This window comes from Silurus meridionalis, chromosome 10, assembly GCF_014805685.1.
Source record: "Silurus meridionalis isolate SWU-2019-XX chromosome 10, ASM1480568v1, whole genome shotgun sequence".
Taxonomy (NCBI): domain Eukaryota; kingdom Metazoa; phylum Chordata; class Actinopteri; order Siluriformes; family Siluridae; genus Silurus; species Silurus meridionalis.
In genome coordinates this window covers 2,973,910-3,088,313 of record NC_060893.1, presented here as the reverse complement: position 1 = coordinate 3,088,313, position 114,404 = coordinate 2,973,910, and the positions used below count along the sequence as shown (strand labels likewise).

General features: G+C 39.5%; 5 protein-coding genes across 12 annotated transcripts in view; 1 reads left to right on the top strand and 4 right to left on the bottom strand.

The window, feature by feature from the left end:
* Positions 1-6,084: 6,084 nt before the first annotated feature.
* Positions 6,085-8,091, bottom strand: spi2 (Spi-2 proto-oncogene). Its single transcript, XM_046859942.1, has 5 exons — positions 7,704-8,091; positions 7,522-7,615; positions 7,294-7,361; positions 7,036-7,204; positions 6,085-6,737 (listed from the first exon to the last, which is right to left on the bottom strand). Exons 1-5 carry the CDS (start codon positions 7,704-7,706, stop codon positions 6,421-6,423), a joined length of 651 nt encoding a protein of 216 aa, XP_046715898.1. The 5' UTR covers positions 7,707-8,091; the 3' UTR covers positions 6,085-6,420.
* Positions 8,092-9,252: 1,161 nt separating this feature from the next.
* On the bottom strand, positions 9,253-11,310 carry spic (Spi-C transcription factor (Spi-1/PU.1 related)). Its single transcript, XM_046859941.1, has 5 exons — positions 11,168-11,310; positions 10,936-11,023; positions 10,738-10,859; positions 10,550-10,640; positions 9,253-10,051 (listed from the first exon to the last, which is right to left on the bottom strand). Exons 1-5 carry the CDS (start codon positions 11,168-11,170, stop codon positions 9,573-9,575), a joined length of 783 nt encoding a protein of 260 aa, XP_046715897.1. The 5' UTR covers positions 11,171-11,310; the 3' UTR covers positions 9,253-9,572.
* A 9,245-nt stretch (positions 11,311-20,555) lies between these two features.
* On the bottom strand, positions 20,556-23,466 carry dnajb9b (DnaJ heat shock protein family (Hsp40) member B9b). Its single transcript, XM_046859944.1, has 3 exons — positions 23,335-23,466; positions 22,540-22,770; positions 20,556-22,413 (listed from the first exon to the last, which is right to left on the bottom strand). Exons 2-3 carry the CDS (start codon positions 22,754-22,756, stop codon positions 22,010-22,012), a joined length of 621 nt encoding a protein of 206 aa, XP_046715900.1. The 5' UTR covers positions 22,757-22,770; positions 23,335-23,466; the 3' UTR covers positions 20,556-22,009.
* A 3,805-nt stretch (positions 23,467-27,271) lies between these two features.
* On the top strand, positions 27,272-70,191 carry apaf1 (apoptotic peptidase activating factor 1). Of its 2 annotated transcripts, XM_046859935.1 has the most exons (27): positions 27,272-27,427; positions 28,793-28,932; positions 30,436-30,625; positions 32,747-32,944; positions 33,608-33,797; positions 35,473-35,585; positions 35,821-35,952; positions 37,001-37,239; positions 37,547-37,714; positions 38,666-38,797; positions 40,025-40,138; positions 42,524-42,708; positions 42,813-42,939; positions 43,023-43,148; positions 43,294-43,434; positions 44,595-44,720; positions 44,850-44,999; positions 45,692-45,820; positions 46,640-46,765; positions 47,040-47,159; positions 47,899-48,024; positions 54,863-54,988; positions 55,356-55,478; positions 56,053-56,178; positions 56,949-57,074; positions 61,838-61,984; positions 69,754-70,191. In XM_046859935.1, exons 2-27 carry the CDS (start codon positions 28,795-28,797, stop codon positions 69,913-69,915), a joined length of 3,780 nt encoding a protein of 1,259 aa, XP_046715891.1. In that variant the 5' UTR covers positions 27,272-27,427; positions 28,793-28,794; the 3' UTR covers positions 69,916-70,191. The 2 variants fall into 2 exon arrangements, with proteins under 2 accessions (XP_046715891.1, XP_046715892.1); XM_046859936.1 differs by lacking the exon at positions 40,025-40,138.
* Positions 70,192-95,337: 25,146 nt separating this feature from the next.
* The window catches only part of anks1b (ankyrin repeat and sterile alpha motif domain containing 1B), a 227,912-nt gene continuing 208,845 nt past the window's right edge, over positions 95,338-114,404 (bottom strand). For 5 of the 7 annotated variants that reach the window (XM_046859927.1, XM_046859929.1, XM_046859930.1 and 2 more), the window contains 8 exons: positions 113,880-114,065; positions 111,801-111,926; positions 107,177-107,248; positions 105,107-105,193; positions 104,882-105,019; positions 101,847-102,014; positions 97,593-97,684; positions 95,338-96,596 (listed from right to left, as the gene is read on the bottom strand). In XM_046859927.1, coding sequence (XP_046715883.1) covers positions 96,548-96,596; positions 97,593-97,684; positions 101,847-102,014; positions 104,882-105,019; positions 105,107-105,193; positions 107,177-107,248; positions 111,801-111,926; positions 113,880-114,065 — 918 coding nt within the window. In that variant the 3' untranslated portion in view covers positions 95,338-96,547. The remainder of the gene's footprint in view (positions 96,597-97,592; positions 97,685-101,846; positions 102,015-104,881; positions 105,020-105,106; positions 105,194-107,176; positions 107,249-111,800; positions 111,927-113,879; positions 114,066-114,404) is intronic. The other 2 variants (XM_046859928.1, XM_046859934.1) reach the window with 1 other exon arrangement.

The following is a 114,404-nucleotide window of genomic DNA, read 5'->3' as shown; positions in this document are numbered from 1 at the left end:
TTGTTGCCCAGACACGATCCAACTATAGCGGTGCTGCGACCCCGGCAGTAAATTCTCTCGCGAGACCTGAGCCGTGTCGGTTTTTTGTCAGTCTGTACGTAGAATGCAACCAATCCTTCAAATCTGTGCATACATCTGCCCAAAGCTTTACCAGGGCAGTTCAACCAAGACTTAGGGTCAGGCCAGAAAGTCCACTGAGCACTTGTATAAAATGTCAATTACACGCCATTGCAAGAAATGATCATTAACTCTATCTGGAGATATTTGATTAGTTTAAGTGCAAATCATTGTTTATTTATATTATGACGGCTGATTAGCTGAATTTCGGATCAGATTCCAAAAACCTCTCGACATATCATCTTTTAGTATATCTACGTTTAATGGGCTCGGGTGAGTGTCTTCTTTCCCGTGGCATTAACTAATCCCTTGTGCTGATATTTTGAGGCACGTTCTGTCCAGCAATTTAAGATTTGATAGTTATTCGGAACTAAATACTTTACCGAGGAGCCTAATGCCGAATTTGGTTATAGAGGATGAAATGATCAGGTTTTGGGCCGTTCAACACTCAGGGGTTCATGTGCAGGTTCGGATGTGCGTGGAAAGGAAAAACATGGCCCTTTTTTGATATGAGGATATGAGTTTGACCTTTAGGTGCATTGAAATACACACCAGATGACATACTCGGATTATCTCGATTGGATGAGATTGTGCCCTTACTGACACAGAAATGACTGACAAGCCAGCTATTGGTGCTCCAATGCTGCAGTGCTGCCCCACTGGTCCAAGCTGAAGGTATGTGGCCTTTATTGGGGACTGGCCCATTTATAACGCTGAGCGGGCTCCAGTAGTAAATGCTGGGCTTAGGTGCAGTATCATGTGGGCCGCTACAAAGAACAAATAAAACCATTTGGGAGTGCCTGAGCTGCACACGGGTTCATATCGCACTAGAGGTTTTAGCTATGAGGTCAGTGGCCTCCAGCTCAGAAATAATGGAACGAGCTGTCATAGCGCTACATGTTGGGACACATGAGCATGTCCAACACGTAGACAAAAAATAGAAACACACACACACACACACACACATAATGAAAAAAATAAATGATCAACAGAAAGATGTTTATTTTTAGGGCTCCCTTTCTCCTTCCTTTCTACCCATGCTCGCTCGATCTTCTGACTGAACAGTGAGGTGTGGAGAGATTTTCAAACCATGATGAAATCCTTATGATTTCAAAACGATTATCCAAAAGAAAATATTTGTCATACAGATTTACAGCACACACACACACACACACACACACACACACACACTTTGCATGTACGGACAATTACGAGTCGTCAATATGCACATTTTTGGACACAGCCAGAACATAAAGAGAACCTAAAAAAACAAGATGGAGGCAGGAAAAACACAAGAGAAATGAAAAGAATCAACATGGACACAGAGAGAACACTAGAAATTAATCAACATAGATATAGAAAAAAACACCATAGAACTTATAGGGCGCATATGGACAATTGGAGAACAAAAAAGAAACTAAATGTACAAACATGGACACAAAGAGAACACTAGAGAACCTAAAGGAACCAATGTGGACACAGGCAAAACAACAGAGAACATGAATTAACCATCACAGACACAGGAAGCTCACCAGAGAAGCTGATGGACCCAAAATGGACAAAGGGAGAACATCAGAGAATCTAAAGGAACAAACATAGATAAGTGGAGAACACCAAAAAACCTGAAGGAACCTAAGAAAACAACAAGGACAAAGGGAGAGCACTAGAGAACCTAAAGCAACCATCATGGACACAGGCAGCACACTAAAAGAAGCAAAGAAACCAACATGGACAAGTGGAGAACACCAAAGAAACCAAAGGAACCAACACAGAAACAGAAAGAACAACAGAGAACCTAAAGGAACTGATGTGGACAAGGATTGAACATGGGAAGTTCCTCAAGGAGTGTGCTGAATGCATCAAGGCTGTCCTAAATAATAATATTAATAATAATAGAACGTTGCAGGAGGATATCTATTCCTAGAAACTGTAATTTGAAGCTAAAAATACGAATGATCATCCACTCGAAACATTCTTTGAAACTCTAATCCAGCTGTGCTGAGATATAAACGAGCCTGTGGATTAGGTGTAAGTGTATCTAAGCTGTATGTGGTGATCAGGATGAAGCTGTGTGCTGAGTGTCAAGTCATTAAAAACTCCACATATCTGAAGCAAGACTCTGTCATCCGAGCGAAATGTAAACCAGGGTAAAAGTAAATAGGTCTGGAGTGATACTCAACTTTTATTATCTCGTGAAGGAACAAATTGAATTCTAGAGAAGCTAAAGAGGGCAAAGAAGATCTAACTGACATGTGATGAATGCAACATTGTGTGTTTCATTTGGATTAGTTTCTTCGATTATATGACACATAAGACACTTGTGGGAATCTTTGACCTTTAAACCTTTCATTGAGTCTCCATTTGCTGTTAGAATAACCTCCACTCTTCTGGGAGGATGTTCCACTAGATATTTGTGGAGATTCATTCATCCACAAGGGTGTTAGTAAAGTCAGGCACTGATGTAGGTGAGAAGGTGAGGAGGCCTGCAGTTCAGTCAGCGTTCACATTTATCATGTTTAATAGGGTTGGAGCGCTACAGCAGGAGATCTTCCACATCTTCCAACCCATGGTAAGCATATGAAGAATAGACCAGAATAGCCTTTATTTGTCACATATACTTTACAGCACAGTTAAATTTGTTAAATTTGTCAGCCATGATACGGCCCCCTGGAGCACAGAGGGTTAAGGGCCTTGCTCAAGGGCCCAAGAGTGGCAGCTTGGCGATACCGGGGCTGAACCCCCGACCTTTAGATCAGTAACCCAGCGCCTTAAGCACTGGGGCTACCACTCCCCATATCTTCAAGGAGCTGCTGGAACAGGCATATACAGGACACAGGGAGAACAACAAAGAACATGGTTGTGAGAAGAACACTAGAGAACCTAAAAAAAGAACAAACAAGTGGAGAATGCCAGAGACATTAAAGGAACCAACTTGGTCATGAAAAGAACACTAGGGAACCTAAAGGAACCAATATGGACACAAGAAGAATTCTAGAGAACCTAAAGGAACCAACATAGACACAAGAAGAATACTAGTGACACTAAAGGAACCAACATGTACATGAGAAGAACCTAAAAACCAGAAAATCTGAAGAGACCAGCATGGACACAGGGGGAACAATGAAGAACCTAAAAGTACCAACATGGAGAACCAATATGGACAAGGGTAGAACATGGGAAGCTCCACACAAAGTGTGCTGAGCTCAGGATAGAACCAAGTACCCATGTAAAGCACCCATGGATCTGGCTTTGTGAACAGCGGCATTGTCATGCTGGACATCCTACAAAATTGTGTGTCTCCACGTTTGGAGGTTTGCCTCCAAAAGTCTGGAGAAGAACCTGGAACAATCAGGAAAAGTTCTAATACTTTTCTCCATATAGTGTATATCACATATTGATACAGATATTTCCCATAATCTGTACGTAATGTGTATATTTTACACAAATTATACACTAAATCTCCTTAAATTAAGTATAATTACAAAAAAAAGTGTGGAACTGATTACATGCTTGGGCCTCAAAGGTCCTAGTCCCAGATCCTCCTGTATTTAAAGCTGTTGAAGGTATCTGTACTTATTTATAACACAATTTCAGCTATAAACAGTTCTGCCAGCAAATCTCCAGAGTACAGCAGATTTGGGAACTAGTGTCTAATGCAGCAACATCGCCACCTGCTGAGAGCAAAGAACAGCTTCTTTTCTTCCCCAAAGGGATTTTACATTTTAATATAAATCATCATAAATGAGTCCTTATAAGCTTGTCCATAATAAATAATCCAGAGGTGATAAAGAAAAAAAACTCACTCAGATGGTCTGAAGAAGGACCTTAAGAGTTTGAGTTACTTAAGTATCCAAGTACTATGATTTATTATCGCTATAATGTTCCTATTATAATTTTTACCACAAGACTCTTTGCTTAATCAAATGTAAAAAGACTTTAATGTTATAAATCCTGTAAATGAGGTCACGTGTGTTGTGGAGAGTTCGCGTCTGGAGTTTCTTCATCATTTATTCCTCTCTAAATGTTTGCTGTTGAACTGATGCTGAACTGTATGTTGGTGATCAGTAGAAACACCAAGCGCCAATCAAAACAAGATTTCTAAGGTGAAAAACATTTCTTTGACAGTAAGCAAAAAGCTCTTTCCTGCCTCTTTTGCCTGGGCGTAACATAGTACAAAGGTACTTTGGTAAATTCAAGCAAAATCATTTTTTTTAACAACAAATGCACCGATTTTTTGAAAGCAGGCTTTAATTTTTTTTTTATAAAATGTATGAGAAGTAAACAAAAGAAGTGATTGAGGTGAAAAAGATTTATGAGGAGGAAGGAGGAAGGAGGACGTTCTCTCCTCCTCTGTTTAAACGCTAAATATAACATGATGTTTTGTCAGGCAGTAAATCATCCGGCTGAGATGATCTCATTACGCTAGTTTCCGGACGCAACAGCATGGCTTAGAATTTCTCCTGTGCACTATTGACTGTGGAACTGTGGAACCGGCTCTCCTGCTTCGCACGATCGCAAAGCAAGGCAGGGGACTCGAACGTGGTGTCATGGGGTCACGGGAGCTTATCACATGACACTCTGGTCAGGAATTTGTTGTTGTGTGTTTGCTGGGCCCCTGAGTAAATTGTGTGTAAAATGTAGTATATCACTGGTTAAGGAATTGGACTTTGCATCGGAAGGTGACAGGTTCAAATCCCAAAGCTGCCACTGTTGGACCTTTAAACAAGGCCCTTAACACTCCACTGCTCAGTTGTAAGTCGCTCTTGATATGGGCATCGCCAAATCCCATAAATGTGTTTAATTACAGGAACAGAGACATCTTTAGATGAGTAGACGTGCTGCCTTTGGGGTTACTTACTTTTAAATTAGTTTTAAACAGGAATATATGTAGCAGAAACAAAAAAAGCATTTTATTTAATTTCTTTTTATAAATTCTGGGCATTTATTACACAATTCAATACACAAAGGGGAGGTGGTAGTTGGCTGGTTGAGGCTCTGAGTTGCCAAGCTGCCACTCTTGTGGATTTTCAGCAAGGCCCTTGACCCTCTGTCCTTCAGGGGCATGATGAAAGAATTTCACTTTGCCGTAATGTACATGTGACGAGTGTAAAGCACTCATTTACACTTTACACTTTGTAGAATAAAAAGAGAAAAAATCCCAGAATATTCACTTATTGTCATCCTCTGAGACAGAAAAGTGTGTCTTGCTGATTTACTTTTTTTTATTTGTCATGTAAACATTTATACAGAGTTGGACGTGTAGTGAAATGAACGACTTTTTGAACGACTGTCGAACATGTAAATAAAAATAAAATACAAAAAAAAAATATATATATATATATATATATATATATATATATATATATATATATATATACAGTATATATAAAGTATAAAAGTAGAATAAAGGTATAACATATAACTAAGTATAAAAATAGGGATAAAAAATTATTATATATATATATATACAGTATATATATATATATATATATATATATATATATATATATATATATATATATATATATATATATATAAAGGATGGATATCAGTCTTATAAATGTTGCATACAAACCTTCTCATAATACTTCCCATCATCTGAGATCAATCACCGAATGCTGATTTGATTGTGATATAGGTGTGTAAGAATTCTTTAATTTTTTATTTCATACATATATTTTTTACAGAACTATTTTGGTTTTTAAAAAATGACGTGGTCATGGAAAAAACGTGTTGATATTTAGTTTAAATGATATAAATAGGTTAAAAATATGAAAATCGAATTATTGTAAATTACATCTTAGAACAATTTAATCATTATTTTGATGTTATTGATCAGTGATTTATATGTACCACACAATTTATTTCAATTTATATTCGTCTATTCATGAACCAGTCACCTTCCTGTATCTGTAGTCTATATAAATAACGAGCAGGATCGCTTGAAAGGAAACAAACACGACAGTAAAAAGTAGAATCACTTTATTTTGTATAAAAAAAAAATCACTCCAGCTCAAGAAAAACACAAAGACAGAAGTAAAAACGTTGCAGAATTGCTGCAGAACATATACAGTGTTGTGCTTCATGCAGTCAAAAGCTTTAATGGTGATCTTTAACATTGTATTATTTAGTTCCTCTTTGTACTTTAGTATGATTTTTTAGTGTCATTAATTGTTATGGAAAAAACAAAAACACAGAATTTCTGCATCGTTACAGCCTCGGACTGAATACTGACTCAGAGACAGACAGGGAATTATAAAAAAAAGCGTAAAACAACAAAAAAAAGAAAAAAAAAAGAAACGATCAGGCGTTTTTTATTGGCTGCTGACTCCGTAACGTAGTCAGAACCGCTCCACTGAACTGGTAGGTCAGTTTTTTTCTCACTTTAATGATTTCTCCGGAGCGGGTGTAGTTTCTCAGGGCGCGGGACATCTTCTGGTAGGTCATGGGCCTTCGGTTGCCCTTGCGCTGGCCCCAGAGTGCTGCCACATGCTCTTTATAGGTGGACGAGAAGCGGAAAACCCCGACGGACGCAGGCACCCAGGACAAGCAGTGGGCCATTCCAGGGTCCTCAAGCATCTCGAACAAGAAGTGGAAGAGACGCAGCTTTTTTCCTGGAACTATATAAAGTGATTGGTGGGTTTTTTTGCGCTCTCACATGGGGTGGAGGGGTGAAGGCAAACCATTTCCCCTAAAAGGCACAATGAATAGAGTTCTTTGTGGAGAACTTATTATGATACAGATCTCTTGCATGCCACATTAAAGTCAGACACTGACACTGATGAGAGATAAGGGAGAATAGGGTTTGTGTTTGGCAGTTATGGGCAGGACAGCGGACTGGCCGCTCCTAAAGCTATTGTTCCCCTCAGGCAATGTTTAGCTACTCTGATCTGTCAAACCGCAAAAAGCAGAACTCACCTCTGCCTGCAGGTGTAGAGCTGGATTCGTCTTTTTCCCCCGGGCTCGTGTGTTGACCCGAAACTCTCTCCTCTCCAGCAGGAGCGTTTAAAGTTTCCTCCATGGACAAACTCTGGATTACTGTGTTCCTGAGTCCAGCTGAATCGAAACCCATTTCCTTTCCTGTAGCCTTCAGTGTACAAGAAAATGCAATACAATTAAAATAGTTTTAAAAATTCAATTTCTTTTGCTTGAACTTTTATGGTGAACATTTCTTACAGGTTGAGACTTTGCTGACAGAATGCCGTAGTTGTCTCCGATGCTTTGCTGATTCATATGCAAATCAGCTGCAAGGGTAACACAACAATTATGAGTGCTATGCCTTCAAGCTACATTCACACACACACACACACACACACACACACACACACACACACACACACACATATACACACTTTAAAGGTCATGATGATCTTTTGTATTCAATCGGACATTTCTATTACTCACCATTGTCCCACAGGCCTCTAGTCTCCTGTCTGCAATGCTCTTCAAGGAACTCCAAAATGACCTCGAGGTCTGTCTGATAATTCATGGAGGGATTCTGTGAATCAAGAATACACACATAGCTTTAAAAAATGTTCCAGACAAATATTTGTGACGCTCTAAGTTTGATACAGGCAGATGCTTACCATGTCGCTCTGCCACCACACCAGGTCTTTACAGACTGTGTTTTTTTAGGCAAATCTTCCTATTCATTAAAACTATATAAGGGGAAAAAAAGTGTCTAACAAAATCTAACATGCAAATCTAACACACACAACGCCAAGCAATTACTGGATCGAATGCAGCTGTTATTGCGTTTTCCGATCCATGCCGAGTCTCCCCTCTTAATAAGCTCCATGACGGGGAACGGACTGCCTCCGCAGTCATGATCTACAACCTACATGACAAACGTGGTCTGTCTGAGACCCCAAACCTTCAAACAACTCCGACAAACACGCTCAGCACCCCAACCACCAGAACAGTAGAAGCTGCTGATCTCCGTCTCACACACCTCCCTGACTTTTTAAGCATTATGTAGACCCTTGACCACATCCTTCTCTTTACTGGGCGAGATAAGAAGGGAACAGCCACCACACACCACAGTACACACTGCACAACACACACTACACAACACACTACACGATACACACTCCTTCTGGAGCACAACAGATAAAGGTTTTTTCGATCAATGAATTAAGGCAAGTTGTATGTTTTTCAGCATTATTATATGTTCGAACAGACAAAGAGGAATATTACAAAAGAGTTTCTGCAGGTTTCGAGTCAAATGTAAGACTTTTTCAGACCTTTTTAAAACCAATAAGAATGAAATTTAAGACCTATATCATGACATCAATCACACACACACACACATGCATGTAACACAATAACATGTTGTTTGCAACCGGCCTTAATCAAGCCCTAAATTCAGTTTTTTTCCAAACCATGTATCACTAAACCTGCACTTCCTCATGGCTGAAAAAAAATACCGCTTTACATATTTGGTACAATTTGCGCCAATAACAGAAAGCTAATTGTCTGTTGCATGTTGATCTCATTTGTAGTCATAATACAACAAATTATATTTGGACTAGCAAAAGAAAAAAAGAAAGAAAGAACTACACCGCCATGGAAACCAACTAACAAACAAAAACATTCAAGTGCTGCAGGAGCATTTCAATGCGCATTAGAGGTGGTGTTGCATGGACATCAGAAAATTAAGACCTGTTTAAAATGATTTTAGACCAGTACCAGTGAAGAACAGTGGATTTCACTTATCAAGGCCTAAAATTTTGATTTTTTTAATTTTAGACTTTTTATTTTTTAAAGCACACGGAGGTCCTGAACTATATGTGTATTTTTTTTTTATCTTATTAAATAGATAGATAGATAGATAGATAGATAGATAGATAGATAGATAGATAGATAGATAGATAGATAGATAGATAGATAGATTTTTAGACTTTATTGATCCTGGAAGGAAACTTTATTAATTGAAGGAAACTGCAGCATTGCAATTAAGTTATTAAGTCATATATCAGTCTTGCTTCCTTTTTTCCTTTTCACTCTCTCTTTTCTTTTGTGTGTTTTTGGGTTTATTTTTTAATTTTTTTAAGAACTGAAGAAAGTAGACGTGAGCACTAATCGTGCCGTTTGATAAATCATCATCCATATGAAGCAGATCTTTTGCAGGCTGGGAATTTGATACAGTTTTATTTGAGTTTATGCTTATCTTTGTTCTCATCTACTTCATATTTACTTCATTTTATAGCTCAGTAAAATACAATGCGATATGTGAATACGATGCAATATGTAATACAATGCAAAATGTAATTTTACGGTTTACAGACATTACCAAGCACAAAATAGTAAACACTTTTTTTCCAGTTTTTAGACATTAGCAGGACCTGTTTAAGTTCTGTACGTATATTCGGCATTGCAGGGCGATTTCTCATGCTCAAGTCAGGTTCATTGCACAATCAGGTGCATGCTGCAGGAAAAGTCTTTCAGGTTTGTCTTCACTGAGTTGTGTTGTGTGTTTTGAGGCCCTCTGTTGACGTCAGTGACGAAGTAAAGTCGTACTCTGCAGGGTAAGGGCACTGTGCGTACCAGTTGTGCCAGTCGGATCCAGATGAGCAGTAGTAGCCCTGTTCAGGAGGGATCTGGTGAGAGATAAGCTCTTGTGATGATGGACCAGATGCTGTAATGGTCTCCAGTCTCTGCAGGATCAGCGGGTTGAACTGGTAGGTGAGTTTGCGGCGCACTTTGACAATCTCACCCGTGCGGCTGTAGTTGCGTAGCGCCCGGGCCATTTTCTGGTAGGTCATTGCTTTGCGGTTGCCCTTGCGCTGGCCCCAGCACTCAGCAAGCTTCTCTTTGTTTTTAGAAATGAAGTGGAATGTTCCGGTGCCATGGTCCGTCCACTGAATGGAGTCAACCATGCTGGCATCGTGCAGGGCTTCATGAAGGTATTCGTACAGACGCAGCTTCTTTCGGCCTGAGCGGTGGAAACAAAGGTGCAGGACAAGGTAAGAAAAAGGTAACGGTCATGTTTTTAATACTTATAATGATTCATATTTTGGTCAAATATTATGCTGTTCTACAGAGCTCTCACTCGTTAATCCTTTAAACAACATAGAAACTTCCTCAGAACTTTGAGCTTAAATGTAGCTATATGAAGTTAAGGCATTGGACTTGCTCTGAAGGTTGTGAGTTCAAATCCCACACCAAGTGGGTCCCTGAGCAAGGCCTTGAACCCTATACATGCTCAGTTGGATAAACAAGATAAATTGTAAGTTGGTCTGGATAAGTGCGTCTACAAAAAGCAGTAAACGTAAATGTAAATATACGGACTGGAGAGCTGTGTTTGAGAACAGCTCTGAAGGACGCTGGATCTCCAGGACAGAAGGCTCGCTGACCATCAGCGTAAAGATCAGAATAAACAAATTTCCTACAGGAGTCAAACAGGAGAAAATAGAACACCAAAGAGGCTCACCTTTCCGCAGCCGTTCAGGTAGTATTGGGTAGAGCACCGAAGGCTCGGCTGTTCCCCATGGAGACGCCTCTGGTACCAAATGAGACCACGACTTATAAGAAAACAGAAAAAGAAGGAGGTTGATCACTATCACGTCTAAAAAAAATAACCATTCATAAGTAGTACAGCATCTTGTATTCAGAAGTTACCGAAGCTTCACCCCAATCGTACGAAGCAGACGATCCTGCAGAGTGAGGTGCGTAGCGGTAACAAGACAGTGAGTACTGAACCGCCGAATCATGACTTCGGATATTCTCAGTGTATTTACTGTCTGAAGAAAAACAGATGACTGTTAGTCAAAAGAAAGTAACAGCTCATCCTGTCTTTCACCTGTAAACAGCGATTACCTGTATCATAGTAAAATATTTCTGAGTGTCGCTGCATCACATCAATGGCATCCTGGAAATCCTGATTAATATCATTATTTTGAGACCCCTGCATGAGAAAATGAAACAAACACAAATAAATAATTGAAAACCCTTCTTTTCTATTTTCTTATTGAACATTTTAGAGAATCGCACAGTATTAGTGCGACGCTCTGGATTCATTTCACATACAGTACATTTATCTAAAACTCACCATTTCACCAATTTGCTGTGTTCAAAGTGTCTAATCCAGGCGTCCAATCCAGCAAGCGATGTTTAAACTATCCGGGCCTACTATTTTTATACATTAGACAGGTAAATGTGAGGGGTTTTCTCTTCTGGCAATGATTTTTATAGTCTTCCCCTAGCTAGCGGGGGGTTATGTTCTCAGGTAGATTTAAATGCGACAACGTCAAACTTCATATGGTGCAACCCATTCCAGAGTACTTCTCTTTTTGGAAATAGAGAGCAGGAGCTTGACGACAATCACGTTATCTCCTGATCTCCATCAGGAAAAAAAAAAAAAAACAGCACCTCGAAACCATTACTTTGTTCAGGAATCATATTTGCATTTCTGGTTTGGATGCTTGAGAGCATGTGCGCGTTCGTGTTCCTGTTCCTGTTCATGTACGTGTTCACCACCGTTGCTTTAAATCACAGACGGCTTTCCTTAAATGCTACGAATGATTTAATATATTGATTTGCATACATGTGAAGGTGTGTAATATTAGAGTAAGCAGGCCTGGGGGCTAACGAACGAACCGAGCGTATAGCGTATAGTGTGATACAAAAGCGTTTTGCTGAATGTAAAGGCATTTTTGCGCGCATGGGGTATTCCAGATAAAAATTCATTGTGTGTATGTGTGGTGTGTGTATGCATTTATTAGGCCATTGTTATTGTTTCACTGTTTACTATGTATTCATGCAATGCAAATTTCACTGTAATCATATTTAATTTATTATTATATATATATATATATATATATATATATATATATATATATATATATATATATATATTGTTATATTGTTATATTGTTATATGAATACATTGGTCAATTTCTGTCCTACTAACAAACAGGTTTTTTTTTTTTTTACAACCAATAAATGAGTTTTAAATATCAACCGGCCTGGCTGGGAAGTTCCCCTTTCACGTTCACCAAGCATAGAAGAATAGATGAGCCGAGATAAACTTGGGTGGTGGGAGATTACAGAAGCACGCCGAGATTATTGCTATTCACCGCTGACAGGAACTGACAAAGGACAGCAATCAGTTAAACACTACATTCTTTGCAAATGTAAATTATTAGAAACGGTGTGTATGCTGTGCCACGCTAACAGCTATTTGAATAAACAAGGTGATAATATTGTTATCACAAAACCACAGTGTATCTGGGTCTGGGTAAAAAAACAAAACTATAAAATATAAAGTATCTACAATTTTGCAATCTGGATCAATCCTTCCACATTGAGTAGAAATGATTAGATTCATAGAAAAAGTGTGCATCAATAAAGATTTAATATCGACCCTCACTTGAAAGTTATAAATGCCTGTACACATTTTATTAAGCAGCACTGTAATGCATAAAATCCTGGTAAAGGTGAAGAAGTGCAGAAAAATATTCACACCGACCATCAGAATGAGGGGAAAATGCGATGTCAAGGTCGTTTCCAAAGAGGCTGGTTTGGGCTTTTCAACAAACGGCTGCTTCTGGGATCAACCAATCTACCATGCTTATATAGAGATGTGCAATAAAGTACAAAAAAATCCAGTCAGCAGCAGTTTTGTGAATGAACAACATCCTTTTTAATGAAAGCTTTGTGCATTGGGGTGGTTAGGGCATTGGATTTCAAAGGTTGTGTGTTCAAGTCCCAGCCACACCAAGCTGCAACTCCTAAACCCTTGAGCGAGGCCCATAGCTGCTCAGTTGATATAAATATGTCACTCTGGATATATCTGGAGATTAGTGAAGAATGGCCAGACTTGATCGAGCTGACAGAAAGACTACAGTAAGCAGAAAAGCATATCATAATTCACACCACATCAAACTTCCAGGCAGACGGCTACAACCGCAGAAGACCATGCCGTCTGGTTCCACTTCAGAAAGCTGAGGCTCCAGTGGACCCAGACTTACCAACCCTGGACAAACTGGAAAATGTTGCCTGGTCTGATGAATCTGGATTTCTGCTAAGAGAATTTGGCACCGGTAGCATGAATCCACGGATTCAACTTGCATCCCATGCTGGTGTAAAGGTGTAGAGAACATTTTCTTGGCACACTTTTTTCGCCGCATTCATACCAATCAATCATCACTTGATCATGCGCCATTCTCCAGAGGCATACATCCTGCATTTTAAAAGCACTAGTCATTGTACAAAGCAAAAGTCTTGCAAACAATCAAAACAAGCAAAGTCAAAACATGATAATGAGCTCAGTGTGATGATGAGTTTGCTTTTCCAGGCACTCATATGAATCTATCTTTGGAATGTGGTAGAGCAAGAAATTCACAATTTATATTTATTTGATTTATTAATATTGCACTGAACAACAATGTCAACATGGAGCTGAATCTGAACTTTAGTCAGTATTAGTATAGTATTCTGCTCAGTACGTGCTCAGTGTTTGTGTGCGTGTGTACACAGGTATGTGTGTGCGAACACGTGTTTAATGCAGGGAGGGTGTGTGTCTGCCATAGTATTTACAGTCTACACCAACATGCAGTATTTTATCTCCTCGAACAAAAGAACCGCTTTCCTTCCTCTTCTTTGCGAGCCCTATTCAAAAGGCTTATTAACGCCAGGGCCCATGTAGGAAGGCGTGTGTAACCGCAACACACCTCCCTGGGCTCAACTTCTTTATTTACTGGCACTTAGTGAAAATACAATACACTCACACATTTCGTCCCACAGGTCTCATTACACTGCACAAGGGAGTGTTATTGACTGCTACACAAAGCACTTTTACTCAGATAAACACAAATGGTCACTCAAAACCAAGTTTTTTCAATAAACTCCTTGTTTTTTATCGACGTATCCCCTTTGTGGCAATTTGTTGCCATGTTATATTTAAATCCTTTTTTATTTCCTGTTTTTTTGTTTTTTTTATTCTAAGTTGACCTTCACTCATAACAAACAAAAGATTACATCCGGGACCGTTTTATCAGCTTGTACCAAGTTTGTTCTAGAAAAATCTTTTCAGCAAATGAAAAGCAGACTTGGAGTGTATATCCTACAACAGGGGTCACCAACCTTTTTGAAACTGAGAGCTACTTCTTGGGTATCGATTAATGCGAAGGGCTTCCAGTTTGGGCTACCACTTCTGAAATAACAAATTTGCTCAATTTACCTTTAATTATATCTCATTATTAATAATTAATGATCTTTATCTATGTGAAGACACTGATTATGGTAATGATTTCTCACAATAATTATCAACAACGATTTAACAAGGTAGGAAACAGACAAATATCAATATGCAAAACTTTATTTATATAACTTATATAAACTTATATAACTATATCTAACTTTATACCATTGCAAGTGTGATTTAAAAAAGAATAGCAACATGGTGAGCTATTTTTAGAAAAGGCCTGTTGGTGACTCATGTGGTCCTTGTGGGCGACCTGGTCCATGTTGGTGACCCCTGTCCTACAATCCGATTTCCTTTTGGTGCTAGCACCAACATTCGAATCAGACAAATCCTTAACAGGAAAATTGATTTCTAATGGCAATAAATGTAATGTCTAAATGTAATGTCCACCTGCCTACAACGACTGTGTGGTAAAATGCCCTAAATGTAAATAAACATTAAAAGTGTGCATAGAGATTAACAATGTGTTAAGAAATGGACAGTCTATGGGTTCCTCGAGGTCTAGGACAGCCAATAAAGGAATAATCATTGAGCCAATGAGCTCACATGGCTAGACATCTGGCATTTCCAAATTGGCATGGCTTTTAAGGTGTTCTCGATGAGCTACTAGAGCACAAAAGCTGAAAAAGTTATTGCTAGCTCTAAAAAAAAGAAATCTGAGCACAAGGAGAACCACAACTTGGAGCTGTGTAGCTGTAGAGCGGTCCGAAAGACCATGCTAAACACAACATGAAGCTCCTACATTTGGCATATGAGCACCAGAACTGGACCACAGAGCAAAGGAAGAACGTGGCCTAAATATGATATAGCATTGACTCATTGTCTAATGTAACTTGTTTTTTTTTTTAATGAATGAATGAATAGGCTTGGATCTGAAGAAAAGAATTTGGAGCAAAAAAGGAGCAAAAAGGAGCAAAAACTGTTAACATAGGGTTTGTGATTAGTGCCCTCTTCAGGACAGTTTGAGAAAAACAAGAAAGCTCTTTATGCCTGGCAGGGAAGGGGCGTGGCTCTGAAGGGTTAGAGGGCATGGTTTTTTAGAGGTAAAAAACTGCTACATCCCTGTAACATACCGTCCCATTTTGTGTTTTTCAGACATGACCGGACACGTACAGTACATCAGGTGACACTGAAAACTCTGGAAAATAAAGCATTTGTAAATGACAAATACAAATACATGTACACAAAATATATATTTTCTTACTTCATATTTATAGGAAATTTGATGCTGATATGAAATGCTTTAATAAAAAATGTAGCACATAGGCCACACCCCCACCATCTTACGCTTGCAAAATAACAGTCAATTAAATCGAAATTAAATCTAGAATCAATTTAACCTCCTATTTACAAGAAGGTTTGACTGTGTGGAGATGTGAAGCAGGAAGTGGATAGGATTAGTAAGGAGGAAGTGAGAGCAGCAATTAAAAGGATAAAGAGTAGAAAGTCGGTTGGACCAGATGACATAGAAGCATGGAAATGTTTAGGAGAGATGCAGTGGAGTTTTTAACAAGATTGTTTAACAGGATTCTGGAAGGTGAGAGGATGCCTGAGGAATGGAGAAGAATAAGGGAGATTTGCAGACCTGCAGGAACTACAGGGGAATAAAGATGATCAGTCACACCATGAAGTTATGGGAAAGAGTAGTGGAAGCCAGGCTAAAAGAAGAGGTGACCATCTGTGAGCAGCAGTACGGATTCATGGCGAGGAAGAGCACCACAGATGCCTTATTTGCTTTGAGAATGTTGATGGAGAAGTATAGAGAAGGTCAGAGGGAGTTGCATTGTGTGTTTGTGAAAGCGTACAATAGGGTGGAGAGAGGATTTGTGGTATTGTGTGAGGGAGTCAGGTGTGTCAGAGAAGTATGTGAGGGTGGTGCAGGACATGTATGAGGACAGTGTGACAGCAGTGAAGTTTGCAGTAGGAACGACAGACTGGTTTAAGGTGAAGGTCGGACTGCATCAAGGATTGGCTCTGAGCCCTTTCCTGTTTGCAGTGGTGACGGACAGGTTGACGGACGAGGTCAGACAGGAGTCTCACTGGACTATGATGTTTGCGGATGATATTGTGATTTGTGGTGAGAGTAGGAAGCAGGTTGAGAAGAGCCTGGAGAGGTGGAGAAAAGTGTGCAGGCAGGGTGGAGTGGGTGGAGAAGAGTGATAGCAGGAGTGATTTGTGATAGAAGAGTATATGCAAAAGTGAAAGGGAAAGTTTATAGGACTGTGGTGAGACCTGAGATGTTGTGTGGTTTAGAGACAGTGGCATTGAGTAAAAGACAGGAGGTGGTGCTGGAGGAAGCGAAGCTGAAGATGTTAAGGTTTTCGTTGGAAGTGACGAGGATGGACAAGCGAGATTGAGATGGTTTGGACATGTGCAGAGGAGGGACATGGGGTATATCGGTAGGAGAATGCTGAGGATGGAGCTACCAGGAAGGAGGAAAAGAGGAAGGCCAAAAAGTAGGTTCATAGGTGTGGTGAAGGAAGACATGCAGGTAGTTGGTGTGACAGAGGCAGATGTAGAGGACAGGGGGTTGTGGAGACGGATGACCTGCTGTGGCGATCCCTAATGGGAGAAGCCGAAAGAAGAAAAAGAAGAAGAAGAACATGACAAAAACATAAAAAATGTAAATAAAATACAAGCCACTCACCAAAAAGCACATTCATAATTTGCACCGCTCCTCAGAGGGTGTAATCCAGTGGTACCACTCATATTCACTGGTCTGGAAGTGGTGAAGAAACCCTTACCCTGGCTGAGACACGCTAGCTAGCTTCAGGGTTGGCCATCCTCTCCTCACCATGTCTAGCTTTTCTGGAAAATGTATTTTAAATATCTCCGAGACCAAATACATTTCTTTTCCTCCGTCAGACATTGTGGGCGTAAAAAAGTCTAACCCAGATGTATTAATGTGCAGAGCTACAGACGTGTTTTGCCAGTCGAACTTAGCTGTAACAGTTTCCCTCTGACCAACCAATCAGAGGACGAAAAAATGCTGAGGCTATTCTGGGCCAGCGAGCTGCCCTGTGAGGCTAATAATAAATCTGATTGGTTAAAGAAAAAGATCAATTGCTAATAGAGACTAAGGTAAAAAGGCCAGCAGTAATGATTCTGAAGGCTCTGGGCAGATTAGATTGACATAAGATAAGATATACCTTTATTCGTCCCACAGTGGGGAAATTTCTTTGTTACAGCAGCAAGAAATGCAGCACATAGAGAAAAATCTGACATCCACATACACATACTGGAAGCAGTGCAGCCAAGAGAAATGCTACAAAATGAAGAGAATAAACTGTTGGGAATAAATTAATACAATTTCATGGAACAAATATTTGAATTTGGGTTGCAAATGTAGGTCAGTGCTTCTGATAGTGTTTAGGCCAGCAGAGAAGGCTTTGCTGGCCCTGACGGACCACCACTGCTGATGATAATCCTTTAACTTCACAGAGATGAGAAAAGAACAAGACCGTGGCTTGTCCGGTGAACAAGAGTTTACAGTTTTTTTAGTTGCTTTGAAATGTTTCCTGGATCAGAAATGAAATTCTCAAAACTACTCCACATCAGGTCGTCACTTGCAATTTTTCCGTTGCTTCGAACAAATTAGAATGCTTTTGTTACGTTCATTTAATTGATTGTTTGCAAGTGTCTGCTTTTTCCCCCACATTATCATTTGTTTATGTTCAGGCTGATTCAAATATATTATACTGGTTTCACCTGAATAGTTTTAACCCCTAAAACATCTCAGCATCAGTTTATTGAACGCAAAATTGAGGTTATAATGTGTTAACCTAAAATTTCTATGAAACTTTGTTTTTTGTTTTTTTTGTTTTTTTTGTAAATGCCTTGAATTGATGAATTGTGCAGATGAATCCTGGTTGTCACTAATTCATTTTTCAATTCGTTTTATTTGCATAGCGCTTTTAACGATGCACATTGTCTCTAAAGAAGGCGAGTGTAAGATATCAGATCAACCAATGATCAACTAGCTCTCTTAAACAGGTCAAAGGTGAATCTCACGAAACTTTAATTGGCGACAGACAGCAAAACATTAAATTACAATTGTGTACATTTGTGCTGTTGTACAGAAGAAATTCAGCCTTGTGCATTTTCAATCACTGGAATCCAAACTGTAGTTTATATCATTCTGACAACGTGACTAAATATTTTGTTTGTGAACAATGACAAAAGGACTTCTGATATCAACGAGATGTTCATTGATACAAATACTTACTTTTGAGAAAAGGAACGATGATTCGAGAAATACTGTAATACTGTAAATAAATTGTAATAAACCCTGGGGCTGTTTGAGGACGTTTGGAACATGTCACATGAAGCCTGTGGTGGTCAGTAGACCCCTTGTGGTCTGTTGCATAATTACAGTCGGGGTATTAACTACAAACGCAACTAAAAGTTAGTGCTACTAATGAGACGTGTGTAATGAGTGACGTGCTGATTCCCTTGAGCCACACCATGACACACAATTTTTTGTTTTGTGGAGAACAGGTTTTTTTGGAGAACATCTGACATTCAGCTCGGCCTGTCCAAAGCAGCTTACCTTCTGCACTATCCAAGAACAAATCTATCTAAACCGAGTGTGAGATTATTATTAAACCGATACTCTATGCACTAGCATAAAATTCTCGCTTCATTTTCGCTAGCAAACCTGTTCCATCCAGCATGACAGTGTCCCTGTGCACAAAGCCAGCTCCATGAAGATAAGCTTTGCATGGGTTGGAGTGGAAGATCTCCTGCTATGGATGTCTAAATCTGAATATAAATCGGACATGGTATAAGAAAGAACCCGTGCAAGGAACCAGGCTTCAAATAGAAACATCTGGGTCTCACCAAATATCCATTCATTACTGTTCCCTCATTGTTGAGGTTGAAAGCATGTTGTAGGTTATTTCAACAGAATTATGGAATTATATTAAATATGTACAGTGTGGTGAAAAAGTATTTGCCCCTTTCCTGATTTTGTTATTGCATATTTTTTTTCACTTCACTGATTCAGATCGACAAAGAAATTGTACTAAACTATGACACAAACCCGAGTGAATAGAAAATGCAGTTTTTAATCATGATTTCATGTATTAGCGGAAAAAACAATGTCCAAATTTGCCTGAACTGATTAGAAAAAGTACCACCTAAACCTAATATCTAGTCTAATCAATCAAACGTTTATGATTAACTCACAATGAGATGGATGAACATGAGATGGATGAGCTGTGGCCCCACTATACTTTGCAGATTTGTTTCAATTCGGCCACATCGGAGGGTTTTCCTATGCCACAGCAAATTTAAGTCCAGACTTTCACTAGACCACTCCAAAACCTTCATTTAGTGAACTTGCTGGTGTTTCAAATTATTTTTCTGCTGCATGACCCAAGTGCACTTGAGCTTGAGGTCATGAACTGATAGCCAGACATTCTCCTCAGGATTTTCAGGTAGAGTTCAGAATTCCAGGTCCTGAAGCTGTAAAGCATCCCCAGACCATCACACTGCCCCCACCATGTTTGACTGGTTTTTTTTTTTTTTTTTATGAAATGCTTTCAGTTTTATTTTATACTTTTTGTCTCATCGGTCCACAGAATATTTGCCCAAAAGTCTTGAGGATAAATGATGAAGTTTTTTTTGGCAAATGTGAGACGAGCCTGATGGCCTTGTAACCCTCGCCAGACTGATGAATTGCAATTACTTTGGTACTTATCAGAAACTTGTTCTTGACTTTCTTAGATTGTGGCATGATGTGTTGTTTTTTGAGATCTTTAAGCTTGCTATTATTGATCAGACAGCGTCTAGGGTTAAGTGATTTCTTGATTCAGCAGGTCTGGCAGTAAACAGGCTTCATTGTGACAAGTGAAGTTTAATTCAGCTTTCCTAAAGATTTGGTTAATCAGTTTATGCACGATTTAGCTTTTTCACTTAGGGCCAGGCAGGTTTGAACAGCATTTACCCTCTTAATAAATAAAATCATCAATTAAAAAAAATTTTTGTATTAACTTTGGTTATCTTTTAATTTTCTTGACCATCTGAATAATTTAAGTGTAAGATAAAATAATTGTCAATTACTTTAGATTTAGGAATAATTCCTAATCACCATTTATGTAATTGTGATATTGAATAAGATTGATGTTATTCCTAGTGTATTAACAAACATCTTGACCTCACGTGTGTATGCGTGTGTGTGTGTGTGTGTGTGTGCGCTTGTGTGTGTGTAAAGCAATGAAAGACAAAAGGCTTTTTATACAGCATACTTTATTTACACCAAAAATAAAGCACAGCAGCATTTTGTGTACAATCATTAAAGTCTAAAAATAAACTCATAAAAGCAAAGCATTAATATATTATTGCACATTATCCTGTACATGAATATCACAACATGAGGTAACAGTTAAAACAAAAAAACAAAACAAACAAAAAAAAAGTAATAGAATCCTGCGTTACATAGTCTCAATTCTATTAGTTTCCTTTACGTGGAAAAAAAATTGCACAACAGACGACCTGCTTGTTTTTCTTTTTTAAAAAAAAAAAAAAAAAAAAAAATGACAATGATACTGATATAGTATCAGTTTCTCTGGTGAAGTCGAATGAAAGTCTTACTCGGGTTTCAAGCACATGCAAATGTGGTACTTATGAAAATAAATAATAAATAATCCGATGAAAATGGCGGTTAACCCCGAGGGCAAAGCGGGCCTGGTGTGATTATTGCATGTTATCCAAGAGACCTTCAAAAGAGTGTTACAGATCAAATCGGGTGGTCCGTACGTATTAAAGTAAGTGCGATTCATCAGTCCGGCTGTGTGAAAAGTCCAAGGAAGACATGAAACTGACAACTAAGAGAGCTGTCAGTCGTCTAGACGTCACACACGCTCGCCTATTTTTCGAACCAAATTTGAGGATGTTGACTTTCTGCCTATAAATCCCACCCACTAACAGGTGCCATGATGAACAGATATCACTGATGTATATCACAGAGAAAATCGTGTTGTTTATACAATATCCTGTATACGCTTTACAGCCTTAATGACTGGACATGAAATACACTATATGGACAGAAGTATTGGGACACCTGATTTCTCTTCAGCCGTATGTGCTTCTTCTTCCCCATACCGTATGCGCAAATTTGGAGGCGCACAATTGTACAGGACGTCTTTGGATGCCGTAGCGTGACATTTTCCCTTCATTGGAAGTAGGAGACCCAAAACCCTGTTCTAGCATAAAGATCTGCTTTCCATGAGCTGGAAGATGTGCAAGATCTCTTGCTATAGAGCTGCAACCCTATTGAACATGATGAACACTGATTGCATCCAAGACCTCCTCGCCTTCATCAGTACCTGACTTTACTAACAAACCACAGTGGATGAAGGAGCACAAAAATGTTGTCCCAGAAGAGTAAAAAAATTATTTGAACGGCGAACGGAGACAGGAAGCACATGCCAATCTTATGATAAGGTGTCCACAAACTTTTGTCCATATAGAGTGTCTTTTTAAAGTTATTTATGTTTGCTTACAAATATGTGTGAAGTCAGGCGTGCAAAACGTCTTCGTCTCTCTAGTTTATATATTTATTTATTTATGAATCCCTTTGTTATTAATTGTAAATTTGGATGCTCCAACCGGTGTCGCCGAGAACAGATTCGGTCAGGGCACTAAGCAAAAAAACAAACAAAAAAAAAAACCTTGCAGCTGAAATCAGGAGCACTTTGTGTGCGTGGTCACCATGTTTCCACGCCGCTGAGTAACCGTGTGGCAACGCCGCTGGCCGGCGGAGTCCTGAAACCCGCCTCCATTCGGGTGTCCGTCAAAGGAGAAAAAGTCTGAAAACATATCGAACATGTCGCCTCCGAAAGAATTCCAGGAGCCGCTTCGGTGCGCCTCTTTGTGGGCTTGAAAGTGGCTCGCGAAATGGCGTTCACGCCGGGAGTGTGTCGGCTGGCCGAACATATCGGAGTCTCTGAACATGTCCTCGAAGTCGAAGCTGAACGGCTGGTGGAACTGATCACCCCTGGTTCCTCGTGTTCCCTCTCTGGAGAATGAGCTGCTCCTTATCTGGTCATACTCCCGCCTCCTTTTAGAGTCAGATAGCGTTTCGTATGCTGTGGGGAAAAAACAAAGGGGCGAAAGAAAAAAGGGATAGAGATCGAAATGAGTGAACTTATTTCTCATGTAAAGGAAGAACAGTTTTGCAAGAATCTGTACATTGACGGAAAATGAAAACACACCCTCTGCAATCTCCCTGAACTTCGCCTCCGCGTCTGGGCTTTTGTTCTTGTCCGGGTGATATTTCATGGCCAGTTTGTGAAAGGCCTTTTTGATCTGGCGCTCAGAAGCATCTTTGGGAACACCAAGGATTTCATAGTGATCTTTGTGCGCCAAGACGATCTCGCAGATCATCAGGACACACAAGGCTACAGCAAACATCGACTGGGTTCTTGTCATGGTTGCGTTCACGCCTGTACACAGGAAGGAAATGCTGCTGGTTAGTTGTTAGTACACACACTTCAATGCCACATACTCACGCACACCCACATATACACATACACATACACACTCCTTTTATGCATTTGTACACAAACAGGAGTTTATCATCACAGGTGTTTTTCATGGGCATCATGAACTTTACTGAAAATGCATTTTTAAATGTTGATTATTATCAAATCCACACACTTTAACAACTTTAAAACAGAAAATAAAACCACTCGACTCTTCGGAGTCGACTCTCCTTTCATGACTGTTGGAATGGCAGAATCGACTCTTTTGCGATATAGTTTCCCGCACGATAAAGATCAGTGCAATGTCGGATATGTAATAATTAATCGAAATACGTCTTAATGCGATTTCTTACATCTTTATTAAAGCTGGTCAGTGTTGTTAAATAAGTTATACCTCGTGAATCTTAAAATCGGACTTTTACAACCAAGATATTTGAGTGCTGAATGTTGTCAACGTCTCAAAACGGCACGAAATGCATAGAAATGTTGGGTTAAATGAATAAAAGCCGTAATTATGACGCTTACCCGTGGTATGCTGAGATGAACCTGAGGTAAAGTTATTAAGGAGAGCGGCAGAGCACAAACCACATTCGCGCTCTCTGACACGGTGCGTCTCTTTGACACAGCGCTCTGGAGTGGAGCTAAAGAGACAGCGCGCGCGAGGCCCACGAATCGCAATCTGATTGGTCTGTTAAGCTATTATGCGACTCCGCGTTTTGTGATTGGTTCAGGCGGTGAACGCGTGGAACTTATGCGCTCTGACGTCAGCTCCACTCCCGAGGCTGCTGTTCGGGTACAAATAAAATCAGCATGCTGCAAACCGAACCTTCTAGAATCTATCTATCTATCTATCTATCTATCTATCTATCTATCTATCTATCTATCTATCTATCTATCTATCTATCTATCTATCTGTCTGTCTGTCTGTCTGCCTGAATGTCTGTGTCTGTCTGTCTGTCTGTCTTTCTGTCTGTCCAATTCCCCAAAAAGGTTAGGGCACTGTGCAAAATGACAAACCCATTTTTATTCATAATAGAACATAGTGGACATGTAATTAAAAAAAAAAAAAAACAATAAGGTAATTTTGCATTTAATGGCAACAACAACAACAACAACAACAAAAGGTTTGGACAAGGCCATGATTACCACTGTATAGCATCCCCTCTTCTCTTAACAACACTGTGCATTTATCTGGGAACTGAGGAGACCAGTTGCAGAAGTTTTGGAAGACGAATGTTGTTTACATTTATGTCTGATACAGGATTCTAGCTGTTCAACAGTCCTTGGTCTTCTATATTGTATTTTTGCTTTAGTGTTTTCAATTGGTGAAAGGTCTGGACTGCAGACCAGGCCACTTCCACACCCAGACTGTTCTTCTACAAAATAATTCAGTGTGTGATTAAACATTGCCTTGCTGGATGGATGGATGGATGGATAGATGGATGGATGGATGGATGGATGGATGGATGGATGGATAGATAGATAGATAGATAGATAGATAGATAGATAGATAGATAGATAGATAGATAGATAGATAGATAGATGCAAATCCAAGTGTTTTGAAAAGACCTGTGCAAACCAAAGTGTTAAGGTGCATAATGTACAGTGTGCAGTACAGTTCAGAACAGTGAGGAATGTCAACCCTGAACTTTTCCCCCCAGAGTGGAATTAAACAGCCACATGGCATGGGGGAGGAACGACCTCCTCAGCCTGTCACTGAAGCTGCTACTCTGCCTGGAGATGATGCTGTGCAGTAGATGCAGTGGATTGTAAATGATTGACAGGAGCTCAACATCTGCCTCTTAGCCACTGATATCAGGCTGTCCAGCTCTGAGCCCACAACAAAGACCGCTTTCCTCACCAGCTTGTCCAGACGTGAGGAATTCCGCATAGACGAGGGCATTCGCCACATCATGTGCAGCAGATTTTTGCAGATGTTGATGGATGCCAGCCCTCTGAAAAAAGTATAAAAACCCTGTCTTTATCTTGCAGCATTGATGATGCCTTTCCAGACATGTTCCATATGCATTAATACACTCCCATACTATCAGAGATGCAGGATATTTGAACTGAGCGCTCATACTAAACCAGATGGTCCCTTCCCTCTTTAGTCTGGAGGACCCTGTATCCTTGGTTTACAAAAAGAAATTAAATTCCTCGTATAAAAGAACACTTGGCCTCAGTCTATTTGGAAAGCATCTTGGCCCAGAGAAGACAGTGCTTTTTTCTGGATCATGTACACATGTAGCTTCTTCTTTGCATGACAAAGATTTAACCTGCATTTGTGGATGACCCTGCAAACTCCCTGGGATGGTATGAGGAAGGAACCAGAAGAAACCAGACTCAAATGGCAACCTCATCTGGGTGGGACCGAATGTTCATTCATTATAATTACATTGTTGAGGCGTGTAGTAATAGGTGCGTAAATGCAAATCTACTCATGTGCCTGTCCAGAGCCACTGTAGTAGACTGTTGATATTAATTACAGTCTGAATCAGTCAAAGTTCTTGAGTTGCTCAGCAGCTTCATGGATCTTCTGGCTGTAGATGTGGAACCATCCTCAGCTGCACAGAGTGGTCTCAAAAATCTAATTTCATTATCGATTAGTTGTTGCAGCCCTAAACAAAAGCATTAAAACGTTTTTCTGCATCCTGTAATGACATCATATTTCTTATTTTAGCAATATTCCGAAGGTAAAAAAAGGCGATCCTAGTAATGTTATTCACATGAGCCTCAAAGGAGAGACTAGTCAATAATCACAGCAAGGTCATTTATCATTCCAAGGTACACATTGAAAGAGAAAGACCATCCAGAGATGCTATGTAATCTGAAAGCTTACTTCTAGCTGCATGTGGACCTGGTAAAAGTACTTCCGTCTTGAACTGATCTCTCTTATCTGGCCTTGCTGAAATATACAACTGTGTACCACCAACATAACAATGGAAGCTAATACCATGTTTACATACAGTACAGACCAAAGGTTTGGACACACCTTGTGTGTCCAAACTTTTGGTCTGTACTGTATATATATTATATATACAGTACAGACCAAAAGTTTATATATATTATATATACAGTACAGACCAAAAGTTTGGACACACCTGCTCATTCAAAGAGTTTTCTTTATTTTCATGACTATGAAAATTGTAGAGTCACACTGAAGGCATCAAAACTATGAATTAACACATGTGGAATTATATACATAACAAAAAAGTGAACGGAAAATATTGTAGGTTCTTCAAAGTAGGCATCAAGAGAATGCCAAGAGTGTGCAAAGCAGTAATCAAAGCAAAAGGTGGCTACTTTGAAGAACCTACAATATGACATATTTTCAGTTGTTCACACTTTTTTGTTATGTATATAATTCCACATGTGTTAATTCATAGTTTTGATGCCTTCAGTGTGACTCTACAATTTTCATAGTCATGAAAATAAAGAAAACTGTTTGAATGAGAAGGTGTGTCCAAACTTTTGGTCTGTACTGTATAATTTCACCCAGAGGCTGAATATATAAAAAGAAAAGCAGTGGGCCAAAGACAGATCCCTGCAGAACACCACACTTTACTTCAGAGTAAAGAGTGTAGAAAAATGACTTTTTACATCAACAAACGATAAGTCAAATAAGACCTACGCCAGGAGAGAGCTGTTCACTTTATTCCAAAAACATTTTCTACTCTAGCAAGCAGGATAGATTGATCAATGGTATCAAAACCTGCACCAAGTTCAAGCAACACAAGTAAGGAGACACAACCCTGATCATAGGTTAATAGCAGGTAATTTATTTACTTTATCACTATAACCAGCACCATCTCTGTGCTATGATTAATATTATTCCTAAGTAGGTTTGAGCAGAACTGCTGTGCTAAAACCTTTTCTAGTATCTTGGAGTTGAAGGGGAGGTCAAGTTCAGGTCCTGTTCCTCAATTTGTAGACACAGTCTTTCACAGATTGGTAAACATCTGCCCCTATTTACTTCTGCGAGATTCTGCCTCTCTTAGATACACTGTTTATACCCAATTATATAACTGACCTGTTGCCAATGAAGTCCATTAGTTGCATAATGTTCCTTCTGCTGGTTCTTTTAACAAACACTTATTGTTTCCAGGCTTTTTTTTGCCACTGTCCCAACATTTTTGAGATGTGTTGTGGTCATCAAATTAGAAATTTCCTTATTTTATTTAATTTTTTACCTGAAAATGTTTTTTTATGTTCTATTAAAAATAAAATATGAAGTTTATGAAATTTGCTAATCATTGCGTAAGGTTAAGAAACACACGTAATTAATTACTAATGATTCAAATCAAGCTCCGCCCCTTGATTGGCAGAGATGGACACACGCGCGCGCGTGCGCATGCGCGCATAATCTACCAAAGCATTTAAACTGCCTGGTTACTGTAGAAAATATAGGGCGTGGCCTCGGACAGTCACATGACCCCCAGAACAAGTTTCTATTTGCTGGAGGGGGGAGTTGTTTTTGATTGAAAGGCGGAAGTGGAGAAGAAACGGTGGTTTAAAGCGCACTGGGTTTTGATTAAATCGCAATTTACAGTAAAGCGAGAACAGAGAAAGGAAAACAGACTTCATCGTGTTGATGTTGTAGTAAAGAGAAAACAAATCGGTGAGTGTCTTTTGTGTTTCTGTGTTGGAGAAAACCTGGCTGTCACTTCATTTGCAGTTGTTATAGGGAACTCCAGTATTGCAATACACTTTCTTGTGTGTGTGTGTGTGTGTGTGTGTGTGTGCGCGTGTGTGCTTATTCAATTTTCACTTTCGGTCAAGCAGACACATGAAATGGATAAAAAACAACTATATTCTCCCCTGTTCACGTGGCAGGTTTGTGTCATGTAAAGGAAACTATCATAAATGATGTCATATGTTTTTTCCCAACATTAGTGTAAAATTATGTTAAAAATGTCAGTGAAAACCAACCAGAACTTTTTTATGGTGAAAAAGGAAGAAATAAACTGTCAGTGTTTTGGGGTTGAAGTGGGGCGTAAATTTATTATACTGACTGGAAAGATTTAGAGAGTCACAGCTGAAGTCTAACAGATATGAGCATGCAAACATCTCCTGCAAAATGTCTCAAGAAAAAGAAATTATTGGAACAAAGTATCAATAATAATTCTGACCTAATAGACCACGTAGAATCCGCATAGAAAGTAAAAACCGAAAGTGTGACCCTTTTCGTACAATCTGGTCTCTGGTCTTAAACCCTATTGTTTTACACCCAAACTTATCAAAATGTGTAATATGTTGAAATAATTGAACTGCCATGTGAACAATTTTTGTTATATTTTAGGGACAAATGCATCTTTGACATTTAGAGGATGTCCTGTTTTTCATATATGAGCTTGGCCATGATTGGCTTGTGTCCTGGTGATTGACAGGAGAGAGACAGTATGCCCCTCCCACCTAGGCGCACAGTCAATTTGGCTTTCTTGACATTTCAACAGTGGCAGACTTTGGACAGGGACATGATTACCATTGTGTAGAATCCGCTCTTCTTTTAACAACAGTATGTAGTCATTTGGGAACTGAAGAGACCATTTGCAGGAAGAGGAATGTTGTCCAATTTGTGTCTGATACAGGATTTTAGCTGTTTAGCAGTCCTTGGTCTTCTTTGTCATATTTTTTGTTTTAGTGTTTTTAACTGCCTCTCACAGGTGTCTGATAACGTTGCCATTTTCACGTCTGTTGATCAGATGGTCGGAACTCGCAACCCACATCTGTAGCAAACTCCACAAGCTCAAATATATTTGTGCGGATTAAATAGTGGGGTTTTTTTATATATAAGAAAAGCTGAACAGTTCAAAACAGTTAAGCTTTTTCATGCATTTTTTATACTTTTGAGTTTTCTTACCTGCGAGGGTATTAAGAGGTGGATTGATTCAGATAGGACACCACTGAAGGTCTAGGGGTTAAATGCACATTAGAGCAATTCCGCTCTCACTCTCTCTTTTTTTCTCACTGTATGTGTGTGTAGAGATGGAGGAGAGGGCTCGCAGCTGCTTGCTGCGCTCCAGGATGACCCTGGAGGAGGATATTAAGGCTTCCTACCTTATAGACCACATGATCACTGATGGAGTTCTGACCGGAGATGAGGAGGATAGGATACTCAGTAAGGTCTGTTTTGCCCGTCTTTATTTTTGTATACATGCACATGAATGGAGTTGCAAACATTTTTTCCTCCTGTTGACTCTCAACCCGAAATTCACCACGTGACATAGAGCAGGAAGAGTAAAACAAAGCAGCACATATCATACTGTTGAATCTAAAACTGTTAAATCTAAAACGCAGACTTGATACGTTGCTTGCAAGAGACTTCTGGTTTTCTGCAGTAATTGAAATGCAGCTTTGAATTTAATTTTTATTTTATCTATTTATCTTTCTTTAGAGTTGTTTTATCAGTTCTAAAGTATCTGTGAAATTTCATTGGAACTAAACAAACCTGTGCGAACAGGTACAATAAGGCGCTTGGTTCATCATGTACAGAGACACATGCATGTTCCTTATGTTTCTTTGCAACAAACTCTGTAATGTAGCGGTCTGAAGATGTCCTTTTTCCAAACAAATCCATAAATGTCCATATGTTCAACTTTATTTCCGTTGAAAAATCCTCCCTTTACATGGAGAACGGCTTTACACACTCTCAGCATCCAGACACTTTCTCCAAATGTTCAGATGAAATTCAGTGGTGTGAAAAAGTGTTTGCCCCCAAGTTATCGCAAACGCTTGATTGCAGTTGTTGCTGCTAAGGGTGGCCCAACCAGTTATTAGTTGTAGGGGCAAACACTTTTTCACACAGGGCCATGTAGTTTTGGATTTGGATTTCCCTCAATAAAAAAAAAAAAATCTTCAATTAAAAACTGCATGTTGTGTTCACTTGTGTTATCTTTTACTAATATTCAAATTAGTTTGATGATCTGAAACATTAAAGTGCGACAAACATGCAAAAAAAAAAAAAATCAGGAAAATACTTTTTCACACCACTGTACTTTGCCATGCCTCAGAGAAGTTCTTCACTAGCTGGAGATTTCTTGTTTATCCCAGAGCAGTTTAAAAGGAGTTAGATGCGGTGACTGGGCAGGTCATTCCATGATAGATATCACTTCAGACGACTCCAGAAGCTTACAGGATTTGATGAGCCAGACGGAATTGCATGGTGTTGAAGTATGGAATGGGGGTTCAGTTCCTGGAACATCCTCTGCTCCAAAACAAGCCCAAACTATTGCGCTTCCACTTCCAGGTGATCTGATCACATCTTCTCTCCTGTTCTTCCAGTCATTTGCCTTTTACTGAGTTTGTTGCATCGATACAAAAGGAACATGCATGTGTCTCAAAAACCGTAAAAGACCAGACGCTGAATCATCTCAAGTCAGGTCAAGTCAAGCAGGCTTTATTGTCATTCCAACCATATACAGTGCAGTACATACTGAAAAGAATCAACATTTCCCCCAGGACCGAGCTGCGACCTCAGACAGCATGCAGAAAATTAACAAAAGGAACACAAAACTACACATGTGCAACATTTAGTGCAAAAAAAAAAGCAGACACAGTAACACTGACCAGTACAGTACAAAAGGTTGTGCATGTAGAATCTCTTGTTTAAAATCCCTCACTGTGCAGCCAACCAGAAAGGAGAAGGCAGCAGCCCTGCTGGAGGTCCTGCTGTGCAAAGACAACAGGGCGTACATCTCGTTCTACAACGCGCTGATCCGTGAGAGCTACGGAGACCTGGCCGGGCTGCTTCACGGCGACCTGCCGCAGCTCAGCCCCGAGGGGGACAAGAGCTCCCTGAACGGGATCTCTTCCTCAGGTGAGCTATAAACAAACACCCCTCATTTTATTCTACCTTAATATTAAATATTAAAACCTTTTTTTTTTTTTTTTTTAAATGCAATGACATTTTCTGTTATCACTTTCCTGTGTTGTCAGTTAACACCCCATTTCCATAAAAGGTCATTTCAGAATAATTGCGAAGATCTGTTTCCGTAGCAACTTGATCGATAATGATCTGTGCTTTTTTTTTTTTTTAATGTCCAATTCCACAAGCTCCATTTGCTCTTCTAATGAGCTCCACTCAGATTTTTATGGCGATCTTGTGGAGATTCATTTGGCCAAAAGTCTGTTAGTAAGTCAGGTACTGATGTAGGTGAGAAGGTGCGGAGGCATGGGGTGCAGTCTGCGTTCACATTCATCATGTTCGAAAGGGTTGGAGCTTTATATCTCTGTAGAGATCTTCCACATCTTACAACCCATGATCTTTATGGGCAGATCTTTACGAGGCTGGCTTTGTGCATGAAACATATCTGGAACAGGATTTGGGTTATTTCAGTGAAAGGAAAATTTCATTCTACGAAATGCATCCAGAAAGATTCCCAAAAAGTTGGGACACTGTACAAATTGTGAATAAAAAAGAATGCAATAATTTACAAATCTCATAAACTTATATTTTATTCACAATAGAATATAGAAAACATATCAAATGTTGAAAGTGAGACATTTTGAAAGTGTCATGCCAAATATTGGCTCATTTTGGATTTCATTAAGAGCTACACATTCCAAAAAAGTTGGGACAGGTAACAATAAGAGGCTGGAAAAGTTAAATGGAACAGCTGGAGGACCAATTTGTGACTTATCAGGTCAATTGGCAACATGATTGGGTATAAAAAGAGCTCCTCAGAGTGGCAGTGTCTCTTTTAGAAGTCAAAATGGGCAGAGGATCACCCACAAAAATAGTGGAGCAATATCAGAAAGGAGTTTCTCAGAGAAAAATTGCAGAGTTTGAAGTTATCATCATCTACAGTGCATAATATCATCCAAAGATTTAGAGAATCTGGAACAATCTCTGTGCGTAAGGGTCAAGGCCGGAAAACCGTACAGGATGCCCGTGATCTTCGGGCCCTTAGACATTTGCGGCATTGCATCACATACAGGAATGCTACTGTAATGGAAATCACAATATGGGCTCAGGAATACTTCCAGAAAACATTGTCGGTGAACACAATCCACCGTGCCATTCCCCGTTGCCGGCTGAAACTCTATAGGTCAAAAAAGAAGCCATATCTAAACATGATCCAGAAGTGCAGGCATTTTCTCTGGGCCAAGGCTCATTTAAAATGGACTGAGGCAAAGTGGAAAACTGTTCTGTGCTCAGACGAATCAAAATTTGAAGTTCTTTTGGAAAACTGGGACGCCATGTCATCCGGAATAAAGAGGATAAGGACAACCCAAGTTGTTATCAGCGCTCAGTTCAGAAGCCTGCATCTCTGATGGTATGGGGTTGCATGAGTGTGTGTGGCATGGGCAGCTTACACATCTGGAACGGCACCATCAATGCTGAAAGGTATATCCAAGTTTTAGAACAACATATGCTCCCATCCAGACGTCGTCTCTTTCAGGGAAGACCTTGCATTTTCCAACATGACAATGCCAGACCACATCCTGCATCAATTACAACATCATGGCTGCGGAGAAGAAGGATCCGGGTACTGAAATGGCCAGCCTGCAGTCCAGATCTTTCACCCATAGAAAACAATTGGCGCATCATAAAGAGGAAGATTCAACAAAGAAGACCTAAGACAGTTGAGCAACTAGAAGCCTGTATTAGACCAGAATGGGACAACATTCCTATTCCTAAACTTGTCTCCTCAGTCCCCAGACGTTGGTAAACATGGCCTTGTTCCAACTTTTTTGAGATCTGTTGATGCCATAAAATTAAAAATTAACAGTTTTTTCCCTTAAAATGATACATTTTCTCAGTTTAAACATTTGATTTGTCATCTATGTTGTATTCTCAATAAAATATTGAAATTTGAAACTTCCACATCATTGCATTCTGTTTTTATTCACAATTTGTACAGTGTCCCAACTTTATTGAAATCGGGTTTGTACACCAGATGTAGACTTTGAGTTGACGTGTGCATCTTCATTTCAGTGCAAATGATCCTGAGTGAAGGGGGCGTGCCCCAGAGGCCCATGGTGTTTGTGAACCGGCCTTCTCTGCTGTCCCAGCTCCGGGAGAAGCTGAGGCATCTGCAGAAAGCTCCGGGGTGGGTCACCGTGCACGGCATGGCAGGATCTGGAAAGTCTGTGATCGCTGCTGAGGCGGTGAGAGATCGGGTGCTGATCAACGGTACGTACAAATATTCTGATCTGATAAAAGGGCTGGGGAAGGTTCTGTGTAGCATCTTGCATCCCGACACTATGCATTATAATGCAGTCAGACTGCCAAGTCACCTTTAGGCTCAAGGTTACTGATCGGAAGGTCATGGGTTCAAGCCCCACTATCACCAAGCTGACACCGTTGGGCCCCTGAGCAAGGCCCTTAACCTTCTCTGCTCCAGTGGTGCTGTATCCTGGCTGACCCCAGTTTCTTAACACTGTACTGTCATGCACATGTGACAAGTAAAAGCCCCTTTCTATCTTTCTTTCTTTCAAACTCTTTCTTTTTTAGTCTCGTTGACAGAATGTCGAATGACATTCCCTTCAAAGTAAAATAAAAAATAAATTAAAAGAATCAAATCTGGAGATATTACAAAAATGCGACTTAAAAGGTCATGATGAGAAGCACGATGCCTTCCTCGTCCATGTCATTGTAACGTTGACCTTTGGGTGGGGGGGATGAGGAAAAAAGTATGCAGGTGTGGACAAACTCCAGAAACTTCCGTAAACTTTTCAGCATTCTATTATCATTTTCATCCCTGTCCTTATTGTCCTTCTCCTACCTAAAACACTAAACTCTTATTGCTCTCGCTCTTTCCCTTTTTCTCTTTCTCACCGCGTCTTGCGTGTGTAGAGTGTTTTCCCGATGGAGTTCACTGGCTGTCCATCGGTCAGTGCGACAAAGCCGATCTCCTGGTGAGAATGCAGTCTCTGTGCTTTAGGCTGGAGCAGAGTCAAAGTTCTGAATCGTCTCTAAGGACGCCAGGCTCGGTCGAGGAGGCGAAAGAGCGACTGCGCTTCCTCATTCTGCGAAGGCTTCCCAGGTGAATTCAAACATCACACATCTCTTAACATCTCCGAAAGTCATTTAATGTTACGACTCCGCCATTTAATGTAACGGTGTTCCTGGAAAACAAATCAAGCTGCAGCCTTTTGGGATTTAAACCCACAGGAGTTTCGCTTGGTTCCGTTGCAAATCATTACAGTTCTTGAGGTTTAGAATAATTCTGGATTATTCTGTATAAATTGTTCTAGGAATTGTTTGCTACTGATGAGTGTGTCTGCGTTTAAACTAGGGCTGCTGCTATCGATTATTTTAACTATCAAGAATTCCAACGATTATTCCATCGATTAATCAAGTAATCGGATAAGAAGTACAGTAATCCCCCGTTTATCCCCCGAAAAAACGCAGTGAATGGACGCCACCCCAAAAATGCTATTTTGTTTCATTATTTTAACATAAACCCCATAAAAACAATTCTCTATAAGTTTTTCGAGTCTATGGTGCTCTCCGCGAGAGACCAGGAAAATCAGCCAAACTAATTAGTTACGTGGCGAATGCAATTCCATGATAATATACATAATTATTCTCACTCATATATTCATTTATTAAATCACGCACAGTATTGCGATGTCGTTTTCTTGTTTCCAGAAAAGCTGCTTAAAATGTTCCACGTACTAAATCCGTATATACACAGCTTTGTATATTGCCTTGATGAATTTTTGTAATCAAAAATTTCCCTAGTTTGAACTGTTGCTGCTAGGTTGCCAGGTCTTCAGTGGTGTCCTACCTGAATCAATCCACCTCTTAATCCCATCATTATGATGCCACGTTTATAGAAACATCAACATTATAGAGAAAGTAGAACAGAGCGCTGGATCACAGACAGGAATCTCATACAGTCAGAATATAGTCATCACTAAAGCAAGAGACCCAATGAACACAATTCAACACGTCTCCTGTCACTGCAGCCACAGCTACAATAAAAAGACCCCCCATTTTTCTCTGCATTACGTTTTTTCTGGGGATTTGGAATTTAGTGTGTTGAAACGGTTCACAAAAAAGCTTAACAACTATTTTGAACTGTTTTGCTCGACATTTCCTCACAATGTCCAGATTATCTGGTAAATTCCATCTTGTAAGTGTATTTGCGACCAAATCGGTTTCTTCTCCTCTTTCAGTCTTTGTGGAATAAAGAAAAAAAAACAGGCATTAAATCCACACAAATATATTTTCGCTTTTGCGACAGATACGGTTTGAGAGCTTTTACTAGTGCACTCTCTGACTGTCCAATCAAATGATACGACAATGCCGACGTGAACGGGCGACTGCTAGAGGGGCTCTGAGTCTGAGTCTGAGGGGCTTCTTAAAAGTACTTGAATTTCAGACACCTGGATTCAAGGCCTGATATATGTGTGTATATATATGTGTGTATATTTATATTAAAAATCTACATGCATGGTTTGAGAGAAACGCTATTAAATGGAAGAGAACAGACAATTGGGAATAATTTAATACACATTCATGGTGAAAAATATATTTAAATGTAATTCAGTGATTCTGATTCAGAGTTTAAAGCCAGCAGATAAGGTGTTGCTGACCCTGATGGCCTTCCACAGAGTTTGAATGATGAGTCAGAAAGCTCTTACACAATCCTTGAACAGTTCAGTGAGGCAAAACATTGGTTCTCCTTATGACCATGTGCGATTGTGTTGCAGGTCTCTGCTGATCCTGGACGATGTTTGGGACAGTTTCACTCTCAGGGCGTTTGATATCCAGTGCCGAGTTCTCCTGACCACCAGGATCTCCACTCTGACCGATGCAGTGAGCGGTGGGGGATTGTTTTACTATTCTTGTTCTTTTTTATTATTGTTATTAGGGTTTTTTCGATCCAGAAGGCATAAAAAAAAAAAAAAAAACTTTCATGGAGATTTACAACAAGGACATGGTGAAGCATCACTGCATATTCGCTTGGACATTTCATTTTGCGTTTTGTTTGAGGAGAAGACTGTAGAGTTTGTTCGGGATTGGTCGTGTTTAAACCGCATTAATCCGTGTGCCCGTAGGTCACAGGTTCAAGGTTTCCGTGGAGAGCGGTCTGGACGAGGAGAAAGCTCTGGAAATTCTTGCTCTGTATGTAAATGGGAACGCTCAGACTCTTCCAGAGCAGGCTCGCTGCATCGTGGAGGAATGCAAAGGTAAAAACTCCTGTTTTGCTTTGAATATATTTTAAAAATGCCTTGAGTTTAGTCATTCAAATCGTTGTGGAGACGTTCCTCATGACTTTTTCTTTTAAGACCTTTGTACATGACCTGGCTTTTAAGATCACTGACTTCTGGACAGATATTCTCCTTCAGCATGTTCTGGTAGAAATGGTTCTTGTCCTGAAGCAGCAAGGTTTCCCCACACCATCACACTACCACCACCATGTTTCATTTATGGTATGATGCCTTTATTATGGGATTCACTTGACACCAACTCTGGCAGGACCAATGTCACTTTTAACTCATCAATCCACAGAACAAAACGCTTCAGAATCATCACTGGAATAATATGAGATCAGGCTTGATGTTTCTCTCTGCTTATCGATGGAAAACAGATCTTATTTGACATTACGGAGGCTTGCAGTTTTCTTTACACGTTTTGCTGGGTTTTTTTTACTTCCTGGACGAGTTAATTTAAGTTGATTGAATAAATAACGGCATATATATATATATATATATATATATATATAATATATTTTATAGGAATTTTAGAACTCACTACAGGTGGTCCCCAAGTTTCGAGACTAATGGTGGTAACTGGTGCTATATACCTGTCATGTCAGGTAGCCTTCTTTTTCTCGGTTTTACCTATCGCATGGGTTTTTTTTTTTTACCTTCTGCACTAAGGAGTCTTTTGATGAAGGTTGTTTAACACTCATGTTGATAATGAGCTGAATCTGTTGCAGGCATGAAAATAATGATTTCTGAAATATGCAAATTTGGGTAGTGGCTAAAAGTATAAATAATTTGTTATTAAACCAATACACATTTCGCCCAGAAAGTTCTTGCGACCCAGACCAATGGAACAACTGCTAAACCAAAATTGGTTTGCGTGGTTGGGAACCTCTGTGCTAGTGGATCAAAAGCTTTTAGCTGGTTGTTCGTTACACTTGGTATAAAAAGTGCTTTATGAAGCCTTATGGCATTATTGATATACATTTCTATTTTTATGATAACAATTATTGGGTCTGTGTTCCCCCAGGTTCTCCTCTGGTCGTATCTCTGATTGGGGCGCTGCTCCGAGACTTTCCTGATCGCTGGGGCTACTACCTGGAGCAGCTGAGGAAGAAGAGGCTCAAGCGCATACGCAAGTCCTCCTCATATGACTACGAGGCCCTGGATCAGGCCATGGACGCGAGTCTACAGGTCCTCGAAGAAGAGCACAGAGAGCTCTACAAAGACCTGAGCGTGCTGGAGAAGGACGTGAAGGTGCCTGCCAAGGTGGGAAGTAACATCTGCACATTGAGATTAAGAGAGCAGAAAATGTTTCTGTGTGAGGAACATTATGGCTGTCATGTTCAGGAGCTGTTTGTTTACACCATGTAATGGGTAATAGAGTATAGGATAGGGTGATAATCCAGGTCTTCTAACCACTTCTGCTATAAAATCTATGTTCTATAATTAGTCCTCTGAGGTCTCCTCACACCTTCAAGCAGAACCCAGGATCGAGCATAAAGTGCTGACTAAATAAGAAAATGTGGCTTTGTTTTGTCATTAGTGTAGCTTTGGGTGCTGTCTGTGATTGCAGGTGCTTTCTGTGGTATGGGGTCTCGAGCTGGAGGAAGTGGAAGATGTCCTCCAGGAGTTCGTGAATAAATCTTTGATGTTCCGTGATTGTAACCAGCGGCCGTACCTCTACTTCCTGCACGACCTGCAGCTCGACTTTCTCACGGAGCAAAACCGCAATCAGCTAGCGGTGAGCATCTTATGCACTCCCGGGAGGACGGATGGAGATCTGTCTGTCTGTCTGTCTGTCTGTCTGTCTGTCTGTCTGTCTGTCTGTCTGTCTATTCCAAACGACTGTCAGGACTTCAAACTATCATTGTTATTTGGTCATTAAAGGTATATATTTAGCGTAGTGAAATGTCCTGTAGAAAGTAATGAGACAAGAACATACGAGGTGGTATCAATTTCGAGACTAGCCCTGTTTACCTTATTTACCTACGTTTCTACGAAGGTCTTTCTGATCTCTCGTCATCCTCCAGCAACGTTCTTCTGCTGTTGAAGCAAATGTCGCTCAAAACACCCTGAACGATTCATTGCAGCATCGCAGTATGTCAAACGTATGTCACAGCAAATGTCTCTGTGGCAGATTTGCCCATTTTCACGTGACATTTCACGTTTGCTTCAAGTTTATTCTAACTCGCTGTCCATTATAAAATCGCAGACATTGTAACGAGCGGTCAGAATTTTTGCTTTTTGATTAAACTTCTTAGCTTGTTAACAAGAACAGCATCCTCAAATTTTACACGTTAATCTTCAAGTGAAGCTTATTGCTGCATCTGACACTGGAGACTCCTTTTTTCAAGTTTAAAAATGAATCTGTACTTCATTATGAGCATGTGCCATAGAATTTCCTACGAATTTGTTAGCAGGTAAAAATTGTTAGCAGTGAAATTCTTAAATTTTTTATTTTTTAAAATTCTGAATATTAAAATTGACCATAATGAATTTTCATTCATCAGGTTGTGTAGTTTGCAGCTTGAATGATGAAGAAGGGTCTAATGTATTACTCTAATTGTAAGGCAAAATGAGAATTCGTTGGGTTCTAGCATGATGTTTGGTTCACGCTCTGTTGTTCTGCAGCAATATCTTGCAATTGAGCAAGATACTTATTTTTCTTTACCAATTATTTTTTTTTACCAAGGAGCTGCATGCTAAAGTGGTGTGTCAGTACCAGAAAGCGTACCAAAAAATGCCACCGCTTTCAGGAGACGTAGAGGGGTTATACTGGTACCGCTTCCTGGCCCATCACATGGCACGGGCAGGCATGTCCAAGGTAACCTCCACATTCGGTGCACACAAACATTATCTTTAATAGGTAGAAATGAACAAAGACATTTATAACGGCATAGTTTGAGATCAGAACGCGGCGCATGTACGGTGCATGTCCTGCCTTCACACCGGAAGCTGCACAATATGGACAGAAATAGAAAAGACACATTGCACTTACATTGCTATAAGCTGCCATTGCGATGTGCCTTATGAAATATATCGGGCAACCCGGAGAATACGTGATGCCATTATTCTAAATCTGCCTGAGTAAAATTTCATGAATTAAAAAAAAATAATAAAATTGGTTCATTTTTACAATATAGCGATAGGTATTTTTGGGATATGATGGACACTCATATGAAGATATGGGTTAAATATGTTAGATATGCATATGCTGCTGTATATACCTTTTAGCATAATGGTGATTTTCAGATAGGTAAGCTGCCCATTCTATAGATGCTAATGCACCTTGTACCATCGAAAATGCAGCTTTTTAAACTGAGTGCTGATAATAAGCCGGATAGTCCCTCTCCTCTTTAGTCTGGTGGATGACATTTCAAACTTTGTTCACAGACAATGATTTCTGGAGGTGTTTCTGAGCCCATGCTGTGATTTTCTATTAAAGAATTATGACAGTTTTAAATGCTATGAGGACCTGAAGTTCGTGGCCATCTGATATTGATTTTCACCCTTGTGCCTTGTGCACAGAAGTTTCTCAGAGAATCTTTTGATGATCTTATGTATTTTAGATGATGAGATATTCAACTGTTTTGCAATATGATTTGGAGGAACATTGTTCTGTTTTTTGTAGACACAATCTTTCATAGATCCGCCCATTTTTACTTCTGAGAGACTCTGTAAGATACAATATTTTTACTCAATCATTTTACTGACCTGTTGTTAATTTAAGAATTTTTGGGACGTGTTGTGGCCATTAAATTCAAAATGCCCTTTTGTCATTGTCAGTTTTGACATTAGATATGTTTTCGATGTTCTGTTGTTAATAAAATATTGAGTTTTGCATTCAATTTTTTCTTGTTTACACACTTTACACAGTGTCCCAACTTTTTGGAATTGAGGTTGTAGTTAGTTATTCCTGACATTTGTTCCGTTAGTGTAAAAGCCTTTTATCCTTTGTAGCGTGTCATGAAACAGGAACTGTGCAGTTTGTCACTAATACTTGATGCAACAAATGATGTACTTAAACACTTTCCCTTCTTTTTCTGACTAGGAGCTCTCTTCCCTCATGTTTTCACTTGACTGGGTAAAGAATAAGGCTCAGGTGATGGGATCCGCCCACTTAATCAACGATTACGCAGAGTATGGTGGTATTCTCGACAAAGAGGTACGTCCCTGTCTCACTTTCTACTTCCATCTTTACGTTCAGCTGATTTCTACGTTTCTGTATCTGAAATCCACCAAAAGGACTAGGGGACACGATTAGAGAGTACTCAGCTACGACGGAACATCAGCCGGACAGTTGTTGGTTTTCGAAGCAGGGAGAATGTTTTTAATGATATCGCGAGGATGAATTACAGCTTCCTGGTTTGTAGCTAGCTCAGTTAGCACACATGCTCTGTTCAAACTGTTTCTTAACTATAAGGATGATGTGAACACTACTGGGTCGAGGCGAAATTACTGTTAATCATAGGTCTAGGATTTTCATGATATAACCTGATGTGAACATCAGACAGCACCTTTTAAAAGCTCGAATCTGATTGGCCAGGAGATGTGCATCATTCTCTTTTAACAGCACAGGGATTTCTGGCTGAAGCAAAAAATGTTTGAGTTTTTTATTATTGTTCCAATATGTTAGTGTTTCTATACTCATAAAATTGTCTGTGTAGTATATGTATAGACAAAAGTATCGGGACACCTGACTTTTCCAGCCATATGTGTTTTTTTACCAAACGGTTGGAGGCACACAATTGTATAGGACGTCTTTGGATACATTTGGCAGCATGAAATTTTCCCATCACTTAAACTTGGAGACCCAAACAAGTTCCAGCATGAGAGTGCCCCTGTTTAAAAAACAAAAAAAACAAAAAGCTAACTGAAGATATGCTTACATGGGTTGGGAGATGTGGAAGATCTAATGCTTTAGAGCTCGAACCCTATTGAACACCTTTGGGATGAATGTGGAGAAAGATGAATGTGGAGAAATAGTGTCATCTAGCTACCATCTGTTGGATGCCCATGCAAGAAGGTTGGAACATTAGAGGTCGACTGATTTATCGGTTTTCAATAGTAAATTGCTGGAACTATTGCCTATCGGCAAAGATCCATACCATTTTAGTTTTTCCGGGTTGCGTTGTACAGTACGAGATCGGCCTCTAGAGGCGAATCACAGTAGCCACGTGCTGTTTTAATAGAAGTTTTTTTTTAGAAGAATTTTTTAATTTTAATTTGTTTTGTATGGAACTGTTTTTATTTATTTGGAGAGGTAACTTTTGTATAAGTTCAAAACACAGATCATTTGTTTTTCTCAATATTCATAAATTTATTTAATATATTCATATTCATGCTCATTATTCAGTACTTTTTTTTTGTAATAAAGTTCATTACTATTTTACATGGAGTTATTTTATTTTTTATTTTTTTAATCCAGTATCCATTTTTATAAACTATTGCTTAATTAATCAGTTATCAGCAATTACGATCCAGTCTAGCTATCGGTATCAGTCGACCTGTGATGAATATCATCAATATACTTTATATTACAGGTATAAAAATGGATGTTAGCATGTTAGCATAGGATGTTGGCGGTACTACACGCAGTAGTAAGTGACTAGCGCGTCTTATTACTGATAGACGCCACACATGCATGTCGCTGTAGAGTCCAGAAAGCGTTAATCAAGATGGCCGACAACAATGTCAGTGCATGCATGGAACAGCGTATGGTGCTGAAGTTTGTTGTGAACAATGGCATAAGACAGGGGTCTTCAACTAAAATAGCTTGAGGTCCAGTAAATGAACCCTCCCTCCTCGCCAGCTGAGGTCCAGATAATTATATACCTAAAAATGTTTTTTTTTTTTTTTTATTTAATTTTTATTGATGCATGCTAGCACCCTTCTTTTGCTTAGCCATCTAATACGGCAGTGAAGCGGTATTAAATGTTCCAGGCTGATCCTTCTTAGCGTTAACATCTCTTTTATTGCCAAGTGCATGTTTTCTCCTTTAGTGTGTGTTGTAACACCTAAGATGTCCTCAATGAAACCTGTTTTCTTTGCATAGTAAAATCTGATGTACTGAGCATGTCATTCAACCAAAAAAGCTAATTCCTTATCTGTAAAGGGCTTTTATGTTTTCCTTAAATTCACTGTATCCTCAGTGAACACTCAGATGCTTGTTGTCATAGTAGCGACCCGTGACGCCGTACGAGCCAAACAGCTCTACTGAGCTAAACTCGATGTGCCTGATATAAATCAGATTTAGGTATAAAGTAGCGTTTTACAAATATTTATTTCATTACCTGAAAAGGCTTCGCGCTCCAGCTGGACGCATCTTGCGGTCCGGATTGGGACCGGAATCTGCCAGTTGGTGTCCATCAGTAACGACCCCTATCATGGTGGTTCCCTGATGGCAAAGTATCGAAAATAAATCCTTAAAATTTGAACACCCTGCATAAATAAGATCTTTTTACATTTTCCTAAAAGTGAAATCCGGTGAAATGGTCAAACTCTCCACATGCACGTGTAAGACTTTCATCTTTGTCCCGTTCTCTTACAGAATAACGAGGTGAGGCAGCAGTTCCAGGAGTTCCTGTCTTTAAACGGCCATCAGCTGGAGCAGAGGCCGTTTCCTGACGTGGTGCAGCTGGCCCTGGCTCAGCCACACTCCTCCGAGGTCTACAGGCAGGCCTTAATGCAGGCTCGGGAGAGGGCCAGCAGGGGGCAGCTCTACCTGGACTGGGTGTACGTCATCGATTTACAGCCTGGGTTCTAAAATCAGCTTGGAATAAACATTGTGTGTGCGCTCATGTATTTTTTTTGTGTGTGTTTTGGGTTTATGACCTCAGAAACAAGAGCAGTCTGGAGTCAATGTCACGGCTTGTACTGCATCCGAACCAGAACTCGGTGCACTTCGCGTGTTTCTCTCGGGATGGCAGTAAGATCGCCTCGTGTGGAGCCAGCAAGACACTGCGGGTAAAATCGGGCCTGATTTAAAAATAAATTATTTATTAGATTTTGAAATTATTTCGGTTAAGATTTGGTTTTATTTGCTGCAGGTGTTTAAGAGCACCTCCGGAGAGAAGATCCAGGAGATCCAGGATCTTGATGACGAAGTTCTGTGCTGTGCCTTCTCTCCTGATGACCGTCAGATAGCAACCTGCTCCAGCGACAGGAAAGTCAAGGTTCCTGCTGTTCATCTGTTAGACCCAAAAATACTCATTTTTTTCTTTTCTGTTAGTGTGGATGGTGTAAAATTAAAGGTAAATGATACATGTGTGTGTGTGTGTGTGTGTGTGTGTGTGTGTGTGTGTGTGTGTGTGTCCCCAGATATGGAATTTGGAGAAAGGCACGCTGGTGCGCGTGTTTAACGTTGAGCACGACGAGCAGATTAATCACTGCCAGTTCACGAACATGAAGCGGCGCATCCTGCTGGCCACCTGCTCCAACGACAAGATTACCAACACCAAGGTGAGATCTTCTCATCCTCTCACTCACGTAAAGACTTAAAGCATGCAGATTTCTCAACAGGAAGTGACGCTCTAATGGGGCCGAGCACCTAGGCCAATCAGGAACATCATGTTGGTCATCATAGCATGTTTACAATTCAGCGTAATCCGCAGCAGAGATTTGTTTTCTATGTGTAAATATTTATTCATTCTTTAATATCTATCTTAACGCCTCTTATTGTTCAAAAAGTGTGTATTATTAGTGCATAATCTCCGTAACTAAAGCGGATGCGATTCTTAAAAGGGAATCTCAAAAAAAAATCAGCTCAGAAAGCAGTAATATGTATATTAATGCGAATATTAATGTGCCAGCTCGAATACATTAGTGTTTCTATGGAAGTCATATGGCAGACGTTCCACAAGAAATGTGATCAAGGACAAAAAAAAATTAATAATTGTAGCATTACATTTGTTTAACTATAATAAATCTATATAACTAAATATATAACATTTAACTATAATAAATGTATGAAAGGGGTTTCCAGTGTCAGTGCTTTTTAATGGTATAAATCAGGGGTTCCTCAAACACCGGGCCCCGACCCGGTCCCAGGCCTTGGATCATTTGCTACTGGGCTGAACAGAAAGAATTACTTTTTAGTTTTTATTTTATGTCCCTTTTTTTTTTTTTTTTTATGGTTATGGTACGGTTTTACGGTTTTCCATCTGTGCCAATTTTCGTCACTTCAGTTGTTTCAATTGCACTTTTTTTCTATGCAGAGTTTCATTAATATTCCACTGATTCTACATTATTGTTCGTTGAGCTCCATTTATCATTTAACATGTAATTAAAGTAATAATTAATATATATAATATGTATAATAGCAAAATAATATGCATGTTTTTTTGGTTTTGGAAAAATAGTTTTGCGTTAAACTGAACCGTGATGTGACAAAGTTTGGGGAGCGCTGGTATTAAATATTAAAATGTACAATCCTGTTCAATCAGCCAATAAAACACTCCAGACTGCACTTGTATGGAAACTGTTTTTTTTTTTTTTTTTAAATACATTTATACGGTATGTTGCAAGGTCTTTTGGAGGTCAACACAGAAACGTGTCCGAATGAGCTCCAAATGAGTTTCAATTCAAAGAACTGGTTAAAAAAAATGCCCCAAATTGTGCAGGTGTGGAACATGAATAAGCAGACGTCTCAGAACACCATGTTTGGACACATGGATGGTGTTAATCACTGCTGCTTCTCTCCGGACGACGCCTACCTCGCCACCTCGTCCAACGATGGAACGCTAAAGGTGTGACTTTATATAGAAACACACAGCTTTCTGATGCTTTAAATGTAGAAGGGATAGAATGGAGCAAGAATTGTGTGTGTGTGTGTGTGTGTGTGTGTGTGTGTGTGTGTGTGTGTGTGTGTGTTTTAGCTCTTTGAAGTGACCTCAGCGAACGAGTGGAAGTCCATCGACATCACCAGTCTGTTTCCAGAGAGTGACGAAGGCAGCGTTTGTGTGAAGTGCAGCACGTGGTCAGCTGATGGCCAGCGCATTATAGGTGCTGCAAAGAACACAGTGTTTGTAAGTGAACATTAACACAGTCTTTGTGTGTGTGTGTGTGTGTGTGTGTGTGTGTGTGTGTGTGTGTGTGTGTGTGTGTGAGATCAGAAAAGCACTCTGAAACTGAAACAGTGAAGCCAGCAGTAAAAACATAAGCATGTAGATGCCAGTTTTCTTTTTACTTTTTTTTTTATTGGTGTGTGTGTGTGTGTGTGTGTGTGTGTGTGTGTGTGTGTGAAAATGATTGTTTAAACATGATTATGTTTAAACAATTATTATGTTGCTCATGATGTAACGTTTAAAACGCCCCATTTATAGTTTCTAATTTTTTTCGCATCGAGTTATTTGGATTCTCTTGAAGAACATGGATGGAAAATAACTGATTATTCATCAGCGTAGAACATATCAGTGGCTTCATCCAACATTCTGGCTTTACTCTGGGAAGTTCATGGATCACTGTTCAAAAGCAACAAGACAGTCCCTATGGGAGTCCCTCAAATGTCCTTACAATTGCTGTGCTGTGCACCAAATCTCCACATGAGTGAGACAAATGAAAGAAAGCAACACGTGAGAGAAAAAGAGACACTTAGGAAAAAGAAAGACGGACATGCGGGAGGTAAAAAGATACACTTCGTCACAAGAGAGGAAAGGAAGGAAGTCATGTAAAAGAGAACCAGGGACATGAGAGAAAAGGTTTTCTTTCTTCTCTGCAGGTGTTCGACGTGGCGACACTCGACCTGGTGTTGGAGATCAGAGCGAGTCGTCTGAGCACGGTACAGTACTGCCACGCCTGTCCTAACAGCCAGCTCATCGCCTTAGCACTGTCTCACTACACCGTGGAGGTGGGTTAAACTACACACACACACACACACACACACACACACACACACACACACACACACACACATTCTCCACTCCATTTGAGAATTAAAGACAAAATACAAATTATATATGCACATTTGTATGCATGCATTTGTCTGTGTGTCTCTGTTTCTGTCTGTGTGTCTGTCTCTATTTGTCTGTCTTTATCTGTCTGTCTCTGTTTATCTGTTTTGTCACCATTTATCTCTATCGGTCTGTCTCTGATTGGTTGTCTTTGTTTTTCTTGTTTTTGTCTCTTTCTGTCCGTCTCTCTGTCTCTCTACTTGTCTGGCTTTGTGTCTGTCCTCTGTGTCTCCAAACTGTATGTCTGTCTGTTCTTCTGTTTTTATCTATCTGTGCCTGTCTCTCTCTCTCTCTCTCTCTCTCTCTCTCTCTCTCTCTCTCTCTCTCTCTCTCTCTGTCTGTCTTTGTCTTTTCTGTCTGTCTCTGTTTTTATGGGTTTCTACTTATGTGTTTTATCATTATTTATGTCTCTGTGTCTCTACCTGTCAGGGTCCGACTCTCTGTGTGTCCCTATGTGTCTCAATGTGTTTTATCTCTCTGTCTCTGCTTTTGTTTGTTACTACTTGCCTGTCTCTGTCTGTGTCTCTATCTGTCCGTCTCTGTTGTTCTGTGTTTCTACTTATTTGTTTGTCTCTTTATGTCTATTTCTCTGTCTCTGTGTCTTTATCTGTCTGTTTCTGGTTGGTTGTCTCTATTTCTCTGTCTCTTTGTCTTGATCTGTCTCTGATTATTACTGTGTGTGTGTGTGTGTGTGTGTGTGTGTGTGTGTGTGTTAGCTGTGGGACTTTGAGGCTAATAAGAAGATGGCTGAATGCAGTGGTCACCTGAGCTGGGTGTCGTGTGTGCAGTTTTCTCCAGACGGCTCGCTCCTGCTTTCAGCCTCGGATGATCACATGATCAGAGTAAGCACATGCAGACTGTCTGCTCTGAACACACTCTGTCCAGACGCCACATTTTTATTACACACATCTATGTCTAACGATGATTTGATAATAAGCACTCAGTCCAACATCATCTTTAATAATAACACACTTCTATGTGAATGTTCAGCTGTTCCTCATTAAGTGGATGCTGTACAATCAATACACAATATTTCAGTTCTAGAGAGATCTGACCTTATGTAAAGGCCATCTTCTCTTCTGTGTGTGTGTGTGTGTGTGTGTGTGATCGCGCTAGCTGTGGAAGACCGAGCGTGTGCACACATCTTCAGCCGTGGCTCTGAAGAGGGACTTTGATGTTCTCTTCAGTCAGGAGGACATTACAGTGGTGGCAGCAGACAGCCAGAACTGCTTACAGGTACTTACCTCATAGACATAGCAACACATGAGACAAAGAGAGATACGTGAAAGAAAAAGACATGGGTGAGAGAAAGAAAGACACATGAGAAAAAGAGACAAAACATGTGAATAAACGAGACATTTAAGAGAAAAAGAGACACTTGAGAGAAAAAGACAAAACATAGGTGAAAGACACACGTGAGATAAAGTTGGACACATGAGATTAAGAGACACGTGGGAGAAAGAAAGACACATAGGAGAAAGATTGACAAGTCAGAGAAAGAAAGGCTTGAGAATGAGAGACGTGAGATGAAAAGAGACACGTGAGTGATAAAGAGACACATGAGAGATCCTCTTTTAAGAAAGGGAGACATGTGAGTAAATAAGAGGGACAATTGGGAGAAAGAGATCACAATGAGAGAAAAAGCAAAGAGAGAGAGACACACTTGAAAAGTCACATGGGAGAAAAAGAGACTCTTGAGGGGAAACGAGAGACATTTGAGAGAAAGTGACAAAACGTTTGGGTGAAAGAGACATGAGAGAAAACGTGGGTGAAAGATACTTGTCAGAAACAGAGACACGTAAGAGAACTAGAGAAAGAGGCATGTGAGAGAAAAAGAGACCTGAGAGAAAGAGAGAGGCACATTTGTCGTTTAACACTCCTTCTCTCGTCTCTCCATAGCAGTGAATGTGCCCTCTGTCACCCTGTACCCTTGGTGTGTGTGTCGGGGTGTGTGTGTGTGTGTGTGTGTGTGCAGGTGTGTTCAGGCCCGGAGGGAAAAGTACTGCTTGAGACTGCCAGACAGGAACAGAGGATTCGTTGCGTGTGTATCTGCAAGCAGACGTCCACCGTGGCTCTGGGCATGGAGGACGGCAGTGTGCGGGTAAACACTTTCACAAACTCTCTTTCTCACACACACACACACACACACACACACACACACACTCTCTCTCTCTTTCTTTCTCTCTCTCTCTCACTCACTCACTCACTCACTAACTCACACATAAAACTTGCCTCCTGTGGCGTTGGTATGCAGGTCAGGAATGTGCAAAGCATTGTGGGTAAAAAATACTGCTCACCTTGCTTGGGGACGTCACGTCTTGTTTTCTGTAACGAGATTTGATGCACACAGCTGTTCAGGGTGGGCATCGATTTTATAGGTTGCTCGTGCTGGTTTATTTTCTCGCTCACACACACACACACACACACACACACACACACACACACACACACACACGCCATGAATTCTGAGAACCTCAGACATCAGTATACGTTAGGTTTCATTCCTAGTAATGCTCTGCCAGGTCTTTACTGCAGCTGTCTTCACTTTCTGCTTGTCCCTGGGACAATTCGTCCTCAGAGTTGTGTTCAGCGAGTGAGCTGCAACTCGGTTTATCAGCTTTTATCAGCAGTCACATTATCAGTAGATTGACTATTGGGTCACATCCACTTGGACATCCTAACCATCGTTCAAGTGCAATTCGTTCATTTTAAACTATTCTTTAATGTGACACTGAAAAAACGTGTCGTCTCAAAGAGTGATTCGTTCATTTTAAACAATTCTTTAATGTGATTCAAAAAAACGAGTCGTCTCAAAGAGTGATTCGTTCATTTTGAACAAGTGTTCAGTGTGACTGGGAAAACGTGTCGTCTCAAAGAATGATTCGTTCATTTTGAACAATTCTTTAATGTTCATTTTCTACTGGACAATGAGCAAAGCATCACAAAATTGTACACAGTAAACAGACCCGAGTAGTTCATCTCACAAGTCCTCTGGTCTGAGTCGTTTGTTCTTTTGTCATGAGACTCCAATAGAAGCTACACAATGCCAAAGATCAGCCTTTTCTTTGGTCTGAATCTTGGCATTATTGTTACAATAATCATAGGAGTCACTTGACTAAAGACCCAACAACACACCCCAAAGGATACTAGAGGCGAAGTTACTCATTCTGTTTATCATAATTCGGCCTGAGCTGCATTGTCATATTTTCATTATTGGAACGTTGTCCAAAATTGGTGTATGTAGACGTGTTGGAGGATCTGCTTGAAAATGTTACATTTTGTTTTATTTTTGATCAAACGAAATGAACCGAATGACTCCAAAAAAGATTTAATCATATTGATGAACCAGATTCAAAGAGCCAAGTCACTAAAATGATTCGATCTTCCTATCACTACATCCCTCTATAGGATGTCCCTCCATCTATCCATCCATACACACTGGTGAAGTCTGTCCTTGAGTATTGACACAAATGAACTGACCTTATTGTAGCACGTTCTTCCTCTTAGGGCTGTGCGGTATTAACAATATCTGTTTTTTGGATTTTATCGATAACGATGGGTTATTGTGCTGGTACCTTAAGGACTATGAACAGCTGCCTCCTAAAATGTTTGGTATTCTTCATATAGGGCTGCAACTAACGATTATTTTGCTAAACGAATTAAAATTTAAATTAAAGACGAATATTCTTTTTTTATTAAACGATTCACCGAATAGAAAAAAAACTAAACTATTTTTTTATTAGATGGTATCCTATTATAAGTATATAAAATTATTTCAGGGTATTTGTTAATAAAAGTGCACTTTAAAAAAAAAATCAAAAAGCTACATATTGAGTTTAACTCTCTTTAATTTAGACATTTTAAATATTATAGTAGCGTGTAGATTGTAGTAGATTTCTTCTTTAACAAATTCTCTCATGCTGGGGTGCTTCTTTCTGTAAAAAATAAAAATAAATAAATAAATAAAATAAAAACAGTATTCGAGTATGCAAGGCGAAGCAATTTGTGTAAATTGACATTTGTATTGTTTTTAATGATAATTGCAGATGGCAAGTTGACATCAGAGCTTACAAAAGAAATCAATATAATATACACTGTAATACATTTACATTTATGTATAATACATTGTTTTGACAATTTTTGTAAAAAAAAAAATTACACAGACATTTTGTTTAGTTGTGAAGATATAAGCATCTAGAATATATAATCAATTACATTTTGTATAATAAATAAATCATATCTGTAATTACTTTTGAAAACAGACGTTACTGTTGTAGTGGACACGCTATAAAAAGAGAATGGAACGGAAAAACGCAGCAAAAATCGTTTACTGCTGCTGTTATTTAGTGTTTGTTCGCACCATTTTAATTGAATCCATCACTATATTGGGAGCGAGCCGATTAGTAATCTGCAAATCTATCTGGATAAGGAACATTGTAAATAGATGTAAAACAAATTCTCTAGTTAAATATCTTTGCAGAAGATTTTAATGAAATGATAAAGCAAATATTGTGCTGTTTGACTTAAACAAGTATTTTCAGCTTGGGGTCTTAAATGGAATAAATTAGTGGTGCTGCCACAACTGGTTGCGACGGACTTTCGTCACATTGCATTTCGTCAATTAGCATTTGACAAAAGTTTGTTCGACATTTGTTCGATGTCTTACCTCTCAAATCCTAACCGATCTGGTAAAATCCGTATTGGTATCGGTGATAATCGGTATCGGTCGTCCCCTAACCAGCCGTTAATTCCAGCAGCTTCATTATTAGTATGGATGTGACACGGGTGCACATACAGTGGTGTGAAAAAGTGTTTTCTTTCTGATTTCTTACTTTTTCGCATGTTTGTCGCACTTTAATGTTTCAGATCATCAAACTAATTTAAATATTAGTAAAAGAGAACAACCTGCAGTTTTTAAATGAAGGTTATTATTATTAAGGGAAAACTAAATCCAGAACTACATGGTCCTGTGTGAAAAAGTGTTTGCCTCCTAAACCTAATAACTGGTTGGGCCGCCCTTCAGCAGCAACAACTGCAATCAAGCGTTTGCGATAATTTGCACTGAGTCTGTTACAGCGCTGTGGAGGAATATTGCTCCACTCATCTATGCAGAATTGTTGTAATTCAGCCACATTGGAGGGTTTTCTAGCATGAACCGCCTTTTTAAGGTCATGCCACAGCATCTCAATAGGATTCAGGTCAGGACTTTGACTAGGACACTCCAAAGTCTTCATTTTGTTGTTCTTCAGCCATTCAGAGGTGGACTTGCTGGTGTGTTTTGGATCATTGTCCTGCTGCAGAACCCAAGTTAGCTTCAGCTTCAGGTCACGAACAGATGGCCGGACATTCTCCTTCAGGATTTTTTGGTAAACAGTAGAATTCATGGTTCCATTTGTCACAGCAAGTCTTCCAGTGAATAATTTGTGAATAATGGCTCTCACTGTGGTTCGCTGGAGTCCCAAAGTTTAAGAAACTGCTTTATAACCTTCTCCAGACTAATAGATCTCAATTACTTACTTTTTCATTTTTTTCTGAATTTCTTTGGATCTCGGCATGATGTCTAGCTTTTTGAGGATCTACTTCACTTTGTCAGGCAGGTCTTATTTAAAAGATTTCTTGATTGTGAACAGGTGTGGCAGTAATCAGGCCTGGGTGTTCCTAGAGAAATTTAACTCGGGTATGATAAACCACAGTTTTAACAGGGGGGGCAAACACTTTTTCACACCGGACCATGTAGTTTTGGATTTTGTTTTCCCTCAGTAATAAAAACCTTAATTTAAAAACTGCATGATTGTGTTCACTTGTTTGACAAACATGCGAAAAAAGAAGAAATCAGGAAGAGGGCAAACACTTTTGCACACCACTGTAGTTTCACCTCCACACCGTGCAGTCAAATCAAGTCATGGTTTATCCCTTACGTGTTACTGGGTGATGCGTGATTTGTTACATGGCGTAATAAGTGCATAAGAAAGTGTTTTCTGTGCAGTTTGTAAGTGTGCATTATCTTGTGAGACCACCAGAGGGAACTGTGTATACACACACACACACACACACACACACACACACACACACACACACACACACACACACACACACACACACACACACACTTTTTACAGTCTATAATTTACCCGTGTATGATTTTTTTTTTGGGGATACACAAACATCCGGTGACTCATTTTTGTTTCAAAATGAAACCATCTCTCAGCGAGTCGTAGTAATTGTGTATTTCCATTCAGATTTCCGTTCAGGTGTGTGTTTGAACTTGATTGCAGGCAGGAAGAATCAGAGCTAGACATGTTCTGAGGAGCATCGGTTGGAGAGCGCTGCAGGTTTTGAGCCCACAGTGTACGTTAGTGCTCGCGCTAGGGCTAGAGCTAGGAACAGTACAGGTACAGTATAGTGTGTGTGTGTGTGTGTGTGTGTGTGTGTGTGTGTGTGTGATTTATTATACTGCTGAGCACCCATCTGTTCAGGATATGATCAAGTCCAAAGGTTGGGTTGATCCGCAGTTCAGGAAAGATCTGAAAGCAGGTCGCTCTGTGGAATTTCCATCCGTCTTTTATACATGATCTGTCAGATCGAGAGACTTCAGCACTGGGGAGCAAGAACATCATCCTGTTACATCTGCCACAGTTTTTCATCCCTTTTACTAGATTTTACATGAACAGGTCTGGTGTGAGAAGAAAAGTGGGACCATTTTTATTTAATTTTTTATATAGATGAATATAAATCATGTTTATATTTATCAATGCTTTATCAATTGGATACCGAGTCTGTCTTAGGAACACCAGACTCGAGACAGGGATTAACAGTGGATGGGATGCAATGGGATTTTACCGATACCGGTAGCTAGGTTGGCTCGTATTTGCTCATACTAACCAATTAAAGTGGATCCTGGATTTAAAAAAGCAAACAAACACTCTATGTAAATATAAACACTGTATGTACTGCATTTAATAACAACAAAAATACTTGATTAATGAAAATTTGTTAAATGAAATAAATATGGATGTTTTAATTATATTGATAAATATTGAGGAAAATAAAAAGACATGCAATCAAATAAAAAAAAAAAGTAAAACACCATATCAAAAATGAATATAAAAGACACTTCAAATAAACAGCATGGGGCATCAGCGATTCGCTTCTAGATTCCACTCTCGTACTGTTATAACGCAACCCGGAAAAACTATCTGTATATATTTTTGCCGACAGTTCCGGCAATCCGTAATGGTGCCGATTAATTATGAATCCATTGACCTCTCATCCCAACACACTCATTCAATACTGTTTATCATCGTTTTTTGGGAGGTGGAAGGAAAACCAGAGAACCCACAGAAAGCCCAGTCGAATTATAGTCCCAGTGGAGAAGAACGTAGTCCAAGCAACTGAGCAGAAATGAGTGGAAAGTAACAGATGGTTTGAGAAAATGAAGGATAGAGAGACAAAAACAAATGAAAGACTGGAAACGAAGACTCCAGTCACATTTTTTGCATTTTGTCGTTCTCTATAAAGTCAAAAGTATGTGGACACCCAGACATCTTTGCGATTGAGAGTGCTTGTAGGACGTCTCGTTCCAGAATGATTATTAATAATAAACGCTTATAATAAATGACACTCTTTAGCGAAGTCTTTCTATTAGATTTGGGGGTGTAGCTGTGGGGATTAATGAGCTACTAAAGCATTAATAAGATCAGGAATTGATGTTTGGTGGGATGTTTTAAGAGGGAGTATAAATTAGGAGAAACATCGAAACATCTACATCAGAAAGTCTACACCAGGAAGTTCTTCTATATGATGTATTCCGAATTATTTTATATGAAAAAAAGTTTATGGACACCTTAACATAAGATTTGAACATCTCATTCCACAATAAGTCCACATTTTCTGTTATAATGAGTTTCACTTTTCTGGAAAGATGTTCCACTAGATTTTGAGGACATTTGTGTGAGACTCATTCAGCCACAAGGGGGCTAGTAAAGTCAGGTACCAATGTAGGTGAGGTGAGGAGGGTGAAGTCAGCATTAACAATCATTCATGTTTAGTAGGTTTTGAGCTCTATAGCAGGAGACCTTCCACATCTTGTGGAACTTCCAACCCATGGAAAGCACATCTTAATGAAGCTGGCTTTATGCACAGTGGCATGGTCATGCTTGAACAGTCTTGTCATCCTAGATCAAGTGAAGGGAAAATTTTAATGCTAACACATCCAAAGACCTTTTATAGAATTGTGTGCCTCCAAGTTTGTGGAAACAATTTGAGGAAGAAGTACATATGGCTGGAAAAGTCAGGCGTCCCTTTTGTTCATACAGTGTATCGATTTTAATTGTTGCAGGTCCTTTTATTGTAGGAACATTCACATTTATAGCATTTGGCAGACACCCTTATCCAGAACCACTTACAGTAATAAGATTTATGCAGCTGAGCAAATGAGGCTTAAGGGCCTTGCTCAGGGGCCCAGCAGCGTAAGCTTGGTGGTGGTGGTATTTAAACCTTCGGATAAGAAATCCAATTTCTTATCCACTGAGTCAAATTTCGGTATCTCATCTGTTCTCTCTCCTTCTCTTCATCTTTAAGATTTAATTTATTTAATATTTGCTTTTTTTGTATTTCATTATTTATTTATTCATTATTTCTTTTTTCTGTCTATAATTATGATGACACTCTGGGTTTTCTGGGGTTGAGACAGTAGCTCAGAGGTTAAGGCTCTGGGCTACTGATGAGAAGGTCGGGGGTTCAAGCCCCAGCATAGCCAAGCTGCCGCTGTTGGGCCCTTGAGCAAGGCCCTTAACCCTTTGTGTTCCCATTACGACTGGCCCTGCACTCTGACCCCATCTTCCTTACATCACTGGTATATACGAAGAAAGGATTTCACTGTGCGATTAAATATATGTGACAAGTGTAAAAGCATCTTCCTTTCGTTTCTCTTCGCGCAGGTGCTCGAGGTTCCCTCGGGTAACGTTTTAGCAACACTGCAAGGTCACACCAAAACCGTGCACCATTGCCTCTTCACCGATGACGGGCAAACCCTAATCACAGCCTCGGAAGACTCTACAATCCGGGTAAGTCCTAATCTACAAAATATTTACACACCATCATTTATTAACACAGTATAGAGGGAGTGTTCTCTCAGCGGACTGAACCCTGTGTACAGGAAATACAGCTGTAGTATTGTAGGATATATATATATATATATATATATATATATATATGTGTGTGTGTGTGTGTGTGTGTGTGTGTGTGTGTGTTCATTGTAGTATATAGGGTATATGTTTTACTCTTATTTGTCCATTTTAATAGAAACACCTGCTCATTCATGCAGGTATCGGTGTACAGGTGTTCCTAATAAAGTGGTCATGGGTGTATATAGAACTCTCTCTCTCTCTCTTACTCTCTCTCTCTCTTTCTCTCTCTCTCTTTCTTTCCTAGGTGTGGCAATGGAGGACAGGAGAGTATCTGGAATTAAAAGGCCATAAGGAGCAAGTGAGAAGGTTTCAACTTCTAAATTCATCCTCTGCTCTGCTGTCATGGTCATTTGATGGCACTGTTAAGGTAATGATCAACATAATGGCATTATGTCCTATTTACTCCTATATACACTTTATGCACAAAAGTTTTGGGACACCTGAATTGTCCAGTCATATGTGGTTCCTCCCCAAAGGAACAAAGTTCTATAGGACGTCTTTGGTTGGCATGAAATGTTCCCTTCAATTGAACTTTGAACCCAAACCTGTTCCAGCATGACAATGCTCCTGTACACAAAGCCAGCTCCATGAAGAAATGCTTTACATGGGAGTGGAAGATCTCCTGCTTTATACTTGCTGCATCCCAGGCCTACTCATCTTCTCACCCTAATCAGTACCTGATTTGAATGATTCTCTACAAAATCTATCGAAATCTCTTCCCAGAAGAGTGGAGCTCATTATCAGTCTCCAGTCTCAGACTAGATGTGGACTGGGATGTTTAAAAAGAGAAAACAGTCTTGTGGTCAGGTGTCCATAAACATTTGTCTGTATAGTGTTTGTGTGTTAATAGGTACCTTAATATAAACATCTAAACCCTCAATTCTCCCTCCATTAGTACAATCAGTAGAGTTTTTAGTCAGTTTGTGTTTAATGTGTGTCAGGTGTGGGATCTGAAGTCAGGAGAGAAGCTCCAGGACCTGCAGTGCCATCAAGGTGCTGTTCTATCTGGTGACGTATCCCCTGATGGACTCCTTTTCTCCACCACCTCAGCGGACAAGACGGTGAAGGTGGGAAAGAGGGGAAAGTGTTTCATCCCGAGCTCCTTTGCATGTTCTCCTTGTGTCGCTGTTGGTTTCCTTTGGGTTCTTCTGCTCTGTAATGTTTATTGATCTTAACGATTTAATTTCACGTGAATGAACTGGAAACATCCTCATCCTTAACACCGAATGTCCATTTATTACATTTGCATCATTCGTTGCTGTGTTCGGTGATGGGCGCTGTCCATACAACATGTGGTCCTGAACTGTTGTAGCAGACTGTTGATATGAATTCCAGTCCAGATCCATCCTTGAAGTTCTTGAGTTGGTCAGGAACTTCATGGATCTTTAGGTTGTCGAAGTGGAACCATCCTCACATACAGTGGTCTGAGAGAAATAAAGATTATTAACTATTTTCATTGTTTTATACATGTTTAAAGAGACAGTAGAGTGTGATCAGGGTGCACTATATCGTATTGGGAGAGGATGGAATATCCTTATATTATACAAACCTGCTGCGCTTTATTATTTGCTCTTGTTATTTAGGTGCAAAAACCTCTTTTAGTTTATAGATTTGGATTATTAACACAGTACGAAGTCATCAGACGAGTGTTAAGTAGAGCTCTCGGCATTGAGAAGCATCAACCTGGTAATTACAGGAGGGAGTTCTGTTTGGTCCCAAACCGGATTCTGTGATTGGATCAGGTGCACGGCTAGCACGCTCACCATTGCTCTCATCTGTGCAACTCTGATCCCAGACAAACTTGTCCGTCCAAGATATATGATTCGTGTGTCCTCAGGTGTGGAGCTGTTCATCATGGAAGATGGTGTTTTTCCTGGAAGGCCACAAGGCGTGCGTTCGCAGCTGCCGCTTCTCCGGAGACAACAAGCGCCTCGCTACCGGTGATGACAATGGAGAGATCAGGGTGAGGAACTCACATGAACATAGCACGATTTATAATATTAGCACATATTTCCCTGCATCTGGCTCATGCGACACATTTTACAGTCAAAACCCAAAAGAATTTTTAACTGCATCATTTTATTCTAAGAGGCTACTGAAGCCGACACTGCAATTAATACACTGATCAAACCTGAGATAAACAGAATGCTATACTAACAAAAAATGACTAAGAAGTTAGAATATCATGCTATTCGGAGGTAACAGATGATTAGAAACTGGATGAAAGCTGTCTAATAGGTCAGTTCAAGGTGCTCTAGGTTTTTAAATAGCTTGCTAGCCGAAAAACTCCTTGGATCAGCAGTGGTGGACAGTAAGTAAGTAAATGTAATTCATTACTGTAGATAAGTAGCTTTTTCACATATCATTAAAGTTAGTCGAATATCTTACTTTTTACTCGACTACATTTTACGAAATCACTTAAAATAACCCTTTTTTATTTATTAACAGATAAAAACTGGTCAAACACATTGCAAGCCAACAATCAGGGTTGAGCACATGCTCCTTTTTGAACTTGTTTTAATTGGCGCTTGGTGGCATCTACTTATCACCAACATACAGTTCAGCATCATCAAGCAGAACATCTTGAGAGAAATAAAGAAGAAACTACTTAATCAATCTCACCACAACAACTGTGGCTTAATTTACATGTTTATTGTAATAGAAATCGATCAGTGTTTGACTCATTAATATCATTCTGTTAATAGTTTGGTGTGTTAAGAGTCTTTTCACATTTCTCACAGTTTATTAAATGAAGGGTCTTGTGACAAAAGTGATTAAGGAGCATTAAAGCCATAATATATCCTAGAGCTTTGGATACTTGAGTACATTTGAAGGAATTTAAGTTCTCAAGTGAAAGTTTAAAGGGACACTTTTACTTTTACTGGAGTCATATTTTAACGTGTGGATTTCTACTTTAACTCAAGCTTGTGTTCTTCATTCACCACTGCTGATTACTAATATTGCATAATTATAACTTTGTTAAATCTCTTTCTTTTGTTCTCACTTATAACAGAATCTCTTATAACAGTATTTGAGGATCCTCGTCAAATTCTCTTTGTAATTCACACCTTTTCAGGAGCTCTGACTCTGCTGGATTCTCTGCTAATAGCCGAGTCTCTCAAAACTTTGAAAACATCGTCTTTTATGGTGTCTGAGAAAAACATGCATGTTTATTTTGTTTCCATGCAACAAACTCGACCGTCTGAAGATTTCCTTTGACCAAACAAATCAATAAATGTCCAGAACTCGGCTGAAATAGTAACAATGCAAATTAATAAAATCCAGTTACATTCAAATAGAAAAAAAAAAAACAGTTCAAATAAACAGCACAGTGATTCGCCTCTCGTACTGTTTAATGCATCCCGGAAAAACTATCGTTATGGGTTTTGCAATAGTACCAGCAATCGCTGGTATTATTGGTGCCGAATAATCGGCAAAACTGATGAATCGACTTCTGGTTTCAGTGCTGGTGAGTAGGCCGATGGAATATCGGAGAGGGATGAGTTTTGTGCTGGACAAACGGAAGGGTAACACAACAAAATTGGAACATTTTCATTTGGTATGCAAAACATTTTTAGACCTCTGTTGATGTCAGAGCATGAATATAAAATGAAAAAAAAAAAACTTAACCACGCCACACAGAAATCAGTCTGAAGTGCAACACCCGGGTGGTGAAGGTGTTGTGAAGCTTCTCTGTATGTATTCTGTTTGTTTGGGAGACGAGGGGGTTTGATTCCAGCTGTGCTGTGTCCTATTTTAACGTATTGTCCTCGGAAACAGTGGCGATCAGCTTTCTAATGAGGGAAGAAGGACAGCAGGGCTTTCTTCTTCTTCTCACTGAAATGTTATGCACAGCCAGAACTTCCGTTCTTTCAACTTTCACTCGTTTTCTTTAATCCTTTCTTTTATCATGCCTACTGCTTCTCACAAATAAACCTCTTCCTGCTGCCAAAACTGTCAACTCCTCTCTCTTCCCTCACTCCCTCTCTTTCCTCTCTCTCTCTCTCGCTCTATGTATTACATCTCTAAGATAGTCTTTCTCTTTCTTTCTGTGTCTCTCCATCTCTTCTCTCTCTTTCTCTCCCGCTCTTTAGTTCTCCCTTTTTATGTATTCTATCTCAATCTCTTTCTTCATTTCTCACTCCATCTCTCTGTCTTTCTTTAAACATATATATATATATATATATATATATATATATATATATATATATATATATATATATATATATATATATATATATATATAGATTAGTAGCAGCCCATGCATTTGGTACCTGTGCCTTCAGTGTTCACCACCACTATTACGTCGCCATTATAGAAACCATCAATACTATACAAAAATGCAATATAACAACACGTGGCATTACAGAGAGAGAGATTTCACATAGAGGGTGTTAAGACCCAGTTAAGACTCCAAACCTCTACACTACAACCACAACTGTCCCACCTACATCATCTGGAGCAGTTCAGAATTAATATTTGTCTAATAACATGACAAAAACATTAAAAATCTAAATAAAATACAACCTACTCACCAGAGATGCAGACTCATCATTTGCACTGCTTCTCAGAGGCTGTAATCCAGTGGTACTGCTCGTATTCACTGGTCTGTAAGTGGTGAACAAATCCTTTTCCGGGCTGAGACAAGCTAGCTACTTATTTATCTACTTCTCTTTCTCCGTAGGTGTAAAAAGGTCTAAATCAGATGTATTAATGTGCAGAGCTACAGACATGATTTGCCAGTCGAACTTGGCTGTAACAGTTTCCCTCTGACCAACCAATCAGAGGACGGAAAAGTGCTGACGCTATTCTGTGAGGCGAATATGAAATCTGATTGGTTAAAGAAACAGACCCATTCATTATATTCTCTATGGTAAAAAGGCCAGCAGTACTGATTCTGAAGGCTCTGGGCAGATTAGATTGACATGGCAGCACATAGAGGCTGAAATCTGATTGGACAAAAAATCTAACATCCACATACACGTACTGGAAGCAGTGCAGCCAAGAGAAACGGTACGAAATGAAGAGAATAAACATGCCAAAAACCGAATGAAATTGCAATGGGTTAGAGAGGGGTGGGATAAACCTTTCTATAAACCAGACAAAATAAAAATTCTGCCATGTAAACGCGTTAAACGTTGATGAGATCCATTACTTGAGGGACAAAATGCGCTTTCTCAAATCTCTGTGTGATTTCAGAAGCTTCTTCTTCACCTTGCATTCGTATCAGATCTCGTATCGGCCAATGGGAAAATAGAGGATATACATACAGTTATTTTTTTACTGTGCTCGCGTGAACACTTGATTTGCCACAACACGGTTTTCCGCACAGCTTCCGAGTCTGTATAAATCAACCGTGACACGCAGAATTAGAGGAATTGGATTTCTGACCATTTCTTCTTCTAGGGCCATAAATCCCTCTACCAGTCCACACAAACGTGTGAAGGACCCGCGACTCATGCGAAAGTTTAGTTTCCATTTCAGCTCCCTAAATTCCAGCAATACATCCCGCTCACTACAGACCTTCATCCACATGCTTCTGCTGTTCGGAAGGAGGAGGAGGAGAAGATGGAGGGGGGGGTTGAGATGCTCCTTAGAGATGCACAGCCACCAAAAAGCTCAGCTTCCTGCTCCTGTCTTTTCCTCACACCGTCCAGCAGCAGTACAAATTCACGCTGTTGCTTGATTAAGTTTTATTTAAATATGCACGTTACATACAAATATCACGCATAAGAAATATTCGATTAAAAACGCTGTGTATTCTACCTCAGTTTCTCATCTCTCTTTCTCTGGGTCTCTCTCTCTCTCTCCCTCTCTCATATATATTTATATTCTATCTCTCAATCTTTCTATTTCTCAGTCTCTTTCACTCTCTCTCGCTCTCTCTCTCGCTCTCTCTCCCATATATCACTCTCTTTCCTTTTCTATGTGTTTCTCTCTTTCTCTATTTCTCAGTCTCCCTCTCTGTCTCTCTCTCTCACACACACACACACACAGAATCTTTGGTTTTGTGTAGTCGGAGCCCTCCAATGTCACGTTGCTCAATCTTCCACATCCTTGCCAAACCATCCGATGTATAAATAAAACAGAGTGCGCTAGTTTAGTTCCCATAGAAACCTAGCATATTATCATTAGCGTCTGTGCGCTGGTACACTCCGTACACACACACGACAGTATAACTGAAGTGTATAACATCGTTTCATTACATTTTGACAAGTCAAAGTTTCTCCTCACCTACAGAAAATGTTTAGATAGTGTGGATCCTGAGATACCGAGTGGATTATGCAGAGATTGTGAGTGAAAATTCTTTAGATATCACAAACATCGATGGCCAGATGTGCAGATGTGGGCAGCGGGTAGTAGGGGCTTTCTCTCTCTCTCTCTCTCTCTCTCTCTCTCTCTCTCCTTTTTCTCCCTCCTGTCCATCACAGTGACACTTGGCAGTTTGGACATTTGTAAGGTTGTGCATGCAGCAGGGTTTTTCTGCGAGTGTGACAGGAAACCATAAATACAACGCTATTCACACAATTCAGTTTGAAATTACTAAAAGGGAAACCACACACAGACACACACACACAGACACACACATATCTATATCTATATATGTGTAATAATACACAGGTGAGACACAGATGAGAACAATCAGACGTACCCTGCTGCCTCAAATCGTGCCCCTTTTTCACAGGCTGATTTTGGGTTTTTCTGTATTATATGTTGTTTGTGCAGCTCTGGAACATGCTGAATGGAAAGCTGCTGAAGATCTGCTCCCGGGAGAGCAAGGATTCGATGGATTCCTTCCATGGAGGCTGGGTGACTGATCTGCACTTCTCTCCTGATAGCAAGGTCCTTGTATCTACTGGTGGATACATCAAGGTACACACACACACACTGTAATGATCTGTAGTCAAGACATTGTAGTGATCTATAGGCAGGACAATGTAATTATCTCCAAGCAGGACACTAATTATTTATAGAAGGACAATGTAATTATATATGAGCAGGACAATGTAATTATCTATTGGTAGAACATTGCAATAATTGAATATGATTTAGGTTTAATGTCTCTCCACGGTCTTTGTAAATGCTCAATATGGATACTATGGATGTATTTTATGAAGGCTGCGTATCCTTGAAGCTGCTCTGAATGTGAAAGTGAATGTTCGAGATAAATTATAGGTTTTAGAGTCTCCTTGGAGCTGAGCTGCACGTTCTATTTGAGCTTGTCTTTCCAAGAAGCTCACGTCTTCACTCATAGACCCCCCCCCACCCCCAACATTTTGCCTGTTCGTGTTCCTTAATTGGGACTTAAAGTCTAGACAGTAGGTCTGAACAGTCTGAAATAGGTCAAAGAATGAAATCTTGAAACAAAAGTGAGACGATCGCAGTTTCTGCTTCTCTGGATGAGAACGTTTGGGTTAGCAAAGAGGAAGGGATATATAAAAGCGCAGCAGACGTTGACGCGTTGTAGCAGTGACGGCTCAGCTCTCACTCGTCCGAGGTGTTTACATGCTCCGAGTGAAACACCAGGACACGGCAATGTTGTTCCTCATCAATCCTGCAGGCGCAGCCAGGCTCAGCGGAGTCAAAATGAGCATCTTGTGCCAGCGCCGCTTCTCCCGGCGCGCTGTTCGACGTGATGGATGAGCGATAATGAGTGGTGATTGATCATGACTCTATTTTCATCAGGATGCCACTCTGTGTTACAGGAGCTGATAAATTCCTCATCATATGGGCTCGTACAATACCTCGAACCCTCAGTCATCATTACGCTGCCTTGGTGGCGGCGGTGGTGTTTTTCATACGTCGCTGTAAATGATGTCTCTAGTAGTCGGAATCTTAAAAATAACAACGGAATTTGAAGTGTGTGGACACCTGAGCATACGATTGTTATCTATTCGAACGTCTACTTCCGCATTTAGTGTCCATTTGCTCAACTTCTAATTTTCTTTTCTGGGAAAATGTTCCACCAGATTTTGTAGAGATTTCGTGCTGCTTCATACATTAGAGTGGTAGTAAAGTCAGGTACTAATGAAGGTGAGGTGAGGGGGCCTGGGGTGCAGTCAGCATTCACATTCATCCCAATAGGTTTGGAGCTCTATAGCAGGAAATCTTTCAAAGACAGGACATTGTGATGATCTATAGGCAGGACATTATAATAATCTATAGACAGGACATTGTGATGATCTATAGACAGGACATTGTGATGATCTATAGACAGGACATTGTGATGATCTATAGACAGGACATTGTGATGATCTATAGACAGGACATTGTGATGATCTATAGGCAGGACATTATAATAATCTATAGGCAGGACATTATAATGATCTATAGACAGGATATTGTTATGATATGAGACAGGACATTATAATAATCTATAGGCAGGACATCATAATGATCAATAGACAGGACATTGTGATGATCTATAGACAGGATTTTGAGATGATCTATAGGCAGGACATTATAATGATCTATAGGCAGGACATTATAATAATCTATAGGCAGGACATTATAATGATCTATAGGCAGGACATTATAATAATCTATAGGCAGGACATTATAATAATCTATAGGCAGGACATCATAATGATCTATAGACAGGACATTGTGATGATCTATAGACAGGATTTTGAGATGATCTATAGGCAGGACATTATAATGATCTATAGGCAGGACATTATAATAATCTATAGGCAGGACATTATAATAATCTATAGACAGGACATTGTGATGATCTATAGGCAGGACATTGTGATGATCTATAGGCAGGACATTATAATAATCTATAGACAGGACATTGTAATGATCTATAGGCAGGACATTATAATAATCTATAGACAGGACATTATAATGATTTATAGACAGGATATATACATCGCTATAGTGAATGGGCTCCTCCCGGTTGTCTGAGACCGTGTCTCTGCCTCATTTCTCACAAAGTGTGAAACCCTTTCTAGCCTAGCATTTCCTGTGCGGTTATTCGTATTTAGATTTTGCATTTTAAACACATATGGTGTCCCCAAAGACTACTAGTTTTAAACTGCACACTTATTTATAATGATTGTTAACGTTGTTTGAGGCCGAGGCAGGAGAGTTGCGTTTGGAGCTGGGAGATGATGGAGACATTGTAAATACTGCACATTGATTGGGGGGGATGGTGTGTTTTGTTTGTAAATGTTTCATTATATTACTAGTGTGGACTCCTTTGTTCACTATTACACTACTGCATATATTGCATCTAAATCCCCACTTTTAAAACGTTTCAATAGTTCCACCATGACTGATTGTCCGCACACGTACATCGAGCAAATGTCCATGTGATCACATCATTCAGGGTTGGAAAATGACAAGCAGCCGATCCTTATTCACCAGTAACACCAACTTATACAGAGATAAAACAACGCAAGTATCGATAGCGGTACCGTTTGGGCTTCTGTGTTTCTATAGAAACCAGAACATATTTAACCCAGCGGATTCATTAAAAAACTCGTACTGACTTTCTCTTCTCTTCTCTTCTCTTCTCTTCTCTTCTCTTCTCTTCTCTTCTCTTCTTTTTGTTCTATTCTCTTCTCTTTTTTGTTCTATTCTCTTCTCTTTTTGTTCTATTCTCTTCTCTTTTCTCATCTCTTTTATTTTTCTTCTCTTCTCTCATTTTTTTTTCTCTACTCTACTGTTCTCTTTTCTCAATTTTGATTCTCTTCTCTTTTCTCATCTTTGATCCTCTCCTCTCCTCTCCTCTCCTCTCCTCTCCTCTCCTCTCCTCTCCTCTTCAAAGGTCATCACCCACAGATTGATGTGTTTCCTGGTTAATGTCAGAATCTTTTGGAAGTGTTAATGCTATTGCCTAATGCTTTTTCATGTGCTGCAGACTTTACACATGGAGGTCTTTCATCTGAAACAACCACCAGTACTGCTTCTGTGCCCGCATGCACACACACACACACACACACACACACACACACACAGGTGCAGACGATCATCTTTCCACATCCTGGCCAAGACGTATTATTTGTGTGTTATAGGGCGAGTTCATATTCATGAATTTATACACAAAATGTGGCCTAAGGATTGTGGACCCGCTGCTGAGTTCTATTTTTCTCTAAAACGTTCCTCTGCCGTTTTGATTGTTACGATGAGCTGCTTTTAAAATTAGTCTGTGTGTAACTGCCCGTGAGTATGTGTGTGTGTGTGTGTGTGTGTGTGTGTGTGTGTGTGTATATCTGTCTGTCTCTCTGTCTGTCTGACTGTCTGTCTGTCTGTCTGTAGATATGTTTGTGTGTGTGTGTATGTATCTGTGTTCTGTGAGTGTGTGTACTTGTGTGTATGTCCTTCGTTTTGTTTCTTTGTGTGTCTGTCTGTGTGTATCTGTGTTTTTGTGTGTGTGTATGTGTGTGTGTGTGTGTGTGTGTGTGTGTGTGTGTGTGTGTGTGTGTGTGTGTGTGTATGTGTGTGTGTGTGTGTGTGTGTGTGGACAGATCTGAATGTATTAATATCAGTAGAACAGATATTGACTTGTGTATTGGTTTTTCAGGTTTTATAAACCTTCTGGCATTATATTAACCTTTACATTTATTCCATTATCACATGATGAAGCAGTGTGTGTGTGTGTGTGTGTGAGCGTGTGTGGTGAGCGAGCGGTGGATGTTGCCAGACACCACTGCTGTAAATCACTTGCTGTGATGCAGCTCGCTTTCACACATAAAAGCAATTGTGTGTGTGTGTGTGTGTGTGTGTGTGTGTGTGTGTGTGTGTGTGTGTGTCCTGTGAGAGACAGATAACATGCTGTGTGTAAGATGTTCCCTTTGAGAGGCTTTGCTTAAGCAAAACACACAATTTCTCACATAATCTCCAGAGTTCGTGAACTCCATTCACACTCATTCCTTTCAGGATCTTCACTGTTTTACACACACACACACACACACACACACACACACACACACACACACAATATACTCTATCCTCTAAAAAAATATATCCAAGTTTCATTTCTATAGTATTGTCCCTTGAGAAGATATACTAAAATGGTTGCTGAAATGTGAGGGGTGTACTTACTTTTGTAAGATTCTGTGTATATACAAGAGCGAAGACTCTCTTTCATCTTTCCTTCTTCACACTCGCTTGCTGTGTTGCACAATGAAGACCTGCCAATAGAGCAGGTTGTAACAGAGACAGTCTCTCACTTTACCTCTTTCTGAAATGTCCATTTTTTTGGCTCTCATAAAAAACAAAACAAACATACATACGGATTCCATTCTGGTGCAGAGATTCTGAATCCTAATTGATTGATGTTCCTCACCTTCACTGTTGAGTTTCTGTGCTGCATTACACTGATTGGATGGCTTGATTGATAGGATACAATACACTTGAGCAAGGTCAGTCTGGGGTTTTTTTTCCCCCGACAGGAGTACATTTGGCGGAGTGGAAATGGGAGGGGGGGGGTGTAGGTGGGCAAAGCTCTTAATGATGTCTGAGTGCATTTTAGGACATGGTTATGCTGCTGTCTCGGTTTTGTAAGAAGGTGGGGCAAGACAGACACTTTCAGCCTTTTGTCCATTACACACGTCCTTGGATAGATGCAGTGATGGAGGGTGATGTCTTGCATGGTAAATAATTGAAAGCTGTACTGTGGCTCCTGCACTAGTTTTGCATTTTGAATAGACACGTTCGAAAAGTGTAAAGCAGAGTAGATTTTATGAAGTTTTTTCGTGTGTATTCTGTCGATTAATTGCAGAAGTCGACCTCAAACAGTTCTAAAGAACTAGTTGTAGAGAACGGCTTTTTTTTTTTCTATAATGAAAAAATAAGTGGAAGAACATGAGTTCCTGATATCACTAATGCTCTTGATGAATGATTTCTATTTCTCACAGTCACGTTCTGATATCTAATAAGCTTTCCCAGACTAAATCAACTTTCCCTGCTCTCTCATTGGTGGAAGAATTTCCTTATAATTGATGATGCTACCCAAAATAAGTTCATCTTTCCTGGCTGAAATCACTCAATTCCACGCTCATTATTTATTCAAGAAAAAACAAACCTTAGAGAATCAAATTACCCCAAATGCCTTAAAGGACTTGTTTCCCCTTAATGATCCCATTAACCGACTCCAACGCACAACCGAATGCAAAGAAATCAGAATTGGTATCTTAAATATAGAAAAGAGTGTACAATAAAATCTAGTCCTAATCCAATGTACTAATTGCATGCCTTGAAAAACAATTGGAAGGTGACCTAGCAGTCAGATAATTAAGGGTGTTTTTAAAAAGTTATTTATAGAGGTTGAGACACCTATAGTTTTTCCGGTTCGCTGCCATTACGAGAGCGGCCTCTAGAGGCGATTCACTGACGAAATGTGCTGTTTGTTTTTTAAGCGCCTACAGTATATTATACTGATCATTATATAATTAATAGATTTCAAATAATATTTATTTATGAAAATATACATATTTCCTTTAGCACGTTTTGGGGACCCCTGCACCACACAGTATAAAATGGGCTACAGGCTACAGGGAATCAGCCGTCTGACACAAATATACACAAGACGATTACATGCATGCCATATGGGAGTGCTCACAAGTTCTTTTTTTCCTTCTAAATTACACCATTCCTCTCTCACCCTCCTTCTCCTGCTTTCTCCGAGACCAACATCCCCAAGGAATAGACATTTCTTACATACAGTGCTAAGGAACAGATCGCAATTTCGCCTCATTTTCCTTCCTTATTTATAGATACATTCTGCTGCTATTTGCTAGTGCCATTCCAAGATTACATTTTATATTAGAAGGGATTTTAATAAATAACAACTGGAAAGATAAAGAAAAAGTAAACGTGTCATTTGGACAACAACGACACCAGGTAGTCGTAAAAACGATTCATTATAACATATTAAAGCCACAATGTACAGGACATCACACAAAGATTTAGAAGAAAATGTATTCAATCATTCTGAATCGCTGAACTTAACAAATTACAAATAAACACCTGCAGAAACGCCACACAGCAGACATTCACGTTTCGGCAATTTAAATTAAAAGGCAAAATTTCTTGTGCGAGCGCAACATCGATACACCAAAAAACAATCCAAATCCCATCCTTTACAAAATCTCCCAGTCACCGATCAATATTTAAATCCCTGCTGCTTCTAAAAGCTTATTTTTATTTTTTTTATTTTTTAACAGCATTAAACTGGTGGTTCTATTTGAAATCAGACATTGAGCACCCCATATAACCAAAATGGTATATGTTATAAAGAACATATTCACTTTTAATCACCACATTATCTGTGTAAAGCTGCTTTGAGACAATGTTCAATGTTAAAAGCGCTACACAAATAAAAATTAATTGAATTGAAATTTTATGATCATCGTTTAAGAAGACCTCTGTGAAGGTTCGACTGTGAGATTGGTAATCGAATCAGGTTCCTCCTATTGAAGCATCGAATCTTTATCTATTTGTTAACACCCCAAATAAAAATTTTATGCAAAATTTTATTTTTATTTTTTATTACCACAGTTTATTAACATTTGTCAACATTAACATTTGAAGAGTTTATTTTGTAAAACAATTTTTATTATAATGCCTGCTTGGTTAAATGATATATAAAATAATATTTTACAATATTTTATAAAACCAAAATAGAATAAATACAATTAATGCAAAACACATTGTTATATTGATTAAATTGGCACAAATTAAATTGATTAAATCAAATAAATTAAAAAATGAAATGAGTTTACATTTGTTAGACCCTATTTGGGAAATACAGGTGTGTGTGTGTGTGTGTGTGTGTGTGTGTGTGTGTGTGTGTGTGTGTGTGTGTGTTTTACGTTTAATATTACATTTTTAAATATATGATCTACTTAACTTCTCTACTTATTTCAGCGTACCTTAACAAATGTCTTAATTCCTTCCATCCTTCATTTCATCACTCCATCATGTGGAATTGTCAGTTTTTTCTCTGAAGCTGGACATAAAACACTAAAGAATCCATAACGCTAGCGTTAGCTGCTAGCTACTTTTTGATTATCCCTTGTATCCGGTACGAAGCGAGTAGCCACAGTGACACTGTGCTAACTCTAGTTTCTTTTTTGTTTTTTAAACCACTGAAATTGTTGTGTATGTTTTTAAGGTCAATAATAATAAAAATATGCACTCAAAGTGCAAGCTTGAGACTAAACAAATTTTATCTGATTTTAACTTTATTTGAGTAAATAAAGTGTGTTTTTTCACATGTACTTTACAGCACGGTGAAATCTTTTCTTCACATATCTCATTGATGATAAGATGGAGCACAGAGAGTTAAGGGCCTTGCTCAAGGGCCCCAGGAGTGGCGATACCTTCCGAACAGAGCCTTAACCACTTCCCCGATAAAGCGTGTAACACACCTAGCTGTGTATTTTACAGCAGTTTTAAATGAGTGTTTGGAGCAGTGTAGCAGTCATTATGATGAGAAATGATTTGCCTTTCTGCGACGTGAACGCATCATTACACCACTAGGACGCATGTTTCTGTCCCATTATGGACAATAATGTATCGAAATGTTTTTCCTTATAAGAATGTGTCTCACAGCGTTGCGTCCCGTCCTCCAAAGTCGTAATTCAAGGAAAGTTTTTGTGATTGCTGTTTTGTTTGTGTCTTCTGAGCAGTGGTGGAGTGTGGACAAAGGAGAAGCCCTGCAGACCTTCTACACCACCGGGAACAACCTGAAGCGCATCTGCGTCTCTCCCGACTTCAAAACGTTCATCACCATCGACAACATAGGAATCCTGTACGTCCTGAAGCAGGTGAAACGCAGGTGGACCGTCTAAAACTCCACCCTCGTGAATCGCCTTCTGTGGTTTTTATTTCTTTTGCACCTCAATGTCGAGGGGGTTTTTCGTGGGTAACTTCGGAAAATGACCTGCTGTCTGCATGCACAAGAGAATCGGTACTTTTCTAGGACAATCAGTGTCTCTCTCTCTCTCTCTCTCTGTTCTAATTTAAAACGTTTTCAATTGGAGGTACTGTGAAGCCCCACACCACTGTGCCTGAGTGTCTGATCTAAAGCCTTAAACCAAGATTAAATCTGCCAGTGTGGAAAAAAACCCACTGCCTCTTGGTTCTTCCAATGCACTGTGAATAATATGAGATTAAAGTTTAAAGAAGATAAATTGAATGACCCATATATTAGTGGAGAAACTGCAACATGATAAGGAAGCAGTTTGATTTGCACTTCAGAGCTTTAATGGAAGCAGCTGAGCAGGTAGATTTGTGTGTCTAAATTCGGTAGCATGGCTAATCACATGGGGATGCTAAAAATAAAGCTAAAGCTGTATGAACATCAGCCGTAAAATCTGCAAGACAAAAAGTCCTAGTCCTAACCTCCTAAACCCCTACTGAACAACTTTAGGATAAACTGGGATGAGACTGGGAACTTCAGACCTGCGTATTCTACAGTACATCAGGACCCGATATTACCATCTGAACGATCGCTAATCCCCACAACCACGGCCCATAATCTAGAGGAAAGATTTTACAAACTCTTCCCGCTCTCTCATTGGTGGAGTAGTTTTCTTAAAATTCGGAGCATTCAATCTAAACAGGAGCTCTGCACTGACAATACTCCAGCCTTGTCTTAAGAGTGTCTAAAATTAGCGGCTAATAACACAGAGATGCTAATACATACAGTATTGGCAAGTAAAAAAACAAAAAAACAAGCAGTTGTAGATAAGTGAAGTGAGAGACATAATTAGCAAAAGATTAAAAAATAACTTTGAGGAGAAAAAAGGAATGTATTTTAATTTTTCAATGTTTTTAAATGAAAATGCTAAGCGTTGTCGCAATTACTTGAACTCCATGTCCGGTATGATATGGAGCGCAATCAGGGTCAAAACTGTGTTCTTTGTGTTTTGTGCAATAAACATGGTGTTCTAGATACTTTTCTAGAAAAGCTTTTTTTTTTTATGTGAAACATTTGATCACACAGTGATCCAGAACAATCATTTTGACGTAAAAATGATTTTGAACAAAAATGATTAATTCATTCTGAATTTCATTACAAGCTTTTCTGTATGTGACGTTGGTTTTATATTTATCAAACAAACTGAGGACATCTATGCACGATCCGTCATATAAACCACCACTGAGAATGTGGAGAGCAACTCCATGCGAGTGTCTTCATCAATGTTGAAATAAATAGCGAAACAACAAGTTTGAAAATTGTTGACTCATCATTATTTAATGCCACTTACAGCTGAATGTTCATTCGTCTCTTTCAGGTTCCTCATACGGTTTTTCTTCCTGCGATGATTTTTACAATCCACACTTTGTCTGTCTCAAAGGTTTGTCAGAGTATTGGCACTGATGCAATACCATGAATTTAGTTGTAAATAAATGAGTGTGAACATCACTGGAATTCTGGTAGAGCTTCCAGAACGTTTTGTGTTTGGTTTCAAAGCTCCCTTTCTGAACAGGTTTGTCAACAGATGACAGAAAAAGATGAAAAAGTCTCTTGACATTAGCTTGACCTTGTGAGACGGTATGTAGTGTGCTCCATGCTCGTGTGTCTCACGAGGTCAAGCTAATGTGACACGATGTCATGATGCTGAAAAGACTCTGACTTAAAGAAGCGATGACCGTCAGTGTTTAAAATGTCGAAGGGTTGGACTGTACACACAATTCCACACCTTCACTCAGGTCCTCGATCTCAGAGCTTCTGAATATCCTCAGTCCTTCAGTGTCCTGTCTCTCAGTGTCTTTCAATGTTTCTCAGTGTTTCTCTGTCTCTCAGTATCTTTCACTGCTTCAGTATCTCTCAGTATCTCTCAGTGCTTCAGTGTCCCTCAGTGTCTCTCAGTATCTCTCAGTATATCTCAGTGCTTCAGTGTCTTTCAGTATCTTTCAGTGCTTCAGTATCTCTCAGTATATTTCAGTATCCCTCAGTATCTCTCGGTGCTTCAGTGTCCCTCATTGTCTCTTAGTATCGCTCAGTGATTCATTGTCCAGTCTCTCAGTATCTCTGTGCTTCTCAGTGGCTTTCAGTTTCTCTCTGTGCTTCTTAGTGTCTCAGTAAATCTCAGTGCTTCTTAGTGTCTCAGTTTCTCTCAGTGCTTCTCAGTGAGTTATCGTCCAGTCTATCCGTGTCTCTTAGTATCTCCTCAGAGACTCTGAAGCACTAAAATACTTTAAAAAGCACTGAGAGACTGGACACTGAAGCACTGAGGGACACTGAGAAGCACTGAGAGATACTGAGAGACACTGAGAAACACTAAGAGATACTGAGAGACACTAATAGACTGGACAATGAAACACTGAGAAGCACTGAGAGAAACTTTAGTGTCCAGTGGCTCCAGTGAATCCTCATCTCTCAGTGCTTCTCATTGTCTCTTAGTGCGTCAGTGTCCAGTCTTTTAGTTCTTCTCACTGCTTCAGTGTCCTGTTCTCACAGTACTTTAATGGCCTGGAATTTTAGTACTTCAGTGTCCTGAGCCTCCACTTTCAGCCAAATTAAGAAAAGCAAATGTTTTTTATTCTGCTGAACTGCACGTCACAATGTTAGAACGTTTGATATTTCCGCTGTCCTCTCATCACTTTGTGTGTCGTTGAGGGCAAAATTAGCTCTCTGAGGATTAGTGTTGCTGACACTGCAGCGGTCATGCTCTGTCCGTTCTTCACTCGTCCTCCCTGCAGTTGCTGATTAACACTGGCAGACACACAGAGATCGCTGTGCTCGACTTTCCACGTACACACAGCCTTTAAAATACATACAGCTGTAAATATACAGTCTATGTGCCAGTATACATTATATACTGTAATATTTAAACATGTCCTGCTCAAAAATACAACAAATAGCAATATACATTTATAAGATTCATTTTTTATTTAGTGTTTTTACAAAAAAGGTTTTATTCCCTTCTGATGTTGATAAATCAATAATGTGATATTTATCATGTCAGTAAATCACAGGTAATATGTAAATTCGAAATCTGACAACCTGCAATGTACTGCAAAAATGAAGTATTCTCATTGAATAGTTGTAATAAATAAATAGAGTAATAAAAGTTCTAGTGAAATACTGTAATTAATTAATTCATTTATTCATTCATTCATTCATTCATTCATTCATTCATCTACTTTGTACTTTATCAGGGTTGCAGGAACACTGGGAGCAAGGATATATTTTGGACGGTCAGTCCAGTCCATACAACAGTTTACACCAAGGGACTATTTAATTCAATTTAAATTTAATTATTTTTTTTTGTATAGCGCTTTTAACAATGAACATTGTCTCAAAGCAGCTTTACACAGATAATGTGGTAAGTTTGTCCCTGATGAGCAAGCTGAAGGCGACTGTGGCAAGGAAAAACTCCCTGAGATGGCATAAGGAAGAAACCTTGAGAGGACCCAGACTCAAGAGGGAACCCATCCTCATCTGGGTTGCACCGAATGTCCATTTATAGCAGATAAACGATGTTGTGGGGTGCAGTGATGATGATCAGAAGCGAAAAGTAGTCCTGAATCAGTGTAGCAGACTGTTGACATTAACTACAGTCCAAATCCATCCTCAAAGCGCCCGTTCTTACTCCAGAATTTCATGGAACCACCCAAGGCGTTGATGAGAAACCGTCCCAAGCTTCACAGAGTGGCCTCCAGTTGAAGAGAACATTATCCAGAGGCAGACCTGGACGAAGTGGGAAGATCCACGGAGGGAAGAGGGGTAATTTAGTATTGAGCCTACATGCATGTATTTGGGAGAAGGGAGAAAACACACACAAAAAAACCCTGCAAATAATAGACAATAACATAAACTCAGATGTGAAGGGACTGGAGAGGTGGTAGCTTAGTGGTTAAGGCGTTGAACTTTGAATTGTAGGACTGTGGTTGGACCTGTGATGTATGATTTAGAGACAGTGGTGTTGAGTAAAAGACAGGAGGTTAAGATGCTGAGATTTTTACTGCAAGTGATGACGGTGACAGAATAGGAAATTAGTTTATTAGAGGGACCACGGATGTAGGATGTGAGAAGGTGAGGGAGGCACAATTAAGATGGTTTGGTCAAGTGCGTGGGACATGGGGTATATAGAATGTAGAAGATATAAGTATGCTGAGGATGTAGCTGCCAGGAAGGAGGAAAAGAGGAAGACCAAGGAGGAGGTTTATGGATGTGGTAGGTAGTTAATTTAAAAGAGGCAGATGTAGTAGACAGGGTAGTATGGAGACAAATGATCCGCTGTGGTAACCCCTAATAGGATTCCTGCCATTCCTGAGCCCTAGAACAAGTCCTATAACCTCATAGCTGCTCAGTTGTATGAATGAGATAACTGTAAGCCACACTGGATAAGGGCATCTGCCAAATGCTATAACTGTAAATAGGACTGCTTTAGTAAGGCTACTGTACAAATGCATTAATGTAGAACCCTTATTTCTATATTTGTTATTGCGGTTTGGGTATGTTCTGCCCCATCTTGATGTGGAAGGAGTTACTTGGAAACTACTCGCTGCTGCTGAGGATAAACTCATCATGGACAGCCACAAAATAGACGTGGATAATAATCACTTAGTAAACATGAAGATGGCTTTAAATTGCAATTGATATGAAAAATTTTGATACAATTGCTTTGCACTCATGTCATTGTGCAGATGATAACTTAATCTTCATGGTAAAATCATAATGACTTTAAAGTGCTTTTCATAACTGCCTTAAAGCAGCTTTACAGAATGTACGAATGAAAGAAAAACAATTTAAATATAAGTGAATGAGGTGGAATCCAACTGGAGTTGGCACAACCTCTAGATTCATCGGGATCCTTGTGGGGTCGGCATCTTCTAAACATCGGCATCTTCTGTAACATACAGCTGGTGAGTCTCTTCTTGAATATTATTATCTCCTCACAATCTTTAGGTCACATCCCTAAACCCCTCAAGTTGACAGTTATTAAGCCCCTCATTAAGAAACCTAATTTGGATCCAAATAAACTATAAAATTACAGACCCATTTCAAATCTTCCATTTATGTCCCAGATTTTAGAAAAGATTGTCTGCCCAGTTATGTTCCTTCTTACAAGAAAACAAAACCTTTGAAGAGTTTCAGTCAGGTTTCAGGCCACATCATAGCACAGAAACCGCTCTAGTTAAAATCACAAATGAACTGGTTTTAGCTTCAGACGAAGGCTACATCTCTCTGTTAGTGTTACTGGAACTTAGGAAATATTATTAGAAGGCATGTTAAGCTGATGAAACCCAACTATATATCTCATAGAAACCAGACGATACAACTCAATTGGCTCGGTTAACTGAGTGTGTTAGAGAATTAAAAGATCGGATGAAACATAACTTTCTATTATTAAATTCTGATAAGATGGAGATTTTGCTCATCAGCCCAAAAGCTCCAGCAATGTACCTGCATTAAGAAGCATGTGCTGTAAATACTAGATCAACAGTAAAAGACATGGGAGTTATTTTAGACACCAACTTGTCTTTTAAAAATCATATTACCTACATTACAAAAACAGGCTTCTTTTCCCGTAGAAATATTGCTAAGCTAAGAAATGTTGTCTATACCTAATACAGAGAAGCTCGTCCATGCGTTCATGACCTCCAGACTGGACTATTGTAATGCATTACTAGGTGGATGTCCTGCATTATTAATAAACAAGCTCCAGTTCGGAATGCAGCAGCAAGAGTTCTCACAAGGTGGAAAAAATCACCATATAACCCCAATCTTATTGTCCCTACACTGGCTTCCTGTTAAGTTTTCAAATAACTATAAACTACTTGCTTACAATGAGTTAAATTGATTCAGCTCACATGTATCTCTCCAGTCTTCTAACGTGCTACAATCAGTCACGCTCCTTGAGATCCCAAAACTCTGGACTTCTAGTAGTTCCTAGAATAGCAAAGTCCACTTAAGGCGGTAGAACATTCTCACATTAAGCTCCTAAACTTTGGAATAGTCTTCCTGACAGTGTTCAGGGATTAAAACGTATCTTTTTAGTGAGTTCTACACATAACACACATCACACATCATCACCTTGTGCTCCATTTGATCTGAACACATGCACATTATCAACTTGTGTTTGTTAATATTATGTAGAGCAGCTATGCTAATTTCTCTCCACTGCTTCTCTTTCTCTCTCCATCCCAAAGGCATCCTGAGGTTGCACCAGCTCCAGTCACCTCATGAAGATTATGAACCTTCAAAGAAGTAGATGCCAAACTCGCAAACATCCCGGACCATCTAGAGACGTACCAGCGGCAGCTGGATTCGACTTCATGTGGAGTTTGGACATTGGACCTCTTTGAGTGTTTAAAGGCTCTGGCATGGAGAAGCTGGTGTTGGATCTGTGATGATCTTAAATGTTGAGCTATTTTATGAGTTGCTCAGTAGCTCCTGGTTTCACAACCTGAAATGACTGTATAAGACTGTAGAAAGATCATTACTCATAATTTTACATTCCAGTACTCATGTTAGTTCTCACTCTCCAGTGTTCTGTATTGTTTAAAAGACTATAATCACACTTTGATGTCACCCAAATGAGGATGGTTTTCCTTTATAAATCTGGTTCCTCTCAAGGTTTCTTCCTCATAACATTTAGGTTTCTTTTTTCCTTTCCACAGTCACCATGGCTGCTCATCAGGGATAAATACACATCACTCACCTTAGCTCTTGAATTCTTTAAAGCTACTTTTAAACAATGTCATTTGTGAAAAGCGCTATAGAAATAAACTTGACTTGACTAAACTTCATTAGATGTCACACAACTGGAGCTGTCCCAATCTCTGGTGCCTCAGGATGGGTAGAGAAAGAGAGGCAGTGGAGATTAAAGTTTTGAGATCTCAAAGAGCATGATGGATTGTAGTGTGTTAGAAGACTGGATAGTTACATGGGAGCTGAAACCATTTAGGGTTTTGTAAGTAATTAGCAATAGTTTGTAGTCGATTCTAAACCGAAACAGGCAGCCAGTGTAGGGATGATAAAAATGGGGTTATGTTGTCTTAAATTTTGTGGAACATCTATCCAGAAGAATGGATTTATGAACTTAACGTATTATCACAGCAAATAGGGACGTAAATGGGATGATAAAAAGATTTAAACAATCTTAAGGTCAAGTGTCCACAAACATTTGTGAAGACATTTGTTAAAGTAGGCTGAAATAAGTAGAACAGTTAAGTAGGTCATATCTTTAGGAATTTAAATATTACACACACACACAGACACACACACACACTTCCGTATTTACCAAATAGGGTCTAACCAATGTAAACTAATTAAATTAAAGTCTTCCATTTATTTAATTTTATTTAATCAATTTAGTTTGTGGTAACTTAATTGATTACCCAATTTAATCAATATAATAAAAAAAGTGTATTGAATATTTTAATTTATTTTTTTGAATTTTTATAAAATATTTTTTTTATATATATATATATATATATATATATATATATATATATATATATATATATATATATATATATATAATTATTTAACCAAGTATGCATTTTATTTGAAATTGTTTTAAAAATGTAAACAGTTCAAATGTTAACTTAACCATTAGGGTTGCACAAGTCAGTGCACTCTTAGTGCCGGTCCGAAGCCCGGATACATAGGGAGGGTTGTTTTATGAAGGACATTCAGCGTAAATCATCAGTAATTTGTACCGGATCGGTCGAGGCCCGGTTCACCATCGACCGCCACAGATATTGTTAGCCAACAGGGTACCGGTAGAAATTGGGCAACTGTTGGCCGAAGGAGGAGAAGGAGAGGAGGAAGACATCTACAGAGACAGCAGGGAAAGGAGAAGTGTAGGAGAGTGGAGGTTCGGGTTGGTACTTCAAATGTTGGCACTATGACTGGTAAAGGGAGAGAGATAGCTGATATGATGGAGAGGAGAAAGGTAGATATGTTGTGTGTTCAGGAAACCAAGTGGAAAGGGAGTAATGTTTGGAGGTAAAGGTTTAAAGTGTTCTATCATGGTGTGACTGGAAAGAGAAATGGTGTAGGGGTGATACTGAAGGAAGAGTACAGTAAGTGTGTAGTAGAGGTGAAGATAGTTTCTAAAAGAAGTGATGAAAGTGAATGATGATAAATATTATTAGTGCCTATGCTCCACAAGTGGGCTGTGAGATGGAGGAGAAGGAAAGATTATGGAGTGAGATAGGTAAAGTAGTGGAGTGGGTACTTAGGAATAAAAGATTGGTGATTGGGGCAGACTTTAATGGGCATGTAGGTGAAAGGAACAGAGGTGATGAGGATGTGATAGGTGGGTATGGTCTTAAGGAGAGGAATGTGGAAGGGCAGATGGTGGTAGATTTTGTTAAAAGGATGGAAATGGCAGTGGTGAACACATATTTTAGGAAGAAGGAGGATCATAGGTTGACGTATAAGAGTGGAGGAAGGTGCACACAGGTGGACTATGTTCTATGTAGGAGATGCAGCCTAAAGGAAATTTGAGACTGTAAGGTGTTGGCAGGGGACAGTGTAGCTAGACAGCATCGGATGGTGGTCTGTAGGATGGTTTTGGAGGTAAAGAAGAAGAGGAGGAGAGTGAGGACTGAAAGAAGAATAAGATGGTGGAAACTGAAGGAGGAAGAATGTAGTGTTAGGTTCAGGGAAGAGGTCAGACAGGAGCTCAGTGGTGGTGAAGAGGTGCTGGATGATTGGGAAACTACTGCAGGAGTGATGAGGAGGCAGCTAGAAACAACTGAAAAGAGAAAGGAAGACAAAGAGACGTGGTGGTGGAATGTAGAAGTGCAATAAAGCATAAGGAGAAAGAGGTTGGAGAAACAGAATTGGGATCAACAGAGAGATGAGAAAAGTAGGCAAGAGTACAAGGACATGCGGAAGTGGGTGAAGAGGGATGTAGCAAAAGGATAAGGCATATGAGGAGCTGTAGGAGAAGTTGGACACTAAGAAAGGAGAAAAGGATTTGTACCGATTGGCCAGGCAGAGGGACCGAGCTGCGAAGGATGTGCTGCAAGTTAGAGCAATAAAGGATGGAGATAAATATGTGTTGACTAGTGAGCACCTGATGAATGAGAAAAATGAAAAGAAAAGAGAGGAGGTTGGATGGTGTGGAGATGTGAAGCAGGATGTAGATAGGATTAGTAAGGAGGAAGTGAGAGCAGCGATTAAGAGGATGAAGAGTGGAAAATCGGTTGGACCAGATGACATACCTGTAGAAGCATGCAGATGTTTAGGAGAGATGCAGTGCAGTTTTTTTAACCAGGTTGTTAATTTTGGAAGGTGAGAGGATCAGTCACACCATAACGTTATGGGAATGAGTAGTGGAAGCCAGGCTGAGAGAAGAGGTGACCATCTGTCAGCAACAGTATGGTTTCATGCCAAGGAAGTGCAACACAGACGCATTATTCGCTTCGAGAATGTTGATTGAGAAGTATAGAGAAGGTCAGAAGGAGTTGCATTGTGTGTTGGTGTATTTAGAGAACCCGTATAACAGGGTGCTGAGAGAGGAGTTGTGGTATTGTATGAGGAACTCAGGTGTGGCAAAGAAGTATTTAAAGGTGATGCAGGACATGAGGACAGTGTGACAGCAGTGAAATGTGCAGAAGGAATGACAGACTGGTTCAAGGTGGAGATGGGACTGCATCAAGGATCGGCTCTGAGCCCTTTCCAATGTCCAGCACCACTGTAGAAACAGTCTGGTGCCCCAATACACACCTCATGGAAATTGAAAAAACTATATTTAAAACCAATCACTATTACTGAGTATAGGAATATGTGTGAAGTAATGCATTTAAAATGTATTTATTTCTGTAAAGGTGCTACAGAATATTCAGTATATATAAAATGCAATTAAATTATTCTTGTTACAGCACAGGATCTTCTTTTACAGTGTGTGTGTGTGTGTGTGTGTGTGTGTGTGTGTGTGTGTGTGTATGTGTGTGTATGTGTGTGTATATGTGTGTGTCTGACTGTCTGTCTGTCTGTTTTTGTTTTTGTTTTTGTTTTTGTTTTTGTTTTATTTAAAATGTTGGAAAAAATAAAATCTTTTACAAATATTTAATATTTTAGATGTTGATGTGTGCAGTTTTATAACCCAGCCATTATGGATGCACAAGCCAGTGCACTCTTAGTGCCGGTCCCAAGCCCGGGTAAATGGGGAGGGTTGCGTTAGGAAGGGCATCCAGCGTAAAACATGTGCCAAATCAAATATGCAGATCACAAATGAGAATTTCATACCGGATCGGTTGAGGCCCAGGTTAACAACGACCGCCACAGGTATCGTTAGCCGACAGGGTACCGGTGGAAATTGGGCTACTGTTGGCCGAAGGAGGAAGACGTCTACAGAGACGGCAGGGAAAGGAGCAGTGTAGGAGAGTGGAGATTCGGGTTGGTACTTTAAATGTTGGTACTATGACGGGTAAAGGGAGAGAGGTAGCTGATATGATGGAGAGGAGAAAGGTAGATATGTTGTGTGTTCAGGAGACCAAGTGAAAAGGGAGTAAGGCCAGGAACATTGGAGGTGGGTTTAAACTGTTTTATCATGGTGTGGATGGAAAGAGAAATGGTGTAGGGGTGATTCTGAAGGAAGAGTACAGTAAGAGTGTAGTGGAGGTGAAGAGAGTTTCTGATAGGGTGATGATTGTGAAGGTGAAAGTTGAAGGGATGATGATAAATGTCATCAGTGCCTATGCTCCACAAGTTGGCTGTAAGATGGAGGAGATGGAAAGATTCTGGAGTGAATTAGATGAAGTGGTAGATGGTGTACCTAGGAAAGAACGATTGGTGATTGGGGCAGACTTTAATGGGCATGTAGGTGAAGGAACAGAGGTGATGAGGAGGTGATGGGTAGGTATGGTTTTAGGGAGAGGAATGTGGAAGATGGTGGTAGATTTTGCTAAAAGGATGGAAATGGCAGTGGTGAACACTTATTTTAAGAAGAAGGAGGATCATAGGGTGACGTATAAGAGTGGAGGAAGGTGCACACAGGTGGACTATGTGCTATGCAGGAGATGCAACCTGAAGGAGATTGGAGACTGTAAGGTGTTGGCAGGGGACAGTGTAGCTAGACAGCATCGGATGGTGGTCTGTAGGATGGTTTTGGAGGCAAAGAAGAAAAGAAGGAGAATGAGGACTGAAAGAAGAATAAGATGGTGGAAACTGAAGGAGGAAGAGTGTAGTGTGAGGTTCAGGGAAGAGGTCAGACAGGGGCTTGGTGGTGGTAAAGAGGTGCTGGATGATTGGGCAACTACTGCAGGAGTGATGAGGGAGGCAGCTAGAAAAGTACTTGGTGTGACATCTGGAAATAGAAAGCAAGACGTGGTGGTGGAATGAGGAAGTGCAGGAGAGCATAAGGAGAAAGAGGTTGGCAAAACAGAAGTGGGATAGACAGAGTGATGAGAAAAGTAGGCAGGAGTACAAGGAGATGCAAGGAGATGCGGCAGCAGGTAAAAAGGGATGTGGCAAAAGCCAAGGAAAAGGCATATGAGGAGCTGTATGAGAGGTTGGACACTAAGGAAGGAGAACAGGATTTATACCGATTAGCCAGGCAGAGGGACCGAGCTGGGAAGGATGTACTGCAAGTTAGAGCAATAAAGGATGGAGAGGAAATGTGTTGACTAGTGAGGAGAGTGTGTTGAGAAGGTGGAGGGAGTATTTTGAGCAGCTGATGAATGAGGAAAATCGGAGAAAGAGAAGGTTGGGTGATGTGGAGTTGGTAAAGCAGGATGTTGATAGGATTAGTAAGGAGGAAGTAAGAGCAGCGATTAAGAGGATAAAGAGTGGAAAGTCAGTTGGACCAGATTACATACCTGTAGAAGCATGGAGATGTTTAGGAGAGATGGCAGTGGAGTTTTTAACCAGATTGTTTAACAGGATTTTGGAAGGTGAAAAGATGCCTGAGGAATGGAGAAGAAGTGTGCTGGTACCGATCTTTAAGCATAAGGGAGATGTGCAGACCTGCAGTAACTACAGGGGAATTAAGCTGATCAGTCACACCATGAAGTTATGGGAAAGAGTAGTGGAAGCCAGGCTGAGAGAAGAGGTGACCATCTGTGAGCAACAGTATGGTTTCATGCCGAGGAAGAGCACCACAGATGCCTTATTTGCTTTGAGGATGTTGATGGAGAAGTATAGAGAAGGACAGAAGGAATTGCATTGTGTATTTGTGGATTTAGAGAAAGCGTACGACAGAGTGCCAAGAGAGGAGTTGTGGTATTGTATGAGGAAGTCAGGTGTGTCAGAGAAGTATGTGAGGGTGGTGCAGGACATGTATGAGGACAGTGTGACAGCAGTGAAGTGTGCAGTAGGAACGACAGACTGGTTCAGGGTGAAGGTTGGACTGCATCAAGGATCGGCCCTGAGCCCTTTCCTGTTCGCAGTGGTGATGGACAGGTTGACGGACGAGGTCAGACAGGAGTCTCCCTGGACTATGATGTTTGTGGATGATATTGTGATTTGTGGTGAGAGTAGGGAGCAGGTTGAGAAGAGCCTGGAGATGTGGAGGTATGCGCTGGAGAGAAGGGGAATGAAAGTCAGTAGGAGTAAGACAGAGTACACGTGTGTGAATGAGAGGGAGGGCAGTAGAGTGATGCGGTTGCAGGGAGAAGAGGTGGAGAAGGTGGAGGAGTTCAGGTACCTGGGGTCAACAGTGCAAAGTAATGGAGCGTGTGTTAGAGAAGTAAAGAAAAGAGTGCAGGCAGGGTGAAGTGGGTGGAGAAGAGTGGCAGGAGTGATTTGTGATAGTAGGGTATCTGCAAGAATGAAAGGGAAAGTTTATAGGACTGTGGTGAGACCTGCGATGTTGTATGGATTAGAGACAGTGGCATTGAGTAAAAGACAGGAGGTGGAGCTGGAGGTAGCAGAGCTGAAGATGTTAAGGTTTTCGTTGGGAGTGACGAGGATGGACAAGATTAGAAATGAGTTTATTAGAGGGACAGCGCATGTAGGATGTTTTGGTGACAAGGTGAGGGAGGCGAGATTGAGATGGTTTGGACATGTGCAGAGGAGGGACATGAATTATATTGGTAGAAGAATGCTGAGGATGGAGCCACCAGGTAGGAGGAAAAGAGGAAGGCCAAGGAGGAGGTTCATGGATGTGGTGAGGGAAGACATGCAGGTAGTTGGTGTGAAAGAGGCAGATGTAGAGGACAGAATGGTATGGAGACGGATGATCCGCTGTGGTGACCCCTAATGGGAGCAGCCGAAGAAGAAGAAGAAGAAGAAGAAGAAGATGTGTGCAGTTTCATAATAGTGTGAATTATATATATTACTGTTTAGCTTGTTTTTTCAACTTCACAGTCACATCATAATATAACTCATATTCTGCAGTTATGTGCACCACTGTTTACTTTTTACCACCAATGTCAGGGCTTTTTGTGTGGTCAGGTTGGATATTTGGCTGAAACTGGCAACTCACATTATATTATGAAATATGGACTCATAATATCTAAATATAGATGCATAATAATAATAATAATAATAATAATAATAATAATAATAATAATAATAACGATAATAATAACAAATAAAATTATAGTTATTATTATCGTTATTATTAATAATATTTTCTTATTTCTTCTATTATTAATCATCATTTTCTATACAGCGGTCATTGCTAAACACAGCATACAAATAAAAACAGAATGAAATGTAATTATAATAATATAAATAATACAATATATTTAAGTACATTTATATATTAACATATTATATAAACAAAATATATTCTTTCTTGAATATCAATTGTAATTGAAAGCGTGTGCCCTTATTCAATCAGCGTGTTATAATCTCTGTTTTAATGTAAAATATTTCCAATTATTATATATTTGGCATATTTTTGTTTGTTGATTTTTTATGTCTGCAATTTCATAACGGTGTAAAGAATATACGATCTGGTATCAAAAATGTTCGAAACTATTTTTCTAACACTCCATTGAATGATGCACAGATGCAGGGAGCACCGACCTTCATAATTCAGTGTGTCATAAGACATCAGCCTATGTACATTAGAAGCTGTACAAATGGTGCTATACTGACCACATGCTCACCCTGCCGCCGAGCCCTCATCACACGCACCCACCCTACTCGCTCCTGCGGACCTTGCCCTCTTTCAGTTTAAAGAATGAAGATCCAGCTCAAAGTTTGCTGCTTTGGCACCATTGTGAAGGTCCTGTGCAAATAACAGAAGGTGCTTGAGAAAAGCTTTAATAAAAAGAAAACTTCCAGGACACATTCCAGAAGTGGCAGGAATGCTGGGAGCGTTGTATTGTTGTGCAAAGAGACTATTTAGAAGTTGATTGTGTGTAAATGCAGATAAATAAAATACATTTTTGTAAACAGATATGCATATATATATATATATATATATATATATATATATATATATATATATATATATATATATATGCTTGTTACCTTCTATTTACATTTTACATTCACAAGCATTGCACTGCACACTTTATAACACATATTTGATTATGGTTAATGGGATTAAAGGTGTCTGACCACGCTAGAATGCTGTTACTGTGGAAAAGCGGGCAGAATGCAGGCCGAGGTCTATTGTTCCTCCGTAAACTTCTCCCAGAGGTTCCACTGAATGACACTGGTTCCTTATGAAAGGAACCTGGTGGTTATCCACTGCTCATGGAAAAGTATTTACATATACATGGTGAATATCTTAAGAATAATATATGGTACAATGTCATAAATAGCTGATAATCCTCAGCACTGATGGAAAAGACAATGGCCATATTTATATGACTGGGAACAACGTTGTAGATCCTGGAAAAGTTTCACTCAGATGCCCAGGTAGCAGCAGTGCAGATTTACTGCCTCTAAATAAGGCCCATGAGGAGGTACTGTTCCTTGTAGAGTGCCACTGTTACAGAGCTCATTTCAGCAGTGGAATGAGGGAATGATTGGAGTGTAACAGAACATGAAGGGCAGCAATTTTTGAGTCTAAATGCTGATTGTTGATTACCAATATATTTTCAGTCAGTACATTACATTAGGTTCTTATATCATTAACCTGATGGATCAGCTAATGTTCTGTAGCTCAGTCTGTCATGAATCAAAGCTTCAAAATCTCACAATACTCCCACAGCATGAGTTCTGGCCAGAATCTCAGCATCTCACTCTGATGGGACTCCTTTCGCAGTGATTGCAGTTAACCCTAGCGTTCTCAGCGGGAGGTGGTACCATAGCGATCGGCCTGAATTCTGTTAGCAAGTGCAATTATGTCTGCCACACAGTCTGCAATGGCTAGCAATCTGTCAGTCCAGCTTCACTTCAGTAAACTGTGTGTCTCGTTTTTCAGTTTCACAGTACCAACATAATGTAGCACACACCTGCTGTAATCTGGTTTTTGTTTTGGTTTGGTTTTTGTCACAAAAGTCAGGTCTTTTTTTGTGGTCTTTGAGCTAAAACCTGGCAACCCACCCCAAATTTATCAAAAATGTGGACTCTTTTATATTATAACACAGATAATTATGCTGGTATAAAATAAGTAAAACATAAACCTCCTACTTGGTCGTCCTCTTCTCCTCCTTCTTGGTGGCTCCATCCTCAGCATTCTCCAACTGATATACCCCATGTCTCCCCTCTGTCCATCGTCGTCACTCCCAATAAAAATCTCAACATCTTTATCTCTGCTACCTCCAGCTCCACCTCCTGTCTTTTACTCAATGCCACTGTCTCTAAACCATACAACATCTCAGGTCTCACCACAGTCCTATAAACTTTCCCTTTCATTCTCACAGATACTCTTCTATCACAAATCACTCCTGTCACTCTTCTCCACCCACTCCACCCTGCCTGCACTCTTTTTTTATAATATATAATAATAATAATAATAATAATAATAATAATAATAATAATAATCATAATTTTCTGTAGTTGCTTTGGGACAGTGATCACTGTTAAAAGTGCTATACAAATAAAATTGAATTTAATCAAATTAGTAATAAAAATAAAATATATACGTATATAAATACATTTGTATATTTGTTTATTGTATACACAAAATATTCTTTCTTGAATTTCAGTTGTAATGACTGAAATTGCAAAACTGCCATTGTCAAAGATCATCAAAGGATTTTAAAAGTTTTAGGTTTTAGAGTTGCGCTTATGATCTGGCAGTCGCACCACATGATATTTCAATTTCACTAAAAAACAGACTTGACTTAATTAGCATATGTAAAGAATGGCAGTACACTGTGACTGAATAATTGATTAAGATATATAACAGGAAGTAGATTTGCATTTGGCAGATGTTTTTATGTGTGAGTGACATAATTATCTCATTTGTTTAACAGAACAGTTGAAGATTACATTCATACATTGGTAGTACATTTATCCATTGATTTTTGTTTACGAGTCAACCGTGGTCTTCTGGTCCTCTTGTCTTGAAGATGTTTTGTGAATATTATGTTATGTGTATATTATACAATGGTTGGTGAGTAGTACATTTCACCCCCAGGCCTTCAGTGGTGTTCTACCCTCATCAATCCACCATCTATAAAAAACATCGCTATTAAAGAGAAATGCGAAAGAACAGAGCTCTGCATCACAGACAGGAATCTCATACAGTAAGAATGAATGTCAAGTCAAGTCAAGTTTATTTCTATTGCGCTTTTCACAACAGACATTGTCTCAAAACAGCTTTACAGAATTTAACAGTAAAGGTGAGCGATGTGTATTTATCCCTGATGAGCAGCCATGGTGACTGTGGCAAGGAAAAACTCCCTAGAGTTGTTATGAGGAAAAAACCTTAAAAGGGACCAGACTTAAAAGGGAAACCGACATCAAGAGTGTGATTATAGTCTTTTAAACAATACAGAACTCTGGAGAGTGAGAACTAATATGAGTACAGGAGTATAAGATTATGAGTAATGTTCTTTCTACAGTCTTATACAGTCATTTCAGGTTGTGGAACCAGGAGCTACTGAGCAACTCATAAAAAACTCAACATCTGAGATCATCATAGATCCAACACCAGCTTCTTCATGCCAGTGCCTTTGAACACTCAAAGAGGTCTTATGTACAAACTCTACATGAAGTGGGATCCAAATGGCGCTGGTACGTCTCTAGATGGTCCGGCATGTTTGCGGGGTCGTCATAGAGTAGAGAAAGAGAAGCAGTGGAGAGGAATTAGCGTAGCTGCTGTTTATAATATTAACAATCACAAGTTGATAATGTGCATGTGATCAGATGTACTTGAGCACAAGGTTATGATGTGATATGTTTTATGTGTAGAACTCGCTAAAAAGATACGTCTTTAATCTGCACTAAAACTGGGAAAGTGTGTCTGAGCCCCGAACACTGTCAGGAAGACTATTCCAAAGTTTAGGAGCTAAATGTGAGAATGTTCTACCGCCTTTAGTGGACTTTGCTATTCTAGGAACTACCATCTTTTCCGGACTATAAAGCGCACCCATATATAAGACACACCCACTGAATTTTACAAATATTTTTATTTTTAACATAAATAAGCCGCACCTGTCTATAAGTCTACACTAATGTACTTTACACAGGCTTTAACGAAAGACATGTTACACACGGTGTAACGGGTGAAATATGTTGCGATTCCTTTAGGAGCATAGCTATTACTGCATGTGTTCAAGACGAGGAATATGTCCTTATTATTTTCTGATGCTCGTTTCTACGTTTCTTTGACTAACCCGTAATGCTGTTGCCAAGAAAAATAAAAAAGCACAAGTTTTGGAAACCTGTCTGTGCTTATATGATTTCTGTTGCAACTGGAGTTAGCGAGCTCTCCCTTCACCCAGACTCAACGCGTTACAACGGCTTGTATCTAAACAGTAGCCTACCAAGAAAGTCATTGTTCACTGTCTTCCTCCTTCCGTTCACAACTATTTCTCTCGAGAGTTTATCTTTTGGCATCGTCGTGCGTTTAAAAATCACCCGATAGAAGTTTTTCTCCCGATGCAGCTCAGAACACAGGTGAGGTGCGTTTTTTCGTTTCCGTTTGGAAATTTCATTGGTCTAATGTTATGGGGTTCAGTTTTTTGGCTTGAAGTTTGTGAAACCGGGAAAAACCCAGGAAAAATTCATAAATTAGCCGCTTCATTGTTTAAGCCGCGGGGTTCAAAACGTGTGAAAAAAGTAGCGGCTTATAGTCCGAAAATACGGTACTAGACGTCCGGATTTCAAAAAGCGTGATGTATTGTAGCATATTAGAAGACTGGAGAGATACATGAGAGATAAACTATTTTGTGTTTTGTAGGTAAATAGCAGTAGTTTGTAGTCGATTCGAAGCTAAACAGGTAGCCAGTGTAGGGATGAGAAGATTGGGGTTATATGGTGATATTTTTTCTTCACCTTGTGAGAACTCTGGCTGCTGCATTCTGGACAAACTGGAGCTTGTTTAATAATGATGCAGGACATCCACCTAGTAATGCGTTACAATAGTCCAGTCTGGAGGTCATGAATGCATGGACGAGGTTCTCTGCATCAGGTATAGATAACGTTTCTTAGCTTAGGTGATAGAAGCCTGTTTTTGTAATGTAGGTGATATGATTTTCAAAAGACAAGTTGGTGTCTAAAATAACTCCCAGGTCTTTTACTGTTGAACTAGTATTTACAGTACATGCTTCCAAAAGCAGGTTAAAATGCTGGAGCTTCTGTCTACTGGTTTTTGGGCCGATGAGCAAAATCTCCGTCTTATCAGAATTCTATATTAGAAAGTTATGCGTCATCTAATCTTTGTCATTACTAAAACAAGAAACCCAATGAACACAATTTAAAAGGTCTTCTTTCACTGTAGCCACAGATGCCCCACCCACATACATCATCTCTAGCAGAGGCAGCGATATTCACATCATAAAATGACCCCGTGTTTATGTGTATTTTTGTGCATTGCAGATTTCCTGGGGATTTCAAATTGGGTTGAAATAGTGTTTTTTGTGCAAATTTTACAGGAAAGAAAAGTATAAAAAAAATGTAGAAATGCTTAAAAATGTTTTGAACTGTTGGGTTTCCTCATGCTGTCCAGCTTTTCTTGAAAAGTCCGTCTTGTAAATGGATGTCTGTCTGCAACCACATCCATTTCTTTGCCTCTGTTAGGTATTGTGAAATAAAAAAAACAGCCATTAAATCCACACAGATATATTTGAGTTTGTGCAGTTTGTTACAGATGTAGGTTGCGAGTTTTGACTAACAATCCAATCCAATGACGTGAAAAAATGTCCACATTACCGCAACTCGAAATCTGATTGGCAACATGCACTTTCTATGAAATGAAGAAAATAGATTATTGGAATAATTTAATAAATATTTATAGAAAAACAATTAAACCGTAAGTCAGTAATTCTACAATAAAGCCTTGCTGTTTCGTCTTTGCTCTTTTCCTGTTACTTCAGGTGGTGTCTTGCTGTCATCATTGCATCTTGTGTGATGAATACCTTCATCTCTCCATGCCTCCATGCTCTCTTACTGATCTTTGTCCAGAGAATAGATCCTGTCAGCTGTTCACACTGCTGGGGTTCCCTTTATTGCTCACTCTTATCAGGTCAGATGGCATGGATCCATTCGTGGCATGGTGTGTGTGTGTGTGTGTGTGTGTGTGTGTGTGTGTGTGTGTGTGTGTGTGATAGAGTTACAGAAAGAGAAAAAGAGCAGATGCCATAGCCTCCAGTCAGCTTTTTTTTAAATGCCAAGCTCATGTCCTGTCAAATAAAAAAAAAATGGACAGAAACAGGTTCTTCACTCGGCTCGTGTACACCAAGTAAGGAAGAATAATAATTTATTAAACCCTGACCAGTTCTAAGATTAGCACGGTTTCACTTGAATTCTTCCTTTGGGGATCGTTTTGATATTGATTTCTAAACAAAAACAATCATTTAACTATAAACTTATGCCGTCTCGGGGAGTTTTTCCTTGCCACAGTCACCACTGGCTCACTCATCAGGGACAAACTTACACTTATAAAGAACATATTCACTTTTAATCACCACATTATCTGTGTAAAGCTGCTTTGAGACAATGTTCATTGTTAAAAGCGCAATACAAATAAAAATGAATTGAATATTGTGTTGTGATGGTAGCTGAACTGAGAGAAGCTTTTTAAAGCTGAAACTAATCAAATCATCAGAATTGCATGTCCGTGGCATGGTTAGCTCAAAGCACCATTCAAGCTAGAACCAGCACTGGGACTAACCCTTATTTCTAGAACTGAATATGGGTATTAGGCAAATATTAGTTATTTGGATAATCACAATTTATGATGCAGGTGCTACAAAAATTTAGCTAAATGACATTGAGTGATGTCGGCTAATTTAGAGGTTGAATCTTGCTAATGTTAATAATACAGGCATATTTGGATACAAAATTACAAACACTTTTTTTTTTATCTTATTGATTTAACATTTACAGTCCTGCATTCAGTTATCACTGCTGTTTCAGAGACGGACTCTAAGACTCAGAGACTCTAACCCTTGTGAGCTAGCTTTAGAATTTACATAACTTGCAACTTTTCAGAGATACAGTAGAAAGCCCTCTATTGTTTTGCTTTTGGACACATTATTTATGTTTTAAAAATATATACAGATGGTCCCCGAATTAAGAGGATTCAACTTATGATTTTCCGATCTTACAATGTTAAAAAAAAAAGTGTAAAGATATTGTAAGTTTTGCACAGCAGGTACAGTAGTAGTGTATGTTTCACCCTCCACTTGTAAACCGGCCACATACTGTACATATATTCTGTTTAATTTATACATTAAGGTATTGTAAATTGCTTTGTTTTGCTAAATTATTTACTGTAAATTGTTAAATTATAAACAAATGACAGTAAACTTCCCATTCTTTAAGACTCCTGGGTAGGCCAGGCCATGTCTCAACTTTTTAAATTACAATGGGGTCATCAGAACGCATCTCCATAGTAAGTTGGGGACTGCCTGTATATCATGTTTTAGTTTTTAGTTTGTATCTCATAGGCTTCACTAATATGGATACTTTAGAATTTTTGTCTAAAAACATATTTTGTTTTCAATTGTTGCCGAAAAAAATGCTCATCCGCAGTAAAACGGGTGAAAACCGTGTACGAGTCCTGTATGAGCCAAACGTTTTGTCATTTCCGCCTGGCTTTTATTTACTATTTACTTTCTGCCTTTTCAAAGTGTCCCAGAAATGACTAAAAAAACACATCATTTTCGAAAGCGTCCATTTTCACAGTCCACACTGTAAATCTACGAAATGATCTACTTTGGAGAATGTTTTCATAAAGCTACGTTTTTGTTTGTTTTCAAACGAAAACGTCTATTTCCAACATGTAGAGTTCAACTTGTAGAAATGAATTCCGATTATTTAATATAACAACGCACTGAATGTTGGCTCAGTGGCTCTCGGCCCTGTTGTATATTACCGAGTTTTATTACAAAAAAAAAACATGTATGAAATCAATTGCCTGTGAAAGACCAACTGTTTTGTTGCCCCCAGATATTATAGGAGTGTAGTGTAGTGTAGTGGAACAGATGCAGGTGTAAAATCAATGAAATGCCGTTTCTCTTTATCACCTTGCAGAGTGCTGGATGTTGCTGTGCCGTACGGATGAGTGGACGAGCAGCTGGCTCTGCAGTGTGCTGGCTGACCCTGTACTCTCACCCAGAGGGGCATGGATCATTGCCCAGTCGCCTGCACGCATGAAGGGAGAGCTGGCAGAGCCTCAGCACCAGCCGTGACCCACAGAGTCTCTTCTCAGAAGTGATGACAGATAATATAGTGTGTATGGGAACAGAGCAACAAACAATTGTCTAGTGATGCAGGATTTTTGGATGTTTCAGATTCGTATCAGGAATTCCAGCTGCATAAGCTGCAAATATTGTGAAGAAAATCCCGAAGCTCCCTGGACAGCAGACTCAATTCCCCGATTTCTCTTCTGAAAAGTGTTCTTGGCCCATCCCCGTAAGCGTTAATTAATGAATCTGTGCCATAATTACATGAACAGTTATCCTCTGGTACTTCATTTAGCAAATGGCTGCAGGCTAGGAACCGTCTGGGACTTGGGGCTCCTGCTGCTCTCTCAATCCCTCTCTCTTTCAATCCCCCTTTCTCTCTTCTAATCCTTTTCTCTTTTAATCTATTTATCTCTCAATTCCTCTTTCCCTTTCCCTCTCTCACAATCCATTTCTTTCTCTCAAACTCTTTCTCCTTCAACCCCTCTCTCTCAATCCTTTTTCTTTCTCTTTCAATCCTCTCTCTTTCAATCTTCTTTAACCCCCCCTCTCTCAACCCTTCTCTCTCTTTCAATCCCTTTCTCAATCCCTCTCTGTCTCTCAATCCCTCTCTCATTTTTCTTGAATCATCTATACTTTAAATGCAATTCAGATGTTTTTCTAACACCTGATGTTATATGTCCTGATTTTAATACTTGTGGCAGCTGGGATTCAAACTCACAACCTTCTGAGTATGATATTCAGTCTTTCTCTTCTTCTTTTTGCACCTGATGGATTTATGTGTGGCTTAAATGTCATTAAAATGCTATTATAGCACATATAGTTTGATGCCATCCAAATTTTTGGGATTCAAACTCAGACTTTCTGAGAGTTAAACATGCTCCTGAGGCACCGGTGATCAGTTTCCTATTCCTTTCTTCTCTTTGGATCTGTCTGAATCATCCTGATGCCCTACCTATGGATGGAGTTCTGTTCAATTGGATATTATTTAAGGATGGTTCTACATGAACAGCCTAAAGATCCATTCAGTATCTAAAGATCTTTGAGGATGGATTTGGACTATAATTAATATCAACAGTCTGCCACAATGGTTCAGGACCACAGGTTGCATGGACAGCACCAATCACTGAACACCTCAACAATGATGGAACTGTAACGCCTTGGGTGGTTCCATGAAATTCCAGAGTAAGAATGGGCACTTTTGAGGATGAATTGTACTGTAGTTAATGTCAACAGTCTGCTACATCGACTCAGGACTACTTTTTGCTTCTGATCATCATCACTGTTTCCCGCAACATCGTATATCTGCTATAAATGGACATTAGGTGCAACCAAGATGAGGATGGTTCCCTCTTGAGTCTGGTTGATCTCAAGGTTTCTTCCTTCTGCCATCTTGGGGAGTTTTTCCTTGCCACAGTCGCCACCGGCTCGCTCATCAGGGACAAACTTACACTTATAAAGAACATACTCACTTTTAATCACCACATTATCTGTTTGAATCTGCTTTGAGACAATTTTCATTGTTAAAAGCGCTATACAAATAAAAATTAATTAAAAATTGAATTAAATTGAATTGAATGGACATTCGATGTTTAGGATGGGTTCTGTTTTGGAGTCTCTCTAGCCTCTTAAGGTTTCTTCCTCATGAAGTCCTCAAGTCTCTTTCCTACACCAAAGGCCCCATTTTCTCACTCATTAGGGATAAAGGTATAAGAAACAAATTTATAGACACTAAACTTATACATTCCAAGTTTATTACCTCTTTATCTCTGTCATGCTGCGGTAAACCAACACCCATTGTTAAGATCACCCTACAAATCAAAATTTATTAAATTCAATACACTATCTGGCATGTGTGTGTGTGTGTGTGTGTGTGTGTGTGTGTGTGTGTGTGAATGAACGAGCGTACAGTATCTAAATATCTGAAAGTGACCTTGTAATGTTTTGAGCCTCATGAGAAACGACGACCTTTTCCTCTTTTTCGGTTTTTACTCTGCGGCTGCTTTTGTAAAACACATTCATCCATCACTGAAGCAGGACGTTCCACAGTGGGGCTAACGAGCAGGATTTGTTTAATGCTTCATGGCAACAGAGACCACAACAGACAAGACCACCACTCATCATGCCTACGGGTGATTATACACACACACACACACACACACAGAGAGAGAGAGAGAGATTCTATGTGACAGACCACACAGAGCTACTAATAAGCAGATTTTCTCTCTATAGGAAATGAGTAAAAAACAAATGCTTTTCTATAACAAGACTCGATTCATGAGAAGTTGAATGACAAAAATATGCCTTGTTTCTGAAAGAAATCATATATAAATATAAATCAAATATTTAATATTTACTCTTTTAGATTTTATTTAATGAAAACTATAGCATACAAATATAGCAACAAAAGATCGTAGACATCTGACCATAAAATTCCAACTGCACATTTAGTCATAGTTTACTGTGAACTTTCACTCTTCTGGGAGGATCTTCCACTAGATTTTGTGGAGATTTGTGGAGATTTATTCAGCTACAAAGGTGTTAGTAAAGTTGGTCAAGTTAAACATGCTCCTGGGGTTCCAGTGACCACTGTTCCTGCCCCTCTTCCCTCCGCAGATCTTCCCATTTCATCCAGGTCTGCCTCTGGATAGTGTTCTCTTCGTTTGGAGGCCACTCTGTGCAGCTTGGGACGGTTTCTCATCAACACCTTGGGTGGTTCCATGAAATTCCGGAGTAAGAGCAGGAGCTTTGAGGATGAATTTGGACTGTAGTTAATGTCAACAGTCTCCTACACTGACTCAGGACTGCAGTTTGCTTCTGATCACCATCACTGTACCCCACAACTTTGTATATCTGTAATAAATCAACATTCAGTGCAACCAAAATGAGGATGGGTTCCCTCTTACATCTGGTTCCTCTCAAGGTTTCTTTCTTATGCCATCTAAGGGAGTTTTTCCTTCACCACAGTCACCACCGGCTCACTCATCAGGGACAAACTTAGACTTATAAAGAACATATTTATTTTAATCACCACATTATCTGTGTAAAGCTGTTTTTAGACAATGTTCATTGTTAAAAACGCAATACAAATAAAAATGAATTGAATTGAATTGAATAGTAAAGTCAGGTACTGATGTAGGTGAGAAGGTGAGGAGGCCTGGGGTGCAGTCAGCATTCACATACATTCACTCAAGGTGTTCAGTAGGGTTCGAGCTCTGTAGCAGGAGATCTTCCACATCTTCCAAGCCAGGTATAAAGCATATATTCATGGAGCTGGCTTGGTTTGAGTCCCCTAGCTTAATAACCTCCTAGCCTATACAATTGTGTGCCTTCAACTTTGGCAAAGAATCACATGTGGCTGGAAAGGGCAGGTGTCCCAATACTTGGGACAATATTTAATTCTGGATAGAGTGAACCTTAAAACAAAACCTGAAGACCTCATAGAAACATGGGGCTAAAATAATACAGAGATGAATGTAGGAAGTTCTGAAAACATCAGATGATACTACAGAAACTCTTTGCTTTGTAAGTATGATGGAGTGATGGTGCAGATAAAATTAGAGAAGAGGATAAAGTAAAAGGCCACTCAAAAGGAAGCAGTTGTACAAGTCTGATTTATTCCATGTGCTTTTGCCAGGATATAAATAAGGGTCAAACTTAGAAAATTCGAGTGCTGGAAGCCCAAGCCTATGTACATGGTAAGTTAGCAATTCCACTTTGCTCACACAAAAGTGTTTAGTTAAAACGATATTTTTCAACAGTGAGATTTTGACCTTTTTAAAATTTGGTACTATATCAACCAGTGTCATTAATTCTTTTTTTTTTTCTGTTAGTCATTTTCTTCTTTTTTTATGTTAAACTACATTACATATATATGAACAATGATTGAGGAAAATATTTATGTACAGAAGAATTGTGCCAAAAAAATCTACAGTTACACTCAATAGTTCAAATAGTTCAAATAGCCGCTTATCAATCAATCAATCATCATCATCAATCAACATCATCATCATTTGTGTATCATCGATGGACTTTTCACCTGAAAAGCAAAATTGAGTGACACCATTCACACTTTTTTTTTTTTTCCTAGAATATTTTTTTTAAACCTGGATGGCTATTCTTCTCAAAGCCCAACATGTCATATAAAAATAATATAACATCAAGACAACATTAGACAAGAATTGCACATTTAAAAGAAGAATTTATAATAAACATAATCAATTAAGGATTAGATTAATGGCGATATAGAATTATATTAGACATGAATGTTTTACCAGTATGAATACTAATCTGCATGGCATTGTCAACAACAATTCTGTAGTGGTTTTGGCATGAGACACGTCACTTTCATGGTTGTCCAGTGCAATAAATCCATTCACATTTGTGCATAATATTCAGAATGTACTATTAAACCGAATGAAAGAGGAAATTAAAGAAAAGTAAAAACATGGCGAACAGAAAGTCCTTTGTGTTTTGCCCCCTAGTGGTGATGTATGGGCAAAAATGAGTCCGTCAAAAATGAGTAACCATGGTCCTATCCCATGGTACCTTGCCTTTCCCCCAACCTTCTCCCTCACACAACATAAGTCCACATAACAGAGCCCGAGCCCAGTGAAGTATGAACTCAGTCTAATGGAGAATGTTCGTACAGTCGCACCAGTAGTCTGTTTGCGCACCGAGTTATGTGTAAAAGTTCAGTCTCGACAGGCTCTGCCATGTTTGTAGTCCAAGTGCCACTCATAGGCTCCGTATTTGGCTGTCCTTTTTTTGCAATGTGTGTGTGAGAGGGTCCATGTTGGGGGCTGGCTACATTCTTTGATTTCCACAGTAATAGACATGGGAGTCCGGCATTACCCTGCAAATGAGATTAAATCACTTATCCAGAGCGTCCAAGAAAAAAAAAAAAAAAAACAAGCCTCTCAGATGCCCCCTTTGCCGGTCCAACACAGCCAGAACACATGCTCTCTGCGGGCCGAAGGGCCTGTTTCCGGGCTGCTTGCATTCAAAGCCAAACCAAAAACAAGGCAAAGCGATTAAAGTGTTTTTTTCTTTAAAGACGCTGTTCATGGATCGAAAAACGGAACACCCTGCCTTTTACACATGCAAATTTTTCCTGCAAAAATGGTTGGGAGCAAGCCAAACCCCAGGTTGACCCACAAAGACCACACTGGGGGGGAGAGGGGAGGGAAACAAAAGAAAGAATATATATAAACAAACAAACAAACCAACAAAAAAAAAATACGGCCACCATCTCCATTTTTACGCTGTCCTTACAGGATCTCCTTAGAGTTCCCATTGCCCTTAAGCCTCAGTAGTGGCGCACTGCTTCACACACTGCCTGATGATGAAGAACGAAAAAATGGAGCCGTCCCCCTCCCACCGAAATACACTGCGTTTACAAGCTTGTAGCAGCATTATGGATTTTAAGTCCTCATTCAAGCAATCAGGATGTGTGTCTGAACAAAGTGCTAAATAGAGGACAAAGGAAAAATGGGAGGAAAAAAAATCACATCAAACCTTTTTTTTTTTATAATTTGGAGGAAATGAGGGTGAAGTGAATGGTGTGTTTTTGGAAGTGAGGGGGAAGGGGGGGTCGAGAGAGATAGAGAATGTAAAAGAGTGGGAGAAAGAAAAAGAAAGAAAGAGAGAGAGAGAGCACGGCAGCGACATCATGCAGAGGCCACAGTAAAACGGGGCGGGCTGGACCGGACCGGGGTGGAGAGACACGGGCGAGTCAAAGGTCACTGGGCCCATGGCTCCGTTGGGGGGCCTCTAGAGGGCGTGCTCTGAAAGGCACACACACAGACAGGAGCGGACAGTGGGTGCATATTAGAAAATAGTTGTCTCATACTTTGTGTTGACTCCTCTCTTGGCTTCCTGTCCTGGCTCCACGATCCATGGGACATTGCCGTGACCCTTCTGCTCCATCGAAGGCTGCTCCATCTGAATTAGACACAAGAGTTCGAGAGCATGCATGTCAGCAGCAAAACAGGAGAAGAAGGAGGAGAAGGAGGAGAGAGAGCAAATAATGGTGAATAGAGCGAGATATCCAATGCAACAATTATTTATTTCTCACATTTTGAGCGATCCCATGTGTGAGTGATATATGGGCAAAAGTATCTAGGATGCGGTCATGGTAAATTTTCCCTTCACTTTTGGGTCACTAGGAGACCCAAAAACCTGTTCCAGCATAACGATGCTTCTGTGCACAAAGCCAGCTCCATGAACATATGCTTTCCATGGTTTAGAATGATGTAGAAAATCTCACCCTTAGACCAGCCCTTCCTACCCTTTGTCCAGTACTTAATCTAACCCATAGACCATCCCTTACTCCCATTATTGTACCAGCTCTTAGTCCTGCCCTTAGTACCATGCTAGGACATGCCCTTAGTGCCAACATTAGACCGGACCTAGGTTCTGCCCTTAGACCTGCATTTTGTCCCATCTTTTGACCAGCCCTTAGTCCCACCCATAAAACTATCCTTGGTTCCAACCTTAGTTACACTGTAAGACCAGCCTTGGATACACCCTTAGATCAACCCTTAGTCCATCTTATAGAATGGACTAAGGGTTGATCTAAGGGTGTATCCAAGGCTGTTTTAACAGTGTAACCGTTAGACCAGCCCTTAGTCCCACTATTAGACCAGCCTTTAGTCCCATTATTAGACCTATCCTTAGTCCCATCATTAGACCAGCCCTTAGTCACACTATTAGACCAGCACTTGGTTCTGCCCTTGAACATGATTCAATCCCAACTATGGACCAGTTGTAAATCCTACCAATAAAACAACCCTTAGATCATCCCTTAGTCCAGGACTTAATCAGCTTTTAGACAGCCCTTAGTTTTACCCTTAGATCAGCCCTTAGACCAGCACTGGGTGTAATATTACATTATTCACAGAGGTCGTGGAAACAAGGACAGATAAAATAAAAAAACGAAAATAGGTATTGTTATAGTATTTTATCCATAATATCTTCTGCTATAGAGCTCCAACCCAATTTTGGGATGAATGTAAAGGCTGACTACATCCCAGGTCTCCTCACCTACATCAGTACCTGACTTTACTAACACCAATGTGTCTGAAAAAATCTCCACAAAATCTAGTGGAACAAAAAATTTTCCTTATTATAAGAGCAAATGTGGACTAAAGCTCCAGTCTTATGATCAAGTGTCCACAAACTTTTATCGATATTTTGTCATATTCAATAAGCACAATGTGGACTTTCCTATCAGTTCTAATGCAAGGAAAAAATTATATATCTATATATCTATATCTATATCTATCTATCTATCTATCTATATCTATCTATCTATATCTATATCTATATATATATCTATATCTATATCTATATATATATATATATATATATATATATATATATATATATACACACACACACACCATAACAACACATGTCCACACACACACTAATCAATGCCATCTGTTGATCTACGCCATCGTTTCTTTATCTGGCTTTTCCATACGGAGATACATGAAGTAAGGACTAACATTCGACAGACTGTGCGTTTAAACACCACTCCAGGGTGGTGTGATTCACGTCATGCTATGACCACACTGATGTGGATTATTTTCGCATTACTGCACAGTCTGGAGTGACTTTTCCACTTATACCACAGCGATTTCCCAGAGATTACACAGTGAGAAGGTATTAATACTAATAATATTGTTATAATGATATATAATTCACTTCAGGTGGTACTTGTAATTTGGCTCCATGTCATGCCACATTACTTATTTTGATCAAATGATACAACATTTTAGTCCAGTTCCTAAGACTCAGTCTCAGACCACTCAGACTTACTACCATTGTTGGACCAGCCCTTAGTTCTGCCCTTAAACAGCCCTTAGTTCCACCTTCAGACCAGCCTTAAGTCCCACACTTGAATCAGCCCTTAGTCCCAAACTAAGTCCTGCCATTAGACCAGCCCTTACACTATCCCTTTAGACAAGCCCTAGTCTTGCCCTTAGACAGCTCTTAGTCCTGACCTTAGATACCTTTAAGTTTTGCTTTTAGCCCTTAGACCTACCCTTAGACCAAACCTTAATACCTTAAAATAGTTATTAGTCCTGCAATTAGACCAGCTCTTAGTTCCACCCTTAAACCAGAATCAGAATCAGAATCAGGTTTATTGGCCAAGTGTGTTGACACACAAGGAATTTAGTTCCAGCTGTTTGTGACCAGCTTTTAGTCCTACCCCTAGACAGCCCATAGTTCCACCCTTGGACCAGCCCTAAATCCCCAAACAAAACAATCCTTAGTTCCCTAGGACGGTGTCTGATAGGGTGAGCAGGTGAGTTTAACGTTTTCTAAACTAAAGGGGAGGAGCCTCATACCACCTGCCAATTACTGAAAAGCTTCTTAATCACATTTCCTGGAGCATTGTGATAGAATGCACCAAGAGCTAAATGTTCTACTGGATTAAAAAGTTTAACATGGAAAAGATAGACAGAACAATTCATTATCATCCGTTTCTTAGCTATAAATCTTGTATGTTGTTACATCATGTATTAATTCAGTTCTAATAGAAAAGAAATGCAGAATAAAATAGGTCATTGTGACCCAGACAGAATGTGGGGTTATGGACGGAGTGGCGCTATAAATAGAAATCTATTTTCAAATCCGTCTTGTACGTGGTCCTGTGTGTGACTCTGGGGAGGCAGGGGAAAGGTCTAGGATGTGTGTGTGTGTGTGTGTGTGTGTGTGTGTGTGTGTGAGTCAGTGGGGCACTGTGTCGGGGCAGGTGTAGAAAAAGACACTTCGACACACGGCGTGTTCAACTTTCTCATCAATCATGTTCAGTAAGTCACTGCGAGGGCCAGGAGATACATTTCATAGCGTTTCTTTCAGTGGTGTTGCTGCAAGACCAGATTCTGAGGGAAACCCATCCCCATCCTCAACTCTGAAAGTCCATTCATTGCAGTTCCATCATTGTTCAGGTGTTACACTCTTAACTGTTGTACCATGAACCATTGTAGCAGACTGTTGATATCAATAAAAGTACAAATCCATCCTCAAAGTTCTTGAGTTGCATACATCTCTTCTTTTTGAATTCCTCATTCCACATTTTGACCCCATTTGCTGTTATAATTAGCTCCTCTCTTTTGGGGAGATGTTCCACTAGATTTTAAACCTTGAAGATGGATTTGGACAATATTGAATATAGACAGTGTGCTTCACTTGTTTTTGGCACAAACAGTAGCCATAAACAGTGTTTGCATTCTAGTGTCCATTGGTGAACCACTGATACCCTCAACAATGATGGAACTGTAATGAATCATGTCTGGTTCTTCTCAAGATCTCTTCCTCAGATCATCTCAAAAAGTTGTCACCACTGGCTCGCTCAATAGGGATACACTTATAGGGCTTATTTAATGATGCTGAAATGTATATTTGTAATACGTACAATGTGTTTTTGCTTTGGTACAATGTCCATTGTTTAAAAGGCTATTCATATAAATAAATAAGCAATCATTTTGGAATGTGATTGTGGAGATTTGTGGAGATCCATTCAGCCACAAAGGTGTTGAGGTACTGATGTAGCTGAGGAAAGGAGGCCTGGGTGCGGTCAGCATTCACATTCATTATGTTTAATAGGGTTGGAGCTCTACAGTAGGAGATCTTTCACATATTTTAACCCATTGTGCACAGGGGCATTTGCATGCTGGAACAGGTTTGAGACATGCTAAAGCATCCTAAGATGTCCTATACAATTGTGTGCCTCTTGTGTGTGTCTTTGTATGAAGTTTGGAAAGGAACCACACATGGGTGGAAAATTCACGTGTCCATTAACCACAATGACATTTTATAATAAACTTTTGTACATAATAACAGAAAGTGCCAAACATTCTGGAACTGATGCTCTTGTCACATACTTCCATAATGCTGACATGCACTCAGAAGCACTGAAAAAGCCACAACAGAATGTTTTTTATTTTTAGACTTGATGATCATTAGTCAGTGAAACACATGACAAATGTGAACCGTAATGAAGTGAAAGAGAAAACAGAAAACAGCACTCAGAAGCGACACACTGCACACAGAGAGGAAGCAGAGTGTGTGTGAGAGTGTGTTGAGCACTTACAGATTTGCGGATGTTGGAGCGTGGTTTGGGGATGGGTTTGGACGGTTTGCTGTCGAAACTCTCAGGCAGGGTGGATGAGCCATGGCCACTCTTTCTGGCCTGCAGAGCCAGCTGATAGGCCACCTCAAACGCCTGGCCCAGCGTCAGGATGATCTCATAGGCCAGATTCTACCCACAGATACACAAGACAAGATTTGCTAAAATCAAAATCATCTTTATTGCCAAGTATGATGGGGTTTTTTGGTGCCAAAAATATAAAAAAAGCTATAAGATATAGGAAACCAAAATAATAAATAAATAAATAAAGATTTAACAAACTAAACAATACAAAACAAGGTGCAGAGGCAGCCATATTGGGGGTATTAAGAATTGATATTTAAGCAATAAAAACTAAAAGTATTTTTTGAGTTATTATTATCATGGTTTAAATGGGGCAGTGTCTCATATTGTTTATTGTAATCCGATTCATAGGGCATGATCTGGAGAGTTTGAGAGTACAAACTGCTTGGTCTTCTGTATTAAAGGTGACATGTTCCTCATCAGTAGTTCCAATTTCATGAATGAGGCGCCAACAAGTCAAACAAGTTCCACATTTTCCAATTAACTCTACAACAATAATTATAACTGGATTTCTTTTCTTTAGTTTTGACATTTCTCTGCCTTGTTTGTAGCAGGTGGTAGCTAAGTGGTTAAAATGCTGGACTTTGGATCCCAAAGGTCGTGAGTTCAAATACCAGTCAGACCAAGCTGCCGCTCCTAGACCCTGAGCAAATAACTGAATCTCTTAGCTGCTCAGTTGTATGAATGAGATCAATGTAAGTCTCTCTAGATAAGGGCTTCTGCCAAATGTCGTAAATGTTAAATCTTAGAGCCAAGTTACAGCCGTATGACCATTTTCTGATTCCTGGAAGGAGAAAAGAAGCTTCTCTGCATAATGCAATGCAACAAGATTCATATATTTATTTTTTATTTAGATCTATTTAGATTGCTATAGTATATAGATACTTATTAGGATGGTAACATTTGCCAATGGTGCATAAGCACTTCGACATTCTGTATAAGTTAACAATGTGATGCATGGATTTTAAAGTGTCAATTGTTTCATGATGTATCGTTTTTAACATATTAATAACGGAAAGAAACTATTTATTTATATATAAGTTTTAGCTATACTTTAATTAGGCAACACTTTATTTTAGGGATCCGAAATTTGCCAGTAGGCAGTAGCCAGCCTTCTCCACCACACAATTCATTTACAGTTCTGCATTCCCTTCATCAATTAATTTTGCCTCTCGGTTAGTGTGGCAGTCCTTTGCCTGTGTTGTTCATAATTTGTGATTTGCACACCATATCTAGCTCAACTTTGTTATCAGGTCTCTCCCACTGATTCTTTGTCTCACTCTGGAATCTTGACCACCAGTTCAATGTCTCTGACCCATTTCTATGCCAGTGTGCAATAGATTTCTCAGGTTTATCCACCAGTCACGTTTGTAAACTGTCACATCCTCAGGAGCGTCAGCACTCCTTCTTTTGAGGGCTACTTACTCCCAGTAGGAGAGAGCTTACCAGCCCCCCCCCCCCACTCTCAGACAGGTTGTGAATCTGCAGGTCAAAGGCAAACAGCCAAATGGCAGGTAGTACTGAGAGAATGGCCAAAGGTAGCATGGGGGATTCCTGCTGCCTTGCTGAGGGGGCGGTTACAGGCATAGGCAAACCTTTTCAGTCATATTTGAATGTGAATGTGTGAGTTATTAGTTATTAGTCATAGAGTTATTCTTTGGTCCACTTTTCCATTTTGCAAAGCACTTCTTCAATTCTGTTATTAAACTTATCGAACTTTTCAGGGAATTCAAATCATAAGGGCAAAGTCAATCAAATGTTTAGCTACGAGTGGCGTTCAAGTAAAACCAGGATTTTTGAGTTAATAAAAGAACAAATTTTTTTGCACCATGCGCTGACCATGCATGCGTTCACACTGCTGCCTGGACTGGCCCACCAAAATATACGTGCACCCCCTTGCTAGGTTAAAGGACACACTAGCCACTTACTACTGCATGTAGTACCACCACACTAGCATCCATTTTTATACCTGTAACATAAATTAATGGCCCCTTTTTTTTTAGCTTGGAGATGTCCTGTAGTGTTGCATTACATCCAGTTTGCTACTTTAACCTGTTCACAGGTATCCAGTTGCAGAAAGTTGAAGCTAGTTTAGTAGATATCAGAGGGTCTCTGGGAATCTTATGTAGTGGTTTCCTATTCCAGGTCACAAAGTGTTCCATGGCTATCTGCTTTTGAATCCAAGAGAATTTAATAAAATTTAGAGGTTGTGTTTGCCCCCAAGTGAAACTCTTGAAATAGCAATCTCATATCAGAATACTCTGTTCATATATCTAACAAGCAGTTTCACTCTATACTAAAACCACATATGCTGTTTTGACCCATGGTGGTGATACATCTTTCTGGATTGATGTCCTTTATGTTTAAGTTTCAAGTTTATTTGTTATATGTATGAAATGCTTTAATGAGGCTACAGGCAAACTACAGCAAATATTAAACATTAAACAATATTAAAACTGAAAAGAAGAGGAAAAAAGAGGACGCTTAGTATTGGACTCTGGATTGGAAGGTCACAAGTTTAAATCCCAGCTCTACCAAGCTGCCACTGCTGGGCCCTTAATTGAGGCCCTTAATTCCCAACTGCTCAGTTGTACTGTAGGTTGTTCTGCATAAGGATGTCTGCCAAAATACCATAAATGTAAATCTATTCCCATGCTCCATCAAAACACCTGTTCTCTACTGGTCTCAGCATCTCTCAGGGCACAAGGATGTACCAAGGCTCTTCAGTTCTTAGACCTACACCCCTCTGTGTTTTTGGACTGATTATGTTAGTCTGTGATCTAATGAAAAAGTATTATGGTTTGTTTAATGATAGAAATTTAAAAGCACTTGAGCAAGTCACTCTGTACGAGAGCCTCTCCCGGACCTCGTAAATGTAAATGTGAATGATGATTACACGAAGGTGTGTTACTAACCACATCAAAAGCGGTAAACACATGGCAGTAGTGGTGACTGGACTTCAAGTCTTTGGTGATGTAGGCAAACGTGGAGAGGTCCTCAGGATCCTGCGCTGCACACGAGATGTTCCGAATCTCATGCTCGGCTATGATGTTCTGTAGAGGGGAGAGAAGGATTGCAACATAAGATGCATGTTAGAGATGTAAAGAGGAAAGAATAAAAGAAATGCAGATGATGCTCACCTTATTTGTTGCATCTATAAACTTGACTCCTTTGTATGAGACGGAGAGGACTATGGTAGGGACTTTCTTCATTTGTTCCGTAGACTTCTTGTAGGAAAGACAAGAGAAAAAAGAAAAATCATAAAGCCACCAAAACAACAATCCTCAAATTTCAAAAAGTATGAGACCAGGCCAACATGCAGCAAAACAGATTATCTACACCCCAAATTTACCCCTCACACTATAAACCCTTTCAACCCCTACACCACAAAATGAATCACCTTATAACCCCATTCCACCTACACCCCCACATCAACCGTGTAATAGTACCTATAACCCCTACACCCCTGCACCATGAACCCTTCAACCTTTATACCCCCAAACCTCGTACAATATAATCGTACCCCTCGAACCCGTATTCCCCAAATTTAACACACTATAACCCTTATAATTCCCTACATACCCAAACTTTATAACCCCTACAACCCCAAAACTCCAAAAATCTTCCACACTATAAACACTTCAGACGTTACACCCCCCAAATCTTTTATACATTATATAAAAATACATTATAACACCTATACCCCTGAGTTTAGCCCATTTTAACCCCAACAACCCCACACCGCCCCTATTTACCCCAATGTAACTGAGATATAATAACATATACAGTAGCCCCACACCCTGAACAATAACCCCTATAACCCCTATACCCGCCCCCACATTTAGCACACTATAAACATTATTATTAAACCCCAAATCTAATACATTATATTCCTACACCCCCAAATATAATACATTACAACCCCTATCCCCAAATCTAATACATGATAACCCCTACACCCCCAAATCGAATACATTATAACCACTACACCCCCAAATATAATACATTATAACCCCTATACCCCAAATCTAATACATTATAACCCCTATACCCCAAATCTAATACATTATAACCCCTATAACCCCAAATCTAATACATTATAACCCCTATAACCCCAAATCTAATACATTATAACCCCTATACCCCAAATCCAATACATTATAACCCCTAAACCCCAAATCTAATACATGATAATCCCTACACTCCAAAATCTAATACATTATAAACCCTATAACCCCTATACCCCCAAATCTAATACATTATAACAGCTATATCCCCTATACCCCAAATATTGTACATTAATAACCCTTATAAAACCTACACACCCAAATCAATTACTGTATAACAATTATAAGCCCTATACCTGCCAAATATATCACATTTTAGCCCTCACACCAGTATATATATATATATTATAACATTATTATTCCACCATGTTACAGTCTCCATGAATCCTTATGTACACCTGCAACTAAAAGAAATGCAACTAAAAGAAAACTAGAAAGAAAAGCAGTGTTCCAATTTCATTTCTCGAGCTAAACAAGCAAATCTGATCCACAAGCATTCAAGAGAATGCTGAATACTGAAAGACAATTCCTCTGAATACATTTAATATACAAAGTGAATGTGAATCTGAGTCTAATCTCCTGTGTAAATGACTCCAATTTTTAATCGGGTCAGAATAAATTTTGCATCCCTCTTTTGATATCATGTAAGCTTTCCGACAGTTATATATTCACTGCTTTATTCTTCTCCGCTTTTTCTGTTTCTCGGTCAGCGTTTATCTTTGCCTCAGCATGTTTACACTGTCCTGGACCTGTCAGAATCTGCTTTAAAACAGATTTCATGAGAGAGAGAGAGAGAGAGAGAGAGAGAGAGAGAGAGAGGTAGAACAAAAGAGAGTCGAGCACAAGGCAAATAGACAATGAGAGACAGAGGGTGAGAAAGTGCAAGAAAGAGACAGATAGAAAGACTGAACATAAACAACAATTAGAGAGAGATAGAGATAGACAGAGCACAGAGCATGCTACATAAAAAAGTACATGACATGAAATACATGACAACAGATGGAAATGATTGAAAGAGAAAAAAGATAGATAGAATAAGATAGAATGAGACAATAATTTCCAGGGTAAAGGTCAGCAGGGTTCACTACAGTCATCAACGGTTTGGGTGGAACAGAAGGTCAACAGTATGAAGACAAATCTTACCCTCATTTTTGCGCAGGCATCATGCGTGGACTCGGTTCCTCTCAGCTCTTTCACCAGCATGGAACCCAAATACTGCAAATAAAAACAAGATGTTTTAACAATGATCGGATTGAAACCGCTGGAGGCATCGTGCAAACACCGGTGTCTTAAAAAACTGTCCAGCATGTGCACCATATTACACCATAAACCCTTCTACCCCTACATCCCAACCAAATACATTATAACCTTTATAACCCCAAATTTATCCCATTATGACCCCTATAACACCTACATCCTAAAATCTAATACATTATAACCCGTACAACCCTAAATGTATTCTATTAGGACCCCTTTAACCCCAATTTTGGCCCATTATAACCACTATAATCTCAAATGTAGCCCATTATAACCCCTAATATAGCCCATTATAACATTTGCATTTACATTTACGGCATTTGGCAGACACCCTTATCCAAGGCGACTTACAACTGAGCAGGGGAGGGTCTTAGGGCTTTGCTCAAGGGCCCAGCAGTGGCAGCTTGGTGGTGGTGGGATTTGAACCTGTGATCTTCTGATCCAAAGCCCAATGCCTTAACCACTGAGTTACCACCTCCCTTATAACCCCTTATCACACCTACATCCCCAAATCTAATACATTATAACCCCTATAACCCTATATTTATCCCATTATAACCCCTAAAACCACGAATTTAGCCCATTACAACCCCTATAACCCCAAATCTAATACATTATAACCCCTATAACCCAAACTTTAGCCCATTATAAACCCTCTAACCCCAAATGTAGCCCATTATAACCACTATTACACCTACATTGCCAAATCTAATACATTATAACCCCTATAACCCCAAATTTAGCCCATTATATCCCCTATAACCACTACATTCGCATATCTAGTACATTATAACCCCAACAACCCCTACACACCCAAATCACCTTTATAACTGAAAACGTATAATAATAATAACCTCAATTAACCCTCAACACCCCCAATCTAATACATTATAACTTCTACAAACCCAAATTTAGCCCATAATAACCCCGATAACACATACACCCGCAAATCTTGTACAATATAACTCCTAGAACCCTTACAACCCCAAATCAACCATGGTATAACCCCTATAACTGACAATGTAGCCCATTATAACCCCTATAACCTCTAAACCCCCAGCACACTTATAATCCCAAATCTAGTATATTTTAACCCCTGAAACACCTACAACTGTCTGAATAAACTGTCTAACATGTGCGACAAGTTCAACAGACACGCTTGAATCCGTCCATCATCCGAGAGCCCTTCGTGCTTATCTTTTCCGATTATATCCCCTTCAAAAAAATAGGAGCAGCTCTTTTGTTTCTAGGGATCACACAGTTCCTGTGTTGAATATTTTAGCAGAGTCAATGTCAATTAGATATCTATGCAGGAGAAAAGTCACGGATCATGCACAGTGTAATGCGAGTGACCAGACCAGCTCTGAATTTAGCTGCATAGGAGTGTGAGAAGGAGCTCTGTGGGGAACCGATTTAATAAAGCAAGGGGTTTATAGGAATATCATATAACTCAACAGCACAGAATCTCTCTTCAGACCCTCTTTCCCATCTGTCTGCTGTCTGTGGAAACACAGCTGTCAGGCTTTTGTGCCACTGAGATCGATGGATAAAACCTAATGAGATTAAAATGCTGTTTACAGAGGCACTGAGGGCTGCTGCCAGTATTGGGTGGAGCTTCTCTCATTCACACACGTTGTCCAGATGAATTACTATTCACACACACACAAACACACACACACACACACACACACACACACACACACACACGCACCTTTCACACTCGTTAATGCCACTCTGCTAAACATTGAATTTATTCTGATTCATTTAAATGCAGACACGATCTGAAATATATCTGTTTCCATCAGATCTCAGTCTTTGATCTCTTCATCCGTCTCTTTCACCCCTAGACGTCTGCGGCGTATCGGTAACTCCACCGTCCTGTCCCAAGGCCAATGGAATTCAACCCGAGTCGAACACGGGCATGATCTACAATTGCGGCATCGCTGCTCGTGTGGGCAAACAGACCGACCGGATTCACAACGGCTGTTGCTAGGTAACAGAGCAGCTTTATGTAACCTCTAGCTAAAATTACTCCAGGATAGAGAGATGCTGAAAAAACAGGCCGCCACTTTAAATGAACAGAGAAATACTGTTATTCAGCACAGAAAAGCACTCTTCCTCTTTCTTTCTCTCTCTGGATCTTGTCTGTTCTTTTGGGTTTCTCATGCTTCTACACCGATTTTGTACATCGCATGAAATGTACTGTATCCACACACACACACACACACATTCAAGCATGAGCTGTTGATACCGAGATCGTGTGAGCGCTATTTAGACCCGTAATGTAATTACAGATGTTTGACGGCTGTATAAAATGAGATAATTGCAGAGACTGATAACTGCAGGTGTTGTGAGGAAGCCTTTACAGAGGAACACAACAGAGAGTGACAGTCACTTAGGCGAACGCGGTATCGTGTCCAAGGCGTATGCACACTTTTTCAATTCAATACATTTTTATTCGTAGATCACTTTTAACAGTGGACATTGTCTCAAAGAATCTTTACACAAATAACACAGTTATAAAAGAATGTATAAGTTCGTTCCTTTTAATTGTTCAAAAAAGTTCAGAAACCTTGAGCAGAACCAGACTCAAAATGGAATCCGTCCTCATCCTAAACACAGAATGTCCATTCATTACATTTCCATCATTGTTGAGGTGTACAGTGAGGAGCGCTGTTCATGCAACCTGTGGTCCTGAAACATTATAGCACACTGTTGATATGAATTAAAGTTCAAATCTACCCTCAAAACTCTTGAGTTACTCAGGAACTTTATGGATTTTTGGGCTGTTCATGTGGAACCATTCTATCAGTGTGGCTTTCAATTAAAGGGAACTTCATCTAGAGGTAGGACGTCTGGGTGGATCATGAATTGTAGAATTGTAGAAAGGAATAATTAAATATACAGTTCTTGGAGTGAAAATCAGGGGTGTCCAATATTTTCCACAAAGGACCATTGTGGCATGTTTTTATTCCAAACAATCAAGTCCACACCAAATTCTACCTGTTTAAATCTAATGATTTTCATTTTCAATGACTATCAGGTGTGACCCTTGGGTTGGAATGAAAGCCTGCACCCACACTGGTCCTTTGTGAAAAACATTGGACACGCCTGGAATAAGCATATAAATAAATGAATGAATGAATGATCGTATAAAAGATCCTAGCATACATTTGTAAGTGGACGCTGGAGGACATCACTGAAGAAGACAGAGATCAAAAACAATGCATGTCTTTTATATATTTACATCTGAATTCTTTACAGCACAGTGTGGTAGGAGGTATGGAGGTGAGCAAAGTGGTTCAGGCATGGGAATTGGCTTTAAAGGTCATGACTTGCAATTCCATTCACACCAAGCTGCCACTCCTGGGCCCCTAAGCAAGGCCCTTAACTGCTGAGATGTCCTGTATAATTGAGATACATGTAAGTAACTCTGAATAATTGATGAATGCTGTAAATGTAAATGTCTGACTCTACTGCCATGTCTAGTCCTCCAGGCTACTAATATGTGTGCTTTGAATATCCTTAATATATACTTAATACAGACAAGAACATTTTACTATTAAAATAAAAGTATTTCAGAATATTGACCTTAGGTCCGAAATCTGATCCTTTATATTCTGGTTATAATTATAATTCCATATAATAAAACCATTAGCATTTAAGAAAAGAAAATCTCACAATGAAAACAATGCATGAGTGCGTGGTGTTAGTCAAGAGCAGAAATATGAAACACTGCTGCAAAAATAAAACATTTCATGGTGTCCCATTTATAGCCAAAAAAACCCCAAACTGACCAATAACTACAAATAAGTGAACAGCGGCTGACGGATTTTAGTTTTTATGGGTTTGGACCTTAATAAATTTTAGTTTTAGTGCAGCTTAGTGGTTAATGCATTGGACTTTGGATCTGAAGGTTGTGAGTTCAAATCCCAGCCAAACCAACCTGACACTTTTGGGCCCCTGAGCAAGGCCCTTAACCTCATAGCTGCTCATTTGTACGAATGAGATCAATTTAAGTCGTTCTGGATAAGAGGGCGTCTGCCAAATGCCATAAATGTAGATGAAATGAGATACAGTCCGGAGGCTGCAGATGAATTGGAAAGTAAACCAGATATCTCAGAATACAATAAAAATGGAATTCATTATCATTTAAACTCAAGAATGTTCAAAATGGATTTGGGCTGTAATTAATATAAACAGGGTTTTAGGGCTACAGTTTTTGCCTTCTAGTCTCCATCTGAGAACATCTCAACAACAATAGAACTGTAATGAATGGACATTCGTTGTTGAGGATGAGAATGGGTTCTCTTTTAAGCTGGGTTCCTCGCAAGGTTTTTTCCTTATACCATCTTAAGTACTGTAGTTTTTCTTTGCTCTTTCTGGCACTGGATCATCACTGGACTAATTTCTGATGGAAAGGTTTATATTCATAATTTCTGTAAAGCTGCTTTGGGACAAAGTCCATAAATCTGAATCAAATAATTACTGTCCACATGAACATGCTTACGTATGCCTCGTAGTCACATGACTGGAATATGAGCTTCTCCGGATGGTGCTGCCAGTACTGTACAGGAGTGGATGATGTGGCCTCGTTGGGAGGTCGCAGCGTGATGGGTTCACACCATTCCCCTTGCTGTAAAACGGGAAATCAGGAGACAGCAGTTAGAGCAGGTCATATGTTCTACTGCTACTCTTTTTTTTTTTAAACAGTCCATATACAGCATATATCTATATCCTGTTCCTATTGTTATCCTCGGTGTGAGTACACACAGTGCTGCACTCGAAAAAATGCTTTAGAGCATTTATATAATCGCACTGAAACACACACACACATTCACACCTTCACACACAAACACACTTTTAGCAAAAGTGCACACACTGATAAGCTTTCATTTCATTTCATTTCATTTCATTTCATTTCATTTCATTTTCTATCTCGAACAAAGCACAAAATAAAACAAAACACAAAAAAACACAACAAATGTGTTACAACAACAAAGATAAACCACGTCCATAAGACGTTATACTTTCAAAAATATAAATTTCTCACCCCATATACAAATCTATAACTTGCCAGTATATATTTTACATCTATATCTTTATATTTTTATATAGGGCAACAACTGATCGATAAACCCGATAATAATCGATAATCAATTTTGTTGTCAACGAATGCCGTTAGCAATTATTTGGGCTGCTAAATTTACGGTTTAGTGAGAGAGTACAGGGTCAACCGGCAGCAGGAATAAGTGTGCATCCAAGTGATCCCAGGCATGAAAGCATTTTCTATTCAAAGCAACAAAGAAAACTGTAACCTAAAAGTTATGCAAAGCGGCGCTTGTGTTGTATGAAGTACCACAGTGATGCACGAGCATGTGAAAAGTCACAGATGAAGGTGAAACATCAGCACGGTGAGCAAAATATGTAGAATCCTCATCATGTGAAAATGGTGTAGTTTAATGAAGAGCTATTGTGTAAACTGTTTGTAATTTCGGGACAGTCACACTGGATCTGTTCTGTCGTGACTCGCGAGGTTGCGCAATCAGTTCGCTCGTGACATAGTGATGGATTCAATTAAATCGGTCCGAACAAACACTAAGTCTAAAAGCAGCAAATAACAGCAGCAGTAAACGATTCTATTTGTAGTCACTGTTGTGGTTTTTAGCGAATGCGTATGTATTTGTACACCACTGCATATTTTTCCTTTTTTTTTTAAATCAGGCCTGTTATTTTGCTGCGTTTCTCCATTTCATTCTATTTTTTGTAGCATGTGTCCACTACAACAGTAACTTATCTGTAAACGCGATTTACTGCAGCTTTACTACTTATTTTATGCAGATATCATTTAATTATAATACAAAATGTAATTTATTATATATTCTTGATGCTTATATCTTCACAACTGAATAAAATGTCTGGGTATTTTTTGATTTTATATTTTAAATGTATTTTTTTTAAGCATGATTGTAAACTTACCATCTGCAATTATCATTAAAAACAATGCAAATGTTGATTCACACAATTTACCACCAAGCATACTCATTTATTTTTTTACACCCCAGCATGAGTGAACTTGTTCGAGGAAAAACAATGTTATAAAAGTACACTTTTATACATAAAAACCCCAAAGTGGGGTTTTATATAGTTATAAAAAGCAAAACATCTCATTTTAAAAAGTTTTTTTAATCCGATGATTTGATTAATCGAAATAATAATAATAATAATAATAATAATAATAATATTCGTTAGTTGCAGCCTAATTTTTTATATATTTTATATATTTCTTATATTGAAGTTTCCAGCGTATCTTGTAAGTTAAAATGACACCAAGAAACGTATTTTCATATCCTCTTTCTATATACACTATACATGATGATCAAAGCCCTAATGCAGGAAGGTATTTGCATAGAAAAACACCAAGTGATCGGCTTTCTCAGAAAAAATAAAACACAATAACACACTACCACCAAACCATTTTCACACCCTGTTATGGATATTGTAGGATATTAACCCCCTTCCCTACTGGTGCGCAAATCCCTTTAGAAAGTAGCACATGATTCGTTCATCCATGGAGTCACAAACTCACCATACTGACTTGTGCCATCTGCCTCTCCAGTTTGGAGCGCGGCACATCCTCGAAGTAGTTGTCGTTGCGGCGGCGCCTGGCGTCGGCCTGCATGATGAGGTGCTGCACGTCAAGAGAGCCGGCGTTGGGATAAGCCTGGTTGAGAGATGGTGAGAGCTGAGGAGGAGTGTGATTCCCGCTGGGCTCCTGCACAGAAACGCAACACAACCAGAAGCAGTAATATCAATAGCATTATTGATACAAACTTTAGCAGCGTTATTTACCTATTGAACCTCAGTTTGACCTTAAATATTATTTTAATAAGATAAGATGGGATTACTTGGGTGTAGCTACATGGCATTATCGCCTGTCTGGAGGATATTTAAGGCTGATTTATCCAGATACAATTAGTAAGATGCTTAGGCGTTTAGGCGATTCGTATCGGTATTTTGTATCAATTTCAAAAAGTGTGCTTTGGATATAAGTTTGTATAATGATGCGTCATTATTTAACATTTTTGCGTTGGAAAAAGAAAGATTAATTTAT

Bases quoted from the DNA above. Each gene is read 5' to 3' on its own strand.
- spi2 (XM_046859942.1), bottom strand. The intron at 7,362-7,521 runs GTGAGTAATAGA...TTACCCTTGCAG, and splicing joins TAGAGGCCTGTGGGACAATG to CTGATTTGCATATGAATCAG. The intron at 7,205-7,293 runs GTAAGAAATGTT...TGTACACTGAAG, and splicing joins TGTCAGCAAAGTCTCAACCT to GCTACAGGAAAGGAAATGGG.
- spic (XM_046859941.1), bottom strand. The intron at 10,641-10,737 runs GTAACTTCTGAA...TTTTCTTATAAG, and splicing joins ACGATTGGGGTGAAGCTTCG to TCGTGGTCTCATTTGGTACC. The intron at 10,052-10,549 runs GTGAGCCTCTTT...TCCACCGCTCAG, and splicing joins ACCTGAACGGCTGCGGAAAG to GCCGAAAGAAGCTGCGTCTG.
- dnajb9b (XM_046859944.1), bottom strand. From the start codon at position 22,756: ATGACAAGAACCCAGTCGATGTTTGCTGTAGCCTTGTGTGTCCTGATG. The intron at 22,414-22,539 runs GTGTGTTTTCAT...TTTTCCCCACAG, and splicing joins GTTCAGGGAGATTGCAGAGG to CATACGAAACGCTATCTGAC.
- apaf1 (XM_046859935.1), top strand. From the start codon at position 28,795: ATGGAGGAGAGGGCTCGCAGCTGCTTGCTGCGCTCCAGGATGACCCTG. The intron at 35,586-35,820 runs GTGGGGGATTGT...GTGTGCCCGTAG, and splicing joins TCTGACCGATGCAGTGAGCG to GTCACAGGTTCAAGGTTTCC. The intron at 45,821-46,639 runs GTGGGTTAAACT...TGTGTGTGTTAG, and splicing joins TGTCTCACTACACCGTGGAG to CTGTGGGACTTTGAGGCTAA.